General features: G+C 39.0%; 1 protein-coding gene and 1 non-coding gene across 2 annotated transcripts; both read left to right on the top strand.

Annotated features, from left to right (window-relative positions):
- Nucleotides 1–41,043: 41,043 nt before the first annotated feature.
- On the top strand, nt 41,044–127,375 carry IARS1 (isoleucyl-tRNA synthetase 1). Its single transcript, XM_058166436.1, has 34 exons — nt 41,044–41,183; nt 43,229–43,354; nt 43,593–43,749; nt 45,158–45,277; nt 45,919–46,001; nt 49,100–49,217; nt 53,405–53,552; nt 58,197–58,284; nt 59,658–59,718; nt 59,928–60,023; nt 61,855–61,977; nt 62,525–62,616; nt 67,741–67,839; nt 76,066–76,192; nt 76,718–76,791; nt 79,497–79,691; nt 81,075–81,161; nt 82,269–82,352; nt 83,216–83,363; nt 87,377–87,497; nt 89,106–89,197; nt 89,429–89,506; nt 92,294–92,415; nt 94,439–94,541; nt 94,676–94,759; nt 106,208–106,382; nt 107,161–107,273; nt 109,872–109,967; nt 111,695–111,871; nt 114,044–114,155; nt 116,820–116,945; nt 120,237–120,377; nt 121,381–121,533; nt 126,871–127,375. The coding sequence occupies exons 2-34, from the start codon at nt 43,236–43,238 to the stop codon at nt 126,951–126,953; spliced, it is 3,795 nt and encodes a 1,264-aa protein (XP_058022419.1). The 5' UTR covers nt 41,044–41,183; nt 43,229–43,235; the 3' UTR covers nt 126,954–127,375.
- On the top strand, nt 41,868–42,001 carry LOC131193791 (small nucleolar RNA SNORA84). Its single transcript, XR_009154041.1, has one exon. It is a non-coding gene; the product is annotated as a small nucleolar RNA SNORA84 (small nucleolar RNA).
- Nucleotides 127,376–144,179: the final 16,804 nt, after the last annotated feature.

The raw sequence follows: 144,179 nt of genomic DNA, 5'->3' as shown, positions 1-144,179 counted from the left end.
TCTATGAAATGATATACTTTACATGAACTAAAGTCAATTATTGTGTGAAAAAGTGTTTGATAATTATTTATGTGTCCTAAATTTGAATCGGCTAGGAGGGAAACTTTCTGCCACTGTAGGAAAGACAAAAGAGATTGTTAAAGAAACTTTTTAAAACTATCAAGTTTTATGTGCTTTACTCTTGGTTCAAAAATTTGTATTAGGAGAAATGCAACCAGGCTCATAAAATCTTGCTTATGGTCCACATACGGCAATAAGTCCTGCAAAGTCAGGGCGCCCTAAAAATAGATGAGTTAGAAATTCTGTTCTAGATGATGAAAGCGCTGTGGCATGTACTATGTGCCGACCACTGCATTTTGCACCAGGGAGCAAAGGTCTGTCTATTCTATGTTAGTCATTTCAGAGTAATAGCAAGGTACAAAATTCAGCTGTAAGAACTGATATACAACACCAATGCCTTAAAATTGGGATTGTGTTGTAAATGTATTGGACAAATCGTGGGGTAATCTTTCATTTTAGGCATTTTCTATTAGGAAGAAGTCACGTCACATTAGGTTAATATCTGCTTCTGCAAAGGATTTTTCAAAATAGATCGCAGAGTATTAAAAAAAAAATTATCAATTCAAAAAGAAAAAGGGAGGAAAAAAAGAGAAACACTTGCAATAATTGGACAGCTCTTTTAGAGTGACACATTTCTAAATCTTGGCAGGGAGCACTGGACTGGATTAGGGCCACATGACAAAGTAGTGGGAGTAAATCTTTTTCTTGATTATTTTGCTTAGGAAAATATTCTTCAAACTGTCTTGGAAGCTGCTATTACCATGAAATGACAAATTTCATATTGTGAAAGCTTTCCCATGGTTCACTCTGAGTCCTAATGAAGGACAAAAAATAAATCTTTTGCAATGCTCTCCTGGATAAATTTGCTTAAATATTCCAGGTAAGGTATTGTTGTTGTTAGTTGCGAAGTCGTGTCCGACCCATCGCGACCCCATGGACAACGTTCCTCCAGGCCTTCCTGTCCTCTACCATCCTCTGGAGTCCATTTAAGCTCACGCCGACTGCTTCAGTGACTCCATCCAGCCACCTCGTTCTCTGTCGTCCCATTTTTCTTTTGCCCTCCATCTTTCCCAGCATTAGGCTCTTCTCCAGTGAGTCCTTCCTTCTCATTAGGTGGCCAAAGTATTTGAGTTTCATCTTCAGGATCTGGCCTTCTAAAGAGCAGTCAGGGTTGATCTCCTCTAGGACTGACTTGTTTGTTCGCTTTGCAATCCAAGGGACTTGCAGGAGTCTTCTCCAGTCCCAGAGTTCAAAGGCCTCAATTCTTTGGCGCTCAACCTTTCTTATGGTCCAACTTTCACAGCCATATATTGCAGCTGGGAAAACCATAGCCTTGACTATACACACTTTTGTTGGCAGGGTGATGTATCTGCTTTTTAGTACGCTGTCTAGATTTGCCATAGCTTTCCTCCCCAGGAGCAAGCGTCTTTTAATTTCTTGGCTGCAGTCCCCATCTGCGGTGATCTTGGAGCCCAGGAAAATAAAAAGGTAAGGTATAGCATGCCAGAAACTATTTTTTTTTTGGTTGTAAAAAAGCCTCATGGCCAAATAGATGTAAACAAAATCTGTTCTGACTGGAATGAATGCTGCCACCATTCACTGAGACATGTAGGTAGCTTTTGAACCATCTGTTTGAATATTAAGTGAAGCAAACGCCCTAAGGGAAAAATTAATATATGTTCCTTTTTTTGTATACACTTGGGCATTTGGTTGCTCTGACAAAGCAAATAATGAAGTGCGTATAAATTCTCACAAGATGACAATGCCTGGTTACTTCCATTCAGGAGGTATTCTTGAATAAGTAAAGCATCCCATGTAAGCAACACTATGCCATGTCCTTATACCATTCACAAAATCTATGTTTGTGCAAGGCCAGCCTCTAACGTCTCTAGCATTCCTATTTTCTGGGTCATCATCACAAACAGTATAGAAGCTCCGTGTAGGAGCCCCTTCAGATACCTTTTATAGCTGTGAATATGTTTGATGGGATCCATGCCTCAGTGGTCATTCTCAGCAGGATCTTCCACCAGTGGAGTTGAGCTGATGCTTGATAGTAACCCCTGGGAAGTTGAAATTAAATGTCATTCCTCTAAAGTCAGAAATAAGTGTCTTGGATAGCCTGTGCAGCTGAAAACCAAGATTTCTCGGGCACCACGGAATTTCTAGAATACCCCACAGTATTATCAGATTACTGTGATCAAAGGCATCCTGTGGGAAACTTTAATAATTATTGGATTGGAGGCAAGGTATACTTTGATTGTTCATCTTAGTCATGGAGAAACATGGCACCTAGGGAAACTAAACGATGGTTTGCTTTGCTGCATTAAGGTGGCACTGTGCATTAGCTGCTATATGGAACAGTCTGCTGTGAGTGTCCCTCAGCTGCTGAGAAATGTCTCAGTTCACCAAACTGCTCAGAAAATTAACAACCGGTTCTCCCGAAGTGGTGCAAACTGGCGGAATCCCACCACTGGTGGGAACCTATAAATACATTGCTACAAAACAGATGTTCCAAGCACTATACATGTTCCAAATTGTAGCAGTTGGAAGACCCAGGGTATTAGATCAAATTCTACCATGTTTTGTATATAATTGTTGTGGTCCGCCAGCGGCCTGAAGAGCTGCAGCAGAGTTGGACTATCAGGAGGTTGGGGAGGAACATGGGCCAGTCCTGGAGTCTGGGGAAGGCTTGGATGAGGTCTCTTTGTCAGAGGCAGAGAGAGGGCCAGGGCCATCTGGGAATTATGTGCTGCCTCTGGAGCCTCCAGAGTCGGACATCAGCGAGGCAGAGGAACAGGAGCAGCCTGTTTCCAGTATGCCCATGTGCAAAGCTCCCAGAAGGCAAGAACAGTTAAGACTCAGGAGTAGGGCTTGAAAATGAATGGCCCTTCCCATAAGACATAAAGAAGGAACAAAGGCACGTGAGCCTTTGCAGGAAGCAACTTTGTTTGTTCTGGTCGGTGTAAATTCTGAAGCTCCGTTTTGACTCTGTGCTCTGTGTGGCCTTGCAAAGCTAATTGCCAATTAGGTCTTTGGCAGTGTGTCAAGGGAGATAAAGGTGGGTGTTTATCAGCCTTATCCCGAAGAACTGTGGCAGACTTCTGTCAGACTCTTTACAAAATATTTGTGACTCATTACGGGCTGTAAATGAACATAATTCACAGCCGTTGAAATAAAAAGAGGGTTTTTGGGACTAATCATGTGCTTTTTACTGTCTCAGGAAGCCTAGGTCAGAACAATAATGGACCAATAGGACTGCAAAAGAGACTCAAAAGCACTCAAAACCTTGAAAAGCAGAAGGGGTTCCGGACTGTTGATATGGAATGATCTCTCAACAAATGCCCATTATTACATTAATTAATATCCCATCTTTATTATTTTTACAAATAACTTAAAATGGTGAACAAACCCAGCACAACTTCTTCCTCCTATTTTCCAACAACAAGCCTGTGAGTTGGGTTGAGAGAGTGTGACTGGCCCAAGGTCACCCACTGGCTTTCATGACTAAGGCAGGTCTAGATCTCATGATCTCCTGATTTCTAGCCTGATCTTCTTAACCATTAGACCAAACTGACTCTCTTAGCCTTGAACAGTGTGTTATTCAAATGACTACATACTTTGAATAATTATTTAGTTAGAAGCCAGGCTTGCAACTAAAAAGCTGACATTTGACACCATGGTCAAGAATTCAAAGGCCGTATGATAGCAATGCAATCTCCTTGCCCTCCTTGAATCTAGATGGGCATCTGTGCACAATAAGATGATTTTAGAGGTTATTCCACCCTTTGAACAAGTTTTCAGGAGTTGACCATGGTGGAAGGAGAAAAGGATTGCGGTGCGGTAATAACTAGTTGTTCATGTAGGGCAGGGGTATCAAACTGGTGGTCTGCGGGCTAGATACATCATGAGCAGGCCACACTCACCTCAGCTCTGCGAAGGGGAAAAACGCCAAGAAATGTCACGTGACTGAAATATGACACCATGCGTTTGACACCAGTGGTGTAGAACATAATGCGGATATAAAACAGATAAAGATGTGCAAAGATTATTGTCATACATTTAATAAACTTTCATGAGTCAGTGGAAAGGTACAAAGTATCTGCACATTGGAGGTATCACTCGCGTTATGATCAAACTGCTATGTGAAAATAGGCATCTTGAGGTTCTCAGGGAAAATCAAACTCTCAGTGGAATAAGTGCAAGAGTGTCCATCTTGAATGTCTACCTTCAATTTTATTTGTGGAGCTCACAACAAAGCAGTTATCTGTTTCATCCCACTATTAGTCAATGGAATAGCAAAATATCAGAAAGAAAAGATTTTCTCTTGGGATGTTGAATTGGGTTCAGTTACCTCCTTGAAGAGTAAGACTATGACTTTTTTCAATTGCTGGAAATAAATAATATTCTGTGTTTAGATACTTGATGCCGAAGTACATATTAGGAAAAACATACAAATGAAAATTGTATGATGACCCTAGAAAAGAATCAGATAACTAAACCTAGGTTATTGTCTTTTCTATGGTGGATGGGAAGTCCATCTATATGGATAAAATAAAGGACATTTTTAATGTTATAAGGTGCTAATATCAGTAGAAACAGGGACGCAGTGGCTAGGATGTTGAGCTTGTCGATCGAAAGTTCAGCAGCTCAGCGGTTCGAATCCCTAGTGCTGCCGTGTAACAGGGTGAGCTCCCGTTACTTGTCCCAGCTTCTGCCAACCTAGCAGTTTCGAAAGCACGTAAAAATGCAAGTAGAAAAAATAGGGACCACCTTTGGTGGGAAGGTAACAGCGTTCCATGAGCCTTTGGCGTTGAGTCATGCCGGCCACATGACCACGGAGATGTCTTCGGACAGTGCTGGCTCTTCGGCTTTGTAACGGAGATGAGCACCGCTCCCTAGAGTCGGCAACGACTAGCACGTATGTGCGAGGGGAACCTTTACCTTTACCTTCTCAGTAGAAAGGTGTCCTTGGGATTTCTTTAGATTCTAAAGTTTAGAAGAACAGAAGATAGAGACACTGGTTCAACCTGCAATAAGGTCACCCAGTGTAGCTGTTATCAGATCCTTCATTCCTGCAGTAAAGGACATGTTGTAATTTATACTGCTTTTGTAAGTCTTGTTATCATTTCCAGAGGTATAACCTATACCAGTAATGGCTAACCTTTTCCAGACTGAGTGCCCAAAGCACACATGTGTGGGTGTGAATCTGTGTGTGTGTGCCCAAAATGCAATGCGTATGCGGTCCCCCACATGCACCCTGCCCCTGTGCATGCATGTATACCCCCCCTGCACATGCCCCACCTCCAGCACATGCGTGATAGAGACTTGAAGACCAGCTGGCCAGCGGCAGGCACACGCGGATGTGCAGTAGAGCTGAACTGGGGTAACAGCTTACGTGCCCACAGAGAGGGTGCTGCGTGCCACTTCTGGCACGCGTGCCATAAGTTCACCATCACGGATCTATACCATTGTGGGCTTTGGGGCAATTCTATATTCCTTTGGTAAAGAGCCCAGTAATCCCTGTACTTGTGCATGCAAATGAAATATACTGTCTTGCATCTGTCTCCCAATGTTTTGGCTCCTTATGGTTAAGTTGCTTGAAAACTCAGGGATTTGTGTAAAATGTATGCCTTTTACATGCCTGATTTGGGGAGCCCTCCTCTGACTCAAATCTTGTATATTATCTTAAAACAGACTCTATCATGATACACCCATGGGTTTTGATTATAATAAGCTTGGGGCTATATGACAGGATTTGTCAGCCCTTCAGTGTAGACCAGATAAGGAAACCAAGTCATGTTGCAGACCAATACAACTTTTATTGTAAAATTATAGTGCAGAATCTTGCAAGTTGGAAGGTGGCTCTTCCCTTTTACTCTTTATCTTTGTGTGAATTGGGGAAGAGCTTGTCTGACACAACAGTTCTGCCCTGGACTAATATTCATTTTATCTCATTGTTCATGGCTCTTACTCAGTGGTGAAATCCAATTTTTTTTACTACCGGTTCTGTGGGCATGGCTTGGTGGCCGTAGTATGACTTGGTGGCCGTGGCAAGAGAAAGATATTGCAAAAACCCCATTTCCTCCCTACTCTGGGGCCAGCCAGAGGTAGCATTTGCTGGTTCTCCAAACTACTCAAAATTTCTGCTACCGGTTCTCCAGAACCTGCTGGATTTCACCCCTGCTCTTAATCCTGTCTCTCAGGGCCATTCACCCTGTCTTCTACAGAATCACATTTAAAGTCTCTGAGCTAGTTATTAGTCAGCTTCTGGATTAATTTAAAACTGCTGGTCCCATGAGACATATGTCACAAATTGCTAACTCAAAAGAAATTTACTGTAAAAGACTTATTGAAAATAATGTCAATTTTGCCACTAATTCTAACAGGAGATGACTAATGTTGCCATTCAGTTTTATATAAAATTTAAAAATGTGCAATTTAGTTGAGGAAAACTAGAAGTGTGTGTCAGTCAATTTTACTCTTTAGTCTGAACCAATTTTGTTCAACTGGGTGTATTTGGATTTTATTATTTTTATTTATTTATTTTGTCACAACAGTATATATAAGCATAAGCATGAAAGTAACTATATAATATATAAACATATATATATATATAAGCATAAGTATGTAATAACTATATTAATTGGATATAATGAAAGGAAACAATAGGACAGGAACGGTAGGCACATTTGTGCTCTTATGCACGCCCCTTACAGACCTCTTAGAAATGGGGTGAGGTCAACAGTAGACAGTTTTTGGTTAAAGCTTTGGGGATTTTGAGAAGAGACCACAGAGTCAGATAGTGTGTTCCAAGCATTAACAACTCTGTTACAGAAGTCATATTTTCTGCAATCAAGATTGAAGCGGTTAACATTAAGTTTAAATCTATTGTTTGCTCTTGTATTGTTGTGATTGAAGCTCAAGTAGTCTTTAACAGGAAGGACATTGCAATAGATGATTCTATGAGTTAAACACTCATATATATATTTGATTGCGTTACTATGCTTTATAGCTTTCAAAACTTCCAATTAATATGGCCACAGTTGTTTGAAAGTTCTGGGTTGTGTAATCCAATATATCCTAATGGATTAAGTTAAGGAAATGTATTGCAGACAAACAGGGAATGGCCATGTTTAGTAGGATTAGTCATACATTAAAGGCATCATGAGGGCTCATTTAGTATAGTGGTTAAAGCACCAGTCTAGAAAGCAGGAAGATCTGACTTCTAGTTTTTTTAAATTTATTAAATTTATATGCCACTCATCTTGCAGTTTGAGGTGACTCTAATGCAGGGGTGAAATGCTCCTGGTTCGGACCGGATCGCCTGATATTAGCGATGGTGGTGGGTGGTTCAGAGAACCAGTAGCAAAAATCCCTGCCACCCCCTGTGCCAAGCTGAGCCACATGATCATCAGAGGTGTTTTTTTAAACTTTTAAAAGCATTTTTTCTTCATCTGAAAAAATGCTTTTAAAAATAAAAAAAAGCCTCTGATGATTACGCGGCTCAGCTGGGATCGTCAGAGGCTTTTAAAAGCATTTTTTCTACAACCTCTTTGGCTGAAGAGGTTGTAAGAATGCTTTTAAAAGTAAAAAAAAGGTGGCCACACCCACCCAGTCACATTACCACCACCACCACCACCACCAAGCCACGCCCACAGAACCGGTAGTAACAAATTTTACATTTCACCACTTCTCTAATGGGCTTGTGTTAGGCACAAAGCCATCTGGGTGACTTTGGGGCAGTCACACTCTCTCTCAGTCCTAGGAAGGCAAACTGCTTCTGAAAAAAAATGTCAGGAAAACTTCATGGACTGTCCAGGTGTTTGGAATCAAGACTAATTTGAAGGCAATGCAAAAAAAGGAACCATACTTAAATAATTGCTCATTGCTCATTTAGAAAGTTAAATATGCTTAGAAAGAGACCCAAACTGCTTTTTTATTTAAAATTATTTCAACTTCTTTATTAATTTAGCAATTTGCTGGCAGCCTGCTTTTGTTCAGGTCTCAGGTTTCACTCAGCTCTTGAGAAAGAATAACATTACCGACAAACAAACTTAAGGGGCGTGCATAAATGCACAAAAGTACCTACTGTTCCTGTCCTATTATTTTTCTTTCATTATATGTGCTTGTATATAATGTTGTGACAAAAATAAATAAATAAAAAAAACTTAAGCAAGGGAACATAGAAAAATTCCTTCCCACACAAGACTTTCCAAGCTTTATCCAAAGACTTTGATTAATTAATGATTTAAAACCATTGAAATGATTTCTCTTTTTTGAATTTCCAATTACTGTGAGGGGTCTTTCAGATAATTGGAGTGTTACTAGCTTTATTCTAAAAGGAAGTGATAAAAGCGATGAATTATAGATAGATGAATTATAGATTAAGTTAAATCTATCTTTATAGATGAGTGAATATCTGATTTCCAGTTCATAAAAATGTATGTACTGTATGTGTGTGTATATGTGTACATATACATACATACATACATACATACATACATACATACATACATACATATATATATATATATATATATATATATATATATATATTTGTTTTCTGAGGTTTTCGCGGGTGTTTGTATGTAGGTCTTTGGTTATTCGGGTTTTCTCCCGCGTAAAATTGGAAGTGTCTTGGCGACGTTTCGACGAAGTCTCATTCGTCATCTTCAGGCTTCAGCTTCGTGCTTCTGGGAGCAATGTGTGATTGCAGCTGTTTCTTCCTTTTTAACTGCTAGTGGGGGTTTGAACTGATTGGGTGGGAGCTTGGCTGTGCTCTGATTGGATGTGGGTTTTTTTGTGCTCTGATTGGCTGGGGGTGTGTCCTGTTTGGGTGGGGGCTTGGTTGTGCTCAAATTAGTCTGAGTTGCAGGCGGATCTGAGCTAGTGAGCTGCACTGCTGCTGTTTGGCTTTGTGTTCGTGGTCGTGCCAGATTCCAGAGAAATAAGATTACCAAACTAATCCAAAAAGAACCCCCCACTAAAACCCAAGACAGAGAGCAAGAAAATGGCACAGCCCTCCTCCCATATATAAAAGGCACCACAGACAGAATCAGCAAGATCCTCCACAAACATAACATCAAGACAGCATTCTGCACAAACCAAAAAATATCCACCATCCTAAGAAACCCCAAAGACAAAATTGAGTTAGAAAATCAAGGAGTATATGAAATCCCATGCACCGCCTGCCCCACCACATACATCGGACAAACCAACAGAAGAATAAGTGCACGCATTGAAGAACACAAGAACTCATTCAAAAAAGAGGAACCAACTTCTTCCCTGGTCCAACACTTTAAAGTCACAGGACACGATATTGACTTTAAAAAGACCAGAACTATCGCCAAAATTGAACACTTTAACAACAGAATAATCAGAGAAGCCATCGAGATAGAAAAATGCCCACACAGCATGAACAAACGAGATGATACCTCCCGCCTACCAGCCATTTGGAAACCTGCCCTTATTGACAAACGTGTCCCTAACACGAGGAATGACACCAGACCCACACTCACAAGGTCCACACAGGATGTCACCACCACACATCCACCCAGAAAGCACACCCAAACCCACACTGATCAGGAAGCACGACCAAGGACCAGAAGCCAGACCGCAGCTGCAACATTAGCCATTTCAAACCCCTCCAATCCATACATGCAGCAGACTGACACCCACTACGAAGATGTAGCACGACCACGAACACGAAGCCAAACAGCAGCAGTGCAGCTCACTAGCTCAGATCCCCCTGCAACTCAGACTAATTTGAGCACAACCAAGCCCCCACCCAAACAGGACACACCCCCAGCCAATCAGAGCACAAAACCCACATCCAATCAGAGCACAGCCAAGCTCCCACCCAATCAGTTCAAACCCCACTAGCAGTTAAAAGGAAGAAACAGCTGCAATCACATTGCTCCCAGAAGCCTGAAGCTGAAGCCTGAAGATGACGAATGAGACTTGATGAAGCGTCGCCAAGACACTTCAATTTACGGGAAAAAACCCGAATAACCAAAGAACTACATATATATATATATATATATATATATATATATATATATTTATATATATATATATATATATATATATATATATATATATATATATATATATATATATATATATATATATATCTTTGGTTATTCGGGTTTTCTCCCGTGTAAAATTGGAAGTGTCTTGGTGACGTTTCGACGAAGTCTCATTTGTCATCTTCAGGCTTCAGCTTCGTGCTTCTGGGAGCAAAGATCTACATACAAACACCCGCGAAAACCTCAGAAAATTATACATACATACATACATACATACATATATATATTTATATATATATATATATATGTTTTCTGAGGTTTTCACGGGTGTTTGTATATAGGTCTTATATATAATATATAAGATATAACCCCCCCAAGCACATCCTAGATCTGACCAACCACTGCCTATCCAACACATACTTCATCTATAATGGACAAAAATACAAACAAATAGAAGGAGCACCCATGGGATCACCCCTCTCACCTGTCATTGCCAATCTCTACATGGAACACTTTGAAACCCAAGCTCTAGAAAAATCTGATCACAAACCCAAACTCTGGCTCAGATATGTAGACGACACCTTCATAATCTGGCCACACGGGAAAGAAAAACTTGAAAACTTCCTCACACACCTCAATAGCCTACACCCCAAAATACAGTTCACCATGGAAACAGAAGTTAATAACCAACTTCCCTTCCTGGATGTCTTAGTCTACAGAAAACCCAATGGCTCCCTAGGACACACCATCTACCAGAAGAAAACACACACAAACCGCTATCTGCACGCACTCTCACACCACCACCCAGCACAGATCAACTCCGTAGCCAAGACACTCATCTCCAGAACAAAATGCTTAGCTGATGAACAACACCTAAAACCCGAACTAGACACTCTCACTAACGTACTAACATCCAATGGATTCCAAAGAAATAAGATTACCAAGCTAATCCAAAAAGAACCCCCCACTAAAATCCAAGACAGAGAACAAGAAAACGGCACAGCCCTCCTCCCATATATAAAAGGCACCACAGACAGAATCAGCAAGATCCTCCACAAACACAACATCAAGACAGCATTCTGCACAAACAGAAAAATATCCACCATCCTAAGAAACCCCAAAGACAAAATTGAGTTAGAAAATCAAGGAGTATATGAAATCCCATGCACCGCCTGCCCCACCACATACATTGGACAAACCAACAGAAGAATAAGTGCACGCATTGAAGAACACAAGAACTCATTCAAAAGAGGAACCAACTTCTTCCCTGGTCCAACACTTTAAAGTCACAGGACATGATATTGACTTTAAAAGACCAGAACTATCGCCAAAACTGAACACTTTAACAACAGAATAATCAGAGAAGCCATTGAGATAGAAAACGCCCACACAGCATGAACAAACGAGATGACACCTCCGCCTACCAGCCATTTGGAAACCCGCCTTATTGACAAACGAGTCCCTAACACGAGGAATGACACCAGACCCACACTCACAAGGTCCACACAGGATGTCACCACCGCACATCCACCCAGAAAGCAGACCCAAACCCACACTGATCATGAAGCACGACCAAGGACCAGAAGCCAGACCGCAGCTGCAACATTAGCCATTTCAAACCCCTCCAATCCATTCATGCAGCAGACTGACACCCACTATGAAGATGTAGCACGACCACAAAGCCAAACAACAGCTATGCAGCTCACCAGCTCAAATCCCCCTGCAGCACAGACTAGACTGAGCACAACCAAGCCCCGCCAACACAGGACACACCCCAGCCAATCAGAGCACAGAAAACCCCATCCAATCAGACCACAGCCAAGCTCCCACCCAATCAGTTCAAACCCCCACTAGCAGTTAAAAGGAAGAAACAGCTGCGATCACACATTACTCCCAGAAGCACGAAGCTGAAGCCTGAAGATGACGAATGAGACTTCGTCGAAACGTCGCCAAGACACTTCCAATTTTACACGGGAGAAAACCCGAACAACCAAAGACATATATATATATATATATATATATATATCTATATATATCTATATATCTATGCAGAGATCTTGTACAGGTAGTCCTTGACTTACAACCCTAATTGAGCCCAGAATTACAGTTATAAATTGGGCCAGTTGTTAAGTGGGTCACATGACCATGCCTGATTTTATGAACTCTTTTCGTGGCAGTCAAGTGAAAGTTGTGGCTGTTAAACCAATGCCATGGGCATTAAGCGAATGCAGCAGCCATTAAATGAACCCATTGTACCCAACAGGCATTTTTTTGTTTGAAACCAGAAGTAAACAAAAGTTTCCAGGGGAAAAATTGTAAATTATGGTCATGTGACTGCGGGATATTGCAAACAGCCATAAGTAGAGGCTGATGGCTAAGGGCCCAAAATGTGATTACAGTATGTGATTGTTGGGGGTGGGGAGGGGCTGTTTGAACTTTGAAACTGAGTCATAAGTACAGGTAGCTCTTGACTTGTGACAACAATTGAGTCCAAGATTTCTGTTGCTAAGTGAGACGTTTGTTAAGTGACTTTTGCCCCATGTTACAATCTTTCTTGCCACAGTTGTTAAGTGAATCGATGCACTTTAACACAATTGTTAAATGAATGTGGCTTCCCCATTGATTTTGCTTGTCAGAAGGTCGCAAAAGGTGATCACATGACACTGGGATACCACAACCGTCATAAATATGGGCCAGTTGCAAAGCATCTGAATTTTGCTCATGTGACCATAGGGATGTTTGTAATGGTCATAAGTGTGAAAAACGGTCATGAGTCCTTTTTTTTCAACGTTGTTGTAACTTCAAACGGTCAGTAAATGAACTGGTGCAAGTCGAGGACTACCTATAAATGTGAGGAAGTTTTTTGTAACTTCAAATGGTCACTAAGCAACTAGTTGTAAGTCAAGGACTATCTGTATGTTGTGCTTACTCTTTCTGAAAAAGTTATTAAAGTTCTTGAAATGCAAATTTGCATGATTGTTACCTAGTACCACAATTTCTATTAGAAATACAATTCCAAGTGTTGTAGAGCTTCTGAATCTTGCATTCTATTAGAACTAAGCTTCTGTCTACCCAGAGTTGTAGAAACTCATGAGGTGACTGTGTAAGCCTCTCAGCACATCCTACCTCATAGGACATTTTGTGGTAGCGATGAAAGGAAGATCACATGGTAAGCCTCTGAATTCCTAGAAGGGTGTCTTGCTGTAAACATTATACACACACACACACACATGATTTTCAGGGCTGCATCTATCCCGTGGGATGTGTAATATTGCACAACATTACTAGGGATGTTATTATTCTCAGCTCCTTCTAATAAGCACATATTTGCCTGGAATTTTTTTGTAAACCATTATTAGCAACAATCAACACTGGATGTCAGGCAAGAGATATTCTGAAACATTTCCAGAGTGAAGCTTGTAAAGTGGCTCAAAGAAAGGCAAAGCAGCCTCAGTTGGCATATATACAAGAGAATCTGAGGGATAAAAGAGCTTGGCCTATGTAGTGGGAAGACTCTCCCTCCCTCCCTCTGCCATACAGACTCACAGAGTGACTTTGAGTTAGTTGTTCTCTAAGCCCTTGCTATTTCATAGCCTTCTTTCTCTGGAAAAAAAACAGGAGGAGCCACTGCTACATGCATTGACTTGGGCTCTGGGAGAAAAGGCTGGATGCAAACCAAATCAATGAATCAACATAAATACTAGAACATTTCAAAACCGTGTGGAGGAGTTTTTGGAACTGACTAGATCAGTGTTTCTGAACCTTGGTAGTTTGAAGATATGTGGACTTAACTTCTTCCCGCTGGCTAGGGAGTTCTGGGAATTAATGTCCACATATCTTCAAGGTTCAGAAAAACTGGACTAGATGGTATTTGGATGGCATCTTAGGGGGTATTGTGGTTTTTATTTATAAAATTAAAAAGAGTTTTAATATATATATCTTGTCACATTTATTTTATCTATTATATTTATTTTACAGGAAATGTTTTTTTTAAATTTGAATTTATATCCCGCCCTTCTCCGAAGACTCAGGACGGCTTACACTGTGTTAAGCAATAGTCTTCATCTATTTGTATATTATATACAAAGTCAACTTTTATTGCCCCCAACAATCTGGGTCCTCATTTTACATACCTTATAAAGGATGGAAGGCTGAGTCAACCTTGGGCCTGGTGGGCAAGTTGAACTTGCAGTAATGTTTAAAAATAGAATGGGATATATGGGAAATATTATTGTTGATGACCTATTAACTGTCATTCACACCTTGTGTTGTGGAGTTCTTGATGCTTTGAGTTTGATTCTTTGCTTGCAGATGTCTCATTACCCAGCTAGAGTAACAGTATCAATGCTAGTGAGGGTGAAATTTTTTTTTTTTTTTTTTTTTTTTTACATTTATACCCCGCCCTTCTCCGAAGACTCAGGGCGGCTTACAATGTATAGGGCAATAGTCTCATTCTATTTGTATATATTTACAAAGTCAACTTATTGCCCCCCCAACAATCTGGGTCCTCATTTTACCTACCTTATAAAGGATGGAAGGCTGAGTCAACCTTGGGCCGGGCTCGAACCTGCAGTAATTGCAGGCTTTGTGTTCTTAATAACAGGCCTTACCAGGCAGAGCTAAACCGGCCCTGTATGGTCCCTGTATATATGCAGTAGCTTGCTTTGCCGGTATTGGTCTTTTTTTTATTTGTTAGCTCCTTGATTATTTTCTGCTCATTTGTCTGGTGTTAATCCCTGCTTATCTGGGCAGTGACTGCTAATGTACTTTGATCTTTTTTGTCTCATTAGCTTTTTGTTGTCTCTCTTGAATGGTGTGTAAATGCAGTATTCCTTGACTTAGAACCACAATTTTGATTGTAAGATGTGTTCATAAATTAAGTCATCATACAACTGGACTTGGAATTTATGACTATTTTACTATGTCAATAAGAGAATCATGCGGTCATTAAGCAAATCACTTGAGTGTAACTCCAAATCCAGCTTATCCAATGGATGTTTTTTGCTGGAAAATGGGAAAACAAATCACGGGTGATCATGAGACGCTGCAACTGGTCCGAAGTGCAAGCCAGTTGCCAAGTGTCAAAAATGTGATCATATCATCACAGGAGTAACATGGCAGTTGTAACTTTTAAGGATGGATTATAACTTTTTTTTTAGTCCTTTGAAACTTAAAGTGATCAGTTTTAAGTTGAGGGCTACCTGTATGGTTTATTTCTATTCGTTTTTTGATGGCTAATTTATCTGGATGCCAAGCTTCCAGGAATTCCCTAATGTTTTTTAATTTGGCTTCAACTAGGATGCCAAGTTCACTACTTTTATTGACACCTGATGTTATTAGGCTCAGATTGCATTGAAGAATCATGAAAACAAAAACTCGACTTCAGAGTCAATGGCTTCAATATTGCTTTGCTGACTTGCCAGTCTCATTTGCCTGCCTGTCAAGGAACAGGAAATTATGTAGTATTGGAGAAATACTGGAGGAAAATCATCTTTGGAAGATGATGTATGCATGGCAATGTAAAGAGGCTCCATTAATTTTAGTGAGATTTGTAAGAACTATTTTCTTTACCCTTCCTTGCTCCATTCCAGAACTTGCAACACTTATTTTGGCAGACTGTTAGCCCTATTATTTTTCATTCATATCACCTCACTTTCTCTGTTTATAAAACAATTAAAACATTCCTCATATTAAAAAATTAACTTCATTTGCTTTGATATTTTTATTCATTTGCAAAAAGCAGCATTTAAATTACTTTGTGTTTTAAGTGTGGCTATTTAAAAACTAAAAAAATATATTTTACACTGAAAACAAAAATAGGTATCAGAGGTATGACTATTTGTCAGAGTGTTTGCTAATATTGTTGATAATTGTAATTTTTCCACCTGGATCCTGGCATATGGGGTTTTGTTTTGTCCTTTTTATTATATCAACAGAGCTTCACATAAACCATGGTTATAAAAATGAGCACATACAATCTGTTATTTCCAATCTGAATTGGATCACTTTCTCTAGCATAACATGTGGCATATAAGTGATTTTATATACTTTTAAAAAAAAAAACAGGCTTTCCTGTCTATACCCACACCAGTGCATTTACTTGAGTCAATACCACCATTTTCTTTGTTCTTGAATGTCAACGTTAATCCTTTTACATCAAGCCCTCATATGCAGCCACATTCCACTGTCGGCTATTGTAGCTTTGATCTTACAGGAGCAGGCACTTAAGTGATCTATACTACTGTGCCAGTTTTATTGCTCCACATTGCACACAACCTCCATTCTGATAGTGAATCTTATTTTAAGGAGTTATCCCTTATTAACATAGCAACAGAACTTTGGAAATGCCCAATTTCCACCATATAATTCCTTCAATATATATAATGAATCTTGTAGCTTTGGCAATTTTTGCCTACATTTTTATAGTTGATACAAAAATATTTCAGTCTAGATGCTCAAATAATGGATTTTCCAACAAAAAATAAATCACAAAATATTCATAACTAATTTGCTTTTATTTTTTTTACATTCATTTTTTTAAGAATTTGCATATCAAATGACCTGGCCTCATTTGACAAAAATGCAAAGAGGTAGCAGGCAAGTCTATTTTAACTGCCCCAATAGAGCCTTTTCCAACCAATACTCCCCAGTTCAGGCATTTGGGAGTTAAAAGGTAAATGGCATATAGATGTATTTTTCCTGATTATCTTAAAAAAAACAATCCAAACAATAATGACCATAATAGTTTAAACTGTTTAAACTTCACATGTCAAATGTTGCTCTTTAATACAAAACAAATTGCAGGTGTTCCAAGTACAGCATTAAATTATGGATTCATAATGGGTCAAATGCACAAAATCTGAGCTTCAGTTCATTCTCCACATCCTTCCCTCTCTTTCAAAATTTAATTTTTTAAAAATTAATGGTTACAGTTATATATCATCTTTTCATTTCAGAAGTTCAAATATTTGGTCACCATATTCATTATTTTTTTTAAAGACAGCAACTCATTGCAGACATTTAACAGAACTGGGATCAATCAGAATGAATGCTATTTTTTGGCAACTAAACCATAGCCCACAAAATATTCATAGCAATGTTCTTTTGCCTTTGTAGGAATAATAGGAGATGGAAGATCAGGCAGACAGAACTGTCAGCCTGTACAAATGGATAGGGGTGAGGGTAGAAATATTTCCTTTTAATTAACTTGTTGGTAGGGATCATAAGAGAATCCTTATGTATTTATATAGAAGCTGTCATCTCACCACTGGTACCTCCCCCTTCTACTATTTAAGATGCAAGGAAATTCAAGGGGGCGTTTTTAAAATCCAGCAGGATTCAGTCTTACAGATTCACTCTCTCCAACGGCGTTCCAACAGTTCCCTACATCCATTCGAAACAAGGAATTAAGGGGCAAAGTGTATATATATATATATAAAAATCACATATGATTCATCCCCCACCCACCCCCGTCCGTGTGGGTCAGACGACTGTACTACAAAACTCGTGAAAGTCCCTCTCCATGAAGATCTCGCTCTCGATGACATCGTCTTCCGAGGGAAAATACTGCAAACTATCCTCTTGGAGGACGCCGTTTTCCCCGCAGCCTCCGAAAAAGCGCAGTCCGGGCGCCTCCTTGGAGAGACCGGCGGGAAAGGGAGAAAGGGGCAAGGCGGGCGGCGATTCCTCGGCGCCCGGGCAGTCCATCAGCGCCCCGCGCGAATTCTCCAACACGCCCAAGTACGAATCCATATCCAGCGGGTCCATTTCGCAGTCCGAGCCGCCGCTTTCCGTGCCCACCGAGTCGGAGCGGAGATGCATCAACTGGTACTTTTCGCGCATCAGGAACTGGTTGGTGTTGCGAGGCGCCCGCATGCCCATCATGTTGACGGGGCGGAGGGAAAGCAGCACTCTGGACCGGGTGGGCCGATAGCAACGCGACCAAGTCGCTTGCTGCTTCTGTTGCTGGTGGGCGCAGTGCTGGCGGCAGTGCGGCCGGGCGAAGTTGGGGTTCCTGCCTCGCCTCCTGGGGTGCCCGCTGGAACGTCCTCGGCCGCTTCCGAAGACCCTCTTGGGCGGCTGTCCGTCCTTTAGCTGCTGAGCGCGGTGGTACGCCCCTTCGGAGCCCTCTGGGTCTCTCCTAAGCGGGCTAGTCTCCCAGCGGCGGGTGCCTTGGCCACTCTTGAGCAGCTCTTCCCTTCTCAGCATAGCAAGGGCTCACTGTTCACATACTCCGGGCAGCCCGGGCAAACCAGCTGTCAAAGGACTCCGATGCCAAAACCTTCCGAACTTTTTCCGCGCTGTCCTCCTACCTTCCTTCCTTCTCTGGCTCTTTCCTTTTCGGGAGCTTAGAGCCCCTCGGGCAAAATCCCCAAAGCCAGCGGGTCCTTCCACTTGTCTCCTTCTACCTTTTCACAATCGGCTCCGATTTTTTCTTGACCAGCGCTTTTTTACAGTGCATAGCCTGGCGGAGAGGCAGCTTGATCAGCTTCAGGCTGCCTGGTTCCGAGAGCTCTCCTGTTCTCTCCTTCTCTCCTGGCGGTTTTATTACTTAGATCCCAAACCCTGTTTGCAAGAATTGGCTTAAAATGGGGTTTGTGCCCAAGATTCCGGGGAGGGGAGGGGGGAGAAAGGAGAATAGAGAAAAAGATCAAGACGTCACTGAATTGTGCCGCTCCTCAGACAATCCTCCTCCACCTCCTGCTTGTGACTGTTCAACGCGAGGCCTCGCCCACTTATATATATACCATTGGGAGAAACCATTATTGGTTTTTGAGGAGGGGCGCACCGTTTGCTCTAAAATCAAACCTTTTCCCATTCTTTGAGCCGCGTTAAACTAACCAAACAACCCAAGTCATTCCAACGGAAGCTGTAGTTAATACGAAGGCGGTGCAAGCTCTCTTTCTTAGATCTGGGATGGCCAGATGGCCAAATATTGGTATTGTCAGACAAGTGGTTTTTACGGGAGCTCCTATTCACAAACCACCTATACGACAGCGCTCTGTCCTGAAATTATTATTTTTTTTCAGCTCCCCCCGCATCACACTTAACCGACGGTACAAGCGCAAACAAGTACCGTAAGGTGGGCGGGTAACGTGGCTCGGAGGGGGTCGTGTTCGGCAGAGGGAGAGACCCCAAGGGGCTCCCCGAAAGTTCACTAATTCATCCTGGCAGCCGAGAAGCAGCGGGTATTAAAAGGGGCGGCCAGTAAGAGCCTCGTCTGTGAAACGAGATGGCTGGTTCGAGAAATCAGTAACTTTCGGGGACAGGACCGCGAGTCCGGCCTTAAGTCCGAACCCCAATTTTCCTCCTCCCCTCTTGTGCGAAGGGATCCCGGGAAGAGCTGGGGGCATGGTTGTGCCTTGCTACGGAATAAAAATGGTGGGTTGTGTTTCTTCACGGCAGACATATTTGCTGGGCTTTTTTTTCCCCACCCGATCCTATGGATAGGGACGCGCAGCCTTCTTTATTTCACCCCTTAAACGTTTAAATAGGGCTAAAATGGCGGCATTCTCGGTTCAGAGAATGAAATGGAAACGTGGTTTAATTCAAGTGCAATCTCTTCCCCACGCTTCCCCGATTGTTCTTTCCAACAACAGGTAGCCTTTCCCATTGACTGCAAGGATCCTTATACTCCCAAAGCAGAGCAAGCCTGGAGCCTATGCAATGGGGGGGGGGGTTCTCCAGCGAAGCCAGGTCATTTACGTTGCAGGCCTCGGGATTGGTATTTTTGGAGGATCGTCCAGTTGCGTTTAAAGGTCGCTGCTTTTCTCTGGTTAGACAAAAGAGATGTGTCCTTTTTAAAGATCATCGCTCCCCTTCAGATGCGTGTAATGGCGCTAGGAGCGAAAGGCTGCGGAGCAGAAGCAGCCCCGTTCAGATTAGAGGCTGGGCGACCCAAGCGGACGTGAGCTTCGACAAGTCTTGCCTGTGTTTATACCCATCACGTGCTGCCCTTCTTGCATATACACACACCCCAAAAAGAGGAATAAACAAACTGAGGGAGCTCGCAGGAGACACCAGCACCTAGGAAGGCAACGGGGCAGGTTTGTCATTGCTTCGCTCTGCTGCCCCGCGCTGCTTTTTGGAGTTCTAAGCAAAAAATCCACCCCCCACCCCGTAGGGACTTAGTATGAAGATTTTGCACATTCTAGTCGAAGTCTTCCAAAACATTTTTACAAATAATTATATTTTTTTGTTGCTGAGTGTTCTGGTAAGTGGCTCTGTTGTTTTAGGATCCTACTGTAGTGATGTTGATAAGTTTTTGGAAGATTTTGGGAGGTACTGGCAGGATAGAGAAAGAATAAACTTACCTTTTCATCAATCTGATTCCTTCCTTCCAATTCTTTATTTTTAAAATAAATGTATTGAAACAAACATAACATTTATTTGGTGTACATACATCCTCCCCCACTTTTTGTTGAAGTCATGTCTGATCTATCGCAACCCTATGGACAATGTTCCTCCAGACCTTCCTGTTGTCTACCATCCTCTGGAGTCCATTTAAGCTCACGCTTACTGCTTCAGTGACTCCATCCAGCCACCTCATTTTCTGTTGTCCCCTTCTTTTGCCCTCATCTCATTTCATTTCATTTCATTTCATTTATTTGATTTTTATACCGCCCTTCTCCCGAAGGACTCAGGGCGGTGTACAGGCAAATAAAAAACAGACAAGACAATATTATATAAAATGCAAGATTAAAAAACTTATTATAATTTGCCTAAAAATTTAAAATATATAGAAACTAAAACCCCGTTTAAAATTAATAATAAAAACTATAAAATCCATAAAATTTAAGCCAGCCCCGCACGAATAAAAAGATGTGTCTTCAGTTCGCGGCAAAAGGTCCGAAGGTCAGGTATTTGGCGTAAACCCGGGGGAAGTTCGTTCCAGAGTGTGGGAGCCCCCACAGAGAAGGACCTTCCCCTGGGGGCCGCCAGCCGACATTGCTTGGCGGACGGCACCCTGAGAAGTCCCTCTGTGAGAGCGTACGGGTCGGTGGGAGGCATATGGTAACAGCAGGCGGTCTCGTAAGTACCCAGGCCCTAAGCCATGGAGCGCTTTAAAGGTCATAACCAAAACCTTAAAGTGCACCCGAAAAGCCACAGGTAGCCAGTGCAGTCTGCGCAGGAGGGGTGTTACATGGGAGTCTGACACTCCCTCTATCACCCGCGCAGCTGCATTCTGGACTAACTGAAGCCTTCGAGTGCACCTCAAGGGGAGCCCCATGTAGAGAGCATTACAATAATCCAAGCGAGAGGTAACAAGTGCGTGAGTGACTGCACAAGGCATCCCGATCAAGGAAGGGGCGCAACTGCCGAACCAGGCGGACCTGGTGGAAGGCCCCCCTGGAGACGGCCGTCAAATGATCTTCAAACGACAGCCGCTCATCCAGGAGGACACCTAAGTTGCGCACCCTATCCTTTGGGGCCAATAACTGCTCAACAGTCACCTGCAGCTGCAGCTGACTGAATCGAGATGCCGGCATCCACAGCCACTCCGTCTTGGAGGGATTGAGCTTGAGCCTGTTTCTCCCCATCCAGACCCGTACGGCTTCCAAACACCGGGACAGCACTTCAACAACTTCATTGGGGTGACCTGGGGTGGAGAAGTACAGCTGAGTGTCATCAGCGTACTGATGGTACTTCACCCCAAAGCCACTGATGATCTATCCCAACATTAGTTCTCCAGCAAGTTCTTCCTTCTCATTAGGTGGTCCAAGTATTTGAGTTTCATCTTCAGGATCTGGCCTTCTAAAGAGCAGTCAGGGTTGATCTCCTAGGACTGACAGATTTGGTCGCCTTGCAATCCAAGAGACTTGCAGGAGTCTTCACCAGCACCATAGTTCAAAGGCCTCAATTCTTTGGCATGCAGCCTTCCTTTTGATCCAACTTTCACAGCCATACATTGCAACTGGGAAAACCATAGCCTTGACTATATGCACTTTTGTTGAAGTCATGTCTGATCTATCGCAACCCTATGGACAATGTTCCTCCAGACCTTCCTGTTGTCTACCATCCTCTGGAGTCCATTTAAGCTCACGCTTACTGCTTCAGTGACTCCATCCAGCCACCTCATTTTCTGTTGTCCCCTTCTTTTGCCCTCATCTATCCCAACATTAGTTCTCCAGCAAGTTCTTCCTTCTCATTAGGTGGTCCAAGTATTTGAGTTTCATCTTCAGGATCTGGCCTTCTAAAGAGCAGTCAGGGTTGATCTCCTAGGACTGACAGATTTGGTCGCCTTGCAATCCAAGAGACTTGCAGGAGTCTTCACCAGCACCATAGTTCAAAGGCCTCAATTCTTTGGCATGCAGCCTTCCTTTGATTCAACTTTCACAGCCATACATTGCAACTGGGAAAACCATAGCCTTGACTATATGCACTTTTGTTGAAGTCATGTCTGATCTATCGCAACCCTATGGACAATGTTCCTCCAGACCTTCCTGTTGTCTACCATCCTCTGGAGTCCATTTAAGCTCACGCTTACTGCTTCAGTGACTCCATCCAGCCACCTCATTTTCTGTTGTCCCCTTCTTTTGCCCTCATCTATCCCAACATTAGTTCTCCAGCAAGTTCTTCCTTCTCATTAGGTGGTCCAAGTATTTGAGTTTCATCTTCAGGATCTGGCCTTCTAAAGAGCAGTCAGGGTTGATCTCCTAGGACTGACAGATTTGGTCGCCTTGCAATCCAAGGGACTTGCAGGAGTCTTCACCAGCACCATAGTTCAAAGGCCTCAATTCTTTGGCATGCAGCCTTCCTTTTGATCCAACTTTCACAGCCATACATTGCAACTGGGAAAACCATAGCCTTGACTATATGCACTTTTGTTGGCAGGGTGATATATCTGCTTTTTAGTATGCTGTCTAGATTTGCGATAGCTTTCCTCCCCAGGAGCAAGCGCCTTTTAATTTCTTGCCTGCAGTCCCTATCTGCGGTGATCTTGGAGTCCAGGAAAATAAAATCGGTCACTACCTCCATTTCTTCACCATCTATCTGCCAGGAATTGAGAGGGCCAGATGTCATGACTTTAGTTTTCTTAATGTTGAGTTTCAAGCCAACTTTTGCACTCTCCTCCTTCACCTGCATCAAGAGGCCCTTTTTTTGTACAGTAACTCAAAGCCTCATATTGTGCTCCCTCTTCCTATTTTTCTCCAAAACAACAGTGATTATGGACTCTGATCAATATTAATACCGTAGTAAAACCTTCTTCCCCCTTTTAAGAGAAATAACTATGATAACAAATTTCATAATATAATTACATAACTTTAAAATGAACTTTTTAAATTAATCCATTGCTTTTGGAATTGTCTGCATTTTGTATGTAATTGCATTAAAAGCTCTTTCACAATGACGTAGACCTTAGGTTTATTATAAGCTTTGAAGCAATCATAATTTTATACATTGGGGCAGAGATTAAATTCACTTACCTCCCCTACCTGTTTGCAAATGTGTGTGTGCCATCATCTGTGCATGTGCAAAACTTGCACATGTGCAGAGGCTTAAAATGTTGCAAAAAACATGACATCCGCGTGGGTGGGCAGAGCCTCCTGCAGCCTCCGCTACCGGTTTGCCCAAGCCAGATAGAACCAGCTGAATTTTACCCCTGCTTTGGGATCATCTAGATCAGTGGTCACCAACCAGTGGTCCGCGGCGCACCCAGGTGGAGGAGCTGCTCTGGGATAAGCAATGGCCAGTCCTGTGACTAGAGTTCTGGAAGATGGGACTGGCCAGGCAGCTCATGGTGGGGCTATAAATCTCTGCTGTTGAGGGAGGTTCGGGCAATTTGTAACTTTGCAACACAGCCCTCCCCGGCTGGAATGAGGTAATGTGCAAGGAGAGGGAAATGGCGGTGCAGGCAGGTTGAAGCAATGGGTGGCGGGAACCCTGGGCTGTTTCTTCCCCCTGCTATAGCTTCCTGTTGGCTGAATCCACCAGTGGCTGTCCCTGCCCCTCGCTCTCCCTTCCCAATCACTCCTCGCCTGGCAAGGAGATGAGATAATGTGCAAGGCCCCCCTGCACATTATCTCATTCCATTACATTATCTGCACATTATCTCATTCAAGGGCCCCCTGCACATTATCTCATTCCAGCCAGCGAGGGCTATGCTGCAAAGCTGCAAGTTTCTTCCATCCCTTGTTGGTGCTCCTGCATCTCAGTCTCTCGGGGGGACGATTGACTTCCTCTAAGCCCCAAGACACTGGCTGGCCCATGAGAAAGAATGGGGGAGAGAGGGGGAAAGAAAAGGGGGAGAGAAAAAGAATGAGAGAGAAAGAGGGGGGACAGAGAGAGAAAGGGGGGAGAGAGAAAGAGAAATTAGGGGGGAGAGAGAGAGGGGGGGAGAGAATGAGAATGAGAAAGAGAAAGAGTAGGAGAGAGAGGGGAGTGGGGGAGAAAGAGAGAAAGAAAGGAGGGACAGTGCCTGAAGGACCCCATCCCATCACTGGGAGTCTTCAGCAGGTGGGCCACTGGATTCGTATTAGTGGTCCCTGGGATTTAAAATTATGGACTTGGTGGTCCCTGAAGTCCAAAAGGTTGGGGACCAGGGGTGGGTTCCAATTTTTTTTACTACCGGTTTTGTGGGCATGGCTTATTTGGTGGCCATGGCTTGGTGGTTGTGACTGCGTGGGTGTGGCCAACTTGAAGTCACTCAGAGCAAGGTGGGGCGGTACCTTGCTGTGAATGACATCAAGTTGGCCACACCCACTCAGTCACATGACCAATGCGCAGAGACAGGACGACTTCTCCCGAGGGACAGCCAGAGCTTCGCCGCCTCCTCCTTTCCTCAGAGGAGCTGCCTCCAAGTCCTTGCGAAGGGACACACACACACACACACCCCACAACGCAACACAACAGACTCACACACAATGTAAAAGCAGCTGCACTTCACCCAAAATGGCCCCTGCAACAAGACCTTAGAAGATGGGCAGAGGTAATCAGTGGCAGGTGGTCCTGCAAGTAGCTTGCTGCCATGAGAAGTGTTTACAAACTAGCAGTGTTATGTGGCATATTGAAGTGCACCCCATAACTTGTGTCACTACATTCTGGACCAGGTGTAGCTTTTAAACGGCCTTCCAAAGCAAGGTGTGGTGCTCTCTGCAGTAATCCAGATCAGAGGTGACCAATGCATAACTCACCACAAATAAGGCTCCTTACCCAGAAATAGGTGCAATTGTCTCACAAGATGGGTTTGCGCAAAGGCCCTCCAAATCTCAGCTGTAACAGGCGCTTTAAACAGGAGCTAGGAAAACTTGGCTCTGTTGGGGCAGTGTGGCTATAATTATTTTTTCCAACACTAAAAGGAAGAAAATTAAGACTAAAATAAATTATTTAAAAATGTGTGTGTGTTATGTGAGATTTACAGGAATTAAAACCACAAAAAGCTGCAGCATAGTGTGCTTTTATTATTAATTATAAAAGTAAGTTTGATCTTTTAGTTAGGGTACCAGATTAGAAATTACTGGTAGGAGATTGTGAGTTCTAGTCTTAATTTAGGCATGAAAGCCAACTGGGAAACTTCGGCTCAGTCATTCTCAGCCCAGGATGTCTCAGATAACAAAGTACCGGTAGTCTGTCAATTCCTATCACTACCAATGGATTAACACATATTCTTTCTTTTCCATTTCCCCGCTCCCCTATTGTTGATATTCTCCTCCCAGTAAGTATATTTACCATTTGAGAGAGAATAAAGTGACCTTCAGAAATGGTTTTTCTAGGAATGTTATTATTTATTTTTCCGACTGGAGACAGTGAAACAGGCAAAAGGGAGTGTATCTTTCTGCCCTATTTATCTGTGCTGGCGGTGAGTCAGCTCTCTTAGTGATGGCCTCCTCTGACGCTGTACCTAGACTGCCTTCTTTCTGGGTGTCTGAAGAGCCTTGAAAGCATATATAGTTCTGTAGGGAATTCTTTGGAGATGAGAGGTGAGGACTGAGCTACCCCAGTGAATGGTACCTTTAGGTGATATTATTTGATTATCATTATTGTATTTGAATGTTTTTGTTGCTTGAAGTAAGAACTATTTGGCATAGAGTGGCATGTACTGCCACAGAAAATCACCTGAAGAAATGGTGGATTTGTCAACTGGGGTAGTGTTCTTAGAAGAAAAATGGGAAAGCTGCTTCTATACCAGTGATAGGATTTTATGGGTTTGGACCGGTTCGGGCGAATCGTTAGCTTGACTTTCAGCTGTGAGCGAACTGGTTCTCTCTTTCTTTCAAGTGGGCCTGCCTGCCCCTGCGTTATACTTACCTATATTTCTGCTTCCAAAGCCCAGCTGATCGGGGTGGGATTGCCGCTCCTCAGCTGTTTTCCTTGCTCTCAGTTCAGTTTTCTCCAAATTGTGCACACTTGTGCAATGTGCGTCTGGGGTGCGTGCTCAGCGAACCGGTTGCTAAACCAGTAGGATCCCACCCCTGTTCTAGACATGAAAGGAAATTTCAATTCTAATGTCTCCAGGAGTGGACAGTTGCCCTTACATCTAAAATCCTGAACGGAAAATACGATCTTGTTGTAGGTACAAAATGCTAGCTGACTGTGAGAAAGACATCTTTCTTTCTTCTTGTGGAAAGGGTATGTTTTTATACAGTAGTGACCAATAACTGGTCCTTTAATGCCTATTTCTATTTCTAGGTAGCTTGAATGGCATCATTTGTACATAAAAAGTGAGGGAAATTGAGAAAAACTCAAGACTTGCAAACAGAAAATCCTGGGGGCGGGGAGTAGAGGGAGTACCTTCTCAAAATAAATGAATGAAAACTTATTGCATAAGAAAATAGATGATGAAAGGGGATACTATAAGTAATAATAATTGGATAATTGATAGGGCAATACCAAGAGAAGACAAAGAATTGGAGATCACAAAGTATCAAGATCTGAAAATTGAAGGATTATGGCATAAATCGACAATGGTGGTCCCAGTGGTTATTAGCAAACTGAATGCCATACCAAAAAGCCTTGAATGACCCTTAGAAAATCTGCACATTAAAAAAATTTACATCTGTCAATTACAAAAGGTCACACTGCTTGGATCTGTACATACAGTACTATATGCTATGCTGATGCATTATGACATCCTAGGTTCTTGGGAAGAACTCAATGTGTGTGAAGGCCAACACCAATTAAAGAACTGGCAGTTGTGATTTTATACTGACGTGAACAGATAATAGTGATAGTGAATAAAATGCCAAATCCAATTTAAGCATCTGGCTTACTGTATGACCTTCCATAATAATAATATAGAGATTGATGGAAGACCGCATGAGTGACTTAATTTGCTGAAAAAGTGAATGCATTTTGCCCCTATAACATCTTTTATGATGCTCTGATAAGATTATTCTTATAGAAGAGTATATAAAGGTCTTTAAATGCCCAATTACTTACTGTGGTGGAAAGTTCGAAGCCTGAATTGCTGTCAAATACATATTAAAAATTATGAAGATTGTGGTTCTGCCTTAGTACCTGGTGCTAAAAATAACAACTGGAAGGGAAAGTAAAGCAACTTGGGGATAACGTGAATTTTACTGATAATCAACATTTTGCATATGTGAATAAGCCATCATATAAATAACTTACCAGTTCAATCACATTGTCTGTCAATAGCTGTTCACACACACAGCTTCTCATAAATCAAATATAAACAAAATCAAATGTGAGAACCAGCACTCAGTTACAAAGGGAGGAAATTTTAGGCACACAAAAAGGCCATATCTCATTTGCTCTGGATACTGATATTTAGTAAACGTTTCAATACTAAGCTTAAAGTCAGTCCTAGCAATAATTCAGGTCTGCCTTGTATTATAGAAACCGATTATCATCTTCAGGAGGCCCATTCTGAATGACACCTGTGCCAAGGCAATGGTAGTATTCTCATGTATAGCTGACACTTTTTAACTTTTGGCAGGCAGGCAAAGATATCTTTATTTTTCTTAGCATTCTAAGAAATTAATGTCTTCTTTTTAAAACAGGTGGGGAATTACGACTTCTTTATGACCTGCAGACTTCAACTCCCAGAATTGTTCGTGGCTGGCTCAGGAATTCTGGGAGTTGAAGTCCATAAGTCCATAGGGGCCATAGTTCCCCATTCCTGTTTTAAAACATATTTGCTAGTTAGAAACTTTTAAACTGCTCTGATTCCTGCTTTATTATTTTTACTGTTTTATTACCTTAGTGGAATATATTTTGTATATTTTACTTGTGCAGGTTATTTTTAGTAATGTGAATGTATTCTAAGTATCCTTGAAGAAATCTCATTTAGAACGAATGCATACAGATTTTAAGCATACATTTTTATATGATATGAGCAAAGATATCACTACTTGCTGTATATATTTGGATCAACTATCTAAGATTTGCTGTTCAGATAGATGGCATTCAAACGTTATGTCTCATTTTTAATGCATTAGGATTCTGGAAAACATTTTTATGTTTGAGTAATTTGACCAACATATACTATGATTTAAAAGCAGGGTGTTTAACCCCAAGCTTAATGCATTCTTGGTTCCAAATGTTTTAATTGTACAATCCATTATTATAAATTTTACAATATTATATTTTAAGGATTCTTTTTCTGACATCAACATTGAATAATAAGTAGTATTCCTGTTGTGAAAAAGTAGGGATTTTTCCATAAAAAGTGTTTAGTTGAAATCCTGAAAAGGAATGTGCATAAGAATATGTTCAGATTATTTTGTACATTGCTTATCATGGGGCTCTCCCTTAATATATTTTCTATAGCTAAGTACAAACTTCAAGTAACCTTGACTTTTGTATGACATTTTTTGCAAGTCTAAATTCAGGGAATTTCAGGATAATTCTTTTTAGTTTCAATATACAACTCCCCCTCCTTTTGTAATAATGCTTAAAACCATGAATAGCAGTATCATTATTGGAAGACTAATGTTCTTACTGCAAGAATTTGGGAAATCTTTAGATTTGCTGGCAATGCTACTTATTTATTCTGTATATTACAGTTGCTTGCATTCCACATATTTCATAGATAAAGTAATTTACAACATTTGAACAAGTATTTATTTATTTATTTATTTATTTATTATTCGAATTTATATACCGCCCTATCTCCCAAAGGACTCAGGGCGGTTTACAGGCATATAAAACATCAATATCAATATACAAATTAAAATAATCCTTAAAAAACTTATTCTAGCGCCCGAATTATTAAAAATAGAAATATAAATATCAAATATAAATATTAAAATCAATTTAAAACCCCTCTAAATTTAAAAATCTAAGCCAGTCCTGCACAGATGAATAAATGTGTCTTGAGCTCGCGACGGAAGGTTTGAAGGTCAGGAAGTTGACGGAGTCCTGGGGAGTTCGCTCCAGAGGGTGGGAGCCCCACAGAGAAGGCCCTTCCCTGGGCGCCGCCAACCGACACTGCCTAGCTGACGGCACCCTGAGGAGTCCCTCTGTGAGAGCGCACGGGTCGGTGAGAGGTATCTGGTCGCAGTAGGCGGTCCCAGATAACCCGGCCCTATGCCATGGAGCGCTTTAAAGGTGGTCACCAAAACCTTGAAGCGCACCCGAAGGCCACAGGTAGCCAGTGCAGCCTGCGCAGGATGGGTGTTATGCGGGAGCCACGAGGGCTCCTCTATCACCCGCAGCCGCATTCTGAACTAACTGCAGCCTCCGGATGCCCTTCAAGGAAGCCCCATGTAGAGAGCGCAGTAATCCAGGCGAGACGTCACAGGGCGTGAGTGACCGTGCAAAGGGCCTCCCGGTCCAGAAAGGCGAACTGGCGCACCAGGCGAACCTGGTAGAACGCTCTCCTGGAGACGGCCGTCAAATGATCTTCTAGAGACAGCCGCTCATCCAGGAGGACGCTGTTGCGCACCCTCTCCATCGGGGCCAATGACTCGCCACCGATGGTCAGCCGCGGATTTAGCTGACTGTACCGGGATGCCGCATCCACAGCCACTCTGTCTTGGAGGGATTGAGCTTGAGCCTGTTTCTCCCCATCCAGACCAGACGGCCTCCAGGCACCGGGACAGCACTTGATAACCGTTGGGGTGGTCCGGTGTGGAAAAGTACAGCTGGGTGTCATCCGCGTACAGCTGGTACCTCACACGAACCCACTGATGATCTCACCCAGCGGCTTCATGTAGATGTTGAACAGAAGGCGAGAGGATCGATCCCCGCGGCACCCCACAAGTGAGGGGCCTCGGGGCCGACCTCTGCCCCCTGTCAACATCGACTGCGACCGGTCGGAGAGATAGGAGGAGAACCACCGATAAACGGTGCCTCCCACTCCCAATCCTCCAACCGCGCAGCAGGATACCATGGTCGATGGTATCGAAAGCCGCTGAGAGGTCTAATAGGACCAGGGCAGAGGAACAACCCCTATCCCTGGCCCTCCAGAGATCATCCACCAACGCGACCAAAGCCGCTCCGTGCTGTAACCGGGCCGGAAACCGACTGAACGGGTCTAGATAGACAGTTTCATCCAGGTGTAAGGGAAACTGATATGCCACCATACTCTCAACAACCTTCGCCGCGAAGGTTGAGACCGGACGATAATTACCTAAAACAGCCGGGTCCAGGGAAGGCTTTGAGGAGGGGCCTCACCACCGCCTCTTTCAAGGCGGCCGGAAAGACACCTCCACCAAAGAAGCGCCAGAATCGCCTGAGCCAGCCTCGGTCACCTCCTGCGTGGCCAGCACCAACCAGGAGGGGCACGGGTCCAGTAAACATGTGGTGGCATTCAGCCTCCCCAACAACCTGTCCATGTCCTCGGAGCAACAGGGTCAAACTCATCCCATAAAATGTCACCAAGACCACCCTCAGCCGCCTCACCAGATCACCGCAATCTTGGTCCAAACCATCCCGGTTGAACGATTTTATCGTATAGATAACCGTTAAACTCCTCAGCACGTCCCTGCAGCGGGTCATCCCGCTCCCCTGGTGTAGGAGGGAGCGGGTCACCCAAACAGGGCGGCTGGGCGGTTATCTGCCGATGCAATGAGGGAGGAGGCGAGCTACGCCGCTTCCTCAATGCCACTAGGTAAGTCCTAGTATAGGACTTCACTAGTGTCCGATCAGCTTCTGAACGGCTAGACCTCCAGGAACTCTCTAGGCGCCTTCTCCGCGCTCATCCTCTCAGCTCCTCGGAGAACCAAGGAGCCGGTTGGGACCTGCGCCGGGTCAGAGGCCGCAAAGGCACGACACGGTCTAAGGCCCCGCCGCGCCCGTTCCCAGGCCGCAACAAGTTCCTCAACCGAGCCGTGAGCCAGACCTCAGGAAATGGCCCAAGCTCCGTCCGGAACCCATCCGGGTCCATCAGGCGCCTGGGACGGAACCAACGTATCGGCTCCGTCTCCCTGCGGTGGTGAATGGCGGTCAGAAAGTCCAGGCGAAGAAGAGAGTGATCTGACCATGACAAAGGTTCAATGACTATTTCCTTTAAGTCCAGATCTCTCAACCACTGACCAGAGACAAAAATCAGGTCCAGAGTGCCACCCCCAATGTGAGTAGGGCCATCAACTACTTGGGTCAGGTCCAAGGCCGTCATGGAAGCCATGAACTCCCGAGCTGCCGCCGATGACGAGCCGGAAGATGGCAAGTTAAAGTCCCCCATGACTAAAAGTCTGGGGGTCTCAACTGCCACCCCAGCCAGCACCTCCAGGAGCTCGGGCAGGGCGGCTGTCACGCAGCAAGGAGCCAGGTACGTGACCAGCAAGCCCATCTGACACCTATGACCCCACCTCACAAAGAGGGATTCACACCCAGCAATCTGAGGTACAGTGGTCTCCCTCGGCTCTAGACTCTCCTTAATAACAACCGCCACCCCACCACCCCTACCCTGTATAATATCCTACAACCATAAACATTTCATTAAAAACACAAACATCTAAAATTTTGCAAACCGTATAACATTATGTGATACAGCTTGGCTTTTCCAAAACATGCATTCATATTAATCTCTTTAGAGATGCTGCTACAACTTTCTGCTTCTTGAAATAACAGCAGCTAATATTCTCAGCAGCTTTTGTCAGGAAGCAGGAATTGTATTCTCCCTAGGAGGCATATTAACATACAGCAATTCGCAGTAGATGTGAGCGGGTGAAGAGAACTTTCAGCATTATGGCGGTGGTGTGGGATCCTTTTGTAATGCTGAGTGAGTGCTAGGCTACCAGAATAGAGCAAACATAGTGAAGTATTTCAAACACTGCACATTTGCTATCAAGGCAAGTATCCTTCAGTAGGCAAAAGTATGATAATTAGCTGTATTATCACAACTACTCAGTGCATTTGGGAGTTATATTAAATTTAAAATTCTGCAACACGTGTTCATAAAATGAAACTATTTGTATAATTGTATAATTTGATGGTTAGATAAGATAGTTTTGAACTATATTACTTGAAAGTGTTTCTGGAAATGTATGAACTTCTTTTTAAAATTGGTAGGTTCTAGGAAAAAACATACAGTAATAATAATTCTGCCTATAATTTGTATAGAATGTGAAAATTATTATTAAAATTATTAAACCAATTAATTCTACACATCTACAGAAATTTTAAAAACTGTAAAATTTAAGTGCTAGATATTTGTCAGAAAGGAAAAAAATGCTTGAAAACACTGCAATTCAATACCAAACTGAAATGAATATAAAATGTGCATACCAATTGTACTCTTTTTGGGGGGAGGTTAAGCAATATTACAGTATATAAAGGAAGAAAAAAGATTGAGAAATATTGCCTACAGTTGTTAGAGGCAGGCAAAAGACCTCAGGAAATATAGTTTACCCAGTAGTGGGATTCAAATCCCGGTGCTACTGGTTTGCTCGTGGGCGTGCTTGCGAGCGCAGGCAACACTTCTGCGTAGGTGCAGAGATAGCTAGGCGTGTGGGGAGAGCCTCCTGCCGCAGCCACTACTAGTTTGCCCGATCTGGGGCGAACCGCTAGCAACCTACCACTGGTTTACACCTAGGTTTTTACTAAACTCCCTAAGCTGTTCTGATCTTACAAATTGATTCCTTTTTCAGGTTCACCATAACTTTCTTGTACAGTATGTTTCTCTTAATATAACCAAAGTGGGAGACACATGGATGATCTTAGAAAACAACTATACAATAAATACAAACTTACATTTTATATTATTACCCAATAGATATAAACTTAAGGTAAACCTCTCAAAACTCGATTGCAGAAAATACTTCAGCAACAGAGTGGTCAATGCCTGGAATGCACTACCTAACTCTGTGGTTTCATCCCCAAGCCCCCATAACTTTAACCTTAGACTGTCTACTGTTGACCTCACCCCATTCCTAAGAGGTCTGTAAGGGGCATGCATAAGCGCATCAACGTGCCTACTGTCCCTGTCCTACTGTCCCCATTTATTTGTATCCTTTTCCTGTATTCATAATCATGTTTATCTTATATCTGTTATCTTATTCACGCTTGACAAATAAATAAATTTAAAAAAACCTAAATTCTTTTGATACACATTCATTTCTTCTATAGGCTTTAAGCAATTGTTCCCATTTTCTCTGTCACAAATTATGTGAAAAAGTATATTTTATTGAACATTACAACATATTTCAGTATATTTGATTTTCATTTCAACTCCATGATAAAGGAAATATAACTGCACCACTTAATTTTTATAATCCATTGTGTAATTTAAACAAACATAGAAGCAAATTTTGCATGTAGGAAAGGTAAGTACAGCCCTGCATTTATATCACTACCTCAAATATTTAAAATTTGAATCTGGTGTGCCAGATCAGAGGCAAATGATTAGAACGTTGTTGGAATGGATCCAGGAGGAATCTGTCTATTAAAACCTCAGGAATTTTGTTCGATTTTCTGTTCGTTGTTGAAATGCGTATTCTATTGTACCTAAATCAAAACAGCTCTCTGAGGCTTTAGAAAGAAGGCTAGAGAGACTTACGAGTCTGGGAAGGGATTTAAAAAGACCATCAAACAATTGTATATCATTGATTCTACTGCCTGGAAGATCACCCACAAGTGCAGAAGATTTGTAACTATTGCCAACTCTCACTTATCAGGTATAGCTAATTCAGCCCAAGGGCAGAACGCAAAATGCTGAAAGAAGAATCCCAGAATTTCATTATGTCACCTATTAAGTAGCTCTCACCAGTAATCATATCAAAGTGCCCGAGTCTACTATGGATAAGAAGCCGCACAAATTAAATATACGTAGGAGGTGTGTCAAGATGAAACCTTTGATGACCATAAAGAATATCAAGGCAAGATTAAAGTGCCCATCAACACTTAGGCAGAGACCAGGACTTGTGGAATGATGTTCTCTGGCCAGATAAGACAAAGGTATAGTTATTTGGCCACAGTACCAGAAGACCTGTTTGGTGAAAACCAAAGATAGTATTTCATCAGAAGAGCTTGATACCAAATGTAAGGCATGGTGGTGGAAATAATATGGTTTGAGTTGCTTGGCTGCATCAGGATCTGGGCACCTTACCATGGAAGAATCCACAATGAATTCCTCATTGTACCAGAGGATGCTTGAGGATAATGTGATACCATCTATCAGAAGATTGAAGTTCAACTGAAGATTGAAATTTACAGACCTGGTAATGTGACAATGATGCCAAACATTCTAGTAAATCTGATGGTGAGATAGGTGGCATATAAATTTAATAAATAGATGTATAAATACACACATAACTGGGTAGTATACAGAAATTTCACATTAATCTTAATTATACAGTCACATCAAAGAAAAAATAACCAAGAACAGATAAAAGATGCTTGTTTTCCTTTGCATATCATACAACTATTATCTTTCATCAAATTTATTACTTTCCTCTTTCTTTTAGTTTCACAAACATAGAGCAAGTTACTTTTTCTTTCGCTGCATTTAATAAGTCATGCTCTAGCATAGGGGTGTCAAACTCGTGGCCTGTGGGCCAGATGCGTCACGTGCTTGCCACGCCCACGTCTGGTTTAGTGAAGGGGTGAAAAGTTGCGCTACGTTGTGACGATGCTGTGATGACCCGAGTTTGACACCCCTGCTCTAGCATGACTTTTTTTAAATTCCATCTTTCCATTGATTAGAGATTTTAACTTGCAACAAATAGTGTCTGTATGCATAGAATAAAAACGGATTCTTACTGAGCTTGTGGCCTAATGACCAACATTTTTCAAAACTGCCAGGAGCTACCCTCCTACATTAGTCTGGAATGCTACAATTGCCATGTCTATGTTTGGTAACTTACTAAAGCTGTTGGACAGCATTACTTGGTCTGTAGTGTGGATGTTTGGATGGTTCAGGGGCTGGGAATTTGTGGTGGGTGGGTGGGTGTTTGGGAATTGTTATGTGTGTTGGCCTGGTCTTTGGGTGTTATGTAAATTTCATTGTATGGGTATACTATGTACAATGACAATAAAGTTATAATAATAATAAATGGCAAACAGATAACAAATTTAGCCTTCAAAAGACTAGAGAGAAAAATATTTAGTCAAAGTTTAATAATTTTCCTCTGAAAATATTGCCCTCTGCTGGTTTTTCTTTTTTCTTTAGAACAGACATATTTTAATAAGTCTTATGTTGCAGAATGGCTTCAGGTTTAATCAGTTTTATTGGAAGGTGACAAAATACTTTAATGAAATTTTTGAAACTGCTAAATTAATGAACTTTCTAGTAATACTAACATCCTTTCTCCTGTGTTTTGATTTATTTACATTAAAGTACCTCTATATTTCACTTATGCTCTAAAGTGCTACTGTAGGTAGTCCTTAGTTATGATGACAATTGGGACTGAGAACTCCATTACTAAGCAACATAATTGTAAAGTGTGGTCACATGACTGCATCGTGTAGCAATTCCAGGAAGATCAGTTGCTATTGTTAAACAGGGACCATGCAGATAATTAAGCAAAAACTTCATGTGATTGCAACTTCCAAAACTCTGGTCATGTTGCCTGGATTGCTATCACATGACCAAGGGGACACTGTATCAGCTGGAACTCTGAGGATTCTAACTAACCCTAACCCTAACCAGGTGTATTGAGTAGCAAGGAAGATGCTAATTATCTCATTGTAGATAATACTTTTCTGTGAATTCAAAGAGAGAAATTTCATTGGAAGATTCTCGATCGTAGGTCTGAACTGAGTAAATGGAAGATTCAGAAGAGGCAAGCTGCATTCTTATTTCAAATGGGTTTGTACAGATTTTTTTCAATGGTGTCTTGATAATAATTATATTTATTATAGGTACTAATGGGGAAATGCAATGAATATAGATCAATTACTCAACAGTGTCATAAAATTGGGTTAATCCATAGAAATGACAAAGATAGACTTTCTGTAGGATGATCTGTTCTGAACCTAGTCCTTCAGATCTTCCAAAGATGTATCAATCACTCCTGTAATTACATCTATCCACCTTATTGACTGTCCTCTTCTTTTTCCTTTTATCTTTTCCAGCACTAGCACCTTGACCAGAAAAACTAGGGTTTGCAAAAGACGGGTGTCAAACTCATGGCCTGCGGGCCGGATACGTCACGTGCTGGCCCCGCCCCCACCCAGTTTAGGGAAGGGGGGAAAGTCCTGATATTTCACGTGACGCCACTGTGATGACATGAGTTTGACACCCTGGCATAAGGCATGTGAAGTATGATAATTTGAGCCTGGTCATTTGTGCCTTGAGTGAGAACTTTGGGTTGACTTGTTTGATGATCTATCTGTTTTCTTAGTTAGATTACTCATGTGAATGTTATTTAAACAATGAAAAATAATGGGCTCAAAAATGGCATTGTTTTCAGGAGCCAGAGCCCTGGTGGCGCAGTAGTTAGAATACAGTATTGCAGGCAAACTCTGCCCACAGCTTGGAGTTCGATCCTGACAGGATTCAAGGTTGATTCAGCCTCCCATGCTTCTGAGATTAGTAAAATGAGGACCCAGATTGTTGGAGGCAATATATGTTGTCATTGTAAACCTCCTAGTGCTGTAAAGCATTATGGGGCTGTATGTAAGTCTAAATGCTATAGCTAGTCTGTCTTAATCTCTCCACTCACACTTATAAATCCCTCCCACAGAGGCACCACTGTACTCTTTATCAGAAAGAGTCTGGAAATTAGATTTGGAAGGCCTTTTCTGTAACAAAGCAGCTTTCAACATTTTCCAAAAACTTAATGTTTCCTGCTGTGTCCTTACAGTCATATATCTATGGATCTAAATTATATAGCCCTGTGCAAAATGTTAAGAATAGAGTAGAATAGAATTCTTTATTGGCCAAGTGTTATTGGACACACAAGGAATTTGTCTTGGTGCATATGCTCTCAGTGTACGTATAAGAAAAGATACATTCGACAAGAATCATAAGGTACAACACTTAATGATAGTTATAGGGTACAAATAAGCCATCAAATCATATTAGGAAACAGTCAATATAAATCATAAGGATACAAGCAACAAGGATAAAGTCATACAGTCATAAGTGGGAGGAGATGGGTGATAGGAATGATGAGAAGATTAATAGTAGTGTAGACTTAGTAAATAGTTTGACAGTGTTGAGGGAATTATTTGTTTAGCAGAGTGATGGCATTCAGGAAAAAACTGTTCTTGTGTCTAGTTGTTCTGGTGTGCAGTGCTCTATAGCGTCATTTTGAGGGTAGGAGTTGAAACAGTTTATGTCCAGGATGCGAGGGGTCTGTAAATATTTTCACAGCCCTCTTTTTGACTTGTGCAATATACAGGTCCTCAATGGAAGGCAAGTTGGTAGTAATTGTTTTTTCTACAGTTCTAATTATCCTCTGAAGTCTGTGTCTGTCTTGTTGGGTTGCAGAACCAAACCAGACAGTTATAGAGGTGCAGTTGACAGACTCAATAATTCCTCTGTAGAACTGGATCAGCAGCTCCTTGGGCAGTTTGAGCTTTCTGAGTTGGCACAGAAAGAACATTCTTTCTTGTGCTTTTTTGATGACATTTTTGATGTTAGGTGTCCATTTTAGATCTTGCAATATGGTAGAACCTAGAAATTTTGAAGGTCTCTACTATTGATATTGTGTTGTCTAGTATTGTAAGACGTGGAAGTATGGGAGGGTTTCTCCTAAAGTCTAGCACCATTTCTACTGTTTTGAGCGTGTTCAGTTCTAGATTGTTCTGGTCACACCACGAGGCTAGTTGTTCAACCTCCATCTGTATGCAGATTCATCATTGTCTCGAATGAGACCGGTAACTGTTGTGTCATCTGTGAACTTCAGTATTTTAACAGATGGATTGTTTGGGATGCAATCATTGGTATATAGAGAGAAGAGAAATAAGTCCCTTTATTTATCAATTAGAAAGTGGAGAATCAAATATATGCCTTCCATCCCCATCTCCTACTGAGAAATGTCTTCAAACTGGTTGAATCAAAAGTACGCATCGCCATGAAAGACTGCTTATGCTATTTTATTTTGTACATTATCTATACTGTATCTCAAGATACATGGACTGCATGAATCACAAGCAAAGAAGTTGTTTCAGGGTTGCATTCCTCATGATTTAATTTTCTGCTGCTTGCAGGAAGAAGTTAACAATGACTAAAATGTGTGACTGCTTGCTTCATATTCAATGACTCCTCTTGTTTTTATTACATCACTGCTTTCACAGTTCACTTACATACCTGACATTTTTAAGTACATTGCCAACTTCTCTTGAGATTACTCTTCTGAGATCTTAGATATATTTATTTTTAACCACTTATAAGCCAAGAAGTATCCTCTCTTTTAATCTGTGGTAGAACTGGTTCCAGTTCTACCACAGATTAAAACAAGCAAAACTTGCATCAAAAAATTAAATTTAGCATGGTACATTTTGCACCATTGACTTGGGAGGTATAGTAATTAAGGTATAGTCTTGAGTATCATATTAAGCAGCAAACTGATCTTGAAGAAAGGGAGCATGGAGCACTTGAGTACACTTCCATAGCACCTTACAGAAGTTGCATCTTTTCCTGCAGCAGCTTAGGAAAAGCCAAATTTAATATATATCTGCTGATAGGTGTATGTTTGTGCCAAACGCTCCATCTCACCATTAAAATGTTAAATCATGCCCATCTCTATTAATCACCCTTTCGCCATTCCTTGAAGAAGGCATTTTTTTTTTAGTAAAAACCCTCGTATTTGAATTGTGATGATAGCATTTGAAACAAAAATATTTTAGAAGAGCTAAATATTTTGAAAATATTGCAAATGGAAATAATTCTATTATTTCAAGACTTCCTTGTCCTGAAATGAGGAATGATGATCAGGAAGTGCTGAGATAAATAAGTGTACAGCAGGCAAATAATATAGTCAAATGTTAACACTTAAGATGAGTGACAATAGCACATAGCAACTCTTCAGAACACACCCTCTACTGGTAGTTCCATGTATGTGCAACCACACAGGGGAAAAATGCTCTAATGGTGATAATAGACACACATCCAGTAATGCAGTTTACTGTTAAATGTTTTAATATGTCACCTAATCCTGATAAAATAAATTTTTAGAACACTCAGCAGAGGTGTAGTGCAGGGAGGGAAATATAAGTTCTGAAGTTTATTTTGTAACAACGCCAAGTGCCAACTTAAGTTACAGACTGTTTGCTCCAGCAAGTAAAGTAAAATTATTGTAAAGAAATCAGGAAAAGGTAGCAAATATATCCAGCAAAAGCATGGTTTAAAGGATGTCAGGTGAATTATAAAAATAAGAAGAGCTAGATTTATTTTTTATTTGACAAGGTTCTTCAAGTACTTCATGCTGATAGTTAAATTATCTGCAATATTGTTTGCATTCCCAGTCAAGTGTTATATTCCAGGAGAGATGATTTCCCCCCCTCCCAAACCTCAGTACAGTACAGTACAGAAACAAATTGAGCTTTTATGGTTAGAAGTAAACACTGACACTAAGTAAAGGTAACACTGAATCATAAAGTAGTTCAACTACATTTTTGTCTGTGTCTTGCGCAAGAGAAGCTTGTTTGGCTACTTTGATTCAAGATAGTATGCTAGCCTAAAACTGGGTTAGTTGAAACAAACTATAGTTAAGAACCCTAGATTAGTGTGTGATGCAATGAACTTCTTTACCCAAGTAATTACACCAAAGGAAAGACAAAAATTGTGTTCTTTTCACTTCATCTGATGGTAGTTGAAACAAAAGGGTTTTGTTTTGAATAGCTAAATGTTTTGAAAATTGGTACAAAGGAAAATGCAGTCTCCCAGTATGTTGATCATTTCTATATGGCAGACTCCTTAATGTTATTTTTCTTTCCCGGATTATGTTTTATTGTGGAAATTGGAATAACATCTGAATACCCAACAGAAAATTGACACCTTATACAAGTAGTCCTTGACTTATCACCACAAATGAACCTTAAATTTCAGTTAAGTGAACTTTGTCCCATTTTACGACCTTTCTTGCCACAGTTAAATGAATCACTTCACTTGTTAAGTTAGTAACAAGGATGTTAAGTGAATGTGGATTTCCCATTCACTTTGCTTGTCAGGTCACAAAAAGGGACCATGTCACCCTGGAACACCGCCACTAGCAATATGCCAAATATTGCCAAATATCTGAATTTCTATCACGTGACCGCCCGGATGCTATAAGGTAAGTGTGAAAAACGGTCATAGGTCACTTTTTTCAGTGCAGTGGTAACCTCAAGCGGTCAGTAAACGAACTGTTGTAAGTCGAGGCTTCTCTGGCCAGGTGCAAATACAATTATTTTTCCCCCCCCTCTCTTGGAGGGATTTGGGATACATCTCAGAATTTAAGAGTTATCCCTGGAGCACTAGTAATCGGGATTGTGGAATGATTGTAACCGAACGTTCGGAATGTCTCCTGGTTCCATTCGCCACATTCTACGCCGCTAACGCCTCCCCCCCCCCCAGTCCGCGCATCCTCTTCAACGCCAACCGGTTTTCCGCGGGCGAGTAAAACGGAAGGAGCGGCCGACGCCTTTAGGTACCCAATCCGGGCCCGCCTTGTTCGCAGCCTATGGATGGGAGAGATCGGAGCAGCCGCGAGTGGATAGGCGGTGGATTTCTTTTTCGACTTCCTGTCATGCTTTCGCTTGCTCTGGAGTTGCATCATTTCTAGCCGGTCGCGGAGCTGCAGCTGCTGGGCCTAGAAGCAGGTGATACGATCAGGGTCTTACTGGAGGAACGTTTGGGGGAAGCAGAAAGAGAGGAGTGGGCGTGCGCGGGGAAAAGGGGCGGCGGCGGTTTTCTTTATTTTGTGTCGTCTGCTAGGAAAAACCCGTTGTCGAAAGGTAGAACTGCTGATGAGGATTGTGATTGTGGATTGTAGAAAAATTCGAACACTCCGTCATACAGTTTTGAAGACCTCACCCCATTCCTAAGAGGTCTGTAAGGGGCGTGCATAAGTGCACCCGCGTGCTTACCGTCCCTGTCCTAATATTCCTTTTTTTACTTACTCTTTTCACGTATCCAAATTATGCTTATGCTTTTATCTGTTATCTCGTATATGATTGATAAATAAATAAATAATAAAATAAAATAAAATAAAAAGCTGAAACGTCATTCCTTCTTGATAATCCAATACAGCGATAACCTTCGGCTGTCTTCAATCGACTCCTAATTCTATAGCCGTGCTGATTGCAAATTGTGGGGATTAAATTCTGACGCATCAGATCGGGCAAAAAGTTGGCACAAGGGTTAAATGGATACATGGGCACCCAGGCTCATCCACGCCCATGCATAAAATGTCAAGTTAAATGTGCCGCTAAAATGCATGCAAAATAGTTGCCTTGCAACTATTGTATTGCATTGTGTTAATATTTATTGTGTTTAAAATACGTGCCCTGTGGTTCCTGAATGCTGTTGTCTCAGTGCAGTGTTTCAGTTGGTAGAAATGGGCCAAAAATAAATACTCTGGCATATGCATGGAGTCTGATATTTTAGCAGCCTCCATAGCCCGGTCATTGTTACATTGCTTTCCTGCTACAGGTGCAGTTCTTTACTGCAGCAAGAATTAGTGAATCACTTAAGAGCGATGCCTGTGTGTGTTTGGTTTTTTGCTTTTTTTTCAGGAGGGGAAAAAACATCCTTTCAGTAAGCAAAATGGGGATATTTGAGACCAAACCAGTATATCTAAAAATTATAATGAAGGGGTGCGGTGGGAAGAATATCTGCATCGTGTTTGCTTTGGTGAGCAGTGCTAAAGCCCAAATATGCAAGTGTGCTTTGGCGTGCCAAATGATTGCCTCTGTTTGGTCTTTCTCTTCCTGATAAAACAGGAAATGTCCATTGCTGGTTTGTGATACGGTTGGCATTCAGCTTAAATCCTTGGGTTATTTGTTTTCTGAGAAGTTGGAATATGAAGTCAGCATTTGGCTTTTGCTTCCGATTTCTGGCAAGTGACAGGCTTGGAATTCTAGTTTGTATGACCTAATTTTTTTTTTTAAAACATAAGTGCTTAAGATTTCCTGGTTTTATTTAGCACTGAAATGTACAGCTGATGCCTGGATTTGTTTTTATTACTGGGGGAGGCATTATGTAGAAGTGGATGGACCTAGCTAATTTTCAGCATGTGCTGTCATACTAAAAACTGGTGAACAGCTTGAGCATTCATTTGTGGGGAAACCTATGGCAGCAACCTATCTGAACATGTTGTTGCTAAATGGTAGCAACACATGAGGGTGGAGTTCTAGCGCTTCATACAATCATTAGATGGGCAGAGCATTGCGTGTAGGTTGCGTTCCTAGACAAGCCAAGTTGGAGTGACATGCCGCATGCGACAGTACACTTGTTCATTCATAACAAGTACAGATTCTGAATGGAATGGTGCATATTTACAATGAATAATGCTGGCTTTGTATTACAGTACATGCAAATAGATTGTCAGCAGAGTCCTTGTAACATACAACCAGCAGTCTTGTCTTAAATACGCATGCTTTTTTGCTTATAATATTTAATAACTGCTAGCGTATATTAGCTCATTTTGTCCACTTTAGGAATTACAGTCCTAAACATTAAGGAGAAAGATAATTGAGCAAATAGTCAATAATTAATTCCATATATAGTAGGACTCATTTCTGACTAGACATGTTCCGTGATACAGCAGTTTTAAATACACATCTGAATTATTGTCAATTTACTTGACATGCAGAAATTATATAATGATATTTTAACTTTTTGAGTATTGCTTTGTTTCGGGTAGGAAGAGGATGATTCAGCAAGTCCCAGAGAACATAAACTTTCCAGAGGAAGAAGAGAAAATACTGCAGCTTTGGAACACACTTAATTGCTTTCAAGAATGTCTCAAGCAGTCAAAAAATAGACCTAGGTAAGAAACTACATTCCCAGGATTTGCATAATTCTTATAAACAGATGACAGTTATTATCCTTATTCATTGATCTTTTCTTTGGAAGCTTGATATTTCAATTGTGTGGTACAATATCTCTCTCTCTTCCTCCCTCCCTCTGTAGGTGTCTGCCTGCTTGTCTGCCTGCCCTCTAATTAAAAACCAAAAATGTGAAGGATGTTGTGCTTTTAAATTCTATGCAATTTTTTTGTTTCTTAGGTTTACCTTCTATGATGGTCCTCCATTTGCCACAGGGCTTCCGCATTATGGCCACATACTTGCAGGAACCATTAAAGACATAGTAACTAGATTTGCTCATCAGAGTGGGTTTCACGTTGACAGAAGATTTGGCTGGGATTGCCATGGTTTGCCTGTGGTATGTTTAACATCTTTGTTTCTATATATTATTATTTTGGTTATCCGCTGTCAACCGATTCAAGCTTTGCAACTGCACCAATAGAGATCACTGATCCGAGTTGCTTTCATCACAAAAAAGGGTGACTTAATTGCTTTGATGTCAGTTCAATCTATAAAAATAGCAAAGGCAACCCAACAAACTGGAGCCAGTTCAATCAGAGTTCAAGTCTTCATTCAAGTAATAATTTTGTAGGTTGGAGAAAATAAATCCTTTATTTAATAAATAAATAAATAAATAAATCCTTTATTATTTAAAGGACTTCTTTGGAATTTGTTTACAATTAGTGCTTCAATCTGTGTCTCGAAGGCTCAGCTACATCCAGTGCTTCATAATTGGGCTTTTATGACTTTGTGGAGTTGTTGGTGCTCTCTGAGCTTGTTTGCTTGTAGACATTTAATTATTACCCTGTTTCCCCCAAAATAAGACATCCCTTGATAATAAGCCCAATTGGCCTTGTGAGCGCATGGCAATAAGGCCAAGCATTTATTTCAGAGTTCAAAAAAAATATAAGGCAGGGTCTTATTTTCAGGGAAACACGGTAGACTGGGTAACATTTTTCAGTGCTTTTGTGACCTTAATATTCCTTTACATTATCCTCCTATCCACCATGCCTAGGTGTTACTATCTATGCCTGAGACTTTACTTACATACATATATATACACACACAGACACCATTGTGACAAAGGCCCAAGTAGTGATTACTAAACACAATTCAATCCTCAACAAACTTATTTTATTAAAACAGCTGAGAATTAATTCATTCTCAGCTTAGTCCAAAACAAAATTCTTAATAACCAGTCCATCGGCCTTATCACAAACCTTTGATGTCTTTGGCAACCTGCCAAAGGCTTTTCTTGGCAAAAACCCCACAAAGTTCAAGAGATGCTGACAAGAAGCGCAGAAATCAGCGTTGCTTTTCTACAAAGAACCTAATGGCTCGTTGCTGCTCTTTTAAGCCTTATGAGAGTGGCCAATCATCTTCTGGCCTTACTCCCGAGTTGTCCTTTTTTCTTTAGCTGCTCTTGCCTTCTGGCAGCTCTTTGCATGTGTGCACTAGGAACAGGCTCCTCTCTGCCTCTCTGCTGTCCACCTCTGGAGGCTCCGGATCTGTGCATTGCTCCCAGATGGCCCTGGTCCCATTCTGCCTTGGATGCAGAACCCTCGTCTGGGCCTTCCCCTGACTCCAGGACTGGCCCATTGTCCTCCCCAGCCTCCTCACTGTCTGACTCAGTCGCCAGGTCTGCGGGCTGCTAGTGGAAATTGAGTTTATTAGTGTTACAGTATACAAGTCTATCAGATGTACCTTCTCCAGCTCTATTAATTCTGTCTGTGTCTGTCTTGTCTATCTGCTTTTGATTTCCTTAGGAGTATGAAATTGACAAAGCACTAGGCATCAAAGGACCAGAAGATGTTGCAAAAATGGGGATTGCAGAATATAATCGCAACTGTCGAGGAATTGTGATGAGATATTCCCAAGAATGGAGAGTAAGTAAGAAAAAAATATTGCTGTTTGTTCTGTTTATTGCAGATTTCCCCCCCTATTCTTTACCCTATTTTAGATATTCATTAGCTAATTCAAGAAGCATGGCTTAAGATGGATGGATTGTTAATGTTGAATAGGAGATAGTTCTCCCTGCTTTCAAAAGTGGCTAACTGTAAGCTGCTAAATTTTAAACATTGTACAGGCACGCGCGCGCACACACACACACACACGCACGCACACAAACACACAGAAACCACAAACCTCTGGTTGCATAGAATTGTCCAGTTGTTACAAATCCATGTTCTGTTTCATTGAGGTCTGATTGTTGGGTATTAATTATTATGGCATCAGAATGCTATGTGCAATAGTTTCAGTGGGATAAGAGTATTGGGCACCATTCTGTTCCTCTGTCAAGAATTATGTTGCAATATAGCACAATTCTACAAACACTGCATACCATCTGAATTTATTTTTTTAACATTTCAAAACAAAGTTGTTACTGAAAATATTTTTATTTTACCACCAAAGAAAATTGGTCTTCCCCTTTTTCTTTAACAGAAAAAATAATAATAATAATTAACCATACATGCTGCTTCCATGTTATGTTGAGCTGTGATGTATGTTGTATTTAATGTCTTTTCAGACCAGTGTTACAAGACTTGGGCGGTGGATTGATTTTGACAATGATTATAAAACTCTTTATCCAGAATTCATGGAGTCTGTCTGGTAGGTATACTTTAAGTTCTTGAACTGTTTATGTTGTATTTATGTGCCTTTTAAAGCCAAATTCCTCCATCAACTATGTTCTGGGTCTGGCTATGTTGCTTGATGGCTTTTCCTTTAAGGGGGAATAATATTAGCAGAAGAGTCTAATTCAAATGAGGACCCAGATTGTTGGGGGCAATAAGAGTTGACTTTGTATATAGTATACAAATGGATGATGGCTATTGCTTAACACAGTGTAAGCCGCCCTGAGTCTTCGGAGAAGGGCGGGATATAAATTCAAATTAAAAAAAAATGTTGTTGGTCATTACCTATAAAGCCCTATATGGCATAGGGCCAGCTTACGTATGGAACCAGCTTTGCCCCATTATATCAGTCCGTCCCACTCGTTCAGGCAGGGAAGGCATGCTACAGACCCTGTCAGTCAGAGAATTCAGACTGGCAGGGTCAAGGAAGAGGACCTTTTCTGCCGTTGCCCCTGCTTTGTAGAACATCTTGCCCTCAGATAATGAGGAAAGCCCCAAATCTCCTGGCCTTCTGTAAAAGGGTCAAAACTTGGCTTTGTAGCCTTGCCTGGGGGGGACACAGGGGCCGCACACTCATGGGGTTGCTTGTCCCCATGCGAGGGACAAACAACCCCTTGCCTGCATTAACCACCCAGTCTCCTCATCTTGGATATCTCTATCTCTTGCAATTTTATAATGTTATTTTACCCTTTGAAATTTTTAATCTTAAATTATTCAGTTTTCAATGTTTTATTGTATTGATTAAATTGTGCAATTCCCAGAGCCTCTCTGTGTGGGAGTTGGCTAGTTAAATTTAATATATAAAAAAACAAATACATTGCCGTATTTGTAAATTGAAACAAGGCAGTGGCAAACTTCCAAAAATGCTGCCAAGAAAACTGCAGGGATAGGCATAAATATCTATATCTCTCTCGCGCGTGCGCGTGCATGTGTGTCTCTGTGTGTGTGTTTGTTTGTGTGTGTGTGTCTGGGTCCCTTTGAGTCTTTGTTGATTCCTGCTGCCTGCCTGGACAAGTCCCTTTTTAGCAAGATAATTGGAAATGGTTTGCCTTTGCTTCATTCCTAGGACAGTGTCTGGTTCAGATTCACCAACCTGTCTTGGGCCTAAGATAGAACTAGAGGTCACAGTTTCCTAATTTCTAGCCTGGTGCTTTAATTACACTAAACTAGCTCACATGTCTCTTTGTCAGAGTTATGCAAAACTCAAGCTTGCTTTTGCAAATCTGACTGTATTCTGGTATTGTTATAAGTATATACCGTATTACAAATGTTAAAATAATTGAAAAAGTTGGTGTGGAATTTCATATTCTTGTACTTGGAGAAAATTCCACAAGAGGGACTAGTTGATTTAAATTCATGCGTTGCTAAGGGTTAAGTCTGTGAGTGTCCTATAATATTATGCCTTTATTTTCATCCGAGTAGCCATTTATTCTTTGGAAAAGGGACATAAAATCACCTTCATATTTCATAAATGCATATTGGACTATGCTGATTATATTGCTTTGGAATGGTAATTTACTGCTGCAGAGTGTGATTAACAAAATATAAAACAGGTAAGTGTGCTTTTAGGGGGCAGCATTTTAAATGCAAATAGCATTAAACAGTAGGAAGGTTATCATTATCTGGATTATAACAGGCATGGAAAGGGGATTTAATTTCTCCCGCTATGGTCCTAAGGGGGAAAAAAATTCCGATGAAACACAATTTGAGTTTGTAGGATCTCTATTTTTGGGAGCATTACACTTGGAGAAGAAATAGTCAAATTACCTTTCTATGACTGGCAGTCATCATCATCATTATCAGCTCTGTGTAATTATATAAAATTTGAATAATAAATGCAAAGAAAGGTTTAATGCTAAAAGTGGTTTATGCAGATTCTATTTTCATTTTATGTGTGCCAGCAATAAAAGCCACATTTCCAGCTTACCTCACATAGTTTTATTATAAGAGTGAAATGAAAGTTCAGATATGGATGGCAGAGCAATTCTGCAAAGGGATGTAATAGGACTCATGTTGTGGTATGAAGAAAATTGAAATAGGCATGGACTTGACAACACTTTTATCCAAGCTACAGATTTAGTTCAGAAGAATTTGGAAAAGCTTTTACGTTTCAAAACAACAATGGTGTTTTTTCTTAAGATAACAGAACTGACATTAAAAACAAAGTCCTTTCTAACCATCGCAGAAGTCATGTCATTGTAAGATGAGAAATGTTGCTGTGATATCTTGATCATAGCATTTGTACTTTCATTTAAGGTATTTCAGAATTAAGATATTAAACTTTATATTCAGTACTATTTTTTCTTCAAAAATTCTGGGTAATTACAATTAAGTTGGGATGAAAATTTTTTAGCATATGTTTGTTTTATTTTTAACTATACCTTGTGCTCGTTCCGGGAAGTCGGGGAGGGGTTGCGAAGGAGGGGAGGAGGGGAAATTTTGTAAAACTTTTTGAATAAAAAAAAAAAAAAATTCTGGGTAGCATACATAACACACCGTTTCCCTTCAGCTTTTCCTCATAAGAATCTTGTGAAATCATTTGTGCTGAGAGAATGGCTTGTTCCAAATTAACAACCAAACATGACCAACTGACCAAACTGGCATACAAGACATTTATAAGCTAAGGAGAATAGGACAAGAAAATCCTGCTGATGGTGTTACTTAGTCTGGTAATGAAATGTTCGGAAACTAAGTTGAAACAAACTGGGAGAGCCTACCACTGCTATAATCTAGAGCAGGGGTGTCAAACTGGCGGCCCATGGGCCATATGCATCTCATGCAGACCACGCCCACCCCAGTTCTGCAAAGGGGAAAAACATTGCAATATGTCATGTGATGGCAATGTGACGCCGCGAGTTTGACGCCCATGCTCTAGAGAGTTTTCATTGCTGATCTGGATGGACATGAACCTGTTGTTTCCTCATTCCTAGTCCAATGCCTTCTCTACTATGCCAGCCTGGCTACTTTTTCTTGGAAGAGTTTATGAATTTGCCTTTTGTATGTTCTTTATTATTTCTTTTAAGCTGACAAGTTTTGTTCTATTTTTGAATTCTTCAATTATGTTGTTTTTTGTAGGTGGGTTTTCAAACAGCTATATGACAAAGGATTGGTATACCGAGGAGTTAAAGTTATGCCCTTCTCAACTGCATGTAATACACCCCTTTCCAACTTTGAGTCTCACCAGAATTATAAGGTACAGTGCTTTATATTTTGGATGGAACTGTATAGTGGCAAAGTCACATATACGTTTCAAAATATTAAATAGCCTCGTAAGGATAGAGAATATATTCATTCTTATTTAACAGACTTGTGAAATAGTTTTAACAGTTTCCTCTTTTAGAATAGAATAGAATAGAATAGAATTTTTTATTGGCCAAGTGTGATTGGACATACAAGGAATTTGTCTTGGTGCATATGCTGTCAGTGTACATAAAAGAAAAGATACGTTCATCAAGAATAAAAGATACAACACATAAGATAGCCATATGGTACAAATAAGCAATCAGGAAGCATTACAAGTGACAACTGACTCTCATTGTTTGAAAGTACTTCAACATACAACCTTTAGACCTTTGATGTCTAGGCTTAAGAGAGCTAATGTTGATAAACCATCAGGGCTCTCCTGGTGGGTAAGCAGTAGCGAAGAAGAAAATTTCAATAGTTTAATCTAAGGTAAGATGTGATTTTAGATTCTGAACCAGGGTCTGCCAATTGTGTGGTGACCTAAAGACTATTTCAAACTATTCCAACTATTCATTTGATAAAAAGCCTTTATATTTTTGCATATTCTAAATTCTGGTTTCTTAATAAATTGCTTTTATTTGTTTTGTTTATTATGTCATATCTGTTGGGGTTTTATTGTGATTTTGAGAACCTTTAATTAAAAGTATTGCTAGCAGTCTTGTGTGTGAGAACCATTGCGGCTATGGCAACTCCATTGTGCCTGACTTTTTTTTAAAAAAATGAATGGGAATACAGGTATGGCATATTCAAATCAAAATGCCAATGTTTAGCTACACCTTTATTTAAAACAATGCCTTGGGGTTCCTTACCGACTCCAGAGGCCTTGTTAGAGAACATTATTAAAGTGCTGCAGTCCAGTGATTTGTTTAGAAGTATGCCTATTCATTTATGAAGAAAGAAAGATAAATATAAGGTGAACAGAAAGAGTATAACAAGCGAAAACAGGTGCTAGGAAACAAGCTTTACAACTGTGGTTGTGAGAAGCTACCTGTCATGACAGCCATTTTGTGAATCCTCACAGTCGCTGTAAATATCTGCCTTTCTTCACATGGAAGTTGTGTGCAAATATTCATAATATGCATATCTGGAACTTCAAGGACTGATTGTAAGCATTAATCATTCAGTTCTGTCATATCTTCAAATCGTCATCGAACAAGTGGTCAGTAAGTGAGGACTATGTACCGACCAAACATTTTTTAATATAAGATTTCCTGTGAACTGTTCCTATATGACTCAAGTGTTTGAACTGAATATCTTAAAACATTTTTTTTTCCAATTAATTTTGGGAGGAAAAAAGAATTTTTTTATTTGCTTAAAAAAGATGCTCAACATCTCCTTCTGACATACCCATCTGCAGCCTCTGGAAGGCTTTTCTTGTAATAACTGGAGAACAGGCTGAGTCCAGCTAATTCAGCAAGTCCTGGAGGGAAAGAAAAAAAAAAGGGGGGGGGAGAAAGGGCTCACCTGATTGCTGCCAGGTTTTTCTTCCGTGAAATAGCAAAATGAGTTATTCAATAAGCTTGTGATGTCTTTGACCTTCCTAATTTTTTTTTTTTGTTTTGTTTTGTTTACATTTATACCCCGCCCTTCTCCGAAGACTCAGGGCGGCTTACAATGTATATATGAGTTATTCAATGCCTTCTTGGTTTCCCCCCTCCCCAAAAATGGCTTTTGTTGCAATACAATGTGCACAAATGACTATTGTCTTATTTTGACACACTCTGTGTTCTTGAAAACTGGTTTATTTTGGAAGGAGACATGCAAAGAGAAAAATACTGTAGTTGATAGATATTGCTGCAAAAGTGGCATTTATTGTGCAGTAGGCCCAACAAATGCTCAACTATACTTGGTGTTTCCTAAATCAATCAAGGGTGCTGGCAGTTTACAGCATTGCTGAGAAGCGCTTGCAATTGGAAATCATATAATAACCAGAAAAGTGTGGTTGTTGATTTTGCTTTGAGTTCACAGAAACCTCTTAAAGAAATTCTCAACTCTGCCATGAATAGCTTCAGCTTCAAATAAAAGTTACTTAAAGTTAACATATGGAGAGCTAGTTTGGTATAGTGGTTAAGGTACGAGTCTAGAAACTAGGAGATATAGGCATAAAAGCTGGCTGAGTGACTTTGGGGCTAGTCAGTCTCTCTCATCCCAACTCACCTCACAGGGTTGTTGTTGAGAAAATAGGAGGAAGGAGGAGTATTAGGTATATTCACTACCTTGAATTAGTTATAAAAATCAAGGCGAGATTAAAATATGTATATCCAGAATCAGAAAGAATCAGCAGGATGACTAAATTCAAAGGCAAAAAGGACTTCTTCATTTTTTTAAAGTGTAGAAGAAGGCATTTTGGTAACAGCTGCTGACGCGCCTACTTTTCAAAAACCATTGCAAATGCAGAAGTTGAAGCCATGATGTAACTTGCTTGCCCTTCCCTTAATGTCATTTGTGAATATGATGCTTATCCCTTGTTTGGTAAATGTTTTTAAAAAGCCATGGTTTGTTGCAACCAAATGCATTTACCTTAGATATTTTTTATTTTTTTATTATTAAATTTATTTTCTGTCTATCTCACGGTCCAATGTGATTCTGAGCAGCCAGCCTGATAACAGCAGCTTGCAAGCCTGAGAAAAGTCACAGCTGCTTAAAGGAGTTGCAGACAAGTGATAAATTTACATTTTGCATGCAATGAAACATTTTTGCCTTTGTAAAGCTCCAGTACTTATATTTTGGCCACAGTTAAAATCTGATAAAAATGATAGAAATGCTGGACAAATTTGGATTTTTAGCCAAATGTTTTTTCCTCTGCCAATTTTACTTGTTGGCAGATTTTAGTTTGAAGAATTTTGAATTATTGTAATTAAATAAATATTAAATTATCAATACTAGACAATACAGTATCAACAGTAGAAACCTTCAATTTCTAGGTTCTACCATATCGCAAGATCTAAAATGGACAGCTAACATCAAAAACGTCATCAAAAAAGCACAACAAAGAATGTTCTTTTTGCACCAACTCAGAAAGCTCAAACTGCCCAAGGAGCTACTGATCCTGTCTGGTTTGGTTCTGCAACCCAACAAGACAGACACAGACTTCAGAGGATAATTAGAACTGCAGAAAAAACAATTGCTACTAACCTGCCTTCCATTGAGGACCTGTATACTGCATGAATCAAAAAGAGGGCTGTGAAAATATTTATAGATCCCTCACATCCTGGATATAAACTGTTTCAACTCCTACCCTCAAAATATTGCTATAGAGCACTGCACATCAGAACAACTAGACACAAGAACAGTTTCTTCCCGAATGCCATCATTCTGCTAAACAAATAATTCCCTCAACACTTTCAAACTATTTACTAAATCTACACTTCTATTAAGATTGCAAATATTACTATTCTAGCTAATCTTGTGGCAAGAAATAGGAAAGGAGTATTAGTTAATTCTTTTGTTGATCTATTAAGGGATTTATGAGATAAAAAACCTGGTGGATTTACAGCTCAAGTTGTGCATTTAAAAATAAAAAAAAAACGTGTGAAAGAAATGTATTAGAAAACATAGACCACCCTCAAAACAAGAATTTGGGGTTTTATTAGATCTTGGTATATGGCATCTATATTCGTTTTGAGGTGCTTATATGCTTTCTTGACATTTTAGGATTTCAGAAAATGTTTTCCAAACCTCAATTCTAATTGCTAGGGACTCTGCAATAGAAGAAATTATTTACATAATTATTTGAAGAATAGTGGATCAGTTTTTGATTAAGGGTTAAACACAACAATTGTTTGTAAAATCATAGGATTTTAAAACTGCATTAAGATTTCTTGGGTTTATGTTGTAGATCAGATTTAACTTAAATTATTATTTTTGCTTCCAATTTGAAAATTCTGTCAATATTTAGATAATTAACATGGAAGGTTTTTATTTTACCACAGGGCCATCAGTTTAATGCACTTTTAAAAACTTTGTTTGCCTTTGATGTGATTCATGAATAGTCATAAATAATGACTATAATTATATGGTATAATAATGAAATATTATTGGTTGTAACAATACTATTTCTTGATTATTTCTGTAAGTGTAAAATAACTTAATTTTTTTTCTGTTTGACTTCACCTTTCCCAAATTTTTATATTGAAGGATGTTCAAGATCCCTCAGTTATTGTCACTTTTCCATTGGAAGATGATGAAAGTATATCTCTTGTTGCTTGGACAACAACTCCATGGACTCTGCCTAGCAATTTAGCCCTGTGTGTTAATCCAGATTTGCAGTATGTGAAAGTGAAAGGCAAGTGTAAAACATGAGATGGCATATAATTACTGGTTTCTTCTAGTACATGCAAATGATTTTTTTATTTGAAAAAATATCCTACTTAGTTCAATGGATGTTGCTCATCTAATAAGAGTATATAAGATTCTAGATACTGTATTAAGGACAGTAATTTAATTTAATCCAGTCATGTGGAATTTTGAAATATCTTGCATTTAAAATCCACAAGATAGTTGTTTCAAGTTTGAAATTGATTGTTCCAACCTTAACCAGTATTCCGATGCTATGCTGACTATTCTGGAAGTGTTTTAAACTAGAAATGGCCCTTTTTCTAATTTGATTCCGGTATTTCAAGCTTAAAATATGGTTGTTTTGAGCTTGGAACACCTGGAATGATTGGAACAGTCAGTATTGCTAAATGTTTTTCATTCTTTCTTCCACGGGTAGCTGTATTCCATGAATGACTTGTTCCTGTTTGGCAGGAGGACAGTACATGAACAAAGTCAAAGCTGATTGACTTTGCACATTTGTTTTGTCATCTTCATTTAACACCCTTTCTCCCAGGAACCTCTAGCTGATGTCATAATAAACCTTATGAAAAGTAGAAAATTAGTAATAGTTATATTAAGTGGTTTCCTTCCACATCTTCTGATTAACCTGTACATGATGATTCAAATGGCATTGTAATGACATCAAGATGACTATTTGTAGGAAGCAAACAACTTTGACTTCTTGTCAAGTACAGTTGTTTTTTTGTCGTGAGCGAAAAATTGAACAGCCGCTACTCAACATTTTCCTTTGCTAAATCCTGTAATTCATTTTTAGAGGTAATTTCATTTTAAGTACTTGGAAATTATGGATCAGGAATAAGCAAAATAGAATTACCTCCCATAATCGGATTTAGAATGCATATAATTGAGTCTAGACTGGTAAGGATGGTAAGGATACTTTTGAATTTGCAAAAATGAGAAAAGGTGTTAGATATTTGAGGAGCAATGTTTGTATTATAGAAATTTAAAGCATTTTACTTTTAAGCTTTCTCATATTGGCTAAGCTTAAGGCCAATCTCCTGTTCTTTTATCCTTGGAGGATATACCACCAATTTCTACAGGTGAAAACCCCTAATCAACCTTGACTGATCTTGAAAGCTAAGCAGAGTCCCGTCTGGTTAATACTTGGATGGGTGACCACCAGAGGGCCAGAAGAAGATTTCTAAAAATATTTCAGAGGCAACATAGCAAATCACTTCTCTCCTTTTGCCAGTTATTGGATGAAAGGAAACTAAGAATATAGTAAAACATTCTCAGCAAATAATTATTTTTTAAATAATTAAAAAAATGTTCAGTTCTCAGATCATCTGTTATCTGTGCTTTCTTGAGTTTACATCTAAAATTCTCTTACAATTTTTTATTTTTTTTTAAAACAAACATAAACAGTACATTTTTTCTGACTAGAGAGTTAACCAAGTCAAAATTTACAGCTTATAAGTACTTCCCAAATATAATTTATATATTTCAATTTCTGCCATAATATTCTTTTTTTCCTACTTTTTTATTTATCATCTCTACTTAATATTTAATTTATAATCAATATTACCATCTGCCCTAACCTCCAATCTTAATCTTATTTCATTTCATTATCTTATTTCATTATCTTATTTCTCCATTTATCACATATATTTAACCCTTTAATTTAAACAGTCATTTTCACCCTTAGTTTCTACTTTTTTTTATTATAGCTTGATATTTCACATTTATCTCTTAATGTTAATTATTTTCTATGGTGGACCAATTTATCATTTTCCTATTAATCATTTTACCATTTTACCTAAAATAATATATTTATTCAGTTTTGTTTTTCATACCACCTTTTTCAGATACAAACATTATTTTAATTTCTTAATCATTTTCTTTTTCTTAATTTCTATTACTATCTTATTCAATTTCAATTTCATTTTCAGTTCCATATCTTAATCCCTTCTAAATATATAATAAGATCATATTAACCTTTCTACCATTCTTTTTGTATTTCACAATTTACATCATAATTCAGTTTTTACAATACTGATATTAATACAATTCATTTGATTCTATATATAGCATATTTCCTTTCCCCCTTTCCCTTGTTTTTCTCCATTCTACCATTTGTATTTACACAATATATTTTGTATTACAATCACAAATATTAATAATAATACAGTTCACTTACAACTATAGGTATATATCATATTACCCTTCCTCCTTTCCATTAATTACTCCTTTTAACCATTTTCTCTTGGTCCATCCAGCAATCCACCTCTTAAAATTTTCCTCCCTTTATCCCATTCTCTCATTTTTTTTCTTTTTATAATTATTCTCTCTTTTCTTCTGTCTCCTTCCTTTGACTTTTAAATTCTTTACTCGTCTAGTTTGTCCTAAGTTCCCATCTGATCTATTCCCGTTTTCTCCTCTCACTTTTCTTATTTTCCTACTGTTGATCATTAAGCTTTTTTGTGCTTAATCCTTTTCCCTTTTCTTTTCCCTTTTGCTTCGTCCTATCCTCTCTATTTTTGCCACTGTTAATCCCAGTGTAATCATTAAAAATATTTTCCTCTAGCCTTTTTCCTTCCTTTCCTTCCCTTAGTTTGCTTCATTTTTGTAGGTTGTTTCTTCCTATCCCTTCTCTTTTTTTCATTGTTACTCCCAATGTAATCATTTAATTTTTCATCATCAATGTCTTTATCTTCAGTGCTATTTTCTTGCTTCTCGTTCTTAGCCTCTTTTTCCAATTGAATATGTTCTGACACAATTTCTCATTTTCTATCAAGATTAAATGATACACGCATCATTTTCACCATCTCAATTAGTTTCTGCCACATTTTGATGTTCTGGTTTGTTTTTAATTCCAATTTACAGTTTTGTTATTTTCCTCCTCCTTTGATTGTCGAGATCAAACAGCTTAAAAGAAAATAAATCCTCCTTCTCGGGTCTCTTGTAGCTCAAGGTCACTGTAATTTTTTCTATGTTTCAAATTGTTTGTTGTAGTGCTTTTTTTTCGCCAGCAGATGTCTTTCTCCAATCCACAAGTTTCAAATCAACAAAGTCGCAAAATATCTAATTTGTATATTAACTCCGCTTATCAAATATTTTTCAAGTTTCTCTTCTTAATTTTATATATCCCAAATTCCAGTTTAAAATCCAATTTCAAATCCAACTGAAAAATTCCCTTTACAAGGCTTTTCTATTTTGAATAGTTCTTCCTTCAAAGTTTAAAACTTTTAAGATTATGTCCAATCTTGTTCAGAAACTATTTTCTTTCAGATTTCTTTTTCTTATAATAATTTTAATATTTCCAAATCCAATTTCCAATCCAAATATCAAGCACCGTTCGGGGCTTTAGTGCTTTAACTTCCGTTTTGTTCTTCTCCCTTCATTAACATTCCCCAATGCCAGTTAGCTGCTATTTCCTCGCTGGGACTTCTTTTGAAAATTTTTAAAATACTTTGTTTACCTGTGAGTTGGCCAATCACTCACCCGGAACCAATACTCTGTCCAAAACACCGCACATGCACAAATCTTAGTCCGGTTGCCCCAGCTTCATGACAGTCATAATGGCTGCCGCCCCTGCCACCGTATCGAAGAGTTTCCTCCGACCTCCGAGGAACTTGCCTGTTCCTCTTGGTCATCCAAGGTGCCTCTCCTTCTTCACCGTCCCTACAAGACAGATCCGGTCCTAAGACCCCCTGACAGCAGTTTGTCTGGCTGGATTTTCGCAAGGCTCATTAGAGCCTGCTATTTTCCAGCCAGTGTCGCCGCGATGCTTCCATTTCTCTCATATCTGAAATTCTCTTGTCCAACTTTTGCTTACTGCTTGTATCCATTAGTAAACTGGCCTCCTCAACTGCTAACTCTTTATTGTACTTCACATCCTACATCAAGCACTCCTTGGAAGTGTTAATGTACTTTCAATTTGTGTAAAGCAATGTATTTTAAACTTAGCAATTTTAAGATGTGTGGACTTAGCATGCTGGTTAATTCTGAGAGTTCAAGTTCACACCTTAAAATTGCTAAGTTTGAAAAACACTGGTTTAAAGGAAATAGCTTTTCCTGATAAATACATGCTTAGTGATTTCAGTGCACTGCATTGAATTCAGAGTGTTGCTATACCTTGACTTCTATCCAGAGGTTTTCTGAAGAGAAGTAACAACAAGGTCTCAATCCTGGTTAATGAGTTAAAGAAGCCACCAACAAAAGTCTCAACTATATACCAAATATGTTGCTACTTTTTAGCAACAAATCCGAATTTGAAAACATGTATTACTCATTTTAACTATGACATACAGAAATATCTTGGCTCATTTCTTCTTTTTTAGTTGTCCTAGCCAATTTTTCAGTTCCTAGAAGTGAAGACAAGACTAGCTAAAAATAAAGGAAAAACAAACTAGGATTTGTTTGAATGAGCATGATAAGCTTAAAGTTTTTATTCACACCTGAAATAGAATAAAGATAAATTATTGCTTAAACTTAGATATAAATATAGTCCTGATGTCAGTATTTATACTTTCATTTTTTTATTGCCAGTCTGGGATCTAATATTATTCCATTATTAACATTAACATTGCATATTTATATTGCTATTTCTATTATAGTGCAGAAACTGAATCTTAATGTTATTTTTTTTCAGACCAAAATACTGGGAAAAAATTCATATTGATGGAAGCTAGATTGGCATCTCTCTACAAATCTGAAAGTGAATATGAAGTACTTGACAGGCAAGTCAATAGAGTGTTGTGTGCTTTTTAAATCATGTAATTTATAAAAAATTGCTATGGAAAAGGCAAGAAAAGCAAAAAGTAATGATTCATCTGCTCTGTAGATTGAAAGTACATGCATGTTCTGTATTCTCAAAGGGTTGTTTGATACTCAGAACTGAGAATTGCATTAAGTTGGAAATGTTATCTGTAGCAAAGTGCTGACTTCACTTTATGTATCTGCTATCAATCATGTTAAAGTGTTGACGTTTCTTTTGGAAACGAAATAGGAACTATATTGTCTGCAGCAGCAATTAAACTTTTTGCTTTCATCAAATCCTGATGCTTGCTCTTACAAATGGATCCGATTTCAGCATGTGACAATCTCTGTCATTTTAACCATCTTTTCCCCCCTTCCTCATTAGATGCTGCTGAAGGATCTACAATTTTGATTCTATCTTCAATAATACTTTTGTGGATCTATCTTGTTCTCTTTGGGGCAACATTTCTTTTAATGAAGGAGTCTTAGGTACTATCTATCAAACCAAAGTGAGGCTCCCCCTGCTTGTAAAGAATAACAGCAGCACTATTTATTTTTCCTTCCCAGTTGTTTTAAAGCGTGTGTGTGCGCGCACGCACACACCCAACAATATTTTGCAACAACTGTAAATTTCACTAAACTATCAACTTTGTGGGATAGTTTCTTCCAGCATGGATCTGATTCATGTTGTTCATTTGCTTTTCCTGATAACTATTTTCTCTGGTATTTATAAGACAAAATTGGGATGTAGTCTAATTTTTAAAAAAATGAAAAAAGAATAAAAAAACCTGCATCAAACAGACCTCTAGGTTTCCTCTCTCTGCCATCTTTGTTCTTTTTTTCTTTTGTGTTGTTTTCTTGTTTTAATGTTTTTAGCACTTGTTAACTACTCAGAGTTATGGGCAGTTGTACTGAGAACATATCAATTTAATGACTAAATAAGTAAATTTTTTTTTTAAAAAACACTATTGTTGTCTGCTACAAGTTCTGAGTTCATATTTAATTGTTTGGATTTCACAAATATCTAAATCTAAGCTAAAGAGCAATTATTTTACTTTAAAGTATGTACCTTTTTTATTAAGAAAGTATATAGTTTAATTTTTCCATGAGCTTTCAGAAACTTTTCTAGAATTTTATGAGCCAATAACTATTCCATGTGTTGCTGCTTCAGTAATTAGACATTAATGTTATTGAATTTAAATATATCAAGATGTATACATGTATATATGTGCATATATAAATGTCTCATAATTTTTATTATGTGATGTTTTTAATGTTCTCTTTTTGCTGAAAAGCATTTATAAATAATGGAAAAAGTTGTAAATGACAAGTAATTTGACATACTGTATTTCAGGTTTCCTGGTATTACACTAGAAGGGAAGAAATACAAGCCTCTTTTCAATTACTTTATAAAGGTAAAATACTTTAATGGTTAATCATTTGCTATTTCTAATGACATAGCTAAATATCTAGAAGAGCTCATGTTGGAAAAAAAGCTAGAATTACATTTGCAGCAAAGAAGGGAGAGATGGAGAAATCAGGATCTTAACATTCTGTGATGTTTTTACATCTTTTCCATATTGTTATTTTCTGCATTTTGAAAACTCCTGTATTTTTCTTCCAGTGCAGAGAAAATGGTGCTTTTTCTGTAGTGACTGACAACTATGTGAAAGAAGAAGAAGGTACAGGAGTTGTACATCAAGCTCCTTACTTTGGTGCTGTAAGTTTAGAACTGCTAATAACTTTATTGTAGCTCTCCTGGTACTTCCTTACTGAGATTCAGAATTTCTTCCTGAACTACTAACTTCTAACCTGTTCTGCTCGACTCTTTTCTATCTTGTACTGATACTGTACAAAAAGTATCCATATTTATCTTACCTCTATAGATATATGCTTATATGTCATTGAGACTCGGCCTCTTTTAAGAAAGCTTGTGGTTGGGACTTCCATTATGAGTGATTCTGGATCTATTCCCTGTTGATTACAAGAAACCATTTAGCAATGGGATGTGTAAAATAATAGGGTGTATCTAATCCTGGAAGGAGGGAAGGAAAGAGAAGAGGACAACTAACAGCACAGTGAATAGATTTAGTCGCAGTGCTAATTGGTGCACAATTGGAATATCTGAAGGATCAGATCATCAGAAAATCAATGTGGTTGCTAGGAATCAACAGCTACTTGAAGTCATTTAATCAAATCAGCCAGTTAATCAATTTTGTATTACCTGGTACATATGTCAAGGGTGGATTTTTGGCAGAAGGGCATTTCCATAGAATAGTGTAGAATGTGGCTGTTAATCTGACGTGCATTTTCAATTATAATGGTCAGATGCTATACTCTGTATGCTTTACATGTGCATGTCAAGAAGGATAAACATGCATGGGACATCTAGAAGGAATATTTCTTATTCTCTTGATACATAGAAACCTAGCTTAAATTAAGTTAGTATATCTAGTTTTATCACTGGATATTCTGCTTCTTAAATAGTGCTGGGAACCCAGGTCAGCTTTGTTATTAACCCATTCCAGAATATAGGAAGCTGAACATCATAAACATCTCAGGATTATTTAATGCATTCTTTGAATAACTATCATGTTTCTCAGAAAATAAGACCGAGTCTTATTTTCTTTTAGACTTGAAAATAAACATTTGGGCTTGTTTTTGAGGTGATCTTACTTTTTTTGAGGTGCGGCAGGCCAGCACCTTTGCCTCTATTCTGAACCTTTATTGTTTGGAATGGAGGCTTTTTAGCGAATGGGAGGAAATCGGGGAGGGGAATTTTCCTGCCTGTCATCCATTCCTCAAGCTCAGCACAGACTGAGGGAAGAATGGCAGGCATGAAAATACCCCTCCCCATTTTCCTCCCATTTGCCAAAAAGCCTCCCGTTCGCCTCCCGAAAAGAGGGAAAAAGCGAAGCAGCTGGCCACAGAGCTGCCACCTTTGGGGAAGCACCCCAAGAAGCAGAATCGCTGCGCCCAGAAAGAGAAGGGAAAAAGTGATATTTGCGCTGCCCCAAGGGGCCAGAAGGCTGCAGCTGCAGCTGGACAGTCGTCCCCCTCACTCCGCCACTCATGATGGCAATGCCCATCCCTCCGGGCTTATTTTTGCGGTAGGGGTAATATTAGGCCCACCCCCCAAAAATTAGGGTTGGCCTTATTATTGGAATGACAACCGTTTTCGGAGTAACACAGTATGATGTTTTTACACAGTAAGATAAAGCCAAGCAAATCTTAAAATGTTTCAGTGTATTATGTTCAAACGGTTGTGGCTTCATTGTGATAAGTTACTGACACATCCAAGTCATCAGTTGATACTGTACCCCAAAAGCAATAAATGTGCATGTTGGATCAGTTCTTGGTATGATTAAATATTAGATATATAGAACAGAACTTCACAAAATATTTTGATTCTACAAAAGCATTTCATAATGTAAAGAAAATATTATCCATGATTGTATTAGATAATTTAGTTAATATTCTGAACTGTAAAAGTCTTTCTCAAAAGCCAAAACAAAAAAGCTCAGTTATTTTGTATTTCTTTACTCATATAGGATGATTACAGGGTCTGCATGGATTTTAATATTATTCAGAAGGATTCAGTGCCTGTTTGTCCTGTTGATGCTTCAGGATGTTTCACAGCAGAAGTGACAGACTTCTCTGGACAGTATGTCAAGGTTAGTGGTCCTGAATAAGCTAGGAATTTTGCTTGAAAAATTCATCTATAATCTTCTGTGCTATATCTTTTCTGTGTTTTCATATTTAGGTTCCATATCCTAGTTCCAGTCTAAATGACCAGGTCTTTTAAGTCTCTTGCGCTTGAGACAAACTACTCTCCGCTATGCAACAATAGCTTCATAAATAACCCTTTACATTTGCTGAATTTGCACATAATGTTGCTGTTTGGCCTACTGGGCTGTTTAAATTCATTCGCAGTGATGATGTTGATTTTATTCAACCTAAAACAAACCATTTTGTATGAACCCAAGCACTTTGTGAGGAAATAGCTAAGTGAAATAGAGTGTAGTTTACCTTTGTTCAAGAACTTTAAATCAGCTTTAAAGTGTCTATTTTTCAGAATTTGATTTTTTAAAATACAGTACTACTTTTCAATAAGTTTCAGGTATATTGTGTATTACAATGGAAACAGCTACCAATTTACAAATTACTTTTCACTGTGAGATATTTTGGCTTAATGTTAAACTTAACAATTTGTTTTGTTAGGACGCTGATAAAAATATAATCAAAGCGCTAAAGGAACAAGGAAGATTGGTCCACATCAGCACTTTTAAGCACAGCTATCCTTTCTGCTGGAGGTAAGAGGTTTTAGTGCAACACAAGTTTAAAATGAGCGTCCTGCTTAATCACAAATTTTTGAAAAAAAATCGTACTACTTTATTCTTATTCAAAAATCAAAATTTGTGTTCAAATATATGTACCCGTCTACAAGTAGAATACTAGTATAAGATGCACATGAAATGGAAAGTGTGTTATCTCAACGGGGGATGGGGGAAATACCTTTCAGCCAGTATTGACTCCTGGTAGCTGGCTGGATGAATCCCTACAGTTTTCTTGACAAAGTTTTTCAGAAGTGGTTTGCCATTGCCTGCTTCCTAGAGCTGAGAGTGAGGCCAGGGTTATCCAATTAACCCGATACCTTAACTACTACATCCAACTGGCTCTCTTCCACTTTTATCTCAAATTGGCTACAAAATATTGCATTTCAAACGTGCCAACTTGTTTGGGGCCAACCATAGTCTCAGCAGAGGAAAACCTAGAATGATTTGTTTATTCTTGCTTCAGCTGAAACACATCAATCAGTTTTGGAATTCCCATTTCCTATATGAAACATAACCTTGGCTTCAAAAAACTGGATGATCACACGACAGAAGGAGAGGTACCAAAAAAATTCAATACTTTCCGGCCATTTAATGGTCATCTGGAATTTTACAGCCAGTTGATTTTTAAAAGCTCATTTTAAAAGATGAGGGGATCATTCAATAAAGCAAAGATCATGTAAATTCTTGAAATCAAAGTATATCATCCAACCATACAATTATGTAATTATACATTTAAAGTTAGATCTTTCTTAAAAAGCTGCTCTCGGTCTAAACATTAAGTATATTGTTGGATTCTCATCTTGCTTCAGCTTTCAAAATACTTCGAAAATAGTAAACTTTCTGAATTTAATGGCATAGGAATATTGAAATGAGATCCTGATGAATAGATCGTGATGAATAGGGCAGAGACACATCCCCATCTGCAAACGAAACAGATGGAATCTAATTTTTTTATAGCCCAAATCTGATAGTGTTAGCAGTTAGCAGAAATACAGATATAATAACCGAAAGGAGTATGAGAAGAGGACACATAAGCTGGCTCTGTGTTTTTGATTTCTAAAACAAGAGGTTACCTTTTCAGTCAGTTACCTTCTCCTAGGCATGAAGGTTTCCTGGTAGAAAACATTATATTAATCCCAGTTATTAAAGTGTAATTTTAATATTTGGTAAAAATAAAGCAAACTTCGTCTTCTAAAACTATGCTTAAACATAACCTTATATGTCAGGAATATGCTGTCTCCCTCCACCATTATATTTAAGGATTTTTCATTTTATCCTTGTTGACTGCCAACAGCCCCCCCCCTTCAAAAAAATCCTGCAGTTTCTTCCTCCTGGTACAATAGAAAAAAAACCTGCTGATGCCTACGAGAGAAGAGATCCTGAGAAAATAAATAAAAAAAATTATTACTCCCTCCCCTCATGGCTTCCAGCATTGATGTTCTAAATGTAAATTGCATGTACATCCTCAATACTCAGTGGCATACCCAGGGAAGGAGTAGTGATGAGTCATGCATGGACTCTTGCTGATCAAAACAACTCTTCTTTTTCTATTTGCATTGCTAAAGAAAACTGCAGCAAACAGAATGAGAGGGAAAAAAATCCCACAGTTACTTCCTAGTCTTTGTAGCACAATGCTCCATAGAATGCTACAGCGAACCCACCGAGCTCATCAGGACAACTGGTATAGACTCTGACATTTTTAAATTTATTCTGATTCCTCCACAAAGAAAAGAGCAAAATGTACATAATGAAAACAGATGAACAGAGACATTTAACGTCAAACGTAAAGTACCGTACTTACTGTGTTAATGATGGGTTAGTCAGAGAATAGAATAGAATAGAATAGAATAGAATAGAATAGAATAGAATAGAATAGAATAGAATTTATTGGCCAAGTGAGATTGGACACACAAGGAATTTGTCTTGGTGCATATGCTCTCAGTGTACATAAAAGAAAAGATACCTTCATCAAGGTACAACATTTACAACACAAATGATGGTCATAGGGTACAATTTAACCCGTAATGATAGCAACAAAAAGTTACAGTCATACAGTCATAAGTGGAAAGAGATTGGTGATGGAAACGATGAGAAGATTAATAGTAGTGTAGATTTAGTAAAATAGTTTGACACTGTTGAGGGAATTATTTGTTTAGCAAAGTGATGGCCTTCGGGAAAAAACTGTTCTTGTGTCTAGTTGTTCTGGTGTACAGTGCTCTACAGCGTTGTTTTGAGGGTAGGAGTTGAAACAGTTTATGTCCAGGATGTGAGGGATCTGTAAATATTTTCATAGCGTTCTTCTTGATTCGTGCAGTATACAGATCCTCAATGGAAGGCAAGGTGGTAGCAATTATTTTTCTGCAGTTCTAATTATCCTCAGAAGTCTGTGTTTTTCTTGTTGGGTTGCAGAACCAAACCAGACAATTATAGAGGTGCAAATGACAGACTCAATAATTCCTCTGTAGAACTGGATCAGTAGCTCCTTGGGCAGTTTGAGCTTTCTGAGTTGGCGCAGAACAGTCTTTGTTGTCCTTTTTTGATGATGTTTTTGATGTTAACTGTCCATTTTAGATCTTGCGATATAATAGAACCTAGAAATTTGAAGGTTTCTACTGTTGATACTGTTTGTCTAGTATTGTGAGAGGTACACATGTAGGTGTACATGTGTAGCCTGTGCCTCTGAAGGTTACCATTTCACCACACAGATATCCTGAATTTCAGCATCAAAAGTAAAACAAGACCATGCATGTGCACTGCACAAATGCCGTAAACCAACAGACTAACCAAATTAACAGATGGTGTTATTTTTGCAATTGCATTACTTGCATCACACAGCAAACACAAAAACTTTTAATATAACATTGCACTCCTTGGCCTTCACATTTAACATCAACATGAAATCGTTGGGTGAGATCATCTGTCAACATAGGGTCAGGTATCATCCGCATATATCTCAGGTCTGGCTCTCAAGTGATGCCATTGAGGCATTTTTCTCCAGTGTCTGGAGATTATGTGGGTCTGGATATGGAAGAACCAAACTGACAAGACTGGTTAGCTGTTGGTTTTAATGTGTGGTGTCGTTCCCCCCTCTCCCCCAATATCTAATGATTTTTCATCATTGATTTTGAATGGGTCCTGCAGGGAGAGTTAGTATGCAATTTGGGCATTGTCCTGGATATGCAGTTTAGGTTCACAACAGCTGTGGCTGGAAACCATTTGTAATTGTAGCTTTGTTTTGCCTAGATCAGGAGGTACTGCTCATGGTCAGTCAAGTGTTAGTCACCTCTCATTTGGGCTGTTGTCACATATTCTACATGAGTCTATCCTTGAAGAGCATTTGGAAGATTCAACTGGTCTAGTGTGCAGTGAAATGTACCATATAGGGCACCTAGTAGCTGCCTGGCTTTCAAAGGGGTTCTCACAAGGCTCCAAGAAAGCCTCTGGAGCCTGGGGAGGGCAGAAAATGGGCCTACCGGGCCCACCATGCCATTGCATGCCAAAAGTGGGGGGACCGCGGGGGTGGGGTCACGCATGCATGCGCAGGGGGTGGGGTGCCATTGAATTATGGGTGTGGGCGCATGCACGACCCCCCCCGACCCCCATTTTTGGCACGTGACAGCAAAAAGGTTAGCCATCACTGTCCTAGGTGAAGCCAAGGAAGCATGCCTTTTCTGTCATGGCACCTATTTTGTGGAACCACCTCCTCCCTGAGACATAAATAGCCCAATCCTGTTGGCCTCCTTGAAGAATTTGAAGATCTGGGCATTCTCCCAGGCATTGGGGCCAGGTTGCAGATGGAGCTCTGATTTGATTGCACATATACTGTAGCTGTTACACTGCTAGTGTAAATAATTAAGGGCATGTTTATTATTTTTTAAAGGACAGATTATTATTTTGTTCTATTCATAACATAATAACAGAGTTGGAAGGGACCTTGGAGGTCTTCTAGTCCAACCCCTTGCCCAGGCAGGAAACCCTACACCATTTCAGACAAATGGTTATCCAACATTTTCTTAAAAATTTCCAGTGTTGGAGCATTCACAACTTCTGCAGGCAAGTTGTTCCACTTATTGATTGTTCTGACTGTCAGGAAATTTCTCCTTAGTTCTAAGTTGCTTCTCTCCTTGATTAGTTTCCACCCATTGTCCATTTGCTGTCCAGAGTTCTTTTGAGGAAGGGTGTCCGTATAAATATGCTAAAAGAATAAATATTTGCTTTGGAGCTGTGTGCACTATTGGTGTATCTGGTCACCACTATCACGGTATGTCATGGACTCCTTTGTCCTCAATTTTTGGATTGCTAAACAGAGGGAAATGGTCTGACTGCCTGAAGTGTCAACATGACCCTTTCTTGTTAGCTTACCATCTCCTCTTCCCAGCACTGGCCTTTTTTCTTATCCTTAGGCAGACACAAAATAATTATCAGAATGACTCCAGAGCCAGTTTGAACAAGCTTGTTGATGAAATAGAATGCAAAGTTAAATGTTCCAATAATGTGGAAGTGAAAGAGGGACTGGAAAGATGGTGGCTTCTTCTAACTCATTCCAAAGTTAACATTCATATTTTTTTTCTCTATAAGCTTCATTCTTTTGCCTGCAATATTTACTGCTTCTGCCTCCAGTATACAAGTTCCATTACTGATTTTAAAAGGTTCAGAATTATTCATGAAACAAGAGGCAACTTAAGAGTTTTTTGTCATTCATGCCCATCTAGTAATAACATGTAGCAATGCGAATGGAACTGAAGATAATCACGGGCAGGATATAGAAAAGTGGAGAACTGGGATATGTTGGTTTATGTGCGGCAATAAAATTAAGTCAGCTGTAGCTAAATACATTTGTTTGCAAGATATAAAAACTCACGAATATTTCTAATGAATCTAGCCTTTTGATAGATTTCATTAAAAGAGTATATGATGATGTACTAAAACATTTATATAAGCAATTTAGTTAGATTTGGGTGCAACAGATACAATAATATTCCACTCAAAATCACTTGGAATCTATCCATTAACTTTTAGATGGAAACCAAATATGGTCATTCAAACTTTGCAGGATAGTTTAAAAAAAAACATTTTTTCTGTCCATTCAATTTCTTTCAGGTCAGATACACCATTGATATACAAAGCAGTTCCAAGCTGGTTTGTTCGTGTGGAACACATGGTGGAAAAGTTGCTGGAAAACAATTCCCAATGTTATTGGTACTGTGATCTACTCTTTTTTTTCTTTAACAATGAATTGCTTAAATATCTAGTTATATCTTAAATCTGGTTGCAATCAGGTGCCTTTTTAAAGATGCATTGCCGGTGGTTCATTGTGATAAGCTCACAAAGTACCCAGATGTCATTCTTTGGTTTTTAGCTCATGTTTTATCTCCTTTCATCTTATTTTTCTGCCTTAATTGGTATAATGTGCTTTGAGTCATAATAATCGTTAACAAAATCACAATTTTCCAAAGGTGCTGATGCTACTTCATTCTTAAGACCTGAGGATAGGTCTGTGTTCATAGATTTCCCTTTGTTCATTGATTGCCCCCCCCCAAATATTCTTATGAGTGTGCTTTTTAATAGTTTTAGCAAGAATTTTAAAGGGGTTTAAGTGTTGCATTTTGGCATCGGTTCTCTGTCCTTCTTTACTTTTAAATTTCCCCTGTAGATTAGAAATAATGTTCTCTATATCTGTATAGACTTAACAATATAGCCATCAACATGCATTATTTATTTTTAAAAATATTCATGTATTGACAAAACTGATTCCAAAGAAAGAGGGGCATTAATCAATCGGTAACATGTAGTTCATAAAGGCCAACCTATTGCTCTTCAAAGATGGTTCCTGTGAGAGATTGTGGGGAGACTAGAGAAAGACTGGATATAAAGATGAACAAAAGAATTGGTCAGAAATACGTAGCCCCACACAGTTTTGTAATATCACCTTGATATTCTTGTGAATACTGGGATGTTAAGAGTTGCTTTATAGTGTGATGAATGGCATATACATTTAATGAATAGTCATATAGATATCCCCCCCCAAATAAATAGGCATGTGACATTTCTGAAGTCAATCTTATTAGAAAGGAATCAGAATGAGTTTCAGGACTAGACAATATCTAAGGTAAAGGTTTCACCTGATCAGCCATGTACAACTCTTAGGGGGGTGGTGCTGATCTTTGTTTCTTACCTGGGTGAGCTAGCTTTGTCCAAAGACTTTTCTTTGATCATGTGACCAGCATGACTATTAGCCAAAGTGCATAGGACGGCTGTTACCTTCCCACCAAAGTGGTGCCTATTTACTTGTATTTTGCATGCTTTCAAACTGCTAGGTTGGTGGGAGCTGGGGCAAGTAATGAGAGCTCACTCCATTACATGGCACTCGGGTGTTGAACCCAGGCTATCATCTTCCCAGCTGACAAGTTCAGCGACTTTAACTGCCGAGCCATCATGGTCCCAGACAAAATCTACAACACTATAAACCACTTTCTGTACTGGAAGATTCAGGTTTTGGAAATTAAGGAACCATCCCCCCCAAAGGCCAAATTGAAATATTATGGGGAAAAAAACCCACAAAACGTTCTAAGGGAATGCTGGGACATTCTGAGTCTGCAATCTGCATACAACAAATCAGCATTCATGCATTAAGTTAATAGGGAGTGTTTTTAACCCTCCAAAAATACTTTCATGATATTGCATCTTGTAGAACTATATGAAGCTTGCTGCCTTCGCCTCCCTTTTTCTTAACATGCCAGTCAGTGGCATGGGAATGTGATATGTGTGTTTTGTCAAGTGAACTTAAACTTTGCCTTATTTTAATTTTGTGTAGTTGAATTCTTGACCTGGGAAAGCCCAGTAGGATGTCTTTTAGCAAGCTTTGTAAACATAATCTTTGTTTTGACAATTCATAATCTAATAAAAGCAAAAGCCATATGCTATTTATCAAAAATATGAGACATAAATATAGGCAATAGTCTTATTGAATAGAACTCGTTCAGTGATACCTTGCTGTTCAAATCTTTTAGCTTGTTTTGGATCTGGAAAGATAATTAATTTAATGCAAGAGGATCAAATTGCAATTTATGCTTCATGACATTAAGGAAGAAGATTTTTTTTTAATCTAAAAGTTCATTTGTGGATGAGGATAGCATCTTATAATGATAGAAACCTTATTTAGCTAAATGTAAACAAATCCTTTGTGTCAGATTCTATTTACTGGCTTATGATAAGCAGATGAATGAAGTTAAGATTTTTTAAAGAGTCTATAGAAAGTAAACTTTATACTTACTGCAGTGCTAATATGCTAATGGGAAAAGTAACAGTATTAAACTATCTTGTATGTTAATTGGCGTCTATATCACGCTTGAAGGTATAAAAATATTCTGTGATAGCAAATAATATTTTTGCCATTAAGGCCTTAATTGACAAGCATCTATTTATATGCAGTATGTGTACAATTATATGTATTTGGTTATGATTTGCATGCGACTTTGATCAGAAAAGACTTACTTTGACACATTAATATGGTATTTTTAAATGTATTTTATGTTTACATGGTCATTTTAAATGTGTGTGTATTTATATTTGGACTAAATGCCATTAAATATTTTGTAAATGCTCAAAATATCTACAGTTTGTTCCACTTTGGCACCATGTAAAGGTACAAGGCCATTGTCTGTTAATTCAGTCAAGACATTTGAGGAATTTGCTGTATTCTAGGTATAAAAACTCTGGAGGACCAAAGGCTTCTGGATTCTATAAATCCTTGGAATTTATTGTGATGCTTGCACTGACTATAGAATAATTGCTGATTAATAGGACTTAATGTCTCTTAGGAATCCTTTTTATTCCTTATAGGTGTTTTCTGTGATGAACTAGATTGAGTATGATTTGGCAAATTTTATAACCTAATTGAATAGCTAATTAGTTTTTAATGAGATAATAGCTTAATACTAATGTATTTTTGAACTGACATATTTTAAGATTTAGGAATAGCTGATCTTAAACTATGACGAACTATGATCTTGCTGATCATTCAAAAATGAATAACCATAAATTCTAATAATAAGCTACAGCAGCATCATAAAATTTGTGTTTTTTTATATTGATTTCCCCCCTATATTATATTTAGGAATTTACTAACTAAAAATCAAGATTCCAATTAACTACTAACTAGAAGGAATAAAATGCAACTAGACTGTAATCTTAAATTAAATGGAACTGTCATTTCTTTAAAATGGCGAGTTTAAACAATCTGAATAAACAAATTGGAATACGTAAAATGAGAAATGACATATAAATGCTTTACATAAATAGTGTTTATTTTATAAATGACACATCTCTGAAGTTCTGTTCCCTTATCCATAAGAGCAACTGTGCCTACAATTCTAAAATTCTTTAGAAAGTATTAAGGTGGAGATTGATGGAGCGAGACAACAAATCTGGGTTAAGCTCATACAAAGATAGAGATTTATGAAACAACTAAGATTCAAATCCCCTAATTCACAAAAAGATGAAAGAAAAGGTTAATGCAAGATTCCATTACTATAGCATCTAATAAAAATAATTTTAGGTCTATGCAGCATCTTGTTTCTTAATCTTGTCTACCTTGAAGGACTGAGAATATTCCCTGAGTGGTGCCCATGGGCTCTGAGATATCTCAATAACAGTATGGCTGCCCGCTTTCATTTTAAAACATTCCTTCTAATTTTTTTTCTTAAAATAAAGCTATCATCCTCCAGAGCAAAGTGTCATCTCATCTCCAGTATTTTTCTTTCCAAAAAGGCCTGTGAGCTAATAGTTATTCTTAGAAAACAAAAAATGAAAACTGGTGGCAATTCACTCCTTTACTTGGGATTGCTCCTTTCTGCCCAGAAAAGAGAAACAAGGATAAGTTGAGGGGGGTCAGAGCGGTTAAAAGAAAGAAAAGGGACAGGCACGTCCTCATCCATTGTCCTGCTGATTAATAGCTGCTTTTCCATTGGACATACTGTCCATTATAATCATTTGGTGAAAGGGAAAACTTGTCCAATGGCACCTGTTTTGGAGACTTGTTATAAAATGTTCTCACCTTCCCAGATATGCCATTATCTGAGAAAGGTTGGAGTTCTGTACGGTGATTTAACTTAGCAGGGATTCCTAAACTTTACGCTATCACACTCCCTTTAGTGCAGTCTAAATGTGGTGGAATTCCAGTGGTGGAATTCAATTTTTTTTTACTACCGGTTCTGTGGGTGTGGCTTAGTGGCCGTGGTTTGGTGGCCATGTCAGGGGAAGGATATTACAAAATCTCCATTCCCACCCCCCTCCAGGGGAAGTATATTGCAAAATCTCCATTCCCATCCCACTCTGGGAATAGCCAGAGGTGGTATTTGCCAGTTCTCTGAACTACTCAACATTTCTGCTACCAGTTCTCCAGAACCTGTCAGAACCTGCTGAATAGCACCCCTGGTATGTACTTCCTCTAAAATTCCAAGGAACAAAATGAACCAGGAAAACAATATAATGAAACCTTGGGAAAAGTGGATTTATTGTAACAACGTACAGCTAAAATGTTTTGTTGGCACCTCCCTGAGGGAAATACATTTCACAGTTTGGGACACTGGTCCAAAGCAAGTTGTAAGTGGTGAGTTGACTAATAGGGATCCCATCAACTGAGTGCAGATTGAACTAGTCAGGTTTTATGGTCCAATACTTCAAAATTGATTATAATCTTCCAAAAGAACATATTGTAAGCAAGCCATAACAAATTGGTAAAACTAGATGGCAGTATATAATAATTGCTTTTCTAAAGTATCTCTGGTGGGATATAAAACCAGAAGTGGACATAAATTCCTTATGTACTGTATGTCCCTGTAGGGCTAAACAACTTGCAAAATTTGTATAGTAAATACAAATTCCTTTTTAAAACTTTTTGTTTTCTTGTTCGGTTGACTGGTTATTGTTAAGAACAAAGTATACACTAACCACAGTAATTGGTAAGGTACAAAACTTTGTTTAGTCTTTTATATTCTGTATAAATGAGTCTAATTTTTCATTACACTTGTCTATACAAAGTCTGTATCTAAAAGCAATATGCTCGTGAGTGGCAACTACAATCAGGTCTTCAAACCATTGAAAATTGAAAATGGAGCCATACATTTATTTTTCCTGTGTCACAATTTCAAGCTTTTATTCATAATAAGGGCACACAGAATCAATTTACATTGTCTGTTTGTCAAATTCCATGTATTAGGTGTATAGTTTTTAAAAAAAATCCTCTGAGAATTTTAACTTTTATTGGATAACTATGTTTATATAATCCATAACTTTCTTCCCAAACTTGGTAAGGACATTTTAAAAAAAAATTTACATTTATATCCCGCCCTTCTCCAAAGACTCAGGGCAGCTTACATTTTTTTGTTTTGTTTTTTGTTTACATTTATACCCCGCCCTTCTCCGAAGACTCAGGGCGGCTTACAGTGTATAAGGCAATAGTCTCATTCTATTTTGTATATTTTTTACAAAGTCAACTTATTGCCCCCCCAACAATCTGGGTCCTCATTTTACCTACCTTATAAAGGATGGAAGGCTGAGTCAACCTTGGGCCGGGCTCGAACCTGCAGTAATTGCAGGCTACTGTGTTCTTAATAACAGGCTTTACCAGCGTGAGCTAAACCGGCCCTTGTGTAAGGCAACATTGTAGAAACATACGTTTTAAAGAAGCATTATCCTTATTACATTTCCAACAAAGTGCTGCTTTTGATAGTCCTTTCTATATAAACATAATTGCATACCATCCATCTAAAAGACTCTGGGCAGTTTACAAATAAAATAATAAAAATACAATTGACAAACAGATAAAAGCAGGGATAAAAGACAGGTTAAAAGGCAGAGGGAGCAATCTCAGGCCACCAACCGCCCCAGGGTTGCGTGTCCATCTTTCATCCTCGCATGAGTTGGCAGAGCTAGGTCTTCATGCTCTTCTGGAAGGCCCAGGAGACTGGGGGCCAGTTTTGCATCTGGGGGCAAGATATTGAAATGGAGTCCAGTAAATGTATTAGGAATGTATATGTACTTGAATAGTATTTACATTTTATTTTATTTATTTATTTATTCATATTTTTATACCGCCCTTCTCCGAAGACTCAGGGCGGTGTACAGCCAAAAAAACGACAAGAATCCCAACAAATTTAAAATACACTATGAAATTTAAAAACTGATTCAATCGCTGTAACTTAAAATATTAGCTAAAATTTATCAAAACTAAAATCTTGGTAAAAACCCTATAAAAACCCACTAAAACCCCCATACTAAAATCAATCAGGCCAACATTAAACAAGTGTATATATATATATATATCCGTGATGGCGAACCTATGGCATATCTGCTGGAAGTGGCATGCAGAGCCATCTCTCTGGACATGCCAGCCATTGCCCATTGTTCTTTTGGCGCACAAATGCACTCAGACCAGCTGGTCTTCATGCACGTGGGAGCAGTGGAAATTGGAAGAGCAGCTCCCTGGCATGCATTTGTGTGCCAGGAAGCTGAGCTTCTGGTTTCCGGCGCACACATGTGCACCGGCCAGCTGGTCTTTGTGTGTGCATGTGCGCTAGAATGCAGAAAATCAGGTGACTGGTGCGCATGTGCATTCCAGAAGTTGGAAGCTCAGCTTGCGTGCCGGGAGCTGCTCTTTCGGTTTCCGGCACTCCCCTGTGTGCACGCGCTCCCGTTTCGGCACATGGTACCGAAACGTTTCGTCAACACTGGTATATATAGAATTCTTAGTCTTTATTGTTATAATGACACATATTTTTACATTGTCATATTTCACTTTTTTGTTAAAGTACTTTTTTGTGGTTTTTTGTTTTCTACTCTTTGACAATGTTATCTTTGCGTTTTGCTCCTTTTTCCCCTCTTTTTTTGTTATTAATTAAAAAGCAATAACAAGAAATAAAAAGATAGTATTCTAAAGATAAGAAAAACATATAAAACTTTGGCCAAGATACAGATAAGTATAAAAGGGGGGAAATGATTTTAATGAAGGTAGCAGAAGTCTAAATGGCTTTTTCTGTCCGTCTCTGTCTCTGTCTGTCTGTCTGTCTGTCTGTCTGTCTGTCTCTGTCTCTGTGTCTCCCTATCCCTATCCCCATCTATCCCACATTTTTTCTTGGGCTGTCTTTCAGACTCCCATTTCAGGTTTAGCTGTAGTAATTATGTCATGGTGTGGATTTGAATTTTTTTTTTTTTAATGCTGGTGGAACTTTGTATCTTTATTGTTGTTACATGGGGGTAGAGATGTTGCCTAGGCATGTTTTTGTATATTAATATTTACAAACAGCATTCTTTCCCTTTTGATTGTTTCTAGAGAACGGTCTACGTGGTTGCTAGGAGTTGAAAACAGCTTGATGACACATAATCAATTGATCAATCAGAGAATAGCAATCTATTCCCTACAGTGCCTTATGTGGAATTTCTCTATATTTTATACTTTATATTGCAGCTGTTCAGAAGTTTTCTCTTTGAGCAGGGAATAAAATTGCTATATATTTTGCTTTTAATACGTTTGTGTTGTACTCGGTGCTTGATTTAAAAAATATGGATGTTCAAACTCTGAAAAAAATATAAAGCATGTTACGGAATAATATATAATTTTGCTTATATTGTTTCCTTTCTGAATTTCTATTTAGCAAATTAAATTGTTAAGCAATAAAATTGTATTTTTCTCTAGTCAAAAAGGAAGATGCCACCCATCCATATCTTGAAGCAGAAAGCTATTGTATCAAATATCAAGGTTGCAAAGTTCATTTTTCACATTAACAGTGTGCTCAATTACTCTTTTATCTTAATTCAGTATTCCATTTATGATTTTAAAGTTTCTCCTAAGGTCAGTATTAAGAGTGCAATTTAATAAGTTCATATTCTAAAATCTTTGAAAATTACATTCTCATAGGGCATGAAAATGACTATGGTCAAAAACCTGATTTTTTAATGTGAACCCTTATTTTATAAAGTGAAATGTGGAATGAATTTCTGTTTTGACTGATTTTTGTCCAAGAACACTAAATATTACTATTTAATATTCTTTGATTAACCATTGAAAAATGGGGGCTTCAACAGATAAAAATAAGCACTCAGGTATGGATCTTGCATAAGGCCACTGAATAGAACAAGACTCTGCTTACCACTGAGCGGCCCATTGAAAAAATGAAATGTAAAAGAACAACAAATAGTGCACTGGGAGAGGGATAATGGTCCTTATGGGCCAGTGCTAAGAATCAAGGTTGGTAGAGAGGAAGGTCTTAACTGGCTGAGGCTGCTGGGATGAGATTTCATTAGGAGTAGGAGAGAAGATTTATCCTGACAGTTAACTATGGTTAAATGAGCAGAAAATGTCAGCCAACCCAGTAGAAAATATACACATATCAGTGCATAATTAAGAATCTTTTTAAACATGATCAGGGTTCCTGACTTCGTGAGAGAGAAGCGCTTTGGCAATTGGTTGAGAGATGCACGAGATTGGGCTATTTCACGAAACCGTTATTGGGGAACACCGATTCCATTGTGGGTCAGTGATGATTTTGAAGAGGTAGGTAAGGAAAGGTGACACGAGAATGAACTTTGCTATGATTTGTATCATAATTCTTATGAACTAAATAACTTGATAGCTTATATTTTATATTATTTATATTATTATGTTTTACATAAATATATTTTGTATTTTTTTGCTCCTGTTCAGATATGAGGTTTTTGCTGATTTGTATTAGCCTAAATTGTTTTATAAAGATAAGCAACCCTGCTATAAGTAGCTTTTCGGACACTTAATTTCTGAGTCTTGTCTGAGAAAAGGCTCATTTGCAACAGATACAGCATCCATAGGGTACTTCTGCATTTAATATCTTAGCCAGCCTTTGTCACTGCAGACTATATAGTCCTTGTTAAAAGGTTACGGTATTTGATTTTGAAAAATGATGTTTTCACATTTAAAACGTACTGGTTAAACCCACAATATCAGTTCCTATTTTGCAATCACGGCCTCTACTTTAAATTTAGAGAAATGTTTATTATTATTTTTAAAAATCAATAAATATGCAAATGTATTGAATGTTAACAGGTGGTTTGCGTTGGGTCTGTAGCAGAACTGGAAGAACTGTCAGGAGTGAAAATCACTGATCTCCACAGAGAAAGGTTTGTGATTATTCTAGAAGCAAGTAAAGATTCATCAAGCTTATCATTTGTCCACTTTGAATCATTATTTAAAAACCCCACACACTTCATTTTAGAGCATATATCGGCCATCATGTATGAATTACCCTGGGTGTGTCCTTTTATCAGTTTGGATATACTGGTGGAGAAAGTGTTTGAAGTGTTTGAAAATAATCTTTCTCGTGCTCTTGTTCAGTACAAATGGATAAGAATTCATAGGGAGATGGGCAAGATTAAAAACTTTCCCTCTTCCTCCAGAAGTTTTTATTGCACTGCTAATTACAGTCTTTCCTATATTGGAATTACTGCTGTCACTATAATGGTGGGAATCCCCCTCTTCTCTGGGGGAGATGAGTCTGTTTATCGAAATGAGGTAGAATGGTTGCTTTTGTGGTGTGGAGACAATAACTTGGTCCTTAACACAAATAAGACCAAGGAGCCTATAGTGGACTATAGAAGGAATAGATCAGATATCCAGCCCTTGCTTATCAATGGAGACCGAGTGGAGCAAGTGGCTAGTTTTAAGTTTCTGGGTGTTATCATAAAAGAGGACCTGACCTGGGGCACTCATATTGCAGCACTGGTTAAAAGGGCCCAGCAGAGATTATACTACCTGAGACTTCTCAGGAAAAAACAACTGAATGAAAAATGGCTGGAGGCCTTCTACCGCTGCACCATAGAGAGTATTTTAACTTACTGCACCTGTGTATGGTTTGCCAGTTGCCCAGTTGCAGATAGGACAGGAAAGAGTCAACGTTATTGCCCAGAGGATCATTGGTTGCCCACTCCCCTCCTTGGAAGAGCTTTATAGCTCCCGCTGCCTTAAGAAAGTTCAAAACATTCTTAAAGTTCCATCTCATCCCAGGCACCCTTTTTTTGAACTATTACCATCTGGCAGACGGTACAGGTCAATAAAAACAAGGACAAATAGGCTGAAATATAGCTTCTATCCCAGGGCAATAATTATATTGAATTATACGGTATAGTGCAATATCGGGTTTTCAATTTCAATTATATAGAATAAAAAGTATGTTCGTGTTTTTATTTTTATAGTTTTAATGTACACTGAAGACGGCATTTAATTTTGTTGTACTATGTGCAATGACAATAAAGTAAACTATACTGTATTATAGAAGAAAAATCATTATCCGTATCAATGGAGAAAAGTGAAGATTTAGTCTCCCTTTCCATAGGTTTTCCACAAATTAGCATTATGGGAGGAAGAAGCAGCTTTTGTCTGTTCCCATGGTAATTTGATAATAAGAGATGAGGAAAAGTAAGTTTAAAGATTCCAATGGCAAATGCTGTGATGGCATTTACTTGTGCTTCCTCTTATGTGGTTCTTGTTACCAGCCATTCCGAGGGGACAGTATCGCCTTCCTCCCAAAAATGATTGCCTGCTCCTGTTTTAGATCCTACAGTTTGGCCGAGTCAGTATTGGCTGGTATTCATAGTAATTAGCTGCCGAAGTAGTAGATTCCCTCCCTGGGCAGTGGACGAGACTAGATCGTCTATAAAGTACCTTCTAAGCCCTTGCCCTATGCACTCAATTCATTGCCAGTCTACAACACTTGCATTGGTGCTACCTTCAAATAAATTCAGATAAGTAAATTAAGAGAAATATTAATATTCATCTTAAAAACGAATATTTTAGTCCTTGGCAATTTTTCTGGCAAAAAAACAAAACAACAAAAAAAAACCCCTAACTAGTATTATAATAATATCTTGATCGTGGACCACTGAGATAATTTTTATTGGATGATACAGATTGATTCTGGGCTGAGTTGAACTGTGTAAGATTGCATAAGGGAGAAGTTCTCTTGAAATATAAAAATATATGATTCAGTGAAAAAATGTTTATTTCTAATATGAATGAGCTAGCATGGTACCTTTTGGCGGTCATTCCTGTTCTCACAAGGAAGAATGAATTGGTGTGTTGGTTTTAAGGGCTTTATTAGTTTAGCTGTGGATCAGTTCAATGTGAAATAGAGATGAGACTTGGGCTGAAGATTGTAAAAGGAACTAAGGCATCCGTACAGGAAAAGTCATATTAAGAGAATTTTTGCCTGCAGACTGGAACAGAGAGTAAGTCAGTAGGTGAACTTTACAATGGGAGATAAAGCCTGGAAGTCTGAAATTTTAGAAACTGAAATGGCACTTTGTCTAAGGATTGAAAGCTGGGGATAAATCCATAGCTCAGAAAGTCAAAAGGAACTAAGGTCCTGAAGCTAGCGCAATATAGATCAGGAAAAAAGAGAATTGTTTCTGACGAAAGAGCAGGCCTTCAAGGAGTTCTCCTCCTAGAAGAAGCCCTGGCCTTGATTGATTAAAGAAGATGGGGCTTTTTCCTCTTAAGGAGTCCCACAAACTCCACTGCTCAGCTTTTTTAAAGTGCTGTCTTGCGTTAGGGCTGACTTTAGGGATTGCCATGTCATTTATTTATTTATTTATTAAAATTAAATAACACAGATTTCACTGAATTGGTTCACAGCAGTTTTCTGCAAAAGCAAACATCAACGGTATGAATAATACAATATCTGTGTTAATTGAAACGATAAAACCACCGAAACTGATGGTGTCTATACACGAGGGAAAAATATTATGAGAAAGCTTTAGTGAGGTCTACATTACTACTTCTGAAATAAATATTCAGTTTCAGTTACTGGATTTTTTTTCTCTCTCTTTAGTGTTGATCACATAACTATCCCTTCATGCTGTGGCAAAGGTGTTTTACATCGTGTTTCAGAAGTGTTTGACTGCTGGTTTGAAAGTGGAAGTATGCCTTATGCCCAAGTCCATTATCCATTTGAGAATAAGAGAGAGTTTGAAGATGCTTTTCCTGCTGATTTCATAGCTGAAGGCATTGACCAAACCAGAGGATGGTAACAGTTTTATTTTTTATTCCATGCAAGGCTTTATAAATGTAGCCGTGTGCTGAGAATTCTTATCTTAAAATAGTGCTGCTTTTTATCCAAAAGGGAGATCCTGAATCTAAGACAATACTTTCAATAGGAAGTATAAATAATAATATCAAAATAGCTGTGGTACACAATCTGCATTGCCAGACTCACCAGTTAATTGCAAAAAGCAGCTTTATAGCTCAACATCTTGCAACAATATATTTAACACCATCACACAACATCTACCTTTCCCAGGTCCTTGTGAAGCACTAACTAACCCAAAAGGACAAGGAGAGTACAAAATTAATTAATTAATTGTATTATGTATCAATATTAGTTGCTTGTAAAATAAAATACGTACAATGAATTGGTTTCACATCTGGCTTTATCAGCCAGATGTGAACTCATTTAAAATTACTATAAGAAAAACTCTTCTCCTTCCAACAGAAACAGGAAAAGAGAAGAAAAGGAAAACATGCGATGGGTTAGATACACTGATAGAAAAAAGAAGAAAATAAAACTGAAGATTAGAGGAGGGGAAGAGATAAGAAGACAAGTATTGAAAATAAAAAGAGAAACCTTACCTAGATATTACAAAGGTTAAATTTAATTAGGCAAGCAACAAGAATTAATTTCATCCATCACAAGTTGGCTGGTTACACGGGCACTATTGTTCAGATCATTTGCATTTCCCACTAATGTGTTTCTTTTTAAAAAAGCATCTTCTTTCTGAGCCAAAGTAGGACAGTCTGCATCAGTTGTGGTATTATGGCAGGTAAGGATTATTTATTTACAACTGATAGGCTGTCTGACTCCCAATAATTCTGGGCAGTTTACAATTAAAAGTATAAAAGAAAAAATTGTGACTGGCCCCCAAAACAACACATAGCTAAAGAAACCCAACAGGCTGAACTTCACTTTGGCTCCAGAGCTAGGAGAATATGATAGTTAGGGTTTTACTAGCTTCCTGCATAGCATCAGTGGCATCAGGATGAAGCAATCTGGATCTCTGGGTGAATATCATTCCAGAGAGCAGACAAGCTTCCTGGGTAACACAAGATGGGTAAAATACAATGGTTTAAATATATAAATATTATTTATAGTCAGCACATAACTTCAGATGTTTCAGACACGTATATTGGAAGCCAGTAATTCGAAGAGAATAATTCAAGTTCATATTTTCCAGAAGTTTCTGTAAGCAGAATATACTTTTGGGAAATAGAGAGTTCTTAATATCGCCCTGCTTTCAAATGTACTATAAAGAATTGGCTTGGTTTAATTAAAAAATCATAAGTTTACAAAAATGTAAGGATATTATTTTAACAACAACTGGCTTAACGTCATCTAGTATCATTTCCCCCCCAGGTTTTACACTCTGCTGGTGTTATCGTCAGCTCTCTTCGGAAAGCCTCCTTTCAAAAATGTAATTGTAAATGGCCTAGTTCTTGCCAGGCAAGTATAATAATATTTTATTCTTTATTAAATTTCTCCTGCCTATATTGAAAATTTGTCTGTGGGTAATCTGTAGTGTCATTATTATTATTTATTAAATTTGTTTCTGCCCCTCTCGCTGCAAGGTGATTCTGAGCAGCTTACAGCATCAAACTAAAACCGTAATATATATATATATTACTCCTAGTAGCACGAAGCTGTAAACACCTAGCCTGAAGATGACGAATGGGATTTCGTTGAAATGTCGCCAAGACACTTCCAATTTTACGTGGGCGAAAACCCGAATAACCAAAGAGCTACATACAAACACCCACGAAAACCTCAGAACACACACATATATATACATATATATATACACACACACACACACACACACACAAATGCAGGGGTGTCCAAACTTGGCCCTTTGGAGAGTGGTGGACTTCAACTCCCAGAATTCTCCAACTAGCAACTTGCTTAAATTTATAGCTCATGCTGGCTGGGGAATTCTGGGAGTTGAAGTCCACCACTCTCCAAAGGGCCAAGTTTGGACACCCCTGGACAAATGTATAAAGTCCAATAAAATTGTAATGAAAACACAAATTATAACTGAAACTAAACAGTAATAGTATTATGAATATGTACAAAAAGAGCAGAATGTACACAGGTGTGTGTGTGGGGTAAAGTGGGAACTGCTATTAGTTGATCAACCATCTCCAGTGTGGTACAACCCCCCCACCCCCCCGGACCCCAAGCCAATTGGGAGAGCCAGGTCTTCGGGCTCTTGCGGAAGATCAAGAAGGTAGGAATCATAAACTATGTATTCATTGAGCTCCTTAAAATGAAGTGACAGTTTCTTCAGAAAGGATTCAAGTTCAACTAGAATTTCAGAGGGGTAAAATGAACTGAAAATGTATTGGCTAATGAAACTTAACCATAAGTCTGAACTATTAAATGTGGATTGCCAAAGTAATGGTTGTTTTTTTCCCATCTGTATTTTGCAGCACACTATCAATGTTTTTTGCCTTTTGCCAGATGTTGAACAAATTTCTCATGGGGAGCTGAATTAATGTGAAAACTGCCAAAAAGGTGTGTTTTCTTATATTTCTTATGTTTAATCCCTCCTAGTGATGGGCAAAAGATGAGCAAACGAAAGAAGAATTACCCAGATCCAACAAAAATTGTCAACTCTTATGGAGCTGATGCACTGAGGTACGAATCTGCTGGTCTTCTCTTCCTGTTCTCATTAATTTCTGTGAGTCTTTGATGCCCTCAGGATGTATTGGGATAGCATGGCTATCAGCCATGTTGGCTGGTAATAATGGGAAGTTCTTTATATTTTAAAAATAAAAATTTACAGCAGTAGAAAATTGAAAAAAAAAATACATACAGTGAACTTGAGGACTATAGATTGCATGCTGTTGGTCCACCAAGGTGAATCATGTGACTGAACACAGGGTAGCTGGGTCAGCTCTGTCATATAAATACAGCTAGTAAGTTTATTGAGCATCTTCTGGATCAGTGGTATGCCTTAATCAGATATTAAAAACATTTAGGGTTTGTTTTTTTGAATCTTAGCTAAAATTTGTCTTCATGGTAATCTTGAATAATTATGTTATTTGGAAATTCAGGGAGTATGCCTGAAAAAAAATCAAGTTGAGGAAAGCTATTGACTAAAAACATGAAAAAATACTTGAAAAGAATGAAATGAATGAAACTGAATTGAGAACAAAGTCTTTTCAAATGGGTTTCTAAAGTTGCATTCAGCAGATAAAACAGGATTGCAATTAATAAAATATGCTAAGTCTATTAGGCTGTTCTGTAAATGCTAATAAATTTTTATGTAGCTAAGTTTTGTGTGGGGAAGGCTTGCAATTAGATTAACACCATTGATTAAGGCTGTTGTTTTAATTGGGAACATTGCATGTTAATAAAGTTGCTAAGCGATGTCAACCCATCTTTCCTGGGCATGAATTAAAGAATTGTCAGAATGTTAAAAGTACCCATGTTTTAAGTGGCGGCTGAACATTCGAAAGCAGAAATTTTTTTCTCTATATTTCTATTTACTGCTATAGGTTGTACCTTATCAATTCTCCAGTTGTAAGAGCGGAAAACCTAAGGTTCAAGGAGGAAGGCGTAAGAGATGTGCTGAAAGATGTCTTCCTCCCCTGGTATAATGCCTATCGCTTTCTGATTCAGAATGTTGTCATTCTGCAACTCAAGGTATAAAACTTCCAATTATTGCCAATAAAGGCACGTTGGGGGTGTGTGTGTGTTTCTGCCATTATTAAACAGCAATTTTATATACGATCTGCTTTCTTGTTTTAATGGTTTCTGTTTATATTGTTGTTCAATTTATATGTTCCTTGGCCTCGTGCCGTTTTCTTGACTTATCTTTTTTATCAAACTGCATGTCAGGCTGCCTCTGATTATATTTAGGAAAGAATACACCTTGACTTCATTTGCAAATAAAGAAAAGTACTTTTACTAAATACATCATGACTGCAGCAGTATAAAGTTGGATCCGAGACAAAATATGGCTAATATTCCATATCCCCCCATTAGTCCCTCCTCTCCTCAGGAGGTCAGGCTGGTCTGGTCCAATGCCAGCTCCTTCTCGGCCCTCATGGTAATCTTCTTCCGCAGGTCTCTAGCTGTTAATCATCTCAGGAATGCAGTCTCTGCTGAAAAGCCCGCGCTCTAACATTCTTGCTGATTTCAACCATTAATCATCCTTCCCTTTCTGTTATGTCAGATGACACTCTTAAAGGGCCCTCTTCCCTTACCCTGAATAGGGCAGTAATACATCTTAGATCCTTAAACTATTTTACATTACACAAAGAACCCATTACATTCTAACTACTGAATATAAATTGTACAAAAATATGTGAGGATTGGAGTGGAGGCTGACACTGCACTCCATATGCATCAGTTTTTCTATTGGCATCCTTCAGTCTCAAAAGACTGTGGTATCGTGCTCTGGAAACAGCATCTAGTTTGGCTAAAAAGGCCAATTCGAGAGTGGCAGTTCCACACTGAGGGCAGATACATTCTGTCCCCTGCCCAGCCCCCAGATTTTGCTGGTTCCGGGACTGCCTTTTTGCCTCAGCCTGCTGAACAAATGTCTCTTCGAATTGGAGAAGGCCATGCTGCGTCTTTAGCCTTTAAGCTGAACAATCGGAGGTCAAGGTTTCCCAGTTGTTAATGTCCATTCCCAGGGCCTTTAGGTCCCTCTTGCAGATATCCTTATATCACAACTGTGGTCTCCCTCTGAGGCGCTTTCCCTGCACTAATTCTTAATACAGGAGATCTTTCGGAATCCATCCCTCAGCCATTCTCACAACATGCCCAAGCCAGTGTAGACGTCGCTGTTTCAGTAGTGTATACATGCTAGAAATTCCAGCACGTTCCAAGACTGCGCTATTTGGAACTTTGTCCTGCCAGGTGATGCCAAAAATACTTCGGAGACAGCGCATATGAAAGGTGCAACTTTCTCTCCTGCTGTGCATAAAGGGTCCATATGCATCAGTGCAGTTTTAAAATTAAATGGAAATGTAGTTTATCTTTGCTCTTATTGGAACCATTGTCCAATTAGAATATCAGACATAATGTATGGAGCTGTAAAACCAATGTTATATACTTGAATCTGGGACTATTGCTTTTAATATTCTGTTCTGTTTTAAACATTTAATATCATGCTGAGTTCCTCATAGTGGTAGCTGTGGGTATCTCTGTTGGGACATAGCAGACTACTTGTGCAAAATTTCAAATATATCTAATAAAAAAAAGTTAACGAGAAGTTAAGGGAACAAAGCACCAGTCCCCAATGTCACTTTTATGTCTAAGAAGAACTCTGGGCCTGGAACATAAATTAAATAACAATGAAGGCTAGTTAGAAGATGAAAAATGGTAAAGAATTATAGAATCACTGAATGTATGAGTTTGAGGATCCTGTAAAGTCACCTAATCCATTACTTTCTTCATGGAATAGTAGGAGGAAAGACATGTTAAGAGTGTATCTTTGCAAGTGATAAAGTGAGATGAAGCTCATGAAAGCTTATTTATTAATTGGAAATAACAATTATGTTAGTTGGAATAGGTGCTACCATACCTGGTTTTATTACTGTGTGCTGGAATCCACAAAATCCAGCCTGGCATATGGCCATCCAGTCTCCAGTTGAGAGCCTCCAGAAGTGGGAGTTACAACATCATCTAATATTCTATAATTCTGATTTTAATTTTTTTTAAAAATCTGATGGTTCTTGCCTTGCTCTCAGTTCAACAGATATTTAAGTCCGCTTTCCCTTGCATGCGATACATTTTTTTAGATTTTTATACACAACCATCTAACCTTCTCTTAGTCTTTTCTTAAGCATGCCCCCCTCTTTTATTATTCTTAACAGGACTTGGTTTTTAGACCACTTAAAGGTAGTCTTCAACTTACAATCACAATTGGATCTAAAATTTCCATTGCTAAGCAAGGTAGTTCTGAAGTGAGTTTATAAACCAATATTTTGTTATAGATTTTTTTTTCCACCATCAAAATGGCTTCTCTGAAAGCATACATGAAATGATCTAAATAATAGAAGCACCCTTGAGAGCAGAAAATCAGAAGTAGTACTTTGGATTTAAAAGTAGTTCATTGGGTTGCTTGAGAGTATGGCTTTGGAATAATTGCTTTTAGGCACCCTATGCACAGATATAATAAAGTATTGTAGGGTTTAAATTTAAACTTGTCTGTGTCCTAGATTGGTTAAATATAATAATACACCAAGGTCTTCAGAAGTTTCTGAAACTTCATGATCCAAATTCTGATGGCCAAAACTTTTGGTTATCTACTGAATCCAAACCCCTTTCTGTTTTTGTCAAAGTCCTTAATTGATAATTTTGCCATCTTTGAATTAGCATAATGTTATAACACCTTTTGTTGTAACCAGTGACATGAATTTATTTTTTAAAAACTATCACTGAGGAAAATCACTGCCACTATGAGAAGCCACCAGTGTAAATGGCAAATTGCCTCCCATCCCACCAATATCATAGGTGTATGTCCTCTGCCTCTGTGATCAAACTTTGGAATTTAATAGCAGCAGCAGCAGCAACAACAACAATAACTGTTTATATCTATCAAAATGTAATAAAATACTGGCTTCACTTTCACTGTATTTGAGAACTTCATTGATGATTCCTGGATGTTATGAATGGTAATGAATGTTTGTGCCTGTCAAAAAATTTAATTGGTGCTCTCAGCTACTATTACATTTCAGAAAAGTCATTGCGCAGAGAAACTAACAGATGGTTATTTGGTAGGGAAAACTTTATCACATATATACTCTCAAATACATGATATTGCTTATGGGAAATCGATCATTTGAGGAGCTTGTAATTATACAGCTCTTATAATATCTGAGCTTTCAAAATAACTTTGGAGACCTTGCAATAAAGGCAGCAGATTTCAAAAAGTAGAAAACAAAATTGCTTTACTTTTTTAGCAGTCACCTTTACAGGCAGATCTTCAAAGTTTTATAATTAACCAGCTATTTCTGAGTCTCCCCAGGCACTGTTCACAATATAGCAATTCAAGTTTGCCCTGATATTTTACTTCCCCCCCCCCTTTTATTAAATCACTGAACTGCATTTTGGTACCAAAATATTGGTCTCATTATAGTTGTGCTCATTGCCTTGAAAATGTATTTGTATAAGTGATGTGCTTTGGCAATTATGCCACTTAAATTATTTATTTATGAATAAATGTTATAATAGGAGTGAAGTCCATAAAAGGCCCTTAAATGAGAACCTTGAAAGCATCTATTTCTTATGAAACTAGTTTTAAAGTTCTCTAGACTTATTAATGTAATTGAAACTTATATAATATCCTTGCCAAACTATTTGAACTGATCGTATAGAAAATTTTTATTCTCTTAGCATGACAAGATGGTATAGTTCTTAAGGTAAACAGGGCTTTTGAATGGCATTCAAGGCATATCTTTTATTCTCAGATATACAGAGTAATCTGCAGTTGTTTGCATATAGAAGAACATGTTCTAAGAATAATTAAATTTATTACAGCTCTACATGAGTTGCAAGAATCGGGAGTCGTGTTTTTATGTATATTTCTTGCAAAAATCTGTGCCAGCTTTCAACCCTTAATTAAGCCGCCAAAAAAGTTCTAATTAAGAACATTTTCCATGCAATAAACTATGTTCCTTGTTTTATTTTTTAATCCATGTTCATAGAAAGATGGGAAGGAATTCCTTTACAATGAGAATACAATTAAAGAAAGCAACAACATTATGGATAAATGGATCTTTTCCTTCACACAATCACTGATTCAGTTCTTCAGGGCTGAGATGGCCGGTGCGTACATTTTATCAGTGTTTCAGCATCAAATTAGCCTTGTGATCTGTATGCATGCTCAATCTGTTTAGGCATAAGATTATACATGTTTGTTGACTGTTGAGTGAAATTGACCAGCTTTTTGTGCAGTTTTTTTTGGGGTGGGGGAGAAAGGAAATTATCACTGTGGTAGAGAGTTGCTCTGCCAGTTACTGATATATTTTATGCATCTGTTGCTTTTAAAAAAAACTCTTTTGCTGCCCTAATGGGCACAATCCAGTTCTGTTTAGCAGCTTCGATGTTGTTTTCCTCTGTGTGCATCTAGTCCAGAGATTGGAAAAGGAGATGATGGTACAAAAATGCATCATTTTCATTGCTGCCATTTTCTTCCTTCCCCTCAAAACATCACATTTTAATAGGTAGAATAGAATAGAATAGAATAGAATAGAATAGAATAGAATAGAATAGAATAGAATAGAATAACAACGTTGGAAGGGACCTTGGAGGTCTTCCAGTCCAACCCCCTGCTTAGGCAGGAAACCCTACACCATTTCAGACAAATGGTTATCCAACATCTTCTTAAAAACTTCCAGTGTTGGAGCATTCACAACTTCTGGAGGCAAGTTGTTCCACTGATTAATTGTTCTAACTGTCAGAAAATGTCTCCTTAATTCTAATTTGCTTCTGTCCTTGATTAGTTTCCACCCATTGCTCTTTGTCCTACCCTCAGGTGCTTTGAAGAATAGTTTGACTCCCTCTTCTTTGTGGCAGCCCCTGAGATATCAGAACACTGCTATCATGTCACCCCAGTCCTTCTTTTCATTAAACTAGACATACCCAGTTCCTGTAACCCTTCTTATATGTTTTAGCCTCCAGTCCCCTAATCATCTTTGTTGCTCTTCTCTGGACTCTTTCTAGAGCCTAGGTCTAGTGTTTGCTTTTATCTTTTATTTAATATGTTTATTTTTAAATGTTAGTTGCCTCAAGGGAAACTGAACAAATATAGTGGTAAAATAAAGAATAAAGAAATGGCCATCACTGCTAAAATAAATACCTTTCACATATATTTATCTTATCAGTCATATGCAGAAAGTAGAAATCCATCCCAAAATGTGATTTGCTGCTGAAATAACTATTTCTGCCGTTTGCTTAATCAGAAAAGTCTTACTGATTAAAGCTCTAACAGTGGTCTCTGTGTGTGAGTGTTTGGGTTTGTGTGTGTGTATCTCTGAGTATCCCTTCATTGCAACGTAGACATCAATAAAGAAAATGTTTTGAGTTTGGCAGAAACTCGGGGGACTATTTTCTCAGAGATTGCTGTGTTTTTGGAAACTGTGCCCTGTAAATGAATCCCCATATTCCTGTTCGGTGTAGATTTAATTCCTATTCTTCTGTCACTAATCTTAAGCAAAAATTAGCTTTGGTTATATAACCATATCAACAATTATTATTAATGCAAGTTTTAATCTGGTAGTAGATTTGCAAAGTTAAATAAAAAAAAATGGCTTCCTCTATTTTAATTTTTTGGTCACAAAATTGTTGCAGTATTAACCAAATCATTCTGTGAGAAAAAGAGACTGAAATGAAGGAAAAAAAAACTATTACACATTTTTTCCCTTTAATTTTTAGCCTACAGACTGTACACAGTAGTTCCCCGACTGGTTAAATTTGTAGACATTTTAACCAACTGGTATGTCAGAATGAATCGAAGGAGGTTAAAGGTAAATTAATTTCCCCCCCCCAATGTACTGTATATATTCATGACATCTATTTATTTGAGTTGCTTTTATGTTGAGAAATAATTTAGAGAAATAATAAACCCAAGTGGCTTAAAAATAAATGCTTTTGATGGAATTAATATTTTATTCAAACCTGATTGCTATTTTGCTTAAAATATGTGAATAAATAAAAAATAAAAATGTCTAATTACTCTTTTGTATCTAAATGGGTAGGGTGAGAATGGAACAGAAGACTGCATTATGGCCTTAGAAACCTTATTCAACGTTCTCTACTCCATGTGCAGACTTATGGTGAGAATATATTATAATCTGCATTTATTCTAATGTTAGCTTAGATAGAAGGAGATTGTAGCCAAAGCTATATATATATTCTGATGGAGTATAGTTTATGGGTTATACAACCAATTTTTTAAAAAGAATTTCAATTTTTTTTTAAAAAACTGCACTCTTCCTAACCAGAGCATAATTTATTACTAATAATTATTACTAATTATTAAATTATTAATAATTTCCCTTCGTAGTCAGGCCAACATTCAATACAGATATTTCTAAAGCTAATAATTGCATTTGAAGCATTCTTTACTGCACATCAGCCATATTTGACTCCCAGTTTGTTGTTAATGTAGCCTTTTCTTAAAATTGAGCTTTATTTAAATACTATGACTTGTAACAATGGTATGCAGAACTTGTATACTACAATCTAAATAAGCTATGCTAAAAGGAAACTAAATAGCAAAGAAAGGACAAGGGAAGGCAAGAAAGGCAAAATAATGGTTATGTCAGAATTCACTGGAGAACAAGAACAAATTGCATTTGTACTTCTAATATCCACAAGAGAAATGACAGTTGTGCAAAAGATTTCTGAGGTGGAAAGGTTTTACTATTGTTTTCTCTTCCCTTTTCGTGGGAATGTAACTATATGGTATGAGCTGTGGTGGTGCAGTGGTTAGAATGCAGTACTGCAGGCTACTTCTGCTGACTGCTGGCTGCCTGCAATTTGGCAGATCGAATCTCACCAGGCTCAAGGTTGACTCAGCCTTCTATCCTTCTGAGGTCGGTAAAATGAGGACATGTTGGGGACAATATGCTGACTCCTGTAAACCACTCAAGGAGAGCTTTAAAGCACTGTGAAGCGGTATATAAGTCTAAGTGCTATTGTTATATGTGTGTGTAAGTGTGGAGTACTCTGGACATCTTGTTAGGCAGTTGAAGGCCTCTGCAGGAAATATTGCAGCTCTCCAACATAAACTGGAAGTTAGAGGACCAGTCCTCCTCTAATATAGCTTATCTGATACAAACCAGAATAAACACACATCCTGTTCTTACTGATTTTTCAGGATGATTGCTTGTAGAGCAGTTGCAGAGAACCAGGTACTATCAGATAAGCTATAACATTTTGTGTTCTCATGCTGTTCATTAGATTGCTTTACATTATATTGAGACTTGGCGTCCAGCCACTGGATGGTAGAAAGTTAATGTATTATAGTTCCATCTGTCTTACAGTTTCTGATAGAGGTAAACAGATGAGTAAAGTACAATTTTGATTACTGGCACAATTGTCTTTTCATTGTGTAAATTCTGTTAGCATTCATTGCAGAAATGACATAGATGAGATTCAATAACCATCTCAGTAAAATTTATAATCAGTCAAGAATTTAGAATATGCAGCATAATGTGAGTTAAGACCATATTGTCATTTCAGGCACCTTATACTCCGTTTATTACCGAACTAATGTACCAGAATTTGAAGACTCTTATTCATCCTGCTTGTGTTCAGGAGAAGACTACTGATAGCATTCACTACCTCATGCTTCCTCAAGTTAGGTGAGCAATTGTGTAATTATCAGCTTGATTTACTGTTTAACTTGCTTTCATTCTCTACTGTTGGAATTCTGTGCATATGTCATTCATAACCTGAAAAAAAACTTTGAGGCCTTTTAATTCTTTTGAAATAGATCATTGCTAAAGACGCTAGCTTAACAGTTGTATAATATAGGCAATCTTGAGGACTTGACAGATTTTGGGATTGGATTGTTTTAGTTTTTACTTTTGGTAATTCCTGTATCAGCTGTGCAACCTAGTGCTAACAGATTGAGAAACATGCGATGTTGGTTGATCAATTATTTTTAAAGCTTGGATGCTTTATTGTATTTTATCAATGTAGAGTATGTGAATCATCGACAATCCCTTTTGATTGGCAGAACACAGTTTCAGTTAATAAATAATCAAGTAGGGTAAACTGTTGAGGATATATTGCAGTGAAAATGAAAAACAAATAGGTTAAAACTAATCATATCCTTTTATTGATTACATCTTCCATATCTAATCTTGATGGCTGTAATGGAGATAGTGCCTATATTGTGGGAAAATGCTAAAGAAAGTAAAGACCTTCTTTAGGCTCAAAGAGAAGATGAAAACATTGGCAGTACCTGGGAGCTTGGCTTATTCATTCTTCTAGCTCTAGTAGTTGCCCTTTGGGACCGGAATAGAAGTCAACCAGCAAAACCAGTCACCTTAAAAGGTGAGGTTGAACTATATCAGTGGCCAAGCATTATGTTTGGTCCAGATATTTAGACTTTATTTGGCATTTTATTCTACCTATCAAGCCCCAGCCAAGGACCTGGGATAGACAGAAGTTTTTGTCAGATGGTGTTAAAGATGTTGCTGCAAGATGTTAGCTGTTTCAGGTAAAGCTATTTGGAAAAATTGCCTGAAACCGTGATGCTTGTTTCACTGATATGGTTGGCAAAAAGGATTTGTTTGATTTGGATATGTCTCATTCTTGCTTGTGCTATTTGTTTTCCACATCTAGTCTATAATGAAGGCTAAAGTAATTTCTCAAGATAGTAGAAGGATCTTATTGAGAATGAAAATCTCTTCTTTCAGAGTTGTGGATTTTTAAAGTATAAAAATATAGTGATTACTGGCACAATTGTCTTTTCATTGTGTAAATTCTGTTTGCATTCATTGCAGAAATGACATAGATGAGATTCAATAACCATCTCAGTAAAATTTATAATCAGTCAAGAATTTAGAATATGCAGCATAATGTGAGTTAAGACCATATTGTCATTTCAGGCACCTTATACTCCGTTTATTACCGAACTAATGTACCAGAATTTGAAGACTCTTATTCATCCTGCTTGTGTTCAGGAGAAGAATACTGATAGCATTCACTACCTCATGCTTCCTCAAGTTAGGTGAGCAATTGTGTAATTATCAGCTTGATTTACTGTTTAACTTGCTTTCATTCTCTACTGTTGGAATTCTGTGCATATGTCATTCATAACCTGAAAAAAAACTTTGAGGCTTTTTAATTCTTTTGAAATAGATCATTGCTAAAGACGCTAGCTTAACAGTTATAGGCAATCTTGAGGACTTGACAGATTTTGGGATTGGATTGTTTTAGTTTTTACTTTTGGTAATTCCTGTATCAGCTGTGCAACCTAGTGCTAACAGATTGAGAAACATGCAATGTTGGTTGATCAATTATTTTTAAAGCTTGGATGCTTTATTGTATTTTATCAATGTAGAGTATGTGAATCATCGACAATCCCTTTTGATTGGCAGAACACAGTTTCAGTTAATAAATAATCAAGTAGGGTAAACTGTTGAGGATATATTGCAGTGAAAATGAAAAATAAATAGGTTAAAACTAATCATATCCTTTTATTGATTACATCTTCCATATCTAATCTTGATGGCTGTAATGGAGATAGTGCCTATATTGTGGGAAAATGCTAAAGAAAGTAAAGACCTTCTTTAGGCTCAAAGAGAAGATGAAAACATTGGCAGTACCTGGGAGCTTGGCTTATTCATTCTTCTAGCTCTAGTAGTTGCCCTTTGGGACCGGAATAGAAGTCAACCAGCAAAACCAGTCACCTTAAAAGGTGAGGTTGAACTATATCAGTGGCCAAGCATTATGTTTGGTCCAGATATTTAGACTTTATTTGGCATTTTATTCTACCTATCAAGCCCCAGCCAAGGACCTGGGATAGACAGAAGTTTTTGTCAGATGGTGTTAAAGATGTTGCTGCAAGATGTTAGCTGTTTCAGGTAAAGCTATTTGGAAAAATTGCCTGAAACCGTGATGCTTGTTTCACTGATATGGTTGGCAAAAAGGATTTGTTTGATTTGGATATGTCTCATTCTTGCTTGTGCTATTTGTTTTCCACATCTAGTCTATAATGAAGGCTAAAGTAATTTCTCAAGATAGTAGAAGGATCTTATTGAGAATGAAAATCTCTTCTTTCAGAGTTGTGGATTTTTAAAGTATAAAAATATAGTGACGACTGCCACACCGCATGTAGCTTTTGGTGTGTAACTTGTTCAAATGTCTTTGAAATCTTATTGTATAATGTCTATTAGAAAGCTCTATGGTAATTTATAGAGTAGTAAATTAATTTGTGGCGTTCCTGTTGCCTTATTTTTTCAATTAATGATGCCTAATATTATTACCATTTATGAATATAATTAAAAATACTGTATATTGACTGACTTGGTTATATATCCCATTTCTCTTTGTTTAATAATAAATATACATTTAATAATGACTTGGCTGTAAAGTCTAGGGCTGTGATGGTGAACCTATGGCATGCGTGTCAGAGGTGGCATGCAGAGCCCTTTCTGCTGGCACGTGCGCCGTCGCCCCAGGTCAGATCTCCATGGTGTTTCTTTTGTGAGCTTCTGTTTCCCTGCAAACGATGAAACAGAAGCTCACGAAAGAAAAAGATCTTACCTCTTGCCATGCTGCCGGTGTTGGGATGCCCCGCCTCCCGCCGGCCAGCTAGTCTTTGGGTCTGCTGTGCATTCATGCATATCAGCACATATGCACATGTTCACATGCGCGCAACTTTCAGTTTGGGCATGCACACGTGTATATTTTAGGCAATCAATGTCTAAAAGGTTCACCATCACTGGTCTAGGTCCTTGGTTCTGAGCGTATAAATCTTTATTTTACTTTTGTAAAACATCTTTTGTTTGTCATTTTTTTCTGTGCTATTTGAATGAGGAATATGTCCAATATATAGCAATTATTTGATGTATGTATATACTTGGAGAATGAGTGATCTTATATTTGGTAGTTTTGTTCTATTGCTTTAATGTCTGATCTTTTTTAATATTATTCTTTCAGTTTGTTTCTACTATTTTAATCCTATGTATTCTTGGTTTCTGGAACTCTGCATACATTGAGATAAAAAATTGTTTGCTCTTTCAATCTAGGGAAGACCTTATCGACAAAAACATAGAAAGTGCTGTTTCTCGGGTGCAGTCTGTTATTGAGCTGGGACGGGTAATCAGAGACAGGAAAACCATTCCAGTAAAGGTAAGATGTTCTCTATTTTCAGAAGTAAATCAATGAGCCCCAGAAAGAGGATTATATAGAAATACATTAATTGGCATTTTGCAGTTCTCCTCACTTTGCTTCTTCGGGACTGAAGTTCTTGAATTTGATTTTAGTATCCATTGAAAGAAGTGGTGGTCATCCAACAGGATTCTCAAGCACTGGAAGACATCAAGTCCTTGGAAAAGTATATACTTGAGGTAAGATGAACAAGTATATTAAAAACTCTCTCATCTCTGTTCAAATTTGCCAAATCAAAAAGCACAGAAGGTGATAATGATAGTTCACATGGAAAAATAGCAATGGTATTATTGTAGTTATTCAGTGGCTGTTAAATGCTTTGTCCATATTACACATGATGCTAGAAGTCCAGCTTTATCATGATAATTAAAGAATTATCTAAATGTATATAACATGTCCAAAATGACAAATATCTGTTGAAAAGTTTGCTGGATCAAAAGGAGGAATATGTCCTAATCAACTGTAACCTGACTTTGTTTAGATTAAAATAGACGGTTGAAAACAGAAGGAGAATGTCAAATCTTGATTGAGGAGCAATTAACAGTGTTGACTAGAAATTTAGTATAACATGAACCTAATTTAGAATGTTCTTCTCCAAAGATAATGGATTTAAAAAAATTCTATTTCAAGATACAATAGTATAATATGTCTCAAGGGAAGAGCCATTGTCTGTAACAGTATTGTTGAAAGTGGCTGCTAATTTTTTCTCCAAGTTTAAGATTCTGGTATTAATCTGTGAAGCCCTAAATATTTAAAACAACAATACCTGAGATAACTCCTTTCCACAAATAAATTAGCCATCACTGGAGTAGACCCTTAATAGAAGCTGCTCCTTTTTCCTGGCTCATGTAGAAAGTTAAACAGACACTGTCTTAACGAAGAGAAGAGATGTACTCGGCTTATGCAGTGTTTCAAGCACTTCTCCAAATTATTTTTGAAGCATGCATGTCCCTACAATGTATAAATTCAGATCATGAATATTGTGTCAGAATTTTTCAATAGGATGTAGATTTCAGAAGTCCTACAGACATTTAAAGGGACAGATTAACTATATGTGCTGTTGAATTTTATTTTTCAAACAATACTTTCATATTCTTCCTGTGTTTTTTCATTTAAGGACATTTTCTTTGGTGTTTTTATATACATACATACATACATACATACATACATACATATATATGTAGGTCTTTGGTTATTCGGGCTTTCTCCCGCGTAAAATTGGAAGTGTCTTGGCAACGTTTCGACGAAGTCTCATTCGTCATCTTCAGGCTTCAGCTTCGTGCTTCTGGGAACAATGTGTGATTGCAGCTGTTTCCTCCCTTCCAACTGCCAGTGGGGGCCCAAACCGACCGGGCAGGATATATATAACAAATATATATATATTTGTGTGTGTGTGTATATATATATATATATATATAGGTCTTTGGTTGTTCGGGTTTTCTCCCGTGTAAAATTGGAAGTGTCTTGGCGACGTTTCGACGAAGTCTCATTCGTCATCTTCAGGCTTCAGCTTCGTGCTTCTGGGAGCAATGTGTGATCGCAGCTGTTTCTTCCTTTTAACTGCTAGTGGGGGTTTGAACTGATTGGGTGGGAGCTTGGCTGTGCTCTGATTGGATGGGGGTTTTTCTGTGCTCTGATTGGCTGGGGGTGTGTCCTGTGTTGGTGGGGGCTTGGTTGTGCTCAGTCTAATCTGTGCTGCAGGGGGATTTGAGCTGGTGAGCTGCACTGCTGCTGTTTGGCTTCGTGTTCGTGGTCGTGCTACATCTTCGTAGTGGGTGTCAGTCTGCTGCATGTATGGATTGGAGGGGTTTGAAGTGGCTAATGTTGCAGCTGCGGTCTGGCTTCTGGTCCTTGGTCGTGCTTCCTGATCAGTGTGGGTTTGGGTGTGCTTTCTGGGTGGATGTGTGGTGGTGACATCCTGTGTGGACCTCGTGAGTGTGGGTCTGGTGTCATTCCTCGTGTTAGGGACACGTTTGTCAATAAGGGCAGGTTTCAAATGGCTGGTAGGCGGGAGGTATCATCTCGTTTGTTCATGCTGTGTGGGCGTTTTCTATCTCGATGGCTTCTCTGATTATTCTGTTGTTAAAGTGTTCAGTTTTGGCGATAGTTCTGGTCTTTTAAAGTCAATATCGTGTCCTGTGACTTTAAAGTGTTGGACCAGGGAAGAAGTTGGTTCCTCTTTTGAATGAGTTCTTGTGTTCTTCAATGCGTGCACTTATTCTTCTGTTGGTTTGTCCAATGTATGTGGTGGGGCAGGCGGTGCATGGGATTTCATATACTCCTTGATTTTCTAACTCAATTTTGTCTTTGGGGTTTCTTAGGATGGTGGATATTTTTGGTTTGTGCAGAATGCTGTCTTGATGTTATGTTTGTGGAGGATCTTGCTGATTCTGTCTGTGGTGCCTTTTATATATGGGAGGAGGGCTGTGCCATTTTCTTGCTCTCTGTCTTGGGTTTTAGTGGGGGTTCTTTTGGATTAGTTTGGTAATCTTATTTCTCTGGAATCCATTGGATGTTAGTACGTTTGTGAGAGTGTGTAGTTCGGTTTTAGGTGTTGTTCGTCAGCTAAGCATTTTGTTCTAGAGATGAGTGTCTTGGCTACGGAGTTGATCTGTGCTGGGTGGTGGTGTGAGAGTGCATGCAGATAGCGGTTTGTGTGTGTTTTCTTCTGGTAGATGGTGTGTCCTAGGGAGCCATTGGGTTTCTTGTAGACTAAGACATCTAGGAAGGAAGTTGGTTGTTAACTTCTGTTTCCATGGTGAACTGTATTTTGGGGTGTAGGCTATTGAGGTGTGTGAGGAAGTTTTCAAGTTTTTCTTTCCCGTGTGGCCAGATTATGAAGGTGTCGTCTACGTATCTGAGCCAGAGTTTGGGTTTGTGATCAGATTTTCTAGTGCTTGGGTTTCAAAGTGTTCCATGTAGAGGTTGGCAATGACAGGTGAGAGGGTGATCCCATGGGTGCGCCTTCTATTTGTTTGTATTTTTGTCCGTTATAGATGAAGTATGTGTTGGATAGGCAGTGGTTGGTCAGATCTAGTATGTGCTTGGGGGTTATATTTGTTTTGGATAGCTGTCAAGGCTTCTTTGATTGGCACTTGGGTGAAGAGGATATGACATCAAAGCTCACGAGTAGGTCGCTGGGCTGTAAGTTTTGTTTCTTTATGATCTCTATGAACTGGAATGAGTTTTTACGTGTGAGGCGATGGATTCTGCATAGGGCTGTAGTTGTTTGGCGAGAAATTTGGCTAGGTTTTGTAGAGGTGAGCCTATGGAGCTGACTATGGGTCTGAGTGGGGGTTCCTTCTTTGTGTATCTTGGGAGGCCAGAGCTTAGGGCATCTGGATGATTTCTCTCTGGGAATGATTCTTTGTTGGATTTCTTCGCTGATGGGGAGGCTTTTATTTTGGATCTAGTGGTTTTCTAGGTAGGTGGTGGGGTCTGTTTTAGGGGCTTGTATGCAGGGTCTTGGAGTAGGTTGGTTAATTTGGTTTGGTAGTCAGATGTGTTCATAACCACCGTGGCGTTGCCCTTGTCTGCTGGTAGGATTATTATGCTGGTATCTTTTTTCAGGTTAAGTAGTGCTGTCTGTTCCTCTTTGGGTAAGTTGCTTTTGGGTGGCTTGCTGCTGCAGAGGATGTTGGTGATTTCGAGTCTGATTTTGTTAGCGTCATCGGGGTTGATTTTGGTCAGGCTGGTTTCAACTCCGCATATAATGGTCTCAGTGGGGATGTATTTGGGAGTGACTGCAAAGTTGAATCCTTTGGAAAGGACATCGGTTTCAGCTTTGGTGAGGATCCTATCTGAGATGTTATGCACTGTTTGTTTCATGTGTTGCTGTGAGGGTGGAGGGGTTTGTTTCTGGCGTTCTTGTAGTCTTCGGAGTTTGTTGGTGTGTGTGTCTTGAGGGTGGTCTGTGTTTCGCCTCCAGACGGCAAGTTGTTTTGGATTTGTCCCAAAGTGCGGGTGCATCTTGTTGCTGAGTTTGAGGTGAAGTGTGAGGAGATCTTTGTTGATTTGATCTAGGAGGAATCTTTTTGTGTGAAGTTCATTTCTGATTAAGGCCAATTCTGTTCTTTTTAGGATGCGTTTGGTGGCTGCAGAGTTGGAGTGGAATTTCAATTGGAAGCATTTGGGGATTAAATTTTGATCTCGGCAGTTTCAGAGGAATGCAAGGTCACATAAAATGGAAGCTCTTTGGACTTCTAGTTTTCATAGGTCCTGGTCAGATGGTGGATTTCCTCCCGTAGAGGTGCAATATTTGTTTTCTGAGGTTTTCGCGGTGTTTGTATGTAGGTCTTTGGTTATTCGGGTTTTCTCCGTAAAATTGGAAGTGTCTTGGCGACGTTTCGATGAAGTCTCATTCGTCATCTTCAGGCTTCAGCCGTGCTTCTGGGAGCAATGTGTGATCGCAGCTGTTTCTTCCTTTAACTGCTAGTGGGGTTTGAACTGATTGGGTGGGAGCTTGGCTGTGCTCTGATTGGATGGGGGTTTTCTGTGCTCTGATTGGCTGGGGTGTGTCCTGTGTTGGTGGGGGCTTGGTTGTGCTCAGTCTAATCTGTGCTGCAGGGGATTTGAGCTGGTGAGCTGCACTGCTGCTGTTTGGCTTCGTGTTCGTGGTCGCTACATCTTCGTAGTGGGTGTCAGTCTGCTGCATGTATGGATTGGAGGGGTTTGAAGTGGCTAATGTTGCAGCTGCGGTCTGGCTTCTGGTCCTTGGTCGTGCTTCCTGATCAGTGTGGGTTTGGGTGTGCTTTCTGGGTGGATGTGGGGTGGTGACATCCTGTGTGGACCTCGTGAGTGTGGGTCTGGTGTCATTCCTCGTGTTAGGGACACGTTTGTCAATAAGGGCAGGTTTCCAAATGGCTGGTTGGCGGGAGGGATCATCTCGATTGTTCATGCTGTGTGGGCGTTTTTCTATCTCGATGGCTTCTCTGATTATTCTGTTGTTAAAGTGTTCAGTTTTGGCGATAGTTCTGGTCTTTTTAAAGTCAATATCGTGTCCTGTGACTTTAAAGTGTTGGACCAGGGAAGAAGTTGGTTCCTCTTTTTTGAATGAGTTCTTGTGTTCTTCAATGCGTGCACTTATTCTTCTGTTGGTTTGTCCGATGTATGTGGTGGGGCAGGCGGTGCATGGGATTTCATATACTCCTTGATTTTCTAACTCAAAAAAAGAGGAACCAACTTCTTCCCTGGTCCAACACTTTAAAGTCACAGGACACGATATTGACTTTAAAAAGACCAGAACTATCGCCAAAACTGAACACTTTAACAACAGAATAATCAGAGAAGCCATCGAGATAGAAAAACGCCCACACAGCATGAACAAACGAGATGATACCTCCCGCCTACCAGCCATTTGGAAACCTGCCCTTATTGACAAACGTGTCCCTAACACGAGGAATGACACCAGACCCACACTCACGAGGTCCACACAGGATGTCACCACCACACATCCACCCAGAAAGCACACCCAAACCCACACTGATCAGGAAGCACGACCAAGGACCAGAAGCCAGACCGCAGCTGCAACATTAGCCACTTCAAACCCCTCCAATCCATACATGCAGCAGACTGACACCCACTACGAAGATGTAGCACGACCACGAACACGAAGCCAAACAGCAGCAGTGCAGCTCACCAGCTCAAATCCCCTGCAGCACAGATTAGACTGAGCACAACCAAGCCCCCACCAACACAGGACACACCCCAGCCAATCAGAGCACAGAAAACCCCATCCAATCAGAGCACAGCCAAGCTCCCACCCAATCAGTTCAAACCCCACTAGCAGTTAAAAGGAAGAAACAGCTGATCACACATTGCTCCCAGAAGCACGGTTGAAGCCTGAAGATGACGAATGAGACTTCACGAAACGTCGCCAAGACACTTCCAATTTTACACGGGAGAAAACCCGAACAACCAAAGACCTACATACAAACACCCGTGAAAACCTCAGAAAACAAATATTGCACCTCTACGGGGAGGAAATCCACCATCTGACCAGGACCTATGAAAAACTAGAAGTCCAAAGAGCTTCCATTTTATGTGACCTCGCATTCCTACGAAACTGCCGAGATCAAAATTTAATCCCCAAATGCTTCCAATTGAAATTCCACTCCAACTCTGCAGCCACCAAACGATCCTAAAAAGAACAGAATTGGCCTTAATCAGAAATGAACTTCACACAAAAGATTCCTCCTAGATCAAATCAACAAAGATCTCCTCACACTTCACCTCAAACTCAGCAACAAGATGCACCCGCACTTTGGGACAAATCCAAACAACTTGCCGCCTGAGAGTCAAACACAGACCACCCTCAAGACAGACACACACACCAACAAACTCAAGACTACAAGAACGCCAGAAACAAACCCTCCACCCTCACAGCAACACATGAAACAAACAGTGCATAACATCTCAGATAGGATCCTCACCAAAGCTGAAACCGATGTCCTTTCCAAAGGATTCAACTTTGCAGTCACTCCCAAATACATCCCCACTGAGACCATTATATGGAGTTGAAACCAGCCTGACCAAAATCAACCCCGATGACGCTAACAAAATCAGACTCAAATCACCAACATCCTCTGCAGCAGCAAGCCACCCAAAAGCAACTTACCCAAAGAGGAACAGACAGCACTACTTAACCTGAAAAAGATACCAGCATAATAATCCTACCAGCAGACAAGGGCAACGCCACGGTGGTTATGAACACATCTGACTACCAAACCAAATTAACCAACCTACTCCAAGACCCTGCATACAAGCCCCTAAAACAGACCCCACCACCTACCTAGAAAACCACTAGATCCAAAATAAAAGCCTCCCCATCAGCGAAGAAATCCAACAAAGAATCATTCCCAGAGAGAAATCATCCAGATGCCCTAAGCTCACGGCCTCCCAAGATACACAAAGAAGGAACCCCACTCAGACCCATAGTCAGCTCCATAGGCTCACCTCTACAAAACCTAGCCAAATTTCTCGCCAAACAACTACAGCCCTATGCAGAATCCATCGCCACACGTAAAAACTCATTCCAGTTCATAGAGATCATAAAGAAACAAAACTTACAGCCCAGCGACCTACTCGTGAGCTTTGATGTCATATCCTCTTCACCCAAGTGCCAATCAAAGAAGCCTTGACAGCTATCCAAAACAAATATAACCCGCCCAAGCACATACTAGATATGAGCAACCGCTGCCTATCCAACACATACTTCCTCAATAACGGGGAAAAATACATACAAATAGAAGGCGCACCCATGGAGTCACCCCTCTCACCTGGTACTGCCAACCTATACATGGAACACTTTGAAACCCAAGCACTAGAAAAATCTGATCACAAACCCAAACTCTGGCTCAGATACGTAGACGACACCTTCATAATCTGGCCACACGGGAAAGAAAACTTGAAAACTTCCTCACACACCTCAATAGCCTACACCCCAAAATACAGTTCACCATGGAAACAGAAGTTAACAACCAACTTACCTTCCTAGATGTCTTAGTCTACAAGAAACCCAATGGCTCCCTAGGACACACCATCTACCAGAAGAAAACACACACAAACCGCTATCTGCATGCACTCTCACACCACCACCCAGCACAGATCAACTCCGTAGCCAAGACACTCATCTCTAGAACAATATGCGGAGTTGAAACCAGCCTGACCAAAATCAACCCCGATGACGCTAACAAAATCAGACTCAAATCACCAACATCCTCTGCAGCAGCAAGCCACCCAAAAGCAACTTACCCAAAGAGGAACAGACAGCACTACTTAACCTGAAAAAAGACACCAGCATAATAATCCTACCAGCAGACAAGGGCAACGCCACCGTGGTTATGAACACATCTGAATACCAAACCAAATTAACCAACCTACTCCAAGACCCTGCATACAAGCCCCTAAAAACAGGCCCCACCACCTACCTAGAAAAAAACCACTAAATCCAAAATAAAAGCCTCCCCCATCAGCGAAGAAATCCAACAAAGAATCATTCCCAGAGAGAAATCATCCAGATGCCCTAAGCTCACGGCCTCCCAAGATACACAAAGAAGGAACCCCACTCAGACCCATAGTCAGCTCCATAGGCTCACCTCTACAAAACCTAGCCAAATTTCTCGCCAAACAACTACAACCCTATGCAGAATCCATCACCTCACACGTAAAAAACTCATTCCAGTTCATAGAGATCATAAAGAAACAAAACTTACAGCCCAGCGACCTACTCGTGAGCTTTGATGTCATATCCTCTTCACCCAAGTGCCAATCAAAGAAGCCTTGACAGCTATCCAAAACAAATATAACCCCCAAGCACATACTAGATCTGACCAACCACTGCCTATCCAACACATACTTCATCTATAACGGACAAAAATACAAACAAATAGAAGGCGCACCCATGGGATCACCCTCTCACCTGTCATTCCCAACCTCTACATGGATCACTTTGACACCCAAGGACTAGAACAATCTGATCACAAACCCAAACTCTGGGTCAGATACGTAGACGACACCTTCATAATCTGGCCACACGGAAAGAAAACTTGAAAACTTCCTCACACACCTCAATAGCCTACACCCCAAAATACAGTTCACCATGGAAACAGAAGTTAACAACCAACTTCCCTTCCTAGATGTCTTAGTCTACAAGAAACCCAATGGCTCCCTAGGACACACCATCTACCAGAAGAAAACACACACAAACCGCTATCTGCATGCACTCTCACACCACCACCCAGCACAGATCAACTCAGAGCCAAGACACTCATCTCTAGAACAAAATGCTTAGCTGACGAACAACACCTAGAAACCGAACTACACACTCTCACAAACGTACTAACATCCAATGGATTCCAGAGAAATAAGATTACCAAACTAATCCAAAAAGAACCCCCCACTAAAACCCAAGACAGAGAGCAAGAAAATGGCACAGCCCTCCTCCCATATATAAAAGGCACCACAGACAGAATCAGCAAGATCCTCCACAAACATAACATCAAGACAGCATTCTGCACAAACCAAAAATATCCACCATCCTAAGAAACCCCAAAGACAAAATTGAGTTAGAAAATCAAGGAGTATATGAAATCCCATGCACCGCCTGCCCCACCACATACATTGGACAAACCAACAGAAGAATAAGTGCACGATTGAAGAACACAAGAACTCATTCAAAAAGAGGAACTAACTTCTTCCCTGGTCCAACACTTTAAAGTCACAGGACACGATATTGACTTTAAAAAGACCAGAACTATCGCCAAAACTGAACACTTTAACAACAGAATAATCAGAGAAGCCATCGAGATAGAAAAACGCCCACACAGCATGAACAAACGAGATGATACCTCCGCCTACCAGCCATTTGAAACCTGCCCTTATTGACAAACGTGTCCCTAACACGAGGAATGACACCAGACCCACACTCACGAGGTCCACACAGGATGTCACCACCACACATCCACCCAGAAAGCACACCCAAACCCACACTGATCAGGAAGCACGACCAAGGACCAGAAGCCAGACCGCAGCTGCAACATTAGCCACTTCAAACCCTCCAATCCATACATGCAGCAGACTGACACCCACTACGAAGATGTAGCACCACCACGAACACGAAGCCAAACAGCAGCAGTGCAGCTCACCAGCTCAAATCCCCTGCAGCACAGATTAGACTGAGCACAACCAAGCCCCCACCAACACAGGACACACCCCAGCCAATCAGAGCACAGAAAACCCCATCCAATCAGAGCACAGCCAAGCTCCCACCCAATCAGTTCAAACCCCACTAGCAGTTAAAAGGAAGAAACAGCTGCGATCACACATTGCTCCCAGAAGCACGGTTGAAGCCTGAAGATGATGAATGAGACTTCGTCAAACGTCGCCAAGACACTTCCAATTTTACACGGAGAAAACCCGAATAACCAAAGACATATATATATATATATATATATATATATATATATATATATATATATATATATATATATATATATATATATATATATATATATATATATATATATATATATATAACAAATATATATATTTGTTTTCTGAGGTTTTTAAATGGGTGTTTGTATGTGGGTCTTTGGTTATTCGGGTTTTCTCACGAAATTGATGCCAAGACACTTCCAATAACCAAAGACATATATATATATATATATATATATATATATATATATATATATATATATATATATATATGTCTTTGGTTATTCGAGTTTTCTCCCGCGTAAAATTGGAAGTGTCTTGGCGACGTTTTGACGAAGTCTCATTCGTCATCTTCAGGCTTCAGCTTCGTGCTTCTGGGAGCAATGTGTGATCGCAGCTGTTATATATACTATATATAGTTAGTCCTCAACTTAACAAAAGTTCGCTTAGCGAACGTTCGAAGTTACAACAGCATTGAAAAAAGTGACCATTTTTCACACTAATGACCCAGCTTCCCCATGGTCATGTGATTTACATTAGGATGCTTGGTAGCTGGTTCATATTTATGATGGTTGCAGTGTCCGGGGTCATGTAATCACCTTTTGTGACCTTCTGAGCAAAGTCAGCGGGCAAGCCAGATTCACTTAATAACTGTGTTAATAGTTTAACAATTGCAGTGATTCACTTAACAACGGTGGCAAAAAAAGTCATGTGGCAAAAGCAGCTGCACTATTTTAGCATAAGTATACTAGAACAACTTTGGGATGTAAAATAGGAAATGCAGTATATTTCACAAACAGCTCCATTTGTAGTAAATAGTGTTATCAAATCCGTTTCACTAGGCTGAATTAAATTATCTCATAATATTGTACTGTATATAAACATATATATTTGATTACAGTTTAGTTGCAGAAGACTTACCGTATATACTCGAGTATAAGCCGAGTTTTTCAGCACATTTTTTGTGCTGAAAAACGTCCCCTCGGCTTATACTCGGGTCTATACGGCTTATACTCGAGTTTTGTTTTTTTTAAAGCCCCTCGGCTTATACTCGAGTATATACGGCTTATACTCGAGTCTTATTTCCCCTTTTTTTCACATTTTACCGGACGGAAGCCCTGCCGGTGCAGTGAGAGGGCGGGGCGGGGGAGCCGCCAGCCTTCTCAGCTGAGGGAGGGAGGGTTTCCCCAACCGGTAGGTGCCTCATTTCCCACCCTCGGCTTATACTCGAGTCCCCAGTTTACCCCAGTTTTTGGGGTAAAATTGGGGACCTCGGCTTATACTCGGATCGGCTTATATTCGAGTATATACGGTAGTTATTAAAGGAACTAATTACTTTCTACATAATCATTGCCTTTCCAAAGTGACTAAAGACTGTACAACCTGAAAAAGGGAGACCTAGTCTAACAGAGAGATGTCTAGTACAAGCAAAGTTTAATTCCAGAATTAAACTGGAAGTAGGTATACATCAGAATGTTTGATTAATATTTTGGTAAAAGTTTTTCTTGTATAGAATAGGTGGAGACTCCCTTTCTTTTCTTAAATATAATCACACAGGATTAGAATTATGCCCAGACAGTTACTTGATATTCTTGTCTATACAACATTTGTTACAATTTGAAAATCATAATAACATATTTTTCTTTGTTCTTTTTATATCCTTGGGGGGTATGTCTATGTTATTAAATATGAAGGAACTTAATGTCCGCAAAGTGACTTTATCAACTGATAAGGATAAATACGGAATCCGTTTGAGAGCAGAACCTGATCATATGGTGCTTGGGAAGCGACTTAAAGGTGCCTTTAAATCTGTAATGGCTGCTATTAAAGAATTGCCAAGTGAGCTGTTGGAAGAATTTCAGAAGACAGGTTGGTAACCATTCAGCATTGTTCTAAAACTCTGATATGCTTGGATTGCAAACCAGTTGTTGTTTTTTCATTAAACTAAACATACCTAATTCCTGCAACCATTCTTACAATAAGCATAAACCTCATGTTCTGGATTTTAGCATTAATGTTATTAATTTTCCAGTACAGGCAGTCCTTGATAGAACCTGAATCTGAAGTTCTAACAGTCCAACTTCCTCTGTGGTCATATGACTGAACTTCAGACGCTCTGCAACACGGCCTCATTTACAGCATTTGCAATATCCTGCAGTCACATGACCACATTGTAAACTGTGCCAAAACTTTGACTTGTGGTTTTTGGCAGAATTACACCCATAGTGAGCCACTGCTTTGCTTTATGACTGCAGTGTTCACTTTACAACCACCATGTTCACTTTATGACTGCTGTGATTTTACGACTGTCTCTTTTGCGTAATAATCACTGCAAAAAAAGCCAAATTGGCCAGCACTTGATTGACCCATTTTACAACTGTCCTGACATAGACCGTAACGTGCAGCCTCCATTAGCATCATCATTTGTCAAAGACTACCTATTTCCTGAATGATACTTGTCTAATGCTAAATAAACCAAAGTATTTGGATGAAAAAAAATGAAAAATTTAATAGAGGATAAGTATAAAATCATATTGATACGTATGTTTATCTTTCAAATAAAAGGGAGAATAATTAAAGATTATTTTGAAATTGAATGATCATGTTTTAACATACCATACAGAATTCTCTTATTTAAATGAATTAGGCACAATTGTTGTGGAAGGGCATGAATTGCATGAGGAAGATCTCCGTCTGATGTACACCTTTGACCAGACTGTAGGCGGATATGGCCAGTTTGAAGCACATTCTGATTCTCAGGTATTGAATACAAAAAGTGGGTTTTGTTAAAGTCATTTTGTTAAGTCTACTTCTTGCAAATTATTGTCTCTTACATTACAGTGTAAAACTCATTCTTGAATACTTGACTTAAGATAACAGCAAGAAAAAGTTTTGCACTTTTTAAAGTTAATGTAGCACTTAAAATAGGGAAGCAGGCAACTTTCCTACCACATAGTATGGGTTCTTAATTTTATTTATTTTTTAGAAAATGTATAAAATTTATATAGCTGCCTACTCACTCACAGACGAGCAGGCTGCTATATAAGACTCTAGGCGGCTTACAAACAATAAAAACACAGTGGACAAAAGATGGGGGGGGGAGACCCCCTCCCAGTGACAGCACATGGTTAAATGATAATAGTGTTATTTTAATAGCAATTGCAGGAACATAAAATGGAGGCTCATAAGGTGAAGAGGAAGAGTAATGACTAAAATAAGAAAAACATTAACAATATGATGCGGGAGGGTGTGAAATTCCTTTCTGTAGTCTGTACAGATACAGTAAGTGTCCTGGTCCGTAACCATGAGGCCTGCAATCTCTGCAGTTTTATTAGTCTTATACTATTGCAGCCCATGTAGTAAAAAGAGATGCCCCTGTGGCAAATGTGATCTGTACTGCTCCATCAGATAAAACAGATGCTACTATAGTGATATAATAAGGTCAAAATAATGAAATTAAAAGCACAAATGGTTATTTTTTAAAATTTTATTTTAAGTAAAATAAGCACTTTTATTTGATTAAAAAAAACACAAGTCATCACCATTCCAACTTTTAAAAGTGAAATATGAAGCATCTGGAAAAAAGAAAATATAGCTTGACCTCAAAGAGAGGTCAATCTATTAAATCTATTAACTAATAGACTTAAACTTAATGTCAACCGCTTTAATCTAGATTGCAGAAAATATGACTTCTGTAACAGAATCATCAGTGCTTGGAATACTTTACCTGACTCTGTGGTCTCTTCCCATAATCCTAAAAGTTTTATCCAAAAACTTTCTACTATTGACCTCACCCCATTCCTAAGAGGATCATAAGGGGCGTGCATAAGCGCACAAACATGCCTACCGTTCCTGTCCTATTGTTTTTTCTTTTCTTCTTCCTATATATATGCTTATACCTCCTTATTTTATTTATTTATTTATTTATTTATTTGATTTTTATACCGCCCTTCTCCCGAAGGACTCAGGCGGTGTACAGGCAAGATAAAACCAGCAATACAATATACAGGTTAAAATACAATTTAAAAACTTATTTAAATTAGCCTGAGGATTAAAATTTACCATGCACTAAAAACCCCGTTTAAAAATTAATAAATTTAACATTAAAATTCCAATTTAAGCCAGCCCCGCGCGGATAAAGAGATGTGTCTTCAGTTCGCGACGGAATGTCCGAAGATCAGGTATTTGGCGTAAACCCGGGGGAAGCTTGTTCCAGAGTGTGGGAGCCCCCACAGAGAAGGCCCTTCCCCTGGGGGCCGCCCGCCGGCATTGTTTGGCGGACGGCACCCTGAGAAGTCCCTCTCTATGGGAGCGTACGGGTCGGTGGGAGGCGTGTGGTAACAGCAGGCGGTCCCGTAAGTACCCAGGTCCTAAGCCATGGAGCGCTTTAAAGGTCGTAACCAACACCTTAAAGTGCACTCGGAAGGCCACAGGCAGCCAGTGCAGTCTGCGCAGGAGCGGTGTTACATGGGAGCTACGCGTAGCTCCCTCTATCACCCGCGCAGCTGCATTCTGGACTAACTGCAGCCTCCAAGCGCACTTCAAGGGGAGCCCCATGTAGAGAGCATTACAGTAATCCAAGTAATCCAAGCAATCCTTATATTTACTCATATATGTGTTTATATACTATATAATCTTTTTGTATGATACCTACATATATTGTTGTGACAAAATAAATAAATAAAATAAATAAATAAAATAAGATATCAAATGGGCTTCCTTGATGGGCATTTGGTGAATATAATCTTACAAATGAATTCTCTGCCTTAAATAATCTACCTAACTTCATTTGGCAAAGGCATCAGAAAATGATTTTGGAAGAGTACATTATAGAAGTATGCATTTGGGTCAGGGACGGAGGGGCACATTTTTAAGGCTTTGCCTTTGATTACATGTTGGCCACTCCAAGATATAAGTAGAAAATGTTTTAGATACTCTGTTCTTGACACTACCATCATTTTCGGGAACACAGTGGAAACTGCTATAATCAATGAAACACTGGCATAATATGATCCTTTTAACTAGGCCAAACTTGATATATAGCTATATTTTAACCCAAAAGAGAAGGGAATCTTTGAAATTTTAGAAACATTTCAAAGATACCACAAGATACTGAATATGAGTCTAATTAGGTGTACGCAAAACTAGCCCTTTTCCCTTGGAACTGCATCCACCTAGGCATTTTCCAAAAGTGAAAGGAGAAGATTTTGCTGGAGTAGGCCTTTTAAAAAGCAGTGGAGAATAAATAATGAACAAGTAACTATGGTTTATAATTAGCTTGAATTTATTAAAATTCAATTCTTTTAATGATGTAATTGTTAAGGTTTGTTCATTTTTTTTTGCTGTTTTTATCATCAGGTTTTAGTCCTCCTAGATGTTACTCCTGATCAGTCTATGGTTGATGAAGGTGTTGCACGGGAAGTAATAAATCGCATTCAAAAACTTCGAAAGAAGGTAAGTAAATCTGGGGACGATAACAAATAAAGAAATTTCTCCTAAAAATGTATCTGGGGTCATATTTCTTGATTCTTTTCATTGTTAGTAAAACAATATTCAAACTAACCCTAATCTCCAAATATATATCTTAGAAGGGACACTTAGGTTATGGAACCCCACTTTCTGCTTTGTGCAGAGATCCTTATTACAACATCTCTGTCTAGTCTCTGCTAAAACTCATCCAGTGTTCCCACCACCCTCTTCTCTGGCTAACTGGTTCCATTGTTACACTTCTCTTACTTCTAGGAAGCTTTTCTAACATTCAAACGGATTCTGCCTTCTCATATCTTAAATTCCTTATCCTTTATTCAGCATTCTGAGATCATGGAGAACAGGTCTAGATCATGCCCATCTGGTTTTGTTTCAAGTCCTTCAAAAATGCTATCAAATTCTCCTTATTTTTCCTCAGGTTAACATTCCCACTTCAGTGTTTCTTTAGATGATCTAGTTCCTAATTGGTCTTTTCTGAATTGATCCAGTTTGCCTGAATCTTCCTCTTGACAAGGTTCCTCAAATTTAGACAATATTGTTAGTGACGGCCAATCAGTATACAATAAATGGCACTGTTAGTTTTCATGCTTTGGATGTTCTACTGATATGAAAACTTGGTAATTCGCAAAAATACCCAAAGCCTGAGTATTCTGAAAAAAAGCAATGTTTTTATTGTTTTCTTCCTCTTGTCTCTTGGGACATTAGTCCTCCTCTAGAGCAAATTTGGCCCCTTTGGCCTTTAGTAAAGCCTTAAAGTCTTGGCCCAAAGGTGCTTTTTTTTTCAAGAGTCAACTGAACTTTAGACTTTTTGTTTATTTAAAGAATATTACCTAAAATAATTTGGGCCAGATAGCCTGCTGTGCTGATTAATATTGCTTATGGTCAAGCCAGCCACCATGAAATTAATTGGGAAGTAAAAGGAGCATTAAGCAAGAAAATATTTCCTTAAACTTCACAAGCCTGCTTATTGCTTATCTTACGTGATAATGACCATGCATTTTGCTTATTTCCTTGTAAAAACATATATAACTATTGTTAAACCAGCTGTAATCCTGAAAGAAATCAAATCATTGTGCCCATTATAACAACAGAAATCTGTGGAAGGAGAGAAGTCAATACTTTAAATATCAAAATAATGTGTTTAAGGGAAATATCTTTGTGCTTGATGGGGTTGGAGTGCATCATGGAGAACAGATGGCAATAAAAGGAGAGAATAGAACAGAGGAGAAAAATTGAACATGACACAGGTAATTGTGCATGAAGGTGACTTCTCTCATTGTTTTAAGATGACAGCTCTATAAATAAAAGTAACCTCTACACACAAAGTAAGTATAGCACTCCCAAATAACTTTCATTAATTTTGTTAGTACTTGAATCTGAACTTTGTGTACTAACCATAAATTCATGAAATGCTTTTTCCCATGAAGGCCAATGATACATGGCAAAACATTTATTTTCATTTTACCTAGCAAAGGACGAGTGAGTTATATGCATGGGGGATTAGAAAGAAAATTTGTGACAGTTTAGGCATTTAGATACTTTTCTTTGTAAATTACACCAATAGGCACAGTTTTGTTGCTTTTTGGAACTTTTAATACATTAATTTCTTCTGTTAATACTGACAGAGAATTTATTACAAAAATTGGCCATAAGGTAATAATTGATACTCACTAATGTTGCTCATTTTATTTCAGCGCAATCTGGTTCCTACAGATGAGATTACAGTATATTATCAGGCATTTCCAGAAGGTGATTATCTTGATACTGTTATTAAGGAACATACAGATTTTATTTTTGCCACAATAAAAGCTGCCTTGAAGCCATATCCAGTGTCCCCCTTGGAGGAAGTGCTTATTCAAGAAAAAACTCAGGTAAATTCAAATATACCCTTTACAGAATATTCACCTTCACTGTGATCTAAATATTGCACTACTCATATTTAATGTTTGTTGGACTAGACTATTCATATAGTATAGAAAGTTTTAAATTAAAAAAAGTCAATGAATCTGAATTCTTACAAAATTAAGTTACACGGCTACAGTTTGTACAGTTGTAGAAATTTGCTTTAAAAGAATTTGAGACATATATAATAACTAATAATATTTGCAACATAAAGATTGCATGTTTAATCAAGTGTATTCCCATGTAAATTTTAGTTTTAAACCTTGACATGCTGGTCTTACATGAATTCAGATTTTTCTGAATGTCTTCATTTTAGTACATTTGGTGGTGTTATGTTGTACATGCAACATAACAGCAATTAGATTTGCAAGGCATACATGTAATAATTCTCATGACAAATTTAGATTCATCCAAATCTAAATTCAATCTAAACAATAAGTAGAAGATATATTACAAAATCATCAAAAGATAAATAATTCAATAATAGTTTCTTGGCCCTTCCCCATACTGGATTTAAACAGTTTGCACATTTTTGAATAAGCCTATCAGGAAATTGGCTGACTTTTAAAATAGGATTTGACAACCATTTCTAAAGTTGTTGTTGATAGTTTTTTATGTCCAGTTCCAGAATAACTTGAGGAACCAGATTATGAAAAGAAAATATGTAGTTAAAATGAGGAGACATTGAAATTTGTTGATGTACCTTTTCATGAATATGAATAAGATTATAGAGTTATTATGTATATAGTTTAAGACCGAATAGCAGATAAATAAAAAAAATTGCAACATACAAATAAGCTAGACACTAATTTACATTTAAGTGGGAACGAGACTGCTTCTAATGATAGATATTTTACCGCTGTCTGTGAATAAGATTTACATTCATTTTATAGGGAATATTAATGTTTGGTATAGTAATACATTCTATATTAATTTAATAGTTTAGATATAGATAGTTGACCAAAAAGAGATAAACAAGTTCTTTAGTCAAAAGTTAACTTTAATATTTTGATTATTATAAAATTATTATTATTATAAAATTTATCTGCTGCCCATCTCGCAGTTTGAAGCAACTGTGAGTGCTTTGATAAACTTCTACTTTATCAAAGTAGTCATAACCATGACTGCTTTCTAGAAAAAAAATGATATAGCAGAAGATGAGTGTTATATCTGAATTTCTGTCATGTTCCCCCCAACCCCCCGGCTAGTTTTGTTACTGGGAAATCGTAAGACAAGTATTTGCTGACTGGTAACCTTCCACTTAGTCATTAACATTAATTTTTGTTAACATTAACATTAGTTTTTGCCAGTGGCCATAAGAACAATTAACGGTTAAGAGTAAATAACAAGGCGCTATGTTAACATCATCTTAGTTTTTCATTTAATATATTATTACTTGTTGTTTTTCCTTTCCTATAGCCACTATTTGGGATATTGTTTGTCAGCTTTCAGGTGGTTGATGGTTGAAACAATTGCCCGTTGGGGCTTATAATGGCAGGGACAAAAGGAAATTGCATTGTATTTGAAAAACATGTTATGCTTTAGTTAACTGAATCATAATTTACTGAATTAACCCTTGTCTGCATTCACGCAACATACTGAGCACTATGAAACCACACCAAGACAGCATCTTGAATGAGAAACCAGGCAACTACATTTTAGCCTGTACACTGATTCATAATTTTAAGTCATACAGTTACCAACTTGTAAAAATCTGATTGAGGCTAGTGATATTTAAAAGAATATAACAATTAAAGTAGAATAGCTGGGGCTATACCAGGGAAAAAAGGAAGCCAAACATTTCCATAACATAATAGTAGATACCCAAACATCCTTGCCTGATCCTGAGCAAAGTGCCTGTGTTGTGAAATCTGTCCTCTTATCTGAAAGTGCACTTGATATTTGTGCTACGTTTCTAGTTTGAATGCTGGTTTAGAAGGTACAAATTATGTGTTTTTAATATGCTAGATACTAGTTCTAGTGAAGCACTCTGCCCTGTTATTTTTATGAGATGATAATATCCATCTATTGCCACTGCAGTTCCTGGGAGTATTTCCAATTGTAACAGCTTGGAGGGGAAAAGTGTGCGTAGGTCTTGTTTTAGAAGAATAATTTTAAAAATGTAACTGCTGTTTGTTTAGCTGAAGGGATCAGAACTGGAAATTACAATAGCCAAAGGAGCTGTACATCACTGTACTGAGCCAGCATGTGCTTATGTCACTCTGAACATCTGCATTAATGGTAAAGAACAAGGTACGTCTGTATTAATCTACTTTTTAATTTGTCATTCTCTCCTTTTAACCACTGTAGCAAAACATGACGGAGGCTATGCTGGTGTAGCTAGAACTATTTGTACTACTTGTAAAATTGCTAACTAAAAATGAATGAAGCTAGTAGTTAAACGTGATGGTGAAAAACATCGTATATGGTCTTTGTAGCACCAAGTTGATTTTGAAGAAACTTGAAAAAGTAAGCAGGATCAGACTCAGGATTTGCCTGGGAGATCATTAAGAAATCCCAGGTCTACATTACACTGGGAACTTAAACTCCCTGGAAAAAGGCAATGACAAACTACCTCTATACTATTAGAAAAAAAACCCTATGTGGTTATATTCAAGAAGTAATCATAAATAGAACTGCATTGTTTGAGTCTGTGGGAGAAATACTCAGTGGGTCTGTGTACACACGGGCATCAAACTCGGTCGCGTCATGTGACATTTTTTGCCTTTGCGGAGCAAGGGTGGGTGTGGCCTGCATGTGACGCATCCGGCCTTTGGGCCACCAGTTTGATACCCCTGGTATAACGGATTTCAATGAAAATTACATCATTCTCAATTCCGTATTTTTAGGAATTAGCCATGCAATATTTCACCTAGTATGGTTTACTTTAGAACTGACACTGACCTGGCATTGTTTCAACCATTTCTTTGGTTACTTGAAAGGAGGTTTATAGATCTTTGGAGCCTAATTTACACTTGAAATGTTTGAACTTTTTTTTTTAGGTTTACAAATGTATTTAAAATTTAAATTATTTGAATCGTTGCTGGTTCCGTATTATAAAATTTTAAAAATGGAGGGTTACTTTTTATTTTTGATTGATATAATTAAGGTGCAGCTACTTAACTAATTCAGAATAAGAGGAAAGAAATTGTGATCTTTGGTTAATATCGAGAATACATTTCAGTATAAATACAGTAAACTTGATAATAAAAGTGTGCATCATATTCACTTAAATCCAGAGTTGAATTGGTAGTTTAATTGTTTCAAAAAGCAACTAGAAGAACATATTTAAAGGAAGCTTACTCCCAACTCTTTTGCACCTTGCTTCAGTAATTCGAATGTTTACTAATAGGTTCCTCTATGCTTAATGTTCCTCAAAAAGTATGGAAAATAAATTAGAACAATTAGAAATTCCAACTCAGAAGACAAATGTGATTTGATAGGTGTTACTGAAACCTATTGGTATATTACTCAGATTGGCATGGAACACTGGACGGAGGAAACAAAAGATAGTTTCCAGAAGCTGTAGAAATTTTGAAGCTTAAGAGTTGAAGTTTACGAGAGATATACAAATTTCTTTCTGGTCTATTAAGATGAAATAAGGACACAACTGCTTATGGATTTTCCTTGGTGGTTATGGAGAGTTAAGGAAATTTCTGTTTCTTGAGCCTTGTGGGTTTGTGCCAATGTGCTCAGCCAAAGCAAATTGAGCTATTTTCTGAAATGCCAAATTCATAGAAATATAGAGTTGAAGGAGCTCATTAGGGAGAATTTGCTCAGGACAAAAATCAGATGAAGAGATCCATGACAGATCATTAGATAGATGACTAGCACTAGCACTGTTGATGTTATCTGGTTGGGTAACAAAATGTCTGCAAGTAACAACCAAGCTCAGAGAGCACCTGGGACTCCATAGATGACTTCCAGATTCTTTTAATCACCTCTACTGATGGCCTGTCCAACCACAGTCTTTTTTCCTGTAATAATAAATCTGATATTCTATATCGTGTATTCTGGAATGATGTAAAATAGATCCTCCTCCTCCTCCTCCTCCTCCTCCTCCTCCTCCTCCTCCTCCTCCTCCTCCTCCTCCTCCTCCTCTCCTCCTCCTCCTCCTCCTCCCTTTCATGTATATGATGAGTATCCTCTCTTCAAGGACAAATATTTGTTCAATTTTTCCACCTAACTTATTCTCGATTTCCTGAATCATTTTAAAAACATGATGCCCTAAACGATGCACCATATTATATAATTCATAATTAGAATGATGGCTAAATGGAATGGAATTTAGGGACCATACTTTTGTTGACACATCCTAAAATTTTAATTCCATTTTTTAAAGCTAGATCACGCTGCAATTATATTTTATTTGTCATGATCTACTATTCCAAGATCATTTTCAGGAGTGCTGTTTTGGGGTGAGGTCTTCCTGAATTTTTGTACTCGTGTGCCTTTGATTTCTGTTCCCTAAGTGAAAAAATTTGCATTTAACTATTTCTCTAATATAGTATAACTGTTTTGAATTTTATATTACCTTTTTTATGTTAACTGTCCTACCCAATTTTATTCCATCTGAAAATTTGATTACTATTACTTCAATAAATTTATTGGAAGAGTGCAGGATCAAGACCAAACATTGTAAAGCCCCCCTCAGTACCTCCTGCAATCCAGTGAGGAGTCATTAAAGAGCATTCTTTGGCTACAAGTTCCAAGCAGCCACCTAATTCTCATGGCTTCCTGCCCACATTAATTTACTTATTAATAAGAATATTATGAAGTATTTTATCAAATGCTATGATGGAATCAAAGGACCCCTCAAATAACTAAGAAGTTATATTGCTGCATACACCTATTGTTAACTGGTGAAGAAAACAAAATTTGATTATTAGCATTACCGATATATATTTCTCTCTCTAGATGGAATGGTGTTGCTGGAAAATCCAAAGGGAGACAATAAATTAGACTTCACCAAGCTTGTTAACACTATTGTGTGCATTTTTGGTCTTGAAAAAGCAAAAGTAGCCATTTATAGTGGAAAACAAGGTAAGTAGAATTTCAGAATGATAGATACCCTATCCTAAGTGTGCCTTTTTTTTAAAAAAATGTGAATAAGTTTGTTTTGTCTTGCTTTTTACCAAGTCTGGGGAAAAAATGTACACTCTTGAAATAGATTTACAAGCTTTAAAAAACCAATTATGCTACCTGTTTTCATGATAAATTTGGTATATATTAGATAGAATGCCTTTTAGAGTGCCATCTATGTGTTGCTTCTATCCAGAAAGAAGATGGCTTTGAATTTAAGACAGTTCCTCACCACAGAGGAAGATTAAACAGAAAAGCCTATTTTGCTTCCGTTTCTAGACACTGTGTCACTCTAAGAGAATTCTTTTTCCTTAAGAGTCAATTCATTTTAAAAGCACATTATTTTACAGTCAATACAGAAAATAATTTATGAGAGTATTTCAAATTTTGATAACATTGGAATGCTTATTTATTGCTATAATTTCCTCATTGCCTCTTGGAAAGATTTCACTTTCTACTGGTGACAAAGAACATTTTGTGTTGAGCCACTTCATTGATTTAATGTTGGCACTATTTTTTCTCTTCAAATCAATTGTTTTTCCCAGTAACTGCATCATCACATAGCAAATCAGATTGCCTCTGATGATAGACAAAGCATAAAATGAAAATAGTGCTTAGTTGTCTTATATAAACAAAGACTAAGTGTTTCTTTGGCTGCCAGCAGAGGTGGGTTTCAGCAGGTTCTGACCAGTTCTGGAGAACTGGTAGTGGAAATTTTGAGTAGTTCAGAGAACCGGTAGTAAAAATTCTGACTGGCCCCACCCCCATCTATTTCTGCCTCCCAAGTCCCGGCTGATCGGGAGGAAATGGGGATTTTTGCAGTATCCTTCCCCTGGATAGGATTGGGGTTGAAATGGGGTTGAAATGGAGATTTTACAGTATCTTTCCCCTGCCACTCCACCAAACCATGCCCACCAAGCCAAACCACACCCACAGAAGCGGTAATAAAAATTTTTTAAACCCACCACTGGCTGCCAGCATTTTTGGATTATCTGATTTTTTTGTTAAAAAAAGCAATATGTCTTGCTCACAATTCTTGCTTAATGCAAGCAAAAGTACGGCAAGGAAACATGACAGTTAATAGACTCTTAAACTTTTATGACTTGTGTCAGCTTACCCCAATGGTGTAAACAAATTAAAACAAGAATGGGCATGCCAAGTAGGGAAAGGGGAAACCACAACTCATTTGATCAACTTGATATTACTACCCTTGGTTTGCAGGAAAAAAAAATACATATAATGGTAGTCATTGTTGTGACTGTAATGGAGCCTTTCCATTACAGTTGCAAGTCATGATGGTCATTACGCGAGGCATCCATGTTCATATCTCATTATAATTTCTGTAGCAGTTATCCATTGCCAGCTTGCTGGGCCTGTCATAGCTTCACCAGAGACCTTTTGCCCAGGCCATTTCAGGCTGACCCAGGATGGCCTTCATGGCTGTCGTAGTGGCATACTTTGCCCAATTCTAGCAATCCGTTACTTTGTTCTGTTACCACCTTTCACGACGTGGATGTGGGGTTGCACTTTGAGAGGTATTGGGACAGCTTGCTCTACTCCTACAACATAAGACAGCACCAATCAACACAAAGAAGCATCTCCTGCAAAACATATTCATCCCCATCCTATGTTAACAGTGCCAAACATGCTTACATGTTTTGTTGATGCTTACAACAAAACATAACTGAAAGTTAGTCCCCAAGGAAATGAGATGTTTGAGGAAAGCTGCTAGAGTGACCAGAAGAGATAAAATCAGAAATGAGACCATAAGAGAAAGAATTGGCATAGAACCAGTCTTAAACTATGTACAAAAATGGCATATAAAGTGGTTTGCTTACCTAGAGAAGATGTCATGGGATTCCATACCGTACAAGGCATATACAAAAGAGGAGAAGGTCAAAGAACATGAGGCAGACCCAGAAGAAGATGGAGAGACCACATCAAAGACACTACAACAACATCAATTAACAATGGTTGGGGCTGCCAGAAGAGCAAGAACCAGAACTTTGTATCTCCCTTGACACCTGAAGTGGTAAAACAGGAAGAAGAAGATGGACTTCAACCCACAGAATTTCCCAGCTAGTAGTTCCCATGTCTTAAAGTTGCCAAACACTGATCTGGAAATACTCAGGCTAGTTCAATATTATGCGATACTAATCTTCACTGTTCATGTTTCTAGCTTGTATGTAAATCTTCAAGAAATAGAATCAAGATCACATGAAGTGTTACTACCACTTTATAATGCCTTGGTAAGGCCACACTTGTAATACCGCAGTGGTAATCAACCTGGTCCCTACCGCCCACTAGTAGGCGTTCCAGCTTTCATGGTGGGCGGTAGGGTTTTTGTCCGATACTGAAGCACTTTCCTTTTTTTTAATTTAATTGCCTTTAAAAAAAATTTCGTAGCATTATTTAAAAACATTTTCATTAGGTTTTCATAAAATTCCCCGTGACAATTTACATTTCTGAAAATATACTATTTGTATCGCCCGTGCATAAGTTTAGTTCACGTTACGTAAGTGAAACTAAATGGCGCTATAGTGCAACCGCAAACAAAAGAGCCTTGTCCCAGAATAGCTTGTGCATCTCCCCCTGAACAGGGGGTGGTTAGAAAATTTTACTACTAACAGAGATACAAAAGTGGGCGGTAGGGGTTGACTACCCTGGAATACTGCATCCAATTTTGGTTGCCATGATGTAAAAAAGATGTTGAGACTCTAGAAAGAGTGCAGAGAAGAGCAACAAAGATGATTAGGAGACTGGAGGATAAAACATATAAAGAACGGTTGCAGGAACTCAATATGTCTAATTTAATGAAAAGAAGAGCTAGAGGACACATGATAACAGTGTTCCAATATCTCAGGGGTTGCCACAAAGAAGAGGGAGTCAAACTATTCTCCAAAGCACCTGAGGGTAGGAAAAGAAGCAATGGGTGGAAACTAATAAAGGAAAGAAGCAGCTTAGAACTAAGGAGACATTTTCTGACAGTTAGAACAATTAATCAGTGGAACAACTTGCCTCCAGAAGCTGTGAATACTCCAACACTGGAAGTTTTTAAGAAGATGTTGGATAACCATTTGTCTGAAGTGGCGTAGAATTTCCTGCCTGGGCAGGGGGTTGGACTAGAAGACCTTCAAAGTCCCCTCCAACTCTGTTATTCTATTCTAAAAATAGAGACTACAAAGGAAAGTTCATTTGTGTACTGTAGTGATATTGTTCAAAGGTTTATTTCTAACAACTTTTTCTTTTCAGAAGTAAAAAAACAAACAGATTTGCTGAGTCTTAGTGGAAAGAAGCTTCATGTAACTGCAGGGCCATTGCCAATTATAAATAATCTTGATGCCTTTTTATGTCAGTATATCAATTTACAACTAGTGAATGCAAAACCACAAGGTAAGTCACATACAGTGTTAATTGTCTGATGGTAGATCATTTTATTAACATTTGAAATCTTGGACCTTTCCTGAAGTCTAGCTCAACTTAACCTTTCTTGTTTCAGTGGTAGAGGCTACACAGTCCATAACCTACACCAATTAATCATGTTAAAGAAACATCTTTTATCTTAATCTTTTAATAGAATGAATGCAAGAGCTGTTTATAAGATGCTTTTGTAAAAAAAACAACTTTAGTTAATCTCTTAAATAACTGCAGTCTGGCCTTGCAATAAGTTTTTAACCAAAATTAACCAAAACCGGACTGAGCATGGAGAGGGTTCTTCTCTCTTGGAACTAGAAGCCCATCTGGGTTTCTAGTTTGGCATCAGTCAAGACCTGAGGCAGACGTGATATTTGTGGCTGTTGTTATCAAGGAGTCCTCCAGTACCAGATCCTATGCTCTGCAGGTAAGTGGTGTAAAATTGGATTCTAGGAAACAGTTGGGAGTGGTGCTAGTAGACCAGTGATGGCTAATCTTTTCCGGATCGAGTGCCCAAAGCGTACGCTCGCACATGAACTCCCAAAATGCAATGCGCACACGGCCCCCGTGCATGCGCACATGGCCCCCCCCCCCGTGCATGCATGGTAGACACTTATGACCAGCTGGCCGGCGGGAGGCACACCTGCATGGGTGGCAGAACTGAACTGGGGATACGGCCTGCGTGTTCCCACAGAGAGGCATGCAGGCCGTCCTTGCCTGCCATAGGTTCACATGCCATAGGTTTGCCATCATGGTGGTTGATTGTCTTCTGTGCTGCCCAGAGGGCAGGTGGAATTGAAAAGGGAAGGAGGAATAGTACATCTTGTTGAGTCCAACTGGGCACAGTCCAACAGATGTAGGTATATGATTGCTTTGTAAAGAAAGGAAAATAAATAAATCCTCCTTATAGGGCACAAGGCAAATTATGTTGTGGAATTGTAAGGTTTTTTTGCTAAAAATTAAGACAGTTCATTGTCTCCAGAGTGTCTAAATGGAATGGTGGGAACCCTTCTTATGGAAAACCCTGTTGGTCAAAATGGATTAACCTATCAAGGGCTTCTGCATGAAACAGGCAAAATGTTTGGACTGAGAAGCAGGAGGCTAAAATTGTTCCTGGATGAAGCGTTGACAAAAGGTAAGTACATAGATTGAGAAAAAAAACAACAAAAAAAAACAAAAGCTATGTTGTTAGTGTATTAAATTATACCCTGTTTAGCTTCTAAGATGAGATTGTAAAGTTAAGGTCAGCCTACATTTTATCTTTAAAATTACAACAGCTTTTTTCCTATTTAAAAAATAGGACAGAAATATTACTTAGAGGGGATTGTATCATGTGATGTAGAGCCTCTTAACAGCATTCTACTTAACATGGATCCAATTTAGACAGAGGATTCCATTTTTTAAATTATGCTTGAATAGCACCCTCTCTAGATCAAGGGTCTCCAACCTTGGTCCCTTTAAGACTTGTGGACTTCAACTCCCAGAGTCCCTCAGCCAGCAAAGCAAAGCTGGCTGAGGAACTCTGAGTTGAAGTCTACAAGTCTTAAAGGGACCAAGGTTGGAGACCCCTGCTCTAGATGAATTTAATTAATTGCTACTCATTACAGATAATACAGCTTTTGACTTAATGTTTGACTTACTGTTATCCTGAAAGTCTTAGATTCGTGTGTTTTAACATCATAATATAAAATAAGGAGTCTTTAAAGTATAACGGTCAATAATATATAACTAATACTATAATATTAGTGTTGTTCTGTGGAGTCCTTAGTGCACTCTAAGCATGTTGGCTTGCAGATTTTTCATTGCTTGACTAGGTAATATCATCAGTGCTGGTGAGTGTGGGAGTTTGCTTCTTGTTTATTATACAGTAGCTTGCCCTGCCAGTGTTACAAGGATATGGCTTTTATTCTTGGCAGCTCCTTGATTTTGATTCCTCGATCTCTGCTTGGCTGTTTGTCTGGTGTTAATCTGTTGATGTGGCTGATGACTGCTGGAGAAGATGTGTTCTGGTCTTTTTCTTTCCTTCTTAGCTTTTTTCTTGTCTCTTTTGAATGGTATGCAAATGTGATTTATCTTTATGTGTCTATTGATGCCTGATTTGCCTGAATGCCAAACTTCCATGAATTCCAGGAACAATCTTCTGCCTGTTGGTTCTACAAGGCATGATGAAAACTCCTTAATCTCACAACATGTGGACAGATGGGAAACTCTGAACATCTTAGACTAAGCTAAATAAAAAAATGCTAGGAAATTCTTGGAAGCTTGATATTCAGCCATCAATGGACTCATATTGCTTCATTAGTTCTGTTTCTGTTCTGTTAGTATTGTTCTGTATGGTAATATTGCCAAAATATTAGTAATTAAATTGCAATATTGTTCAGACAAAAGAAAGGATTCATGAAATCTTAAAAATAGAACTAACCTTAGAAGTAGAACAAAAATTGCTTCTGTTGCAGATTATTATCATTGCTTTTTATTTTATTATCTTATTATTAAAACATAACAGAAAAAGAAGATATTATAGACTCATGTAAGGTTTCGTCCAATCCCAGTTCTGTAAAGATACTATCATCAAACAAAGCCATTGTCTAAAGTCTGAAGCAGCATATTGCCTGTTTCGTAAATCTGAAAAAGATAATGTTTTTGTTTTATATTACTTTAATAATTGTAATTTAGTAGTAATTTTATAATTTACCTGCTGTTAAGATTAAACAGGTAGTTAATATGGAATGATCAGATATTAAAAGCTTAATACATGCTGCATTAAATTCTAAAAAGCTTTGTTTTGGTATTGCCCTAATTTGTAGGGTTTCTGGGGACATAGAATTATTGATTTAGTATATGTGATCTGGTTTAAGTTAGAAGTATTAAAACCCAGCATTAAATTGAAAGAGATTGAGAATGATATAACTTGTGATGCATTTTACTTGAATATTTTTAAAAAAGATTTTATAACATTTTAAAATCATAACAACCCATTAAAATGAAGAAAACATTTACAGTATTGTGGATTGAATATCATTTATAAAGTGAAGGAATGGCAGATTAGTGGTTTGCAGAAATGGTCTCTACTAGCAAACTAAATATAGGCTCAGTCCCGCCAAATTCTGCTTGCCACTATTTTAGCTGTCAAGCAAAAAGTGAGAGATCACCTCCAGTCTCCCTTGGTTGGATATCAAACTTCCTGAGTACTTTCTTACTCGGATTGCTCTGTACATCACAGAGAACTTAAAGGGCAGATTGTTCAAGTATGAATAATTAACACAGAATTTTAGGGAGCTTGATGTATGTGTGAAGAGATGGAGCAAGTACTGGGAACGATCATTTCAGCATCATAATTGCTATTTATGTCTTTCTCCAAAGCGAGCCCAAAGGGAGCCTGAGCCTGCCCATAACCTACTTAAAGATGGTTCTAATTTTAAATACGCTTGCATTGACACATTAAGTATATTTGTCATATTGACATTTTTGTGAATGGTTTAGACAGCAGATCTGTAATAACTCTATCATCTCAGATAATAAAAACAGTATTTTCCCTGAAAAAGAAGCATAATAGAGGAAACATAATAAGCAGTATTTAGGAAATTGTTAATAATGATTAAGTTCCACTGATGTTCTCCTCCCCTCCCCTCCCCTGCCATATCCTTCCCCTTTCCTCTGCCCTGTCTCCCTTGCTGAGTTTCAGAGAGTTATAAACAATATTCTTGGCACATCTATTCTGGATTGATAGACATTTGCATTGCAAATAAGAGATAAAATGGGAAAGATACAGCATTACGGTGTATCATATGTGGGAGGAGAGATGATCTTAAATATTTAACAGCTCAAAACTTGAATGCTCATATCAAATCATGTGATAAACTTGTAAGCATATGTTATTTCAGATTATGATTTAGAAAGACAGGGGCAAATTTTAAGGCATGAAGTTTGATTTAACAAAATACAATGTTGACATGTTTTATGCTGGGCTGACCTTGAGGGTAACTCAGAAGCTGCAGTTAGTTCAAAATTCAGCAACCCAACACTGCCAAGAGGAAGCAGCTTCAACAGTGTAACAACCTATGCTGAGATCATGGCATTCCTCACCAGTCAACTTCCAGAACCAATTTACCTTTATTTTTATCTTTACCTTTATTTTTACCTCCACCTTTTCAATATCTGAGCAAATACTATTTCCTGCTGTATCAGTTTTGATAGAAAACTGGCTTTATGCATGGAAAAAATTGGGACTCTTAGGAAAAATTGATGGTGGTTCCTGACTCTTTTTTATATTGTAGGATGAAAATAACTGTTCTTCATAGCAGATAGATTTCTGTGTCATTGCTATCATAATAATAAGCAGGATGATGTAATTTATCTGTTGTAGATGCTATGTCTACTCAATATGACAGAACTCATTAAAGCACAATGAAATAAATGTCAAAACGTCCAGCTTTGCTTTATGAAGCAATTGCACATGTCCTGCAATGCAAATTATTTGTGACCCTGAGTGCTCTAGGTCTCCTCCCTCCGACTCCTGCATTCTAACTACAATTTTTGGATATACTTACATAAAAGCTAGTCTTACTTAACTACTGCAGTGTTATTACAGTTACTCTGTCTCAACTAATTTCTTGAATAAACATTTTAATATCTGCATGGTATAAACTCCAAATTAACTGAATATAATTGACACAGCACATTTTGTATAGCTTTTTTTTTAAAGGTTTAATTTTAGCTGTCAAGATCTGATCCCTTTATCAAGAAACTATGTTTTTTCATTAAAAGAGAATCCAAGATAAAATTAATCTTGTAATTCTAAAACAGCAGATGTATTAAACACAGTAAGATGGCATAAACATACATATTTGAGGTATTCTCCATTCCCCCTTCCCAAATCTGTTGATAATCTGCTGGGAATAGTGAGTATATGAATTTATACCTGAAATAATGAAGGTCTAAGAAGCCTTTTGAAGATCTCTGTTAACTATGATTGGTTATAAAAGAGCAGATTCTTCTGTCTGTGGTCATGCTGCAGTACTTGCTCTCCTTCAACTTTTAGTAATCCACAGAAGTTAAGATGAAACTTTCACTTATTAGAATTAAGAGGAAAGTTCATTGTCTGAGATATGGTTAAACAAATTTAGCTGCATTGCAGAGGCACAAGGAATTTGTATAAGCTGTAGGAGCTATTTGCTGCATACCTTTCTTAATACCTTAGCTGTATTTTGAATAGTGCCTGGAAGCCAACTAGAAGTTCCAGGCCTTGCAGGATAGGTGTAACCCTTGAGCAACTTTCCGTGTAGCTGCAATCTGATGAAGCAGGTTGTCCAAAGAGGCTTCAGAAGAAGCTTTGTTCAGAACTCAGGGCAATAATAACTTCCTGTGCTATTTCATAATTTGTATATAACATAGCCTGTCTGTTATCCAGAGAATGTTTATAGCAGATTACATCTGTAAAATAAGCAAAGTAACAAGTAATTTAGAAATACAGTAATCGTTGCCAGTAATGAAGCTGGAGCTTCATTCCGAGACCAGCATTATTCAGGTACTCCCGATTCTTAAGGCTATGAAGGGAATGCCCCAAATTCGTGACCCCAAAAATAACTATTGTTTAAATCCTGGAGTATAAACCTTTACTTTACATTGACTTTGACTGCAGTAGGTGGCTTCATTATTGTCTGCAAACCTTCTATAGTAACTCAGTTCCTGGTAAGGGGTTAAGAGATAAGTGGAGGCCAGATTTATAGCGATACAGGATACAAAACTTGACAACTGTGGTAACAGTGCTGAAAGATAGGCAATTAAGGGAGAAAGTGTGATCCAGTTGTGGATGCTTAATCCTGAATGTGAGAATGAAAGCTAGGTGCCAAAGCGCAGATAGCAATAGCAATAGCACTTAGGCTTATATATCGCCCCAGAGTGCTTTACAACAGAGTTGTTTACAGTGTCAGCATATTGCCCCCAATAATCTGGGCCCTCATGGAAGGAGGGAGTCAACCTTGGGCCAGTCGGGATCGAACTCCACACCATGGACAGAGTTTGCCTGCAATACTGCATTCTAATCACTGTGCTACCGGGGTTAATGCCGTGAGATAAAGAAGGGCATTCTAAGGCTGGTACACATGATAGAGAAGCTCCTTGGGCTGTATAAGGTAGCTCTCCCAACTGTGGAATACTGAAATTCTCCCTTGCGGATCCTAATGTAACTATTACCAGGTTAGCTAACCTAAACCAATATAAGGTTAGTTCTCTTGATATAATTAAGCCATGTAACTTAAGTATTCCATAAAACAATGAATAAAGCTATGTGCTGCCCACACTTTGATGACAAAGCCCTTCAGATGCTTCTGTCTTTCCCAGCAATTGCATTTAATCTGATAAGCAACATGGGGAGGGGAGAGCAGAGTGCTGTTTAGCAAAGAATCCACAGTGTTACTTGTGAGCATAATAAAAGTATGGTTGCTAATGCTGTTTTTTCTTCTCTTTTTAGAGGTTACAAAGGAGACTTCCATGAAGTTCTTAAATACAAAGACTCTGTATGTTCATGTTATACCAACAACAGCTGAATGCTAATTGAATTCATTGCCAAGGGCGATGCAGTGTAGATTGATTTCCATGGAGAACCCCAGTTTGAAGTTGGGATAGTTTCACCAAGAATCCTCACGTTCTGTAAGATCAGCGCATGTGTAATATGCTGCTTTTAAGTTAAATATAGTGAATTTTCATGAAGTTATGTTATAAAAGCTATGCAGAGTAATAGTCTCAGAAATTTGGAAGGATCTATGCAGTAAGAAATTGAGCGTACCTCAGTGTTGCTGTTCTCTACTTGTTCAATATAGAAAGCTGATCTTTAGTTTTATTTTCCTCCCACTGTTGATGGTCCTGCATTATTCAGATTGTTACATTTACTTTAAACTGAATGAAATGAATAATTTGGCATTTGTTTAGTGTATCTAATGTCCCTAATTTTGAACAATAAATTACTTTATCTAGAAGGCTATGTTGGTTTTGCTTTAAGGTGCCAAAAAAGAAACAAGTGAGAAAAAAGGAAGAGAAAAGAGGCGGAAGAAGAAACCACAAAAGAAATAAAAATATACTATATTATATATAGAGAGAATCATACAACCTATTTTTTGAAGGCATTGTTAGATATTTACCACATGAAAAATATTTTTAATTGTTTCCATGACATAAATAGCTAGTTGATAAACACATCATACAATCTCATGTCCAGGATGATAAATCTGGTGTTTTGTCATTGTTAAAGAACAAGCATTTTTTATACATCTCCATGCTTGAAAAATCTATAAATCTTCACATAGTGATTATTTCTCAGCTTTTGATGTATAATTAAGCTGTTTCCATCTTTAAATCATATTCAAATCATATTGAAATGATTTATAATCATATGCATGTTAACCAAAATGAACATGCCTCTATCAGGAGTTAAAAAAATATCTACTATATTCCAACTGGGATTATCTCAGAATGCAATTTTATCATATGAAAATTATACCTCCATCCTAATATCTTCCAAATGTGTGTTGATTTTTTATTTAGGAAATAAGATGAATATTTACCTAAAAATAGGCCCAAGCTCTTATCTGATGCCAAAGAGATTTCATACTTTTTAAAAGTGTGCATAAAATAATTTAATTGTTTCCATGACATAAATAGCTAGTTGATAAACACATCATACAATCTCATGTCCAGGATGATAAATCTGGTGTTTTGTCATTGTTAAAGAACAAGCATTTTTTATACATCTCCATGCTTGAAAAATCTATAAATCTTCACATAGTGATTATTTCTCAGCTTTTGATGTATAATTAAGCTGTTTCCATCTTTAAATCATATTCAAATCATATTGAAATGATTTATAATCATATGCATGTTAACCAAAATGAACATGCCTCTATCAGGAGTTAAAAATAGGAGAAGATAAAGGACATTTTAATGCATTCCATGAATCATCTTGAAAAATACAAAAGTTTATTCCTTTTGTAATAAACCTAAAGAAAGGTGTAGAGTTCACATATTGATACACTTATTAAAAAGATAAGAAATTCGAACTGAAGCAACATCTATTTCAAAATTATCATTGAACCATGTCAAAGGCCTTTTCTGAACCACCAGAAAAGCTTTGACCTTTTTTTAAAAAAAATGCATCAATTAGGTAACAGTCGGGTGAAATCCAGCAGGTTCTGACAGGTTGTGGAAAACTGATAGCGGAAATTTTGAGCAGTTCAGAGAACCGGTAGTGGAAATTTTGAGTAGTTTGGACAACTAGAACATGCCACCTCTGGCTGGCCCCAGAGTGGTTTGGGAATGGAGATTTTGCAATATCCTTCCTCTGCCATGCCCACCAAGCCACGCCCACAGAACCAGTAGTAAAAAAAGATGCTGATATTTTTGCATCAAAATTTAACAAAGAAAATTGAATGACAGCTTGGATATTCAGCAGGATGTTTCCAGCCTTCAATATCATAGCTATGGGACCTTCACTAAAAGAGGCTAGGAAAACTTTATTTAAGAAGGCATTGTTAGTATTCCAATAGTCATAAGACAAAACAATATATATTTTACACTATAAAGTTGGATAATAGCTTGGATTAATTTCTTTCTTTACTACAGATCTGGCTGGGGATAAAGTTTTTAAGATTAAGGTTTTATCTCAGACCAGCATTAAAGTGTTTTTCTGAAATCTGTGTGGTTGTTGCTTCTTTGGCTTGCTAGCTTGACAGATATTTAAAGAGTAAGTATTCAGAAATAATTGGTTTGTTGTGAGGCTAGAAACTGGGAGACCATGAATTCTAGTTCTACTTTAGACATGATGTCCTTTTGGGCAGACCCCCTCTCTCAGCCCTAGGAGGAAGGCAGTAACAAACCATTTCTGAAAATCAGAGACTTGTCTAGGTAGCTTCCAAGAGTCAGCACTGACTCTTAGGGATAAATATATTAGTAACAAATCTTACACAATATCAATACATTTTGTTATTTTTGAGACACATGGGGTTGTTGTGAGACTATGGGGAAGAAGCAGAGAAGGAACACTACTTAGTTGAGAAAAGACAATCCAGTTCAGATGATAGAGCAGTGGCAATAAAGTGTTTTAAAAAGACTCCCTTTTAATTAACTTACTACAGATCTGGCTGGGGATAAAGTTTTTAAGATTAAGGTTTTATCTCAGACCAGCATTAAAGTGTTTTTCTGAAATCTGTGTGGTTGTTGCTTCTTTGGCTTGCTAGCTTGACAGATATTTAAAGAGTAAGTATTCAGAAATGTTCTGTTTGTGTGATAAAACCGGCCAGTAATTCCAAAAGTTAAAAATAGGAGAAGATAAAGGACATTTTAATGCATTCCATGAATCATCTTGAAAAATACAAAAGTTTATTCCTTTTGTAATAAACCTAAAGAAAGGTGTAGAGTTCACATATTGATACACTTATTAAAAAGATAAGAAATTGGAACTGAAGCAACATCTATTTCAAAATTATCATTGAACCATGTCAAAGGCCTTTTCTGAACCACCAGAAAAGCTTTGACCTTTTTTTTAAAAAAAATGCATCAATTAGGTAACAGTCGGGTGAAATCCAGTAGGTTCTGACAGGTTGTGGAAAACTGATAGCGGAAATTTTGAGCAGTTCAGAGAACCGGTAGTGGAAATTTTGAGTAGTTTGGACAACTAGAACATACCACCTCTGGCTGGCCCCAGAGTGGGGTGGGAATGGAGATTTTGCAATATCCTTCCCCCAGGAGTGGGGAGGGAATGGAGATTTTGCAATATCCTTCCCCCAGGAGTGGGGAGGGAATAGAGATTTTGCAGTAACCTTCCCCTGCCATGCCCACCAAGCCACGCCCACAGAACCAGTAGTAAAAAAAGATGCTGATATTTTTGCATCAAAATTTAACAAAGAAAATTGAATGACAGCTTGGATATTCAGCAGGATGTTTCCAGCCTTCAATATCATAGCTATGGGACCTTCACTAAAAGAGGCTAGGAAAACTTTATTTAAGAAGGCATTGTTAGTATTCCAATAGTCATAAGACAAAACAATATATATTTTACACTATAAAGTTGGATAATAGCTTGGATTAATTTCTTTCTTTACTACAGATTCAGTATTAAATAGAAAAAATTAAAAATGAGCAAAATCATTAGATACTTCGGGTATCAAGCCCACTCACCTCATAATTAACTGACTAGAATCACCAGGTATTTAAAGGAAATATTCAGAAATAATTGAAATAGAGGTATAGCTATTTTAGCTATATCTGAAAGGATGGTTTAGTGTATTTAGATGAAACATTCTTTCGTTTCATCTATTTTTCTTTTGACTTTTTGTGATGAAGTGTACTATTTTTGTCTGTTTTACTTAACCTGAAACCTTTTTACAGTCCAAAGGTTTACTGAGAGAGGAGTTTTGAGAACTCTGGTGTCAGCCATGTCACTTACATCCCTTTTTAGTTAGCTACTTGACAGTTTTTAAACAACTTTTGTGGAAGAAGATCTGGAAAAATAATTACCGTTTCTACTTTCTATTCAAAGGTTTCTGCTTGGTAAGCCTTATGTGGAATACAATCCCATGTAACAGATCTCAGGAACCTCAAAACAGGAAGACTAGGTTTTGAGCCAATTGGAAACAAGCAGCTTGAATAAGTGGCTTGAATTCTAGTCCAGTTGCTGTGATAAAATTTTATATATATTTTCCCCAGGAAAGTTACTGTTGATTGATCCTATTCAGCAGTGCAAGTTATATTTGGAAAACATGAATTATTTCTTTAATATTCTGCAGGCAGTTCACTTGTACTGAATGTGTTTACTTTCAAAACACTTACTGCATTTTTACAGGCTGTTTAGCAGAATTTGTGTCATGACTTAGTCACCAGGATTTTTTGTTCTACCAATTTTTATCTAAAGTGCCAAATCCCTGATATGGACCTCAGATTTCTGAATTGGCATTAAGCATTTTTATCTGCACAAATCCAGCTATTGTAAAAGTTTGTATATCATGGAAAAGTTTTCAAGGTAGAAAGAAATCCAGTTTGGCTGTTTTGTTAAAGCAGATCGAGAGACTTGCTTTCTCTGTCTTCATAGTTTCTGTTTTTGACAAAATAATTAGGACAGGCATCTCTGCCCAGAATTTCAGACAGAAAAGTATTAATGTTAACCAATTAGGCAATAAAGAAGACAGTGTAAAGATATGGCTACTTGGCTCAGGAGTGATTCTAAATGAGGCATGTCGCTATGAGTAGAGAGCCACAGAGATTACCAGGGGAAAACTAGGCAAAGACAAGAGTTACATAAATAGAAGCATACTTTAAACTCAGGAAACAGCTAGAAATAAGAAATGAAAAATAAGCTGAGATTGACTCTTCCCTAATTCACTATAGCACAGAAGACAAAAGGGGAAAATTCAACCAGGCTTTCAAGATTCTCTTATTCTAATGAAAGTAATAAAATATAATTCCAGTCCCAATTGTAGGGTCTGCTTCTTGATCTGACCTATACCAGGGGTGAAATGCTCCCGGATCAGACCAGATCGCATGATCCAGTAGTGATCGTGGTTGGTAGTTTGGCGATTCGGTAATGATGGCGGTAGTTCTGTGTTTTTTACCTTCTGCGCATATGCAGAAGATTTTGTGCATGCGCAGAAGGTTCTGCGCATGCACAGAAGATCTGCGCATGCATGTGATGCGCACGCATGCACTTCCGAGCCAGTAAGGAAGGTAAGTATATTTCACCCTGACCTATACCTGTATATGATGATCACTGCTAAAATACAGTATTTTGAAGACTGTTCCATCTGAGGGAATAATGATTGTTGGAAGATGCAGATTGGGTTTTTGGCAAATGAGAAGAACGATTGCATTTTGTGGTTTGCATTTTGATAAAAGTTGCCAAAGGCCATCTGATACTTAGAGTGTTATAGTTACAAAATCATTCCTGAGGTTTGTGTGTTGCACTTCTGAAAAGCCTAGTTGTGTCTTCTACCATCTGGATAGGGTGTCAACTGTGGATTCAGCTCATCCAAACAACTATCACCCACTGTCCAGTTTGCCATTTAGGGACACAGAGCTAGAATATGCAATCTCATCTCAGCTTCTGTTTTCCAAGAGAAAAAAGACTGATTCAATCTTGATTAGACTTTCTTCCACTCTAAATTTAGCAAGAATTTACTCTGATAGATTGGGAATTTCAGATTTCTCCAGGATTTCTCAGTAGTTTTTGATATTCTTAACCTCAAAAATCTTTCTATATTTTCTGGGGAATGAAAATGTAGATACCATGCTTGAGTGGTGCCAATCCCTGAACCAGCGGTGAGAAAATAGCTGTTTCTGGATGAAAGTTGCCTCAGAGATGTCAAATTCCATGTGCCTTTTAATATTTACTTGAAAAACATGGCAACCTTGTTAGAAGATTCTATCCGTTGAAGAATTTCTTGGTTTCTACATCATACATCATATAACATCACCCGAAGAGAGATGGAAATATGCATTGAAGCATTTTCTTACTGCTTATGAACGAATATGCTTACCAAATGTTTATTTGGACCTTGTATTTCAATATTTTTTTAAAAAAACTGCTTAATGAGTTTATTAAATCTCTGTGTTAATAAAACTGCAATCTTGTTTAGGTAGAACATTTTCTCTATATAAAAATTGACTATTCCTTTTCCCAATGAAATCTTTTCTTGCGGATCAAGAGAGTTCAGGCTTACGGTATTTATTAAGGCAAAACTGCTTCTTAGCAGCTTCATACTGTTCCTCCTATTGAAAGCACATAAAGGTAACGTAAATAGGGCTGTATGACTTTCTTCGAAATGAGCAGTGGAGCCTATTTTAATGATTTTTAAGGAGACATTAAACTTAAGTTTTTAAATTGCTTTATTAACCACACAGTGCTATTAACATGCAGAATTGCTGTATTCTGAGCCTGAGTTCAGAATATTGCTGTATTGGAATGCCAGGGTTACAGCAAAAAAAGTGAAGATAATCTGAAATGAAAACTATTCCTAATTCAAAGTATGTGTGATGATCCAAAAATAACATCATCACACATCACACATACTCTGCCTGGTAGAATGAATACCTTAAATGGACCAAATCCCATCATCTTCCAATTTATATTCGTATAAAATACCTCTGAACTTTGCTTGCCAGATTTTCACCCTAGATACATAGCTGGATGTTCTGCAAATGAAAAATAGTACATCTGTTTCATATTGTTTCCATAGCCTGTCTCACTGAAGCCTTGTGAATTGATGGGGATACAATTGTATTTCTAAAACTATAGGGACTCTTTAAAAAGGGGGATGGGGGAGGGAAATGGCACACATCTGAAATCAGAATGGACTGAGGGAACTTTTTCTAATACAGCCCTGGAATTCTGCAGATCAGATTGTGGAGGTGGGTGGGAGAGGCTTTCCTGCTCTGCATTTCACAAGTAGAAAAATGCATAATGTTAAATTGTAAGGTTAATAAACAGCAATTTTTTTAAATGAAAAGCTTTGTACACACACACACACACCCCCCCCCGAAGTTTCATTTGATGTAATGTAAATGGTAAATGGTCAGAATGTTGAATCTGCAGCATGGCAGGCCTCCTTGAGATGGCTGATGAAGCAAGGAGTCTTGAGATGCAGTTTGGACATTTTAGGTAGTTTATTTATTAGGTTTCATTAGATTTTTATTCAATTTTTATTATTTTTATGAAAAACTCCAAGTGGCAAACTTGTATAATATTCCTTCTTCCTTCTCCTCCTCAGAACAACAGCCCTGTGGAGGTAAACTGGGCTGAGAGAAAGTGACTGGCCAAAAGACACCCAGCCAACTTTCATGCCCAAGGCAAAACTAGAACTCACATCTCCTGGTTTCTAGCCTGATGCTTTAACCCCTAGACCAAATTGGCTCTAGTTGTAATTACAGTTGTGGTTCTGCATATTTTAGTGTTAATTTGCGTTTTTCAGATACAATTTAAAATATACTTTTAAAATTGTTGCACTTTTATAGTACATGTAAATTAAGAAATACACACACACACACAGACACACACACACGTATACATGTATATGAATTACAAACAATGAAGAACTTGGACAGAATCAGATTTAATGACCAAATAATAGAATTTGACACAGATCAGCAATAAGTGTTTTCTTTTGCTTACAACTTGTATCACAATATTAAGTGTTTTTTTTTTATTTGCATTTATATCCCGCCCTTCTCCAAAGACTCAGGGCGGCTTACACTATGTTAGCAATAGTCTTCATCCTATTTGTATATTTATATACAAAGTCAACTTATTGCCCCCCCCAACAATCTGGGTCCTCATTTTACCTACCTTATAAAGGATGGAAGGCTGAGTCAACCTTGGGCCTGGTGGGACTAGAACCTGCAGTAATTGCAAGCAGCTGCTGTTAATAACAGACTGCATTAGCAGTTGACATTAGCAGTTGACATTACAGTACGGTGGTCGACAGTGATTTTGTACTTATTCAAATTTATGAATCTTACACAGTAGTGAGATATACAAGGCAGGCATAATGATTGTTGAGTTGAGAAATTAGGAGCGATATTGAATTCCTACAGCATGGAGAATGTAACTAAATTGGAGCTTGGAGAAAGGATTGGAAGTTTTAATAGATCCTGTAACTATATGGACTATATTTGCTATAGAATATGATGATGTCTTTCTCTTTCTTCTATTTAGTAAATATTTAAAAAGCTGTGCTGACAAAACATAAATGGCAAAGAATAAAATAAAACTCATCTAAATTTTATTTAGCTGTTACTTTTTCTTCTTTGACCTTGAGACGATATTCCTCTTTGAAGCTTGTAGAATGGCTGCTGGCTGCTTTTTTTAAATGGAAAGATATTGCCGTATTTCTGTTAATAACTCTTTGACCCTTTGCTATAGGGAAGAGATAAAATTAATAAAATAGAGAAAAGAAATAATGACTGAAAAGAAAGTGATCTCTGCCTACTACGTTTATGTCTGCTACTGTAGCTATAATGCAACAGATGCCCACTCTTCCCCCCCATTACAGACCCAGCTCAGTAATAGAATTTAATACTGGCCAGCAGTAGAATAGGCTCTGAGGCTGGCATTGCTCGCTAAAGAAAAATAAGGAGAGCACCTTTCATGAGATGTGAAAATAGAATTTAATGAGCCCTCCTCCAATTGTGTTTCTTTTGCATGACTTTCTTCACCCTGGGACTAAATAGAGTAGGACCAGTAGATTTGAAAGGAGGTTACAGAAAATAGACACATTATTTATAATGTTCGGGTAGAGATCTATGCAGATGTTACACAGAGGGAAAACATCCTTAAAACTAGTTGGCATAGCTGCTGTTTTGATAATGAGGTGTAAAATTGCTTGCGATATACACCCCCCCACACCGCCATACACGCACACTTGGAAACACTGGATTTTGAGATTTTCCAATTCTTTTGTTTGAAAGAATGGTTCAAGCCCATGTTCTCCAAAGCACCTGAGGGTAGAACAAGAAGCAATGGGTGGAAACTGATCAAAGAAAGACGCAACTTAGAACTAAGGAGAATTTCCTGACAGTTAGAACAATTAATAAGTGGAACGACTTGCCTTCAGAAGTTGTGAATGCTCCAACACTGGAAATTTTTAAGAAAATGTTGGATAACCATCTGACTGAGATGGTGTAGGGTTTCCTGCCTGGGCAGGGGGTTGGATTAGAAGGCCTCCAAGGTCCCTTCCAACTCTGTTGTTATGTTATGTGCTGTGCTGTGGTTCTCTATGCTTTAGGACAGGGATGTCAAACTCGCATCATAGCAGCAGCGTCATGTGACGTATCGGGACATTTCCCCCCTTTGCTAAACCAGGCATGGGCATGGCTAGCGCATTACGCATCTGGCCTGCAGGCCACGAGTTTGACATCCCTGCTCTAGGAATAATTCCAGTCATTGGTGTATGAGACCCTGATATATGATTTGCCAAAATATATTCAAAGAATAGATCAACCTGATTTTCATAGGAAGAGCGTTTCATAACATTTCCAGAAGGAGGTGTGGTTCCCCTAGGTTTTGAGTGTATGCGTAGTTGTCTAAAGTTAGTTGAATTGCATCGCCTGGGACTAGGCAATACTATTCCATGTCTCCATTAAAAAAAGATGTATAGCCCTCAAGAACTGAACCAGCATTACTACCATTCTTTCAGTGGCAGTTTGAAGTTGAGTTAGGGAAGTGATGAGGGCTACACAGGATTCATTGAAGCTTCTTCATGCGAAATTCCGCTTTTTCGGCTAGACAGATTGGTGCACCTGAGGCAGTCTCCAATTAGTGTATAATTATAACAAAGGTATAATAGCAAGAAATAAAGCAATTGGGAATATATCTTTAAAATTAATGACTAACCAAGAAAGTACTGTGCATTAGTCAGCCTAAGCACCACATTAAAAAATTGGGGATCTGCAATTACATCATGAAAAATTGAAGAACTTTTATGAACTGAAAGTTTTACGGAGGTAGAAATTCCTCTTCCTTCTGTTATGACAATAATAAGGGGATTACTTTACAAGATATTAAGCCTACTCGTACAATAATTTAACATTTTCCACAGCAGAAATGAACTGTAGCTTCCTAAAAATGTAAAAAGCACACAGTTTTAGTACATACCTACAGATCCTTCAGCTTTTAAAGCTGGGATGGGGGAGAGGCAACTTCCAGATCACAGTAATTTCTTTTGCAGTAGTCTAGCAGAGTAAATATGGATTCATACCAGCGATGAAATCCAATTTTTTTTACCACAGGTTCTGTGGGCCTGGCTTGGTGGGTGTGGTGTGGCTTGGTGGGCCTGGCTTGGTGGGTGTGGCAGGGGAAGGATACTGCAAAATCTCAATTCCCTCCCCAGTCCTGGGGGAGGATATTGAAAAATCTGGGGCCAGCCAGAGGTGGTTGTTAAGTTCGGGAAGTAACGAGGCTGGAGACCAGGGTAGTGACAACAGCTCTTTAATATAGGGTGAACCCAGCAACCTGGCTGGGGAAAAACCTCTCCTTATATACTGTTTAACCGGCGGCTTCAACCAATCAGCAACGTGCTTGTTTCCCGCCAAAATATTTAAAGATACATAACACTCCTCCCCTCCCAGAAAACACTTTACCTCTATTTACATATTATTTACATGTTATTTTTCGACGTAGTCACGCAAATAACCTGGGCGTCTCCTGATTCTTTCGGACCTGCGCGGTTCAGTCCTTGGGAGTGGGTTGAGCTGGTCGGAGGGGCTGTTTGCTCCTCCCAGCTCTTTCTCTAGGCCATCCGGCCCTGGATTACTTGCAGACTCTTTTTCTAGGCCCTCCGGCCTTGGATTACTTGCAGAGTTTTCCCTGCTGTTTCCATCGGGAACCTGATGGCGTCGCTGGACCTCCGGGAACTCAGCTAAGTCTTGCGCCTCCCCCGGGTTATGGTCAGCTGTGGGTTCAAATAATGAGTGGTCATGATCTGTCTCATTTAGCTCGGGTTGTTCGGCTATTCGTTTCCTTATCTGATCTATGTGGCGCCTCCATACTCGGTTGTCTTTTAACTCAACTAAGTATGATTTTGGACCGGTTGCTTTTATGATTTGCCCTGCTAGCCAACTTGGGCCGTCCCCATAGTTGCGGGCCCACACTCGGTCGCCTATGCCCATTTCTCTAGTTTTTTCCAGTTCCCCCTTGTAACCCTCTGGTGTGTAATGGGGATTCAAACGGTCAAGTGGGCACCGGAGCTTCCGTCCCATCAATAATTCGGCTGGGCTTCTGCCTGTAGCAGTGCTGGGGGTTCTATGCTGAACGGCCAGAAAGAAATCTATCTTTGTTTGCCAGTCGCCTGGCTTGAGTCTGGACAATGCCTCCTTAGCGCTCCGGACGGAACGCTCTGCAAGGCCATTCGACGCAGGGTGGAAAGGCGCAGAGAGGGCATGTCGGATGCCCTCATCTGCCAAGTATTCCTCAAACTGGGTTGCCGTGAATTGCGGGCCGTTGTCGGATACTAGCGTGTCAGGCAACCCGTGGGTTGCGAATAGGTGGCGCAGGGCTGCGATTACTGCCTCGGCTGTCATGGATTTCATGAGAATGATCTCCAACCATTTAGAGAAAGCGTCGACAACCACTAGGAAGGTTTGGCCGTGGAAAGGGCCAGCAAAATCAATGTGGATTCTCGACCAGGGCCCTTGGGGTTTTTCCCATTCCCTGACTGGGGCCGTTGGGGGTAGAGGTCTGGACTCTTGGCAAGCCTGGCATTTTCCTACCCTCTCAGCAATTTCTGAGTCCATGAGTGGCCACCAAACATAGCTTCTTGCTAGCCCCTTCATCCTTACGATCCCTGGGTGACCCTCGTGGAGGAGGTCCAATACCCTTTCCCTCAATTTCTCCGGAATCACCACTCGATCGCCCCATAGCAGGCACCCCCCTTGAGCCGAGAGTTCCCCACGTTTTTTTACAAATTCCTTAAAACGCTCGCCCGGCGCAGCGGGCCACCCTCTTTGTACCCAACCGAGTACAGTCCTCAAAGTAATGTCCCGGTATGATGCCCGAGCCACTTCCTTAGATGTGACTGGGCCAGAGTCCAAAGAGTCAATTAGCAGGATGGGCGTCCCCGGAGTGGGGTCTTCGATCGCCCCTGGTAGTGGGCATCTGCTTAAAGCGTCCGCATGCCCCACTTCTTTTCCCGGTCGATGCTGCAGCTTGTAGGAATAAGCGGCTAAGAAGATAGTCCATCGGGTCAATCGTGGCGAAAGTGCCACAGGCGTTGGGCGGTCGCCAGCCAGTATCCCTAACAACGGTCTATGGTCAGTAACAATTTCAAAGTCTCTCCCGAAAACGTATTCGTGAAACTTTTTTACCCCTGACACAATTGCTAGCGCTTCCTTATCCAGCTGGCTATAGTTCCTCTCTGAGGAGGACATCGTTCTGGAGTAAAAGGCTATAGGGGCTTCTGTGCCGTTTGGAAGTCTGTGGCTGAGCACAGCCCCCACCCCGTAAGGGGAGGCATCGCAAACCAGTAATAATGGCAATGAGCTATGATACTGGATCAGTAGGCTATCGCTCGAGAGTAGGTTTTTTACTGCTTCGAAAGCCCTAGCTTCCGACTTTCCCCAAGACCAAACAGTATTCTTTCCCAGAAGCTTATGCAGCGGCTCAGCAACGGTCGCTTTGTTTTTTAAAAAGACCGCGTAAAAATTCACTAGCCCCAGGAATGCCTGTAGCTCTGTTTTGTTTTTGGGCGCTGGAGCCTTTCTGATTGCCTTGACCTTGCTCTCAGTGGGGTGAATTCCTTTCTTGTCTATTCGGTAGCCCAAGAACTCGACGGATTCTACCCCTATCTGGCATTTGTTCACTTTAACCTTTAGTCCGCTGACCGAAAATGCCCAGAACTTTTCTTAAACGCTCCCCAATTCCTCTAAATTTTCGCTGATATCAATACATCATCGAAGTAGGGGACTACCCCTGGGAGCCCTTGCAGAAGTCGTTCCATTAAATTTTGGAACAGCCCGGTGCCACACTCACCCCAAATTGTAATCGGGTACACTTGAAAGCACCTCTGTGAGTTACAATCGTTTGGGCTTCGCTGTGTTGGCGTCTCACGGGCAGTTGTTGATAGGCTTGAGCCAAGTCTAACTTTGCAAAGACTTGCCCTTGCCCCAACGAGTGCAGCAAGTGTTGCACCACGGAACCGGTAAGCGCTTTTCTGTAAGGCTTTGTTTAACGTCGCCTTGTAGTCAGCGCAGATTCTAATTGACCCATCTGGTTTTACTGGGGTGACGATTGGTGTCTCCCACTTTGCGTGATCGACTGGCACCAGAATCCCCTGATTTATGAGCTTATCTAGCTCCTTGTCAATCTTAGGTTTAAGGGCAAAAGGGACTCTCCTTGCCTTTAACCTAATGGGGCTACCTGGGGTCTAAGTTGAAGGAAATAGGGGTCCCCTTGTACTTGCCCAGGCAGTCCTTGAAGACATCTTCGAACTCGTTCATGAGTATGTCTTTCAGGTTACAGTCACTTCTGTAGATGCCAGTCACTCCCATGCCCAGTGCACGAAACCAGTCTAGTCCCAACAAACTAGGCAGGGTCCCTTCGACGATCGTGATGGGCAGGGTCTTCTTGTGTGGTCCGTACTCGACTCGGACAGAGGTGGTCCCTCGAACAGGGATGCGATTCCCTTGGTAGTCGTGGACTCGTAGCCGTTGAGTTTGCAGGTGGCGCTTCGCGACTGATGGCAACGCCTTTGCCAAAGTGTCCCAGGACATGATGGTGATCGCTGACCCGGTGTCCACTTCGAGTCGGCACCGTACTCCTTCTATTTTGGGCTTGGTGAAGATTTTCTTCTCCACCCGGGTTGTGGCGCGGCCTATGATCACAGTCGTTTGATTCGAGTTCGCGCCTTTTTTGTTTGAGCCAATCACGGGTCGCCTTGCCGATCCCGCGCTCTGATTGGCCGATTTGAATTTTCGGCGGGAAGGTTGGGGAGCTCGACAGACTTGAGCTAGGTGCCCCTTCTTCTCGCACCGCCGACATGTAGCGTCCTTGAACTTGCAGTGTTGGCGCTGGTGTTGACCTCCGCAACTTCCGCATTCTTTGCCGCGTTTCTCGGTTCGACAAACCCTTTCCTCATCCTCACCGTCGGATTCGGTTTGGATCTCTTCTTGGTGCACCGGGGTTGACTTTGTGCTCGCCTTCGGTGTGAGTGGCTTTTGCAGGGTCTCCGCCGCTTGGGTGGACATTTCATGCGCTCTGGCTTCGTCCAGGGCGTTTGCCAGCGTTAGATTGCTTTTTGATAGCAGCCGCCTCCGCAAACGCATGTCTCTGACCCCACGGATAAGTTGCTCTAGCAGCGCCTCGTCCAGATCTCGGTACCCACAGTCTTTGGAGGCTTTCCGCAGGGCGGCCATGTAGTCGCTGATGGATTCGCCCTCCAGCTGCCTGCGCTCTCCAAATTCAAAACGCCGCACGTATTTGGACGGCGTTGGCGCGAAATGGTTTTTAAGCAGGGTTTGCAGAGTTTGCCACGATACCGATTGTACCGGCGTTGGCTCTGCCAGGGCTTCCGCGATGTCGATGACCTCGGGACCGCAGTGGCTCAAGAAGTATGCCCTTTTGCGGTTGTCTGGAACTCCTTGCAGTTCGTTGGCTTCTAGGAAGCTCTCGAAACGGGTCATGTACGTTCCCCATTTCTCTCTGGCTGGGTCAAACGGCGCGGGCGGAGTGTAACTGGCCATCCCCGCGTTTCTGCCCTAGGTTTGCTGGGTTCGGTTCTTCCGTGCTTCAGCTCGGTTCTGGTGCTCCTTAACCTCGAAATCCCATCCTCGTCGCCAGTGTTAAGTTCGGGAAGTAACGAGGCTGGAGACCAGGGTAGTGACAACAGCTCTTTAATATAGGGTGAACCCAGCAACCTGGCTGGGGAGAAAACCTCTCCTTATATACTGTTTAACCGGCAGCTTCAACCAATCAGCAACGTGCTTGTTTCCCGCCAAAATATTTAAAGATACATAACAGTGGTATTTGCAGGTTCTCCGAACTACTCAAAATTTCCACGACCGGTTCTGCAAACTGCTCAAAATTTCCATTACCTGCTGGATTTCACCCCTGATTCATACATTTGCTAAGCTATTGTTTGCTAAGTATTGGTTTAGTGAAACCACTGCAGCTGGCTGGTATCACACAAGTTCCTATGCCATGGGTCCTCAACTATGGCCTGCGGGCTGCATATGGCTCGCCAATGCAAAGTATCTGGCCCACGGATTGGTGGGATTAAGCCCCACCCCTTGCCTCGCCCCTCACTGTTGGTCTTATCTTCCAGTGAGCATCCACTCCAGCCACACTTCTTTCACTGGTTGAGCTACACTTCTGATCACACAGCTGCTACTGAAAGTAAGGCCGAAGGCTGCGGCGGAGGGCCAGCTGACGGGTATCCGCCCAATGCAGCCATGTGATCCAGGGCTGGTAGGTGAGTAGGGGAGGGGTTGCTGCCTTGCAAAGCAGCTCTGGACTTGTAAAGCACTGCTTTAAATTAAAAGTCTTTGAAAACGCTTTGAAAAACAGCCTTTTAGGATGTTTTTCACAGCCACATGATCCAGGGCCGGTGTTTGAGTAGGGGCTGCTTTTAAAGTAGTGCTTTAAAAGTGGGTGGGTAATGGGAACATGTCTCCATGACTCTTAGCTTTTTCAGAATCAGCTGAAGTTGTCTAACACTAATTCAAATGCAACGGCAGTATAATGCCTGAAGAATCCACACACTGCTTTGATTCTTGCCATATATAAAATACATCCACCAAATTGGTTTGCCGAACAATTCTGGTAGATTTCATGTATGTGGGATACACATGCACAAGTGTGGCGAAAAGCAAATCATTTTGAATTCTCCTTCAGGCTTAAAAGACCTTTAGCCCTGTAATCCCAAATAATGTAAAAAAGTAGTCTGGTCTCATATCCCTTCCCTGGCTGCCTCCCTTGCTGGCAGGCCCTCACAGGTCCTGCTGCTAGTGCTTGCAAAGAGCCCCGAAGCCTTTGGCTGGAACCAAAGGGGAAGGAACCACTTGGGGCCATAGAGAGGAGAAGGGAAAGGAGGGGCTCTCTCTCACACACACACTTTTGTTTTATGGAAGTACCACCAGCAGCAGTCCTAAACTCCTTGATTCACAAACAAGAAATTATGAATTAGGATAAGCCCAGATTATCCCTGGGGGTAACTGCCCCCAGTTTAAAAACCACCGGTCTAAGCTAATGCTACCAGCAAAGGTTTCTTTCTGAATGATCCCAGAGAAATCAGGTGTGGCAACTAAAAACGAACATTTATTTGCTCCACCCTTGAAAGAAATTTCCCAAGGTGTTTTATAGTCTCAGAAGACTATAAAGTTGGACTAGAAGGCCTCCAAGGTCCCTTCCAACTCTGATGTTATGTTATAAGAGTCAGTCTCAGAAAGAGGACTGGGGTCCACTTCCAGTTTTCTTTACAGAAATAATCCTCCTGATGGCGTAGCCAGCGTTGCAGGTGACACGGTCGCAATCCCTGATGTCTCCGGGGTTTGCGCTGATATCCCCTGGACTTGGGGGTCCGTCCAATTTTAGGAATGGACCATAGCTGCCTTGAAGGGGCAGTGAAGGTGGGGGAGCCTCCGGAGCAAACGGGGAGATTGCAAACCCCCCACAGCTCCGGATTTTTTCCTCCAACCCAGTGGGGTGGAATGCAGCAGTCATTGTTCATCATGGCAGCTGCAACGAAGCCGCAGCGGTCACAAGATCGAGCAGGAGGAAGAAGCACTAAGGAACAAATTGTTGAAGCCGGGTGAGTCATGATCTCACGAAGAAACTGCATTTTAAAATAGGCACAAGCCTCGGGGAAAACTCATAGACTGGCAACTAATTGAATAAGAAGTGAAAGTGGAAGGAACTTAAAGAATACACATTCTGGAAGTGAATCAGCACCGATGGGGCTTGGAATGGAAGTAGAGCCCTATTCAAATAAGGAAAGGAAAAAAATACAATTTTTAATAAAGCAATGGTTTTGAGATTCCTGGGAGTTTTAATGGACTACTGCATTCAGTTTTTAATGGAATACTGCATTTAGTTTTGGTCGCCGCGACGTAAAAAAGATGCTGAGACTCTAGAAAAAGATGCTGAGACTCTAAAAAGAGTGCAGAGAAGAGCAACAAAGATGTTTAGGGGACTGGATGCTAAAACATATGAAGAACAGTTGCAAGAACTGGGTATGTCTAGTTTAATAAAAAGAAGCACTAGGGGAGACATGATAGCAGTGTTCCAATATCTCAGGGGTTGCCACAAAGAAG

Source organism: Ahaetulla prasina, chromosome 2 (genome assembly GCF_028640845.1).
Source record: "Ahaetulla prasina isolate Xishuangbanna chromosome 2, ASM2864084v1, whole genome shotgun sequence".
Classification (NCBI taxonomy): Eukaryota; Metazoa; Chordata; class Lepidosauria; order Squamata; family Colubridae; genus Ahaetulla; species Ahaetulla prasina.
The sequence above is the reverse complement of the archived record's forward strand: the minus strand, read 5'-3'. Positions and strand labels throughout refer to the sequence as shown.

Excerpts from the sequence above, each read along its gene's own strand:
- IARS1 (XM_058166436.1), top strand. The coding sequence starts at position 43,236 with ATGATTCAGCAAGTCCCAGAGAACATAAACTTTCCAGAGGAAGAAGAG. Across the intron at positions 81,162-82,268 it reads AATGGCCTAGTTCTTGCCAG|TGATGGGCAAAAGATGAGCA; the intron begins GCAAGTATAATA and ends AATCCCTCCTAG. Across the intron at positions 94,760-106,207 it reads TGGAAAAGTATATACTTGAG|GAACTTAATGTCCGCAAAGT; the intron begins GTAAGATGAACA and ends TTAAATATGAAG.